Here is a 144,179-nt window from a genome sequence, read left to right as displayed (position 1 = left end):
CATACGACTCTGTACATTTTGCCTTTGAGGAGAATATTGTATTAGATGGGTTGTATCATGAGGTTGAACAGATGGTCCATGAGCTGTTTCTTTTGGTCTAACAACCTGTTGCTGGGAAGAAGAGTTAGTTTCTATCAACACATTCTGTCTTTGCTGCACTTGATCTGGTAAATATTCATTTGTGTGTGGATTTAATTTAGCTGATGTTTCATTTTGAGCAGTTCCTTTTCTCAAATAAGAGTTCATCCCATCAGAAACTCTAGAGCTGCTTCTTGATCCCAAGGCCTCAAGTATGTTGATTTTTGCATTGGTTGCTGCCAGTTCAGTTTCTAGTTCCAGTTGCTCTTTCTTTCTTTTCAATTGTTCTTCTTGTGCCTCAAGCTCATGTTTTTTCTTCAGGGCAGCAACACGTTCCATGAGAGCAGCCTTTTCTGCCTGAGCTTTAATGCGAGCAGAGGATGTTGAAGATGCACGTGATGAAGAACTGGATTTGTGCTTTGATTTAGGTTTTGAGGCATTTGAAACGCTGTCATCAGGTCCAATGTCATCTGAATTTACTACACTTTGTAGTATGACACTTTCAGCAACGGAGTGTGCAATTTGCTGTCCAGCCTCAGGTAACCACACCTTTACATTTTGTATACACCCTTTAAAGATTTCCATTTTTCGTTGAAACCACTGATTTTGCTTTTCAAGTTCATCTTCAGGCAGTGGTAAATTCACCAGTGATTCATGGTTTTCCTTGGCTTCATCACAGAGCTTGATTAATTGAAACAAATTAGATTGTACTTCTCTTGCATTTTCCTTTAATTTCATGAGCTCTTTCAGCATTTCCATCAACTTGTTAGCTTGTTTACATTTCCTGTTTCGTGTCTTTTGACAATTTGCAATGAACAATTCCAAGCCTTTGGCAGTGTGTTTGATAACTCTTTTTTCCTTTTCAACATCGTCATCTTGTGACTGAGCATCAGACATATTTGTTCACTGTCTCTTTAAGACTTGTTGACGAAAGCCTATGCTGCCGGCACAATGTTTCAAACAGCTGATCGATGTGCGATCGTAGCTTTCAGTCTTCAGTCAACCAACTCCATTATAATAGCCGTCTTCCAATACGGCTTTGCATATAGCTTCTCCAATAAAGCTTAATGCTTGCATGTACTCACTCAGTTTGCAGTTTTCAATCACCGTCAGGTAAGCGCAGGTGACGAAGATGTCCACCTGGTTTGGTAATGGCGGTGTCCTCTTTGTTGTTCCGCGAGACAATGCTCAGTCCTTCTGAATGAATCACGAGCTCCAATTTCACTCGAAGAGCGAGTTCTTACTTAGGTGTAATGGCAATTTTCATTTTTCGATGTCCTTTCTTTTCCTGTTTTTCCGGTTTGCCATTACTACACAGGTAGGTTAAGTTAGGAGTGATCTTACGCAGATTCAAGAACAGATTTTCCAGTCCGTTGGCTGCCGTTTAGTTTGTTGTTTTATTGAAGTCTTTGTACATGACATGAACATACCGGGTTTCTATCCTGCCAGCTGTAGTGTGCGTCTGTTCCCGATCTGGTAAGAACTGTATGTGCTCCACCTGTCTGTGCCTTCCGTTTCCTGTCACCTATGCCCCTAAATTTACAACCCTGTGCATCTCATGACCGCCACCCAGTGTCCAAAATAATACTGCAAGTTATAACTAAACAAATGACATGCCAACAATCAACATAAATGGCTCCTACATTCCCGATTAATTTACTCATCCAGTCTTGTTTAGGTTCTCTTCTCTTGATGTTGCTGTCATATTAAGCCACCTCAACTTCATTCAACACTGCATCAGCCTCAAAATCTGTAACGTTTGAGACTCCAGATGATGCAGTGAGGTTAAACTTCAAGGATTGTTTCACTGTAGGACAAACAGTTCAGGTTTTTAAACTCCATTTACTTTTTATATGGTTTTATTGTATGACTGACTGTAAATTCCCTGAAGACAACAGATTTTTATTTTATTTTATTTCAGTTCAGTCACTATAAGTAGAGAAGTCAGTGTATCTTACAATATATCAGCATTAGCTTATCATGTGTCAAAATATCTAGATTTAGATGTAGGCTATTTTATAATTGAGATGAATGTTAAAATCAAATTAAAGCAGAAGAGTTGTGTGCTACACAGGAGCTTGAAGGTCAAAAATGTGAAAAACATGTGATCTTACCTGGAGCTGAAATGTGACAAAAAAGGTGCAACAAAAATGTTTTCATCTTATCAAGGTGGAGGATTAGAGCTGAAGAGAAGAGTGTCACGTTTGAGGCTGTTTCGTTTCCTGGTTTAATGAAATGAGTCTTTGTATTCTGAAGTGTGAGGCGTGTTCACCTGTGAATGAGGCCTCATCCCTAAACAATACAAATTCAACTTATCTTACACTTTTTCTAAAAACCACCACTGCTACTAATGCTTACTAATATCTAACTATACTGTTATTGTCACCATACAATTATTCTAATGTTATATTTATAATCCCACTATACTTCTTCCCACAGTACATCAGTACTTATTACTGTGTTTGTTTTTGTTGTTAGCAGTTTTCTAACCCCACACACACAGAGAATAAGCCATTTTACAACTTGTCCTCTTTAGTTTTACAACAAAACACCTGTTTCCATCATCTTCCTCATATTATTAATTAGAAAATGTTAGGGCCTAGTATGCAACAAATGCTGTGCGATTCCCCAACTGTGATTGGTCCTCACAATGTCTGTATTTTGAACTAGTTTAAACCTTTATTGATCCCGGTGGGGAAATTGATCCTCAGCATTTGAACTGTCCTATACACACACATTAGGGGTAGAGGGCAGCTGCAGTGCAGCACCCAGGGACCAACTCCAGTTCTTTTGCCAGTGCCAATGGTCAGGGGCAATGACAGGACTATTATTGCAAGCTGTTTTAACATTTAATCAAACCGCATTAATAGCATTTATCCTAGTCAAAATTGTACTGTCACTAGTCAGAATGGTTATTAAAGATATCCACAACAACAGTCTTACTATCTTACTATCTAGAACTTGTACTAGTCAAAAATAAATTTAAGATATCTAAAAATCTTTGAAAAGTATAAGTGGCTGGATATGTATTGCAGATATTTGTAATTCAATTCAATTCAGCATTCAAAATGAACATTTCAGATACCTACAATGACATTCTTCTTATCCACAGTTGTCTTTTCAAATATCCACAACGTCATTCTTCCTAGGACAAATGACGTCACTTTTGCCATTCATGTGTATTGGGCTTTCAATTTCAGATATCCACAATTGCATTTTTGATCTCTGAAATGTTAATTTTGACTAGGAAGAACTGAATTACAGATATCTGCAATAGATATTCAGTCTATAGGAGCATTAACCCTACATACATGTCCTTGATGGTGAGAGGAAACCCACACAAACACAGGGAGAACATGCAAACTCCACCTGGGATGGCCAGGACCTTCTTGCTGTGAGGTAACAGTGCTAACCACTGAGCCAACATGCTACCTGCATTTAAACAGGTATGTAGTTTTGGAGCCCTCTTAATGATTGTTCCTTGTTGTAAGTGTCACAATTTTATCACAAAGTAAACACTTAATCAGCCCTTGATGTAAAAGTTTCTGAAAGTGATAAAGCTACTTGACCTTGGTTGTAGGATATCTACTTTTAGCTGAGATTTTCTTTAAAGATTAACATTGAAAAGTGAGTCAGGAAACAATTTGTCTCTTTACTTATAATTTAAAGTGTTGTTATAACTTGAGATGTGAATAATTTATCACAGCATTTACTGTTTTGCCAACCCATTTGTAGTAATACACAGTATGCAGAGTGTGCCTGTCAGTCAGGTTTCTGGATTCAGTTCATTAGAGAGCTCAGAGTTATTGTCAAGACCTGAAAGGACAAACACACTGTGAAAGTTTGGTCACATTATGTTTCCGTTTTATTTTCCCGCATTCAGAATACTAGCAGATACAGAAAAAGTATGTGATGTCATGTTTATGATGCAGGTAACAAATATCAATCAGGGCGATCACAGACTGTAAACAGCGAGTGAGAGTGACGCTACAGTTTGTTAGTGATAGTCTGGTTCTAAAAACGGTGATGAAACACACTAGAATAATAACATAATAACTTTTCTATTTCCAAACAGTGCAACAGTGTTTCATTTGACCAACTGAGCACATCTGCCTGGTCAAGTTTAACAAAGGTGAACTCTGATATGTGAATCTGACAGGCTCCTCTATTTATTAAAGAATAAGCAAAAAAAACAAAAAGCAGTGAAAAAAAAAGTAAAACATCAGTGTATCAGATTTTGACAATCATTTATGTAATCAACAATGTTTGCATGCTGAGAAACCAAACAGAGACATTGTGCCAATATAAAATAACAGACAGTATTGAGAAAATTTGGAAAGATAAGATGATCAAAATTATTAAACCCATTTCAAAATATGGATTACAAGCTTACATTATAAACGTATAAAAGTACAAATATCTCTCTATATAAGGCAAGGAATCTGTCTGTCTGTCTCTCTCTCTGTCTGTCTGTCTGTCTGTATGTATGGGTTTGTGGGTTTGTCCTTCGCATATCTTGAGAACTGTTCATCCAATCTACTTCATACCTGGCAGGTGGATTGCTGGGGAAACGAGGAAGTGCAATGTCGATGTGTGAAGTTGTTTGGATGAGCGGTTCTCGAGAAATATATAAAAATACCTCATAAATTACGTTGATAATGGTGATATGCTTCTTCTTCTGCCTGTGGAGTCAATGAGCAGAAATATGGACAGCGCCACGCTGCCATTGTAACCCACACTGTGGTCAGAGGTGGGATTCCATACATAGTGTTGCTATGTGACTTGAAAACGTTTAAGAGACTTAAGCTCTACTATTGAAATGTGTAACGTTACTGTGAATGAAACTTGGCATGTACATTCAAGACTTGGATGTCTCAGGTACATTCAGAAATATGTAAAAAATACCTCATAAACAACGTTGCTTCTGCGTCCTCTTCTGCACATGGATTTAACAGGCAGAAATACTGACAGTTTCCCATTGCAAGTCACATTGTGGTCAGGGATGGAATTACATCTGTAGTGATAAGAACTACCATAGAGAATGAATTGAAAAAGTTTAGAGAGTTAAGCTCTATTCCTGATTCTCACACAAGAACTTTGTATGTATGTTCAAGACATAGTGCAGGATGTCTCAGGCAGGTTTTGATCGGGCACTACAGTTCATCCAATCAACTTCAGCTCAACTCAAAATTGTAGACTCCAGATATTTGGCATGTGAGGTGTTTAGGGAGCATCGGTAAATTGTAGCATCTACTGATAGTCAGGCACATTTTGAACGGGCACTGCAATATTAAAATATAAATGTATATATTCAGACAGACAATGACACTATGTGAAAACTTCAGTCTCCATGATATAATCAGGCATAAAACACAATGTCAAAAACACACATTTGATTGATTGATTGATTTAGATATAAAATATCTCATTTTGGAATATATTGGTAACCAGACTTAATTTATCTACTATGCTTTCAATGTACTATCATCATCATCAGTTAAAGATTTTTTTTCCAGCTAGAATATGACAGAGAGGTTTAACACTGAATTAGGAAACAATTTGTATTTTGTGTACACAACTGGGCAGCTTTGATTAACTGGAAGTGTGAATAATCGGTCTTTAATTTTTTTCATCCCACATGAAATCTCTCACTGTGCTCAGGCTTCTGGATTCGGTTGCTCAGAGAGCTCAGTGCTGTTGTCAGAAGCTGAAAGGTCAGAAACACACTGTTAGTTCATTTATCCTGCACTGAACTGCCTTTTATATTGGGTATGCTCAGTGTCTGACATCTCATCCAGAACCAAGTGAAACGCTGCATCTGTCAGAATCAATGACCTGGCTCATCAACTTGAATGTGACATTTGCAACCTGCAGCATCCAACCCCATGAACTTCAGATTAAACAGCAGCACAATAACATAATCTGTCTTTCATACATGATATCATGTGAAAAGACTGAGTCTAAAGCAACATTTCCCTGACATTAATTCAACATCCTCACCAGTCTTCATCAAACACAGAGACAAGTGTTTTAAATCATTTGTGTAAATTCAGCATGACCCATAGTCAGAATGGTCATAATTATGAAAATAAGACCCAGGTTGAAAAATACCAGAATTTTCTTTAAATTGTTACTGGTGATGTCCAGAGGATATAATTAATGTTTCAATTTACTTAACTTTATTTTCCAGTAACACACCTTAATATTAGTGCATGACAGATCAGATAAAACATAGAAAAAACAAGTACTTATGAGATGGAGGGCATTTGGCTGAAATAAGAACAAAACTCAAATAATATCATTTTACACAGTTATAAATGCCAGTATATCAACTGCTCACCATTGAATCAAATTGCCTCTCTTACTTTCTCTCCTACATACATTAAATAAATATTATGATAAATATGATATTTTGCCCTTCTACCCTTTGTCTATTACATTTCTCTATCATCATTAAACTAGTCTCACTGTTGATAGCTTCAGACTATTAATTCATTCTTGTTTTACATTTATAATCTGGTTAACTCAAAGTCAAGCTAAGCACACAAAACATTTAATAAGAACCTCTCTCAGTTTAGGTCTCTCACCTTTCCCCTTTTTGTAAAACATGAATCCAGCAGCAGCTATGAGGATGACAGCAAGAGCAACCACTGCAGCAATGATGGGGATGGTCATATCTGTAAGTATCTCTGTTAAGCAAAAAACAAACAAAAAATGACTAGAAGCAGGTTAAAACTGATGTACATCTATCCATCTATTTAATAAGACTAGATGGGTCATAATTATATTAATAAAATGGACAAAGAAACAAATGAATACATTTATTCACTGACAATGAAATAGATAAAGAAACTATGCTTTAGGATGAGAGCAGCTACAAACAAGTTAACAAACAAACCGTCAACAAACTAGAACCTGAAGTAAGGACAGAAAAGCTAAACTAACAACAAAATCACTCGTTTGCAGACTTAAAATTCAACTTTCACACACAAATTTGTACCGCTGACCAATTGACAGCACTGACTTTTGAGAGAACAAAGAGCGGGAAAATCCAAGATGAGGAAGCTATCGTCGTTGTATAACTGCCCCAAAAAAGACGGTTTGCAGTCAGTTGTGAGACAGGAGTTTATGGTACAAAACTCTGCAATTCATTTATCATCAGAAGTATCTAGCTGACTTGCTAACTGGCAGTTTAGGCTATTTGTCCAATCCAGCACCAAAAAGGAGACAAAAACAAGCATGAACTGAAGGAATACTAAAGTAAACTAAATTTGTCTTTTTTGTCTCACATGTGTAACATTTGATTCCAGTCTCACCCCGGTTGGTCCTGATCACAGCTTTGTCCAATTTGGTGATGATGTCGTCCTTCACACCAGAGAGATGAAACACACATTCGTACTTCTTCCAGTCATCAGGTGAGACTGATGAAACGTTCAGGTCAACACTCAACTGGAAGGATCCATCATGGTTGGGGAGGATCTCTCCACGTTCCTCATGAAGCTCCTCTCCATCTTTCCTCCAGAACATATCGGCTCTGTGAGGGTAGAAACCTGTAGCGAAGCAGCTGACTGGAGAGGAGAGAGTCTTCTGGAGGAGAGACACTGAGGGAAGGTCTGGAGAGTGAGAGAGAGAGCAAGACAGACAGAGAATGGTAGAGAGAAAGACATAAACTGAACATCACAGACAGAAACATTACAGTTCATTATATGCAATAATTCTCTACATGTTGGTTCATTTTGATTTTAATGTTACTGCACATCATCAACAGAAATATAAATATCATTGTGTCCATGAAACTACATCATATCATGTGATTCTACCTGTTCTCAGCAGAGAGCTCTTCCCATAGTCCAGACTCATGTTCACCCCCCGAGGGCAAACGTTGGTGAGGAGGTTCTGAATGTAGTTTAATCCAAAGCTGTAACTCTCCAACATGCGTTCAATAATGACAGCTTGTGGTTTGGAAGCGATCCATCTCAGTGTCTTCAGGTCAAATACTAAGAAGTCTTCTCCATCATAACCAATCTGAACAAAACCAGTAGTCTCTTCAGTCTCATTATCCCATTCACAGCCAGCCATAACCTGTAAAATGTGGACATCTGAGAGAGAGACAGAGACACAGACTGCAGTAAACCAGAGTGAGATCTCAGCACAGTCAGTTATCATCAGTTGATATCACATCTTCACCACAGAGACACACTGATCCACACACACCAAAACAGACGAGCTACACCTTCTGCTGTTAGTGGCTGGATGGAAACCACTCACAGCCAATCATCATCTGGACAGTGTGGACGACTCAGAGAGAGACAGAGAGGCAGAGACTGCTGGGAAACAGAGTCCATTTCCTGTCTTTACCACAGAGACACACTGTCTCCACTGAGACCAACACACTTTATCTACACTGTTGAAGGTGATGTGACTTCATGTAAGCTGCAGGAACAAACACACACACACACACACACACACACACACACACACACCAAAGGTGGAGTCCTGACCAACACACACAGATTAAACCTGATCCTGGACTGAAGATTAAATTCACTGAAACCCTGCAGCCAGTGGATCAGTCCAACAATATCCTTCTCCTGTGAGAAACTACAGACTAGACTGTCCTGAAGCTGCTCCAGAAGATTCCACTGAAGGAGGGTTTTATTCAGGATTAGTCACTAGACTCCACCTGCTCAGCCAGGACATTGTGTCCTTTTCTGCATGTGTTACTACACACGGATATTAAAATTGCTAGGCTTAGTTTAATAATATGCAGCCATGGTTTTTGAAGAATATTTAAATTAAGTCAAGGGATATTGGGGCTTTGTACAAAGATGAATTGTTCAATATGTTCTGTTAGTGGGAGAAACAAACTTAATTTTGGGTTAAACTGAGAACAAATCCTAACAAAGTTCTTTTGTGCAACAACTTAAACACATAAACTAACTTGGTGGTAAAGGTATAAGAGCCATAATATACTCCATAGTTTCCTGATACAGAAAACAAAGGTCATGGTATTTTTTACCTCCACTTTTATCTTCTTGTTTTGTGCATTGTTGCTTATATAATATCTGTTATTTACCATGATGGAAACACTGCATTAGTGCACCACAGTATTACCTTGTTAAACAGTTAACAATGTGTAAATAAAACACAGTTGATGGATGAAGAGGGGTGGGAGAGGGGTCACTTTGATTGTGTGTGTGTGTGTGTGTGTGTGTGTGTGTGTGTGTGTGTGTGTGTGTGTGTGTGTGTGTTCTGATAGTTGACATTTTCAGAAAACATCAAGCAGTGATGTTTTCTCATTCCAAGACCTTCTAGAAGGAAAGCACACATGCTTCAATAGATGTTGTGGACTTGAGCTTGTATATGAGTTTTCTGGTGTGTATGCGCACATGCAAAAAGATTACCTGAATGTCTGTGTATGTATTTATAGATAGGTTTGTGTGTAGATACTCCTCTAGATGTTCATGAAGATATTCATGTCTGTATATTATGTTATGTTGTACATGTTAAATGTATATAATATTAATAGTATAATATCATATTTCTTGCCCTTCAGTTGGGGTGGTGGGGATGGTTTTGGAGATGGTGTGAGAAAAATTATCTGTATTGTCATTATGATGTATAGAGTTGCTTAACATGTATTCACCTAGTGTATTAAAGTGAACTGTTCATGTAGATGCACAAATAAATGAAGATACAATTACTTAAACACACAAAAAAACATTAAAGAAGTAAAAAATTAAAAAAGAAAATATGTACCTCCAGTTTGGTCAAAGTGCCGATTCAGTTCGACCATGTCTTTTAGAGTCCTTTGGAGAGTCATACATCTCTCAGTGTAAACCCCCAAAAGCTGAGGATCATCTTTGATTATTTTTTTTGCCCAGTCCGGTGTGGGTTCTGCTCTCTTGATGTTGCTGTCACAGTAACCCGACTGAACTTCATCAACCATTGAAACAGCCACAAACTCTGGGAAGGTTTGGGGTCCAGAGGATCCAGTCAGAAAATATGTCATGGAGTGTTTCACTGTAGGACAAAGTTTTAAATAACAGTTTTTCATTAATGTTTCATGTATGATTCTATGAGCACAACAGACTTTACATTTCTGTTTAATCCAAACAATTTATTTTTTAAACCTTTAATTATACATTAATAAATATATATTTAGTGTAGATTGACTTAGCATAAATGCTCTTTAACAGCAATGTTTGTTTGAAACACACAGAAATGCAACAGAAAGACAATCAAAATCAGGCTTAGGTAGAGCAGTTCCTGGCAGGTATGGGCAAGATTTTGTGGATGGTTCTGAAGTATTTTGATGGCATGCAAGATTATTCCCAGTGACTGGAAATTTAACTGTTAAAGAACTTTGGTACTCAGTGTGTTTCTGTAAAAATGATTGCATGTCTTGTATTAACTTTTAACTAACTAAAATGTGTTTAGTTTCATATCATTTATTATCAGGATTATCTTGAAAGTGACACGTTGTTAAAATGTACAACAGAAGTCTGGGTCAGACAGGACATTGGTTGGACAATTTTTGAACATATTAAGTTGTTAATCTGGATGTATAAAGCTGTAGATTGCACACTGTACACATGAACTTTAGCAGAATAGTTAAATAGCCTGTTGATGATGGTAACGACATATTTTGATGTTGCTGGGATGTCCAGAGGGGACGTCTAGCTGACGGTCAGGTAAATTTTTTTGAACCATAACAGTACGTCTTGATGTTCAGATGACAGTCATTCAACATCTCAGTGTTTGCTGCGCTGAAGTAAGTAAGTGTAAGTGTGCAGGCGTCACTATTTTCAAAGGAGATAAACTCACACAAGCAGCAGAGAAACATTTAACCACCATGAAAGAAACTAGCGACCAAAGGGACAGAGAGGTCATATCTGACTTACATTATCTAACACCTTCTTTCTTTGAGATGAATCATGTCATATTTAATGTCCCACTGCATTTGTTGCATTTGACACTGACAAACAAGGTAACTCTCCTTGTTGTTAACTTTCTACATTATTGTTGTGAGGACAGAGTGTGACTGGCTTCACAGTTCACTTCAGAGTTTCTTTTCCAGCAGCTTGCTTTCATACTTTCACAGTTACATGACAGTGAACGCTTCTGACTGATAATTAACTATTCTTTAATGGAAGGATGCCAACTTCACATTTCTTAAGTCTGGAACACAGTTAGTTTTCTCCACTTTAATCAAGAATTTATTGGCAGTGGTATCTTTGAGTTGTAGGACGTGTATATATATATATAAATTAGAGAAACAATACGTAACCTATAAACAATAGGTAACCTCTATATATATATATATATATATATATATAGAGAGAGAGAGAGAGGTTACGTATTGTTTCTCTAATTTTAAATTTTATATTTTGTATGTCCTCTAATGTTGAGAGTTGTGTTTTACAAGTTTCAATTGTTAAAAGCACAATAAAACTGGCAGTGAATAGACATTAAAATCTGAGGTATGTTAAGTTCTGCAGTTAATGTACAGTTTATGAATATTATACATTTATATTTTAAAATAGAAATATGAATGCTAAAATAGAAGTTACACAACTGTTTAAAAACATTTATACGTTACCTGGAGATACAACATGGCAAAAGAGAAGCATGCCAACTTCACATTTTTCCCTTCAGGAAGACGTTGCTTAGTTTCCTCCATTTTAATCAAGAATTAATTGGCAGTGGTATATTGGAGTTGTAGGACGTGTATATATACGTATTGCTTATTATAAATGTCTAATTTTAGATTTTATATATTTATATAGCTGCAGAGAAACATTTAACCATCACGAAAGAAACTAGCGACCAAAAGGGACACAGAGGTTGTATCTGATTCACATTATAGTCTAGTAGGAACGTCTTCTTTCTTTGCAACTCAGTCGCCAACGTTTTATTGGTGACCAGGCTGGTTTGTTGGCAGCAAGTTGGAAGTCAGCAGAAAGCATGGTTCGAGACCACCTCGAAACCGAAACCAATGTCCGCTTCCCGTTTCAACCGACAAAAGCGGGTGTTTTTAGCGAGACGTGAGGACATTTGCAGCCCTTCTTCTAGCGAGAAAACCGGTTTTTTTAGTGATACATCGGCCGTTTTTATTTTATTTTTATTTTTATTTTAAGCCAAACCATGCAGAAACGTTCAATGCCAACGTTTTCTTCTAGCGACTGGGTTGCAGCCGTCACTGACACTGAATATATTCGGGATTTTGCTGAAATGACACTTATGTATCAGCCTGGTCGCCAGAATAAAATATTGTACGGCATTGTACGTTTCTGCAAACCACAGAAACGTTGAATATCTACGTTTCAACACGTGAAATACGTAGCATATTGTGATGTGAATTGGCGAAGATACCTTGATTGGACTGACAAGCGACGAACTAATGAGTGTCAGGTGTGACTGATTGGGCCGCTGTTGGACCCTGGAAAAGGGTTAAGGGAAGAGCGGGCATTCGTGTGTGGAGGTCTGGAGAGCGAGCTGCTCTGCGGTGTGGCTGCGTTCATTCCGGGAGCAGGAGGGTGTCGTTCGCAGCTGTTTAGGGCTGCCGGCGACGAAGCCAGGTAAAATAGGGGGTTAGTGAGTTCCTGTGTTAGGAGGAGGTCTGTTGCCTCCTTTAGTTAGTTAGGGCTGGGGCTTTAGGAGCGCAAGCCGCCGCCGCTGTTCCCCAACCTCGCTGCTGCCTCCGGCACGCCGCCGTTCCCTGCCTGTTCACCTGCTGTGCCGTCTGACGGAGCCGTCGTTCCCTGGGGAGTGTGACGGTATTGTCGTGGGGACAGGAGAGAAGCTGGGTGGGGGTGAGTTGGATCCCAGGCATCTTAAAGTAGACGTGTGACTCCACTGTGTGCAGTGTGGTGTGCTCCCAGGCCTTTCCTGTAGTAGTTGTGATGTGCCCTTATCCCTGATGTGTGTTGCATCTCTGGATGGTGGTGTGTATTTTTATAGTGTGGCCAACCCTGACTCCCCCTCAAGTGGCATAACTATCCTATCTAGTGAAACTCCGAAGACCTTTTTTTTTATTGGTGTTAACTTAATAAAGATTTCCAGTTTGCCTGATACTTTTATGGTCTGGTGTCGGTTATTCTTAGGTCTCTGTCATTTATCCCACATAAATTCTGGTCTCTGTTTGAACTCAGATTTATTACAATATTAACATTTCAACAATACGTGTCATATCAAAATGTTAACAAAACGCATTATGTCAACATTTCAACGAAACGTATTAGGCCTATATCAACATTTCCAAAATACGTATCATCTCAACATTTCTAAAGTGACGTAGTTCACATGTGATCTTTATGAGCTTTTTTTTCCTATAAAGGAGGAGAGGGGCGGGTGGGTGGTTAGTAAATTTGTTCAGCCCAGTCCAACCGTAATCCACCCTCACCCACCCCCCTCATCCTACGCGGCGATTACGCGCCCGTCTATAAAGGATTTGTAAATAATTTATTTATCATTGCTAAAGCCATTGATTAAACACTTTATAATTGACGACATATCAAAAATGATATAGGTAAAGCTTGAACTAAACTGCGTAAAAGTGCCCAATTTGAAAGTTAACTGTATTACACTAAGCCTTTTACACTCTCACTTAAAACCAAACAAGTAATTTTCGACAACTAAATGTTAAAATGTGTTTTTAAGCTAATCTTACCCGAATGTGTGAAAGAAAAGAAGATGAGCAGAAAAACAAGCTCCATCGTCTTCATGGCATCACTTTTTGGGCAGTCCTGTTGAGACTGCAGTAGACAAACCAGTCGCCGTTTTAATTTTGTTGTGCGTCTTCGTTCGTTGAGTGGGAAGGTGGGACCAAGGTAGACCATCAGTATCATATTGCGCCTGACGCGTGAAGACGTCCAGCCCACTGACTATCACTAATCTATACAGACACACATTTTACTCTTGGAACAAATGTAATAGTTATACATATTTGATAGTTTAAAGTCCAAAAAAAAGATCTCCAAGTTCACTGGTTCACAATGGTGTGCATTCGGTGTTTTACCGGAGCACAGTAGGGTGATTTTGACAGCTGCCAGGATCAAACGTCTGGATTTATAATGGATAATGGATGTTCTGAATTGTTTGGCTCGGGGCATCAGTTATTTTACTTCGATTAGTTGAGGGCCCATCTGCGCATACACGGGCATACTTGTCATGTTTGTTGTCACCTCTCAGCATCATTTGTTTAGTGCAGTAAGAGCATAGGGTTTTTAATGTAAGGCAAGGCAAGTTTTTTGTATAAATCTGTTAGCCTTTCTAAGAATTTTAACTACCAACCTCCTTTCTGACATCAAAATATCATGACCATCACTTACACTTACAGGTCTATGCGGGTGACCATTTCCAAAACTAATTTGCTGTATATCTGTTGCTGAGTTTTAATTAAATACTTTTTTTGCATCTATTTGATGATAATTTGCAAGTGTTTAAATCTTCAGTAACACGGTTGAGTTTAATTTTCACTTTAACCATAATGGTCTGATCTTATATGGAAACAGGCTGTTTGTAAGAATCTTGCTTTAACTGTTGAAAACTAAGTCAGGAAACCTTTTGTAATGTTGGAGGTGTGGAAATGCTCTGGCAGCTGTTTCTCTGTGGTGACCCCACAGCTGAGACATGTCAGAGTTGTGTTGTTCTCTAGTGGTGATATAAGGAAAGACACACTCACAGGGAGAGGCTCACCTGGGAGAGGCTCCTGAACAACAGCTCAATTCAACATGTTCCTGTCCTTGGCCAAAAGTGTTTCTGATTGGACAGCAAAAACAGCACCATATGCACATCTGAAATCCTAAAAATCAAATGAAATTGCTTTGTAGTGGACCTATGAATATATTAGGAATAAAGATATGCATGTGTAAGTGTCAATTTTTCCTAATAAATATTAGGTCTGATCCATTTTTTTGTTGAAAAACTTGTGAGCAGACATTAAAGTGCTTTACTGAGATGGAATTATATCCACAGACCTGTGAATGTGAACAAGGGCTTAAGAATTCAAACTAAAAGTTATACCTGATCCTGCCTGCTAAGGTTCTCTGTCTGTGCTTGTCTGCTGCTATAGTCCAAAACACACCGTGTCATGTAACACACAGAATCTGACACATCAGATATGATGCAATTCCTCACCTGAAGAGCTAATAATGTGTCCAGCTGCAGATTGCCGGAGATTTGGAGAATGCACGCAATACAGTAGACATGGTTGAGTTACAGTGATCATGGTGTGATACAGATGCACAAGCAACCAGACCAGTTTCTGTTGAAAGGCCTCACCCTACTGCATTAGTATTATCTCAGTCACCCATCTTTATTTGTTGAAAACTTAAAGTCAGGAAACCTTTTGTAATGTTGGAGGTGTGGAAATGCTCTGGCAGCTGTTTCTCTGTGGTGACCCCACAGCTGAGACATGTCAGAGTTGTGTTGCTCTCTAGTGGTGATATAAGGAAAGACACACTCACAGTCACAAGAGTCATTGTACTCATTCTGAAATAAACCAAAATTTGTGGTAAGTTTGTGTGTTTTTCTTTTACCTCACACATTTTGACAACTGATAAAATTTTAAAAAGTAAGCTCATGCTCTCCAGGTTTCAGGGACAAGCTTCACTAGAGTGCTTCCCAAAACTTGGTACAAAACTTTTAAGCCTACACATCTGAACATTTGAGGTAGACACAGGTATGATGTAACAGGAAGACCTCTTAAGCAGGTTTTCAGGAGAATTTTATTTATTAATTGAACAAATTGAACAAAAGTGACACTAGAAAATGTAGCAGCTCCTATATAAAAAATTAAGTTCACCAAAGAAAAGATAAAGAAAATAAAAGATAGAAATAAAGATAAAGATAAATTAAAAATATTTTTCTAATTCTCATTTGACCTTATGTACAGACTAGAGATCATTTCTACACCTACTGTATGAGACACGTCTGAGAGCTGTGACCCCCAAAAAATTATGTTTTACAAATCACAAGTGAAAGGATGATTGATTAAGAATTCATAATTCAGTAGTTAACTTGTAGATGATGTAGAGACAAACTTTAACTGAAGTGAACACATTTAGCCAAAAACAGATTATATGACCTTAGAGAAGACGTATACTGTCATGTAGACAAATCAATTTTGCCATTTTGCAATATGAAGTAAAGTGCATCAGTCAGAACTAAAGCTAAAACCCTAATTAATCCTCTAACACAAATTAACAAAAAAGCATTCACAAAAACCTTACAATTACCATTAGCATTTATCATCCACATGACAAATACAGGACACGCGAAGATGGCAATTATAAAAAAACCAAAAACAAATATAAGCTCTAAGAAGTGTTATTGCTTTAATATGCAAGTTTCAATGAAAGGAGGAGTGTCTAAATATTCAAAAATGTATTTGTATAGTGTACAATTTTGAAAACGTCTACAATTTTATGTTTAAAAGAGTTAAAGCTACTACATGGAGTGGAGGAGCAACATGTGTTGGAAGACTAAGACATAAGTTACATATATTTACACTTTGGTTAAAGTGAGAGAAGTTGGTATACAGTGGTCAAACTATGGAATTAATCACAATAAAACACACAGAGAAACAAAAACATTAAAATGTTTTTTCAACCATGGCCTAGTGCAGAATCTTCATTAGTGTTTCTAAAATGCAACTGTCAGTTCTGTGAGTGAAAGCAGTTGAACATTTGAAGTTCTAAGATGTTTAGTTCCAGCTTTAGAGGTTAAATGCTGTGGCTCTTTGGTGTCTGGTAGCTGCTGCAGTGATTCATCTCCACCAAAGGTTTGAGGAAACAGCTGGACAGCAGCATCAGTTCTCTCCAGATGTTGTTACTCCTGCAGTGGAGGATTCACATCAACATTAATGCTTCTATCAGCTCTCAGATAATCTTCACAGATATCATTCTTCACTGCATCCGCTGACGACCTGAAACTCATAAATCTGATCTATGAATTCACACTTTAGTTTGATGTATCCTGAGAAATTCTGTCAAATCAGCATAACTGTTTTTTGTTTTTTTTTTAAAGACAGACTTTCAGTATATTTATGAGAGTATTATATCAGTATAGTTTAAGGAGGAACAACAAAGGAGAAATTCTTCATACATTATCTGCATATTGTTGATGACATGATGAAATACTCACTGTGATCAGCTAAGATCTGCATCTCTGACTGAAGAACTTTCAAGGGATAACATGTATGAAGCTATAAAAGAAAAACAAAGTGTCAGTAGTCGAAAAAAAAAGTATTTACTGCATTTATTTGTACATAAAGAGAGAGAGACAAATAAACTGACATAATACTCACAGTTTGCAGGCCTGAATCCTGAAATACAGATGAGAGATTACAACATTTCAAAATATAAAATGTCAGAACCAATGGAAGCAAACAAAGCAAACACTAATACATGTTTTAAAGAAACACTGTATTAACTTGATTAATTCCTGCTTTTATTTTAAAAGATAAGAGAGTAACTCTTTAGTTTGAGGTCAAGTTACTGAACATCAGCCAGGTTACACTGTTATTTGTAGTTAAAATGGCTTCATGATGAATAAAAGTATGTTTGTCTCTCACCATTATTTTTCCTTCTCCAGATGAAGACTCCAGTGATGCAGACTGCCAGGAGCAGCAGCAGTCCTACAACACCTCCAATAACAGGACCAGCAGGGAACTCTGAGGGAGAAACTGGAACCAAAACAAAACATTTACAGTGTGTTGGGAGTACAGCAGCTATGTTATACTGCCAAAAGCAGCTGGTGTCTCTTTTTAAGTGAAATTCACTGAACATGTTGATCCGACAATCACTGTTTTTAATGCATATATTGTATTTTTTAGTGTTAGTGTTTTTTGTGGCATCATAATAATCCATACAATTGCCATCTGCACTCAAAAGTCTAATTACTGTGGAAGAATTTTATTACATCATCTGACCTCTGTGTGTCCATCCTGCGTCTATGTTGAACCTATCCCGTGTCGTTGTTGTATTACACTTCTTGTGTCTTTATTATTGTAATGTTAACACTTTGTTTTTGTTTTTGTTTTTTTTACATTTTTCATCCTGTCATCTTTGAGATGATCACCCTGATCTCTGTCACCTCATGATTATCAGCTGGGGCTGAGTATATCAGCCATGTGGGGACACTAGGCAGGGGCCCTCACAGGATGCCCCTGCTCTTGCTCTCTCCCGTGTGGTCACACATTTCCTCAGATCAGCAACAGATCTATATTGTTCTTACTTTGTTTAATGAATCTTATTTTCACATACAACAAGTAGACGGTCTTGTGAGTAATTCCATGACAGTATAATAAATCAAATACAAGTGAAATTAAAAACGCAGTCTAGCATTTTGCATGTGTAATTGTAATTTCATTTCTTTGTCCACTTGAGACAGCCCACCTTCCCCTTTGTGTTTTTAATTATGATGTCTGGACCTCTTCAAATTTACACACCTGCAGGATGCCTCCAGTGCGAAACACACTATAGGGGATTGGCTCCGATACCCACAGCAGACCAGAAGGTGTGAAAACACATGTTTGGATTTGGGGGGACGTTCCTCAGGTATAAATGTTTAGCTCTCCATATGCTCGGGGTCTTTCTTCATTAACCGCTTGCATGTTGAATTACCTTTTCTTTGCAAAGAAAATAAAACCTTGTCGGCCGGCAGAAGTCTATATTTCGTTCTTCACCAGCAGCAAAGAATTTCCACAACACATGTTGTATTTTTTTTCTGAAATTATTTTTTTATGTTTAATTTGGCTAGATTTATGTGCTTTACATGCAAAGCATGGATAAAGGTGTTTGTGTTATTTTAGTGAGGTTTATTTGGGTGAGCCCTCACCAAATAAAGTAACAAAAATATTAAAGAGCAGCCTTTTCCTGAGCAGTTGGGCAGGTGACTGTACAAAACTAACTCATTCTTCGCACTGAGTTTGCAGTGCACTGCTAGATTGTCAACGGCACCCTCAACTGCACCTTTCCTCCCAATGGAGCGCATGGAAATTTACCCAGATACCAGGCTGGTGCAGGTGAGGAAATTACCTCAAGTAAATGTCAGCTTGCCGGCGCAAACCTGCACTCCTAACTATGTGCTGGCACTTTTGTCACAACCACTGAATTGCATTTTATTGCATCCATTTAGATACTTTCAGTAGGTCATGTGCATAAGGTAACAGGTAAGAAATTACATTTGTTTCAGTGAGCAGAACAGTAGTTTTGTTTATTAACCCTGGACTAACCCTCAGCTCCAGAATGCTCAGGACTGATAAACTTGTTTCAAACTCATTCAAACTGTAAAATCAGAACCCAGAGTTAACATCTTTAGAATATTCACAGCAATCACATGTGTATATTTAATTGGCCAACAAATGTTTTGAGGCAAAAACATTGCAAATTCAGTATTCCAGTCTTACCCCAGTTGGTTCTGATCATTGCTTTGTCCAGTTTGGTGACGATGTCGTCCTTCACACCAGAGAGAAGAAACACACATTCGTACCTCCTCCAGTCTTCAGGTGTGACTGATGAAAGGTTCAGGTCAACACTCATCTGGAAGGTTCCATCATGGTTGGGGAGGATCTCTCCGTGTTCCACGTCCTCATAAAGCTCCTCTCCATCTTTCCTCCAGAACAGAACGGCTCTGTAAGGGTAGAAACCTGTAGCGTGGCAGCTGACTGGAGAGGAGGGAGTCTTCTGGAGGAGAGACACTGAGGGAAGGTCTGGAGAGAGAGAGAGAGAGAGAGAGAGAGAGAGAGAGAGAGAGAGAGAGAGAGACAGACAGAGAATGGTAGAAAGAAACTCAGAAACCGAACATCACAAACAGAAACGTTACAGTTCAATATGCAAAAATTGGTTGGTTGTTTTGATTATATTGTTACTGCATGTTATCAACAAAAGGGCATATAAATATCATTGTGTCAATGAAACTACATCACATCATGTGATTCTACCTGTTCTCATCAGAGAGTTCTTCCTATAGTCCAAATACTTCTTCAGCCACTGAGGGCAAATGTTGATGAGGAAGTTCTTCAAGTTGTCTGATCCAGCTTTGTCACTATTGCACTCGTATTTGATGATGACAGCTTGTGGTTTTGAAGTGATCCATGTCAGTGTTTTCAGGTCAAATACTAAGAAGTCTTCTCCATCATAACCATACTGATCAAAACCAATAACCTCTTTAGTCTCATTATCCCATTCACAGCCAACCATTTCCTGTAAAATGTAGACACCTGAGAGAGAGACAGAGACACAGACTGCAGTAAACCAGAGTGAGATCTCAGCACAGTCAGTTATCATCAGTTGATATCACATCTTCACCACAGAGACACACTGAGCCACACACACCAAAACAGAAGATCTACACCTTCAGCTGTTATTGGCTGGGTGGAAACCACTCACAGCCAATCATCATCTGGACAGTGTGGACAACTCAGAGAGAGACAGAGAGGCAGAGACTGCTGGGAAACAGCGTCCATTTCCTGTCTTTACCACAGAGACACACTGCCTCCACTGAGACCAACACACACTTTATCTACACTGTTGAAGGTGGCGTGACTTTATGTGAGCTGCACACACACACACAGACTGAGGTGGTGCACAGTAGTACCTAGTTAAACAGTTAACAATGTGTAAATAAAACACTGTTCTGGTCACTTTGATTGTGTGTGTGTGTGTGTGTGTGTGTGTGTGTGTGTGTGTGTGTGTGTGTGTGTGTGTGTGGGTACACATATGTCCTGATACTTTTAGACAAACATCAAGCAGTGTTGTTTCCTCAATCCAAGACCTTCTAGCACACATGCTTCAATAGATGTTGTGGACTTGTGCTTGTATATGGTATATGGTACATGCAAAAAGTTACTTTGAATGTCTGTATATGTATTTATAGATAGCTTTGTGTGTAGATACTCCTCTAGATGTTGGGAAGATAGTTCATATTAGGTTATGTTGCATATGTTCAATATATATAATATTAATAGTATATCATATTTCTTGCCCTTCAGTTGGGTTGGTGGGGATGGTTTTGCAGATGGGGTGAGTAATTACCTGTATTGTCATTATGATGTATAGAGTTGCTTAACATGTATTCACCTAGTGTATTCAAATGAACTGTTGTTCATCTAGATGCACAAATAAATAAAGAAACAATTAAAAACACAGAAAAAACATTAAAGAAGTAAAAAATTAAAAATAAATATACCTCCAGTTTGGTTAAAGTGCTGCTTCAATTCAGCAATGTTGGCTTTTAGAATCAGATAGTTAGACACACAGGAATCAGTGTGCCACTCTGAGTGCAGAGGATAATCTTTGACTAATTTTTCCACCCAGTCCTGTTTGGGTTCTGCTCTCTTGCTGTTGCTGTCACAGTAACCCACTTCAACTTCATCAATCATTGAAACAGCCACAAACTCTGGGAAGGTTTGGAGTCCAGAGGATGCAGTCAGCAAATATGTCAGGGAGTGTCTCACTGTAGAACAAACAAAGTTTTAACAATTAAAAAAAAATCATATATAATCAGTCTCAATCTTGAGTCTATGATCACAACAGACTTTAAATTCCTCTTCAATCCAAATAATAATGAAGATTATTGTATATATTTTTGAAACCTTTATTTATACATAAATAAATACATATTTAGAGTAGGTTGGCTAAGCAAATGCTCTTTAACCGCAATTTCTATTTGAAACACACACAAACACAACAGAAAGACAAACAGAATCAGGATTAGGTAGAGCAGGTATGGGCAGGATTTTGTGGATGGTTCTGAAGTATTTTGATTTTTGGTGGTATTGCAGATTACTTCAAGTGACTGGCAATTTAACTGTTAAAGCATGCATTTATTTATTTACATAGTAAGTTATAGGATTGTAAATGCAGTTTTTTGACAGTAGACTGTGTGTTTGAAGTTATAATAATAATAATAATAATAATAATAATAAGATTAATTGTTTATTTATATAGCTCTTGTTGCTACAGTTTTTTGGCTTATAATATTGGCTTTGGTCGCGTGGAGAGCAGTGAGATGTCCACATCACAGCAGTAAATGTCTTGGCTACATTTTTGCCAGCACGCTGCCCATACTACACAAGTGTGCTGCTGGGGAAAAACATCTATAAAGCATAAGCTAATGACTTATTTACTATTAATAAAGCCATTACTAATGGCTTATGAAAAAAGGGCACAGATAAAGTTTTATCTTAACTGCGTAAAACTGCCCAGTGTGAAAGTGAAATTGAATTATATTTGCCTTCTACACACGCTACAGTCAAACAAATTGAAATAAAAGTTCATTTTACCTGAATGTGTAACAGAAAAGAAGATGAGCAGAAAAACAAGCTCCATCGTCTTCATGGTATGATTTTGGGGGAGTCTTGCTCAGTGACAAACCAGTCGCCGTTTCAATTTTGTTGTGTGTGTGCCTCACTGGCAGTATCAAATATTACTTTTAGTGCTTTCACACGTCACTAACCAAACAACTGAGGAACATTTACTTTAACAAGTTCAACTCTGTGATATCAGATTTCAAAGAGCTTAATGACCTCTCAAAAATACAGGGCATGTCTTACTGCCCAGTATGTATCAACATGTCATAACCTGAGGGACATGCACGCATTCACACACACACACAAACACACACATATATACCATTGAATTAACATGTTTATCTATAGGGTGAGGTTTTGTTAAAAAAGACACCAAGGTTTCTGCAATGCTGAGTTATTGAATGAGATAGTGAACAAAGACTGTTGGAAATTTGGTAATTAAACGACCAAATACGTTGTTTGACTATGTGACTCCAGAATGACACATAGGATTGTTTTCTAATCTGGTGCCTTTACTGGCGGTAATTGGCAGGACAACATCATTTGGCTGTGCTTTCCAAAACCATTACAAATCACTGTTAACAAAAATGTATTATTTATGATGCGACAATACTGTGGTTAAGGTCTGGTTAGGTTTAGACACAAAAAAGACTGGGTTAGGGTCATGGTTTGGGTTAAAATGATCACTTCGTTAAGGTTAGAGAAACATGGTGTGGGTTGAAGTCACTACTCGTGTCTTCAAGTACAATGGAAATTGAGCTGAAACATTGTCGTGTTCTGTCTCAACACAAAGCTAGACCACCTTTGTTGTCATGGCTAAAATAATAACCACTGGGTTAAAATTATGGGATTTATGTTACTTAAAAAACTGTCCCAACTTGCCCTCATCCACCCCTCCTCTTGGTCATAATTTCTAGATGGTATCTGTCACTCAAATGTAACTATAGGTCATTTTTGGATGACTCACATTATGATCCATGTTGTTTTCTTGAGAGAACAATCTCAACATACAGATGAGGAGCAGTATGATTAGATCCTTTATCTTGTTTAGATAAAGGAGAAATAAAGAGGTGAAGATCTAATAAGAGTCAGCTGGTTTTATCTTTTTGTTTGGTCCAAAGATGTTTCTTGGTTATGTTTACATTCTGGAGTAAAGGTTAGAGACTCATCACAGGTGAACAAGGACTCAACTTTGACAGATACAAATTCAACTTCTCTGCCACATCTATAATCCAGCTTGTTCTCCCAAGTAAAACAACAGCATAGGTTGTAAATTCAGTCACCAAAAATGACCTATAGTTTCTTTTAAGTGACAGACGCCATGTAGTGGACGCAGTTCAGATGACGTCTATATAAGGTGACAAACAAAAAGTGGATCTGGCTGCAGGAGACCACTGTTCACTCCCTGTTTCCAGGTTTTTTTAAAACTGTACCTGCAACTGTTGTGGTGTTTACTGTTGTCATGACGACGAAGGCTGCCTAACTTTAAGAAAGTAGTAACCATAGATATATATTTTATGTCTATGGTAGTAACTTTAACCCACACAACATTTCAAGTGATCATTTTAACCCAAACCATGATCTTTCCCTAACCAAGTGTTTTTTTGTGCCAAAACTTAACCAGACCTTAACCACTGTGTTGTCATGCCATAATTATTTTTTAACAGTGATTTGTAACAGTTTTGGAAAGCCCAGACATGGAGGCGGCCTTTTAGAAAACGCTCCCGTAGGTCATTCTGGAGTGGAACAATTGACCTATGCAGTCATTTAATTATGAGGACATGTTGTTATAATCAATATTTTAAAGCCTATTTGAATAAGATTCACACTGTGTTCAACATGAACTTGATACATTTTCTGTTTGAATTGAGGCTGTTACCTGTTCCTGCCTGTTTCCAACAGAGCTCTTTGCCTCTGCTTGTCTGGCTTCCAAGTCCAAAACACATCGTGTCATGTGACACAGAATTTGACACATTGGACATGATGCAATTCCTCACTTGAAGAGCTAATGATACTAATAATAATAATAAACTTTATTTCTGAAGCAATTGTTGAATAGGTTCACAGTTTTCAAGTCTGTCTTAAAACAACAGTCAGACACCCAAATGAACATTGACCCGTTTTTTTTGCTGTAATCATTCCACCTGTTCATACCGACCATTAAGAGATCACTTTATAATGCACTTACAATGTTAGAGATGGAGGACAAAATCTACAGTCCTCCTTCTGTGCAACAATGTATTTAAAAGTTTATTTGAAGCTAATATGAAGCTTCAGTTGTCCAAGTGAGTCGAATCAATATCTTTCAAAATTAGTCATTTTCGTGCCAAAGTCCATCTTTTAGTTACGATCCTTCCAATGCAGCTGAACAGAAAAACACTGTCTGTCAAAACACAAGCGGCTCTTTTTGAGATAGACTGAAACTGCAGATATACACTGTATTTGACTAACTCAGACTGCTGAGGCCTCACATTATCTTCAGATAAACTTTTAGGTACATTTTTGCGCAAAACAAGGACTTTCATCCCCCATCGGCATTTGAAGGAAATCTAAATGTTCATATGGGCACCTGACTGTTGTTCTGAGACAGACTTAAAATCAGTGATTATCAAGTGCTTTACAAAAGGCAGTAATACCTGCGGCACAACAATAGTTCGGGCAATTATTATTTATATCCTTATAATCCTAGAACTAGGATTCTTCTAGTTTCTTCTTGTACCCTGTGAGAGCTACACCGACGAAGATGTGCACTAATGGTAGTCAAGGTACACATAAGCAAAATATGTTTTATTTTATACTTTTCTGTCTTTTGATTTTCATCTCCATCTCAGTCTTGCAGTGTTCAAGTATAATGTAATTATCAAATAAATGAAAGAAGAAAGTCATGAGTTAAAAACTGTTCAACTATCAAAGAGTTTCCATTTGTTCTTCTCCAGTGGAAACAAGAAGGAAGAAGATGTTTGTTAAAGCTAAAGATAAAGATAAAGCCAGGAACAAAAAATTGCTTTTATGTATCTGCAGTTGATCTCTGATGAATTCCCAGTCAAGATTACTATAATGTCTTTCTCTTCTAAAATCTTTGACATGTGTTCAGTCCTACTGTCATGTGTTCATTTTTTTTTCGTTTTTTTGCTATTGCATCATTCTTTATTATTATTTATTAAATTCTAACTTAAAATTGGCCTCTTATGAATTTTCACAAATTACTTTACTGCATTTATTGACAAAAATGGCAACAACAAAATGCCATTTATTTACTGTATCTATGTAGACATTGTAAAATTTCCTGAAAATATAGTGGAATTTAATCATTTTTCATATCTCTCTCACACACTTATTTTATCCTTCCTCAGTCACCATCTCTTAGTTATAATGAAGGAAACTGAATTGAATTGAATGTTGAATATTACATTTTCAACACAATGTATCTCACTACAGATTTGCAACTGTCTTGGTTAAAACACCACATGGAAAATAGATCCTTAATCACATGAGAACAAACCTGCATGAGGAGATGAACAAATAAAACGTGTAGTTTCTCTTTGATAACATGCTTCTCTCTCACAGCAGAGGAATTTCAGAATGAGATGTTTCAAGATCATGTTGCTCTCTAGTGGAAAGTTACTGAAACCCAGCCTCAAATCTAATTGCAGTCAGTGTTTTAATAAAAGCACAATAAAACATGATTTGTGACATAAACTTTGTACAGTGTGTGTCACCATCAGTCCTCCTATTTGTGCAATGTGTGAAGCATTCATTTGATTTAACATTTAAAAACATTTTGTAGAAACAGACACTGTTCTTGGATCTCTGGATGCACATATGTGATTTTTTTTTTTAAAAAGCACAGAAAACATATACAAGCATTAACTATTCTACACACTCACATAATGATACTGCTAATGATTTTTTTTTTCCGCTGAGCAACCACCAGTACTGTCAGTCCTGGGTGGGAGACATCTGCATGAATAAGCATAAGCTTTATGCAGCATTTAGAAGCATCAACTCTCTCCAGATGATTGTCAGTAGAGAGAAGCGTTCTCAGAGACAGTGTTTGATTCTGTTGACTCCTCAGTAAGTAGAGTTCAGCATCCTCGTCTCATCTTCAAGCTGACAAAGGAACAGACAGTCAAAGTGAATTACTGACCTAACTGGTGTCCACATATGCAGGGAATTTGCTTTTAGAGTTTGTGGTATATTAGTAGCTCGTACACAAGAGCAAAAAAAGAAAAACTTAGTGTTTGCAGGTTGAAACCACAAAATAATAATGAGAAATTATTATTAGTGAGATTTTGAAATATAGTAAAAGAGAGAAGGAAGAATCACTAGAAATGTCAGTGCATTTGAGATATTTATATTTTATGGGCTCTATATTACCAGAAAAACCACACAAAATATGGAGTTACATTTTTGTCACTCACCATTGTTTGTCATTTTCCAGATGAAGATTTGTGATGCAGCGATGCAGCTCGCCAGGAGGACCAGTACTACAACAACTCTAATAATGACTGGACCAGCAGGGAAGTCTGAAGGAGAACCAGAAACCAAAACAACAGAGCATTCAGTTTGGGCTCATTTAGATTGTTGGAACGTCACAAGTCATGTTGTGTGGTTCTGAATGTGTTTTCATGGGTAACAGCTCAGTGCTGACAAATTTCAGTCCTGCTGAGGAGGTAGTAATTTTCCAGACAGAGCTGGCGATGTTCTTAATCATTATTGGTCCAACAAATGTGTTGTCACACATGAATACTGTATGAACAAACTTATTACAAGATACACTGCTACCATTCTACTACTTCTATTACAATCATCATTTCTCAAAACTGGAAAAAAAATGAAAAAAATAATTTGGACAAAGAGTTGCAGGACCTCTTTGTTTCAAATGTACAGAGCCACAGAAAGGCCATAGAGAGAAAATATATATATACTAAGGCCACATTTTAACTCATAGAGTGCTTGAAATGCTATTGTGTGCACACAAGATACAATTCGTTCCCACTTTTTTGTTACTTCATGTGCACGAGATAAGTGTTTATACAGAGAGCCCACAACAGACCAGCCGTTCACCCCGAAGCATGAAGTGCAGTGCACCTGCTTCAACTATCAGATGTTTTTTTGACATACTTTGCTATTAGTTACAAATACCAACAGAGTTGTGTAACCAAACAACATGACCTCCTTGGTGGAGGTAAAAATCAGGTGTGCATTTCCCACATCACTTCTGATTCCAGTCTTACCCAAGTTGGTTCTGATCACTGCTTTGTCCAGATTGGTGATGATGTCTTTCTTTGCACCAGAGAGCTGAAACACACATTCGTACTTCCTCCAGTCTTCACGTGGGACTGATGAAATGTCCAGGTCACCACTCATCTGGAAGGATCCATCGTTGTTAGGGAAGATCTCTCCATATTCCACTTCCTCATAAAGTTCCTCTCCATCTTTTCTCCAGAACAGTGAGGCTCTGTGAGGGTAGAAACCTGTAGCGTGGCAGCTGACTGGAGAGGAGGGAGTCTTCTGGAGGAGAGACACCGAGGGAAGGTCTGCAGAGAGAGAAAGTGAGAGAGTTTGTGTGCCCAGTGTAAATCAGAAAAAGTAGAAAAGTAAAAAAGTCATTTTCTTTATACAGTGGCCAAAATATGGATTTCAAATGAAAATTTCTCCAAATTTCTAGTATTTGTTCCCCTTCCAAGAAAAAAGCTTGCTCAAACTTTCATTGTTAAGTTGTTCATGTGGCAGAACTGGCAGGCTAGTCTGATCTCACCAACTGCTGTATGAATACCACAACAATTTCTTGTCATTTCCCCTGTTTTCATTACGCATTTTAAAGGGCGACTCCACCTGCATTCCTTTCTGGGTTCTTCAAATGGAAACGCCCACTCAGCCAGAACGCTGATGCCTCCCCCTCACCCACAACACACACACACACGCAGTTCACTGACAGTGTCTTCTTAACATACTCGCTCACTGTATGAGTGTGTGAGATCTTTCTAAATGCACTGGACCGATGTAGCAGCCAATAATAGAATAACTAATGTTAATGTAATAACTGCCAATAACCATTTTTAATCATTTTTCCATTATTAATGTAATAAAAGTCCATAATGTAATAAAATTTCTAAACCAATAACATAACTTTTCACACATAATGTAATAAGTTATTAAATTATTGGCTGGTTATTACATTATTAGCTGGATTTAAAAAAATCATAAAAAATATAATAACTGGAGCTGATAATGTCATAATATACTTATATCACTATATTTAAGTTTTATTTATTGGCTATAAAGTGTCATACTTCCATTACACTTACCCTTACAGTTGCCTCTTTCAAATAGCTGCTCAAAAACGTGGAGCCACTTTCCAGTTTTTGAGTAAAACTGAATCAAAACACATCACTTTCATACAAACCTGAATGTCTCCTAAAACCCATGGTAAACTGCATGGTTTTTGCCCAAAAATGCTTTGGAAATATGTTTTTGGATTAGACAACACTCCACCAAGAGACAGAGGACACTGACCTGAGAGAGAGTGATGTTGCTTCATATTCATTGTAATGTTACTGAACATTGGAGACAGAATAGACTATACATGAATCTATCTTGGATCATGTGATTCTACCTGTTCTCAGCAGAGAGCTCCCCCCATAGTTCACATACTTCTTCAGCCAGTCAGGACAAATCTGGGTGAGGTAATGACGTTGCTTTACTATTGCTGCTTTGTCATTGTCCCACTTGTGTTTGGTGATGACAGCTTGTAGTTTTGGAGCGATCCATGTCAGTGTCTTCAGGTCAAATAATATGAAGTCTTCACCATCATAACCATACTGATCAAAACCATTAACCTCTTCAGTCTCATCATCCCATTCACAGCCATACATCCTCTGGAGAGTGTGAACACCTGGGGGAGAGACAAAGACAGAGACTGTAGTAAACCAGAATGAGACTGCTGGCAGAAACAGTGTGAAAGAATCTGAAATGTTTGGCATACACAAACACTCATATACATATACACTATATATATACACACTATATATATATATGTATATATATATATATATATATATATATATATATATATATATGCATATTTTACTATCCTGATCCTGTCAGGAATTGAGCTAAAATGGGATGGCTTAGACTAATACTAAGTGTCACAAAATGATCGCTCATTATGGGACTTTTGGCATTACATCGTACAAAAAAAAAAATAATCGTACAATTATGATAATTATCATTCATCTGGCAACACTGGTTGTTATGGTTGTTTCAGGGTGTTTTTCAGTGAGAATCAGAATCAGAGACAGGTTTATTGCCAAGTAGGTTAGCGGTTCATGAACCCTCCTTGATAACAGGATAAACAAATATACAATTTATTATTTTGTTTTTATACTGTCGTCACAATGTGAATTAAAAAAAATGGAAATGTTGCTAAAATTACTGAAAGCAGTAAAAACAAAATAATGCATTGTCTATTTGTTTATCTTGTTATCAAACAAATTGAACACAGCTTTGGATGTACACTGGTCATTTCGCGTGTTCTCAAAGGTGCACGGACTGTTTGCACATACGAGGAATTTGCCTTGGTGATACGGTGCATAACAATCAAAATATACAAAGTAAGAGAAAATACAAGCACCACAAAAGTCAAGTAGTGAAAATGACATGAAAAAAAAACAAATAAAAACCCTAAAAACTGCACTTTGTTCATTCAGTTAGTCATGATGGCTCCACTGATAGTTGCTCACTAAACCATGTGTTTATTGCACAGTTGAAAAAAAAAAAACAGTAAATATACCTCCACTTTGGTTAAATCGCTGCATCCAACTTATAATGTTGTCTTTGAAGAAGTTTTGACTTGCCAGACACTCTGCAGTATATACAGAGTCTAGATGGTTTGGATCATGTTCTATTAAATTTTTCATCCAGTCCTGTTTGGGTTTTGCTTTCTGGATGTTGCTGTCACAGTAGACCACTTCAACTTGATCAACCATCATAAAACCCACAAACTCTGGGAAGTTTGGAACTCCAGAAGATCCAGTGAAGAGAAATACTAGGGAGTGTGTCACTGTAGGAAAAAGAGGTTTTCAGTTTTTAGTAATTACATGTTTTACATCCTTTTGTATCCTTTTCTAACCACCGTATGCCAAAAAGGAATATATTATAGCAATTTTCATACTATTGTAATGATCAGTATTTTTAGAGGAGATCTGTTTTATCAGATATTCACTCAGATTTTATGTTCCCAGATACTGTCAACACCATGTTGTGGGTAGTATACAAACAAAGCATGAGTTTTATGTTATGTGCATTGTGAGGTTCATGTTGCTTACTGTTTTATTGTTTTATTTTGATTAAAATAGAAAGGGGAGGCTCAGTATTTAGTCGGTGATGTCACTCCCATTACATAGCCTACACGTAGGTCTGCCTCAGTCATAAATACATTGCCTTAAAGGACATGTTCATCATTTTTCAAGTCTGCCTTAAAACAAGTCAGCTGCATAAATGAACATTAAAATAGATTTATAGATTTTTCTTACCATAATCGTTCCTTCTGTTCATACTGACCTTCATAATGCACTTACAATGTAAGTGATGGGGGCTAAAATCCACAGTCCACCTTCTGTGCAAAAATGTATTTAAAAGTTTATCTGAAGTTGATATGAAGCTTCAGCGTCCAAATGAGTCAAATCAAGTGGATATCTTTCAACGTTAGAGTCTTTTTAGTGCCAAAGTTCCTCTTTTTGTTACTGTGATTCCACCACAGCTCACCAGGGAAACACTGTCAGAGGAAACACAAAGAGAGAATTTGATGCTAAAAAGACTGTAAATGTGGCAGATATCCACTTGATATGACTAACTCAGACTGCTGAAGCTGAATATAAGCTTCAGATCAACTTTTAAATACATTTTTGCACACAATAAGGACGCACTGTGGACTTTGGCCTCCATCACTTACACTGAAAGCACATTTAAAGGGGATCTTTTAATAGCCAGTATGAACAGGAGGAATGATTACGGTGAGGAAAACCTCATTCAGTGTTTATATGGGCACCTGACTGTTGTTTTAAGATGGACCTGAAAAATTGTGAATCTGTCCTTTAACAGCTGGACAGTCGCTGTGGTGTTTTTAACTCAAGCTGTTACCCATACAGCGGTTTAACATTTCCTGTGGCAGAAATATAGTGTTCACGGTAGATTACAGGAAATGAAACCTTTTGACAAACACCTTAGAATATGATATGTGAAGAGAAAAATTGAGTTAGAACTCAAATGAGCTGCTGACTGTGTGCCACAGACCCTCAGAGTAATTAAAAACAGTAAATGTAATTCAAGGCGTATACAGCTTTTGTAATATCTGAAATTCTGTGTAGATGCTGTGACTTTGGTGACAATCTCACAGACTACATGGAAATTCAATAATTCTCTGGTTAGAAGTAACAGCATTAAAATGAAGTCAGGTGTATGGCCTATAGTTAATTTTGTGATACATGAGATTAATCATTTACTGTTTCTGTGTGAGAAGAAAGTAGAACTAATGTCACAGAAAAGGGTATAAAGGAAAGAATTAAAGTGTGATCTTACTTGGAGAGGCGACGTGACAGAAGAGGAGCAATAAAAATAGCATCTTCATCTTGTTCCAATAAAAAAGTGTTTCCGGACCACTCTTTGAGATGATTCAGTCCAGCCCGTGGGTAGAGACAGTCAGACAGAGTGAAGCCTTTCCTCCTCAGTGTCTGGATTAACAAACAGTCAAATGTTCAGTAATAGAAAGTAACTTGTTCAGACTTCTGTAAAATACTCTGCTTTAGTTTCAGTTCTAGTCAGACTTTGGACGGAATTATTTTTAAAAATGATGACACATCACTTCGTGCTCTCTGCTGTACTTTCATTATTATGATTATTCTCTCGTTTTTATTTATTTTTTAGGATAAATGAGAGCTGCAAGTTTACTCGAAGGGGAAGTACGGTCTAGTCCTCAACTAAAAGTCTTGAGGAGCAAAAATAACCTTCTGAGTTGTCCATTAAAATAGTCCTTGATTTGAGATAATCTGCTTTTGAAGTTATGATTAATTATTCCTTATAACATAACAACTACATCAGCTAGTGGAGCTAATAGCTCCCACTAGAACCTGTGTGGGATTGGAATTAGATAGTTGTTTTGAAGCCATTTCATTCATCCAAATTGTTTTTACTTTGTTGCAATTCTTAGACTTTGAAGATGGCCTTGTGAGTTTTGAGAATAGCAACGCTCAGGTTTAACATTGTTTAACCAGGTTTAATTATACAAATCATATGGTGATGTGTTGTAAGACTATTTCATTTATATAAATTGTTTGTCCTTTTTTTAATCATGAAGATGGCCTACCAGCCTGCAACCTACTAACATCTTTAGGCTACATAGTGTTTTTATGAATATAATTTAAAATATGATTGCCATTCTTCTAATAATCACTATCATTAAGAAAACTTAATGATAGTTAAAAAAGTTTTTCTTTAATTGGAGTCATGTATAATTTTGATGATTAGATGTTTAAGTATTAATAATAATTTAATAATAGCATAGGCTATGAGTTCTTTACTTGGTGAAAATTGTATTTTGAAAAGTCAGTGATATGAAAATCCACGTGAAAATTGCAGCAGCAAACTGCACTTAAAGCGTTATTCTCTTTACTTTCTTTTTTGTGAAGCAGCTGTTTTTGTTGCAAGCAGACTACTTCCCGTCAACTTTGGTGAACAGTGTCTTTGTTCTCAGGCACCCACTGCAGTTAACACTGAGAACAGTTCCCATACACCAAAATGACCTGAAATCAAAGTATTACTTTACTTACATATTTACTTATTACTCTCTTTGCTATTAATTAGAACATCAGAAATACATTCCCTTCCTAAACCAATGCAGCATCATTGTTTGTAATGTAGGTATCGTATTACAGTGGGGATGTGCAGGGAGCCCAGTATTTGTATTTGTATCTGTATTTATACCAGTTTGCAGGTTGGTTACATCGTTATCTCAATCTCTCCCCTCTGCTCCACTGTTACATCTATCAGGGGTAAGTCCCAAGCGACTCTCCATAACCTGTTGTTCCCCTTCTCCTTTCCACAAAGTTAGGTTGTAAAAAATAGGCAATAAATGAAAAGTGCAAAGCAAGAATCACCTTTGAAGTTCTACTACATGTTACATGGTGTACTGTCTCTGTGATGTTGGTGTATAGATAGGTAGAGGTCTGTCTGCAATGAGTTGATGAGTAAAGTTTTAGCTCAGTAGTCAGCGCAGTCGTCTCTGATCTGGGAGACTCCAGTTCAAGACCTGGTGTGGGGACCTCCTTCGTAAGGTAGTTTATTCATGAACACCTATTGTAACACTTTAATTTTCTAAAATTAAAAGCGTGATAAATACAAAAACAGGATTTTTAAGCCTCTTTCCACTTTTATTCGAATACAAATACAAATACAAATAATTTTGCTGCCTCAACAAATACAGATACAAATACAAATTTACAAATATTAACAAATACAAAAAAATATGTAATGTTGACAGTCATATCAAAATATAAATAATATTATTGGGGGGCAGCATTGGTCGTTTGGACATACATTGCGGTCTCAACAGTGTGCGGTGGTCTTCTTATTTAACCTGAAATGAGAAATTGCCCGCCATTTGTCCAGAACAGGTCAACATTGACTGGTCAGTTCTGCTTTTCCCAAAATAAACACAAAATCTACTTAAGCCTGACTTCATGAAGTAATGAAAAACTCAAAAGTTGCTAAGTCAGACTTTATTACATTATAAGAAGTTACAGGAAGCCTACTACAAAAATAACTTTCCAGTCCCAGGGATGATAATGCATTGTAATACAATGTTTTTACAGTATATTGTAGGTCATGATTTTATTTTCCACAACAAATCTAAGTTTTAAATACGTTTCAACAAAATATAATGTAGGTATTATGCAGCTGTTATTAATACTGACAGCACCTTTCCCCACTGATAATTTTAACCTGCTGCACATATTTATTTATGTAATGTGCACTAATGGTAGTCAAGGCAGAGACAAAAGAAAAATACGTTTTATTTTATGTTTTTCTGTCTTTTGATTTTCATCTCCAAATCAGTCTCACAGTGTTCCAATGTAATGTAATTACCAAGTAAATGAAAGAAAAAAGTCATGTGTAAAAAGCTCTTCAGTTATCAGAGTTTAATTTGTTCTTCTTCAGTGGAAACAAGAAGGAATAAGATGTTTGTTGGTGATAAAGATAAAGCCAGAAATTTAGGTATCTGAGGTTGATCGCTGCAAAGCTCCCAGTCAGTCAAGGATTTTTTTTACAACCAGCCACTCCTCTCTGACATCAAGATTACTGTTATGTCTTTCTCTTCAAAAATATTTTGCTGCTGCTCAGTCCTACTGTCATGTGTTCATTTTATTTTATTTATTTATATATTATTTATTGTTGTTGCATTATTCTTTATTATTATTATTTATTATCCTGAAGCAAATATAAAGCTTCAGTCGTTTTTCTATTTATAGTCTTTTTAGTGCCAAATAGTTCCACCACAGCTCAACAGGGAAACACAAAGAAGGAATTTGATGCTAAGAAGACTGTAAATGAAGCATTATATAAGCTTCAGATAAACTTTTAAATGCATTTTTGCACAAAATGATTGTTGTGTACACAATGTGGATTTTGGCCTCCATCGTTTACAGTGAAAGCACATTTAAAGGGGATCTTTTAGTAGCAAGTATGAACAGGAAGAATGATTACAGTGAGGGAAACCTCTTTCACGGTTCCCTTTAAGAGCTGGACAGTTGCTGGATTTTTTTTTTTTATTTAATTGAAGTTTCGTCTCCCCCCATAAAGTGATTTAACATTTCCTGTTGCTGATATACACAATTCAATTTATTATTATAGTATTTCTACTTACTTTACTATTCTCTATTGTATCTGAATATATCTTTCTAATTTTGATTATACAGAGAATCTGGCGTTTGGACCAATTATGGCAGAAAAGGAAAACAATACGTATATATAAAATATTCTGTCTGTCAACTCGCTTTTCTACAACAAACAAGTTTTCTGGTTCAGAGATTTCAATGTTATGTTGCTCTCTAGTTGAACTTTACCAAAACACACATCTGATTTTTTATTTCTCACTGTCCCTCTTGCTCACACACACTCTATCAAATAAGTCATGATGCATATTAAACTTTCAACACAATGCATTTTCTGTCTCACTACACACTGTAGCTGTCTCTGCCAGACGTCATGGAGAACAGATCCTTGATCACATGAGAGCAAACTTGCTTGAACAGATAGAAAAAGATGAAATTCTGCAGGTGGATATTTAGTAAATGTGACAAACACATTGGAAACAAATGCAAATTGTATATTTCCCTGCTTCCTACAGACTGTCTCCATGGTTGTTTTGTAGGTTTGACAAGTTTTTGTCACTGCAGCTTCAGAGTCAAGAAAGTCAGAGTCTGAAGAGTTTACACAATGACGTGTTGACTCTCATGGCTGCTGTCCAGAGTCCTGATCCTGGAGCTGTCCAAGGTACTCAGCATCAACATGCTGGTGGGTCAGAGCTCCACTGAGGGGGACTGATGACCAACAGTTAGCTGGAAGTCATTAGCTTTACCTCTCTTTATGAAGGCTGTGTGTTCCTGGGCAGAAGTGTTTCACCTCATTCAGCAACTTCAGTACTCGATGTTTGATCTCTAAGAGAAAATGCTCTCTTGGAAAATGTTTGATTTAGTTGACTTCTCATTCACTGGAGTTCAGAATCCTCTTCTAATCTTCACTGTTCCCCTGTCAAGACAAATAGTTAATAAACATCAACAGTAAAACCTTGGCCCAAAACTGTGTCCACATTATGCAGAACATTTGCTTTTAAAGTGAACAGGAAATGATTTGTTCATCTACAAGGTGAAAAAGATCAATTAAAATATTTCAAGATATAATACTTACTGTTAACAAGCTGAAACCCTGAAATATAGATGAGATAACAATGTTACAAAATGATTAATATTTCAGAAAAAACCTTCTTTGCACTTTATTATCATTTGAAATGTCAAACAAATGGATTCACTTACTGAAAGTACCACACAAAATATGTAGCTACTCTTTATGTTAGACTATCACATGTATTCCTTTTAAATTCATTAGTGGAGTAAAACGTTAATGTCTCTCACCCTGACAGTTTCTGCTCCAGATGAAAAATGCAGCGATGCCGACAGCAGGCAGGAGCAACAGTCCTGCAACACCTCCAATGACGGCGACAGCAGGGAAGTCTGAGGGAGAAACTGGAACCAGAACAGAACATTCCCAATTTGGGTTCATTCAGGCAGAGTTAGCAGTATTGTCAATCAATATTACTTAAGCAAATGTGTTGTAAATAATAAAAATCAAATACACTTTCAGTAAAGAGGTGCACATCAGTGTTTTGTTTTAAATGGGTACAGTTGTTCACTGGCAGAAATCTGTTCATGAGAAAAGTGAATATGCCTTATTTTCGATGAACCAAAGAATTCACAAGGAAATAACTTTCTACACCTCAAAGTTCAGGACAAAAAAGCAAAAATTTAAAGTAGTTTATAAGGCAAGGCAAGGCAAATTTATTTATATAGAACCTTATCCTGCACAAGGCAACCAAGTTATGTACCATGGACTCAGTAGCTCCATCTCTAGATGTGAAAAGCCATCAAACTTTGCAGGACCTCTCGGAGTAGATGTCAGCACCTGTCATCTAAATTTGGTTGCAGTTGCACAATGTGTTAATGCTGATTATGTCAACTAACAACTTGGAAAGCTTCACAGATAGTGAAGCTGTAAACTAATAGTACTAAATATAAGAAACTTTTTTGAAGGGGGTTCCCCTTTGCCTTGGTGCAACCATGAACTGTAAACATCCCCAGGTCAAGTCTGATATGCAACTTCAAATTGGTGGATCATTTGTCCTCACTAAAAGATTTGTCTTGAACCACAGGTTCCTGGAAAAACTTGGCATAACTTACACAGAAACAGAAGCCTCAAGCCAAGAGGTAGTGATTTATAAATAGCCACATGGTGGCACTATATACAACAAAATCTGATTCATGGGTCTATGATCTAACACTCCATCAACTTTCACAGAGATATCCTGCTAGGTAACAGACAAACAAAATAAACAAGACATAGGCAGAGGTAGCAGGTCTTACCCCAGTTGGTTCTGATCACTGCTTTGTTCAGTTCAGTGACGATGTCGTCCTTCACACCTGAGAGCTGAAACACACATTCGTACCTCCTCCAGTCTTCAGGCGGGACTGATGAAAGTTTCAGCTCAATGCTCATCTGGAAGGATCCGTCATGGTTGGAGAGGATCTCTCCATGTTCAACATCCTCATAAAGCTCCTCTCCATCTTTCCTCCAGAACATCATGGCTCTGTCAGGGTAGAAACCTGTAGCGTGGCAGCTGACTGGAGAGGAGGGAGTCTTCTGGAGGAGAGACACTGAGGGAAACTCTGGAGAGAGGCAGACAGAAACAGATGGGTTTAAACTGGGACACATAATAATTGAGTTGTGTGTCTATATATTGTTTTATTTTCATAGGAATGTTAATATGCATTCAAAACAGAAAAGGCACTTGAATGTTGTGTCCTTATACAATATTACATCTGGCCATGTACAGTTATTCCACCTGTTCTCCGCAGAAAGCTCTTCCCATAGTGCACATATTTCTTCAGCCACTCGGGGCATTTGTGAATGTAGTAGTTCTTATTGTATTCTAATCGAGCTTTCTCAGTATCCCATCTTAGTTTGGTGATGAGAGCTTGTGGTTTTGGAGCAATCCATGTCAGTGTCTGCAGGTCCAGTGCTATGAAGTCTTCTCCATCATAACCGTACTGATTAAAACCAACAATCTCTCCTGTCTCGTCGTCCCATTCACAGCCATTCATCCTCTGTAAAATATGGGAGCCTAAGAGAGAGAGAGAGACATGGCAGAATAGTCAGCATTGATATCACATCTTCACCACATGGGCACACATATCCACAGACATCAAAACAGAAGATCTACACTGTTATTGGCTGCATGGAAGCCACTCACAGCCAATCATCATCTGGACAGTGTGGACGACTCAGAGAGAGAGAGAAAGCAGAGACTGCTGGGAAACAGAGTGAGATCTACCCAATGCAGGGCTGATTTCAGTCTAAACACAACTTTAGTGGCAAAGGCAGGAACACCCTAATAACTACCGGTAGATATGAGAGAAATAGCAGAGAAACATAACAACCCAACAGTCATGGAGAGTCACTGTCATCAACAAGACTGTTATCACGGCTGAGTGGTGGTCTGTGTTTCTTAAAGGATAAGGCTGGTGATTTTCTATATTCTTCTTATTGTCAACAAATCTCATGTGCAGAGCCAAACCAACAATGGATTGATCTACTAACAAGTATTGTGATTATCCAAAGCCTGATATATCTTATTCCTCTGTACCGAAGACCTCTACTGTTGTTATTGAAAACATGTCAGTGAGCCACACTGCTGTACTGGATGATATGTTCCTTTGCCATTAAGACAATGACTACTGTAGTTTGATTAGAAACTGCTCCGAAGACTACTGATAGCTGGCAAAGGAACATGTCACACAGTGCAGAAGTGTGGCTCATTGATGTGTTTTTAATAGTTTCTGGACAACAACGGATGTCTACGGCACATATATCAGGCTTTGGATACACACACAATACTTGTAAGTAGGATAAGTTCATTGTTGCTTTGGCTCTGTGCATGAGATGTGTTGACAATAAGAAAAATATAGAAAAGAGCCATGTCCTTAAACTGGTCCATCCATCAGTAAATAATTTCATAAAGCCACCAGCATTTTTACCTGCAGATGCTGACTAGGTTTTTGGGATGTGGACTTAGACCAAAGGTAGCAGTAATTTATGTTTCACTCAAGTATGTGAATTATTAGGGTTCCTTATCAAAAACATGGAGAAGGTATGTGTGTGCGCACATTTGAGCAGTAGAAGTCAAACATGAACATAAAGATACTGTACCTCCAGTTTGGTTTAAGCGTTGCTTCAAGCTGTCAATGTTGGCTCTGAAGACCTGCTGATTACCTAAACACTTCAGAGCATACCACTCCAGATGCTGTGGGTCGTCCTTTATCAATCTTTTCATCCAGTCCTGTTTGGGTTCTGCTGTCTTGATGTTGCTGTCGCAGTAACCCACCTGAACTTCATCAACCATCGCAGCGCCCACAAACTCTGGGAAGTTTGGCACTCCAGAAGTTGCAGTGAGGAAATATTTCAGGGAGTGTTTCACTGTAGGATAAAGAAGGTTTTCAGGATGTGAATGGTATTTTATACAATTTTTTTGTTTAGTTTTGTTTGATTGGATAATTGGTTGTCAATCCCCCCCCCACTAAACTTTTAATTTCTGTTAAATCACAAATAAATCAAACGTAATATTTTTGTTGAATGTAAATGTTGAGCAACAAGTGATGTAAATGGCCAGTATACAATATTTTTTTAAACAAACAAGCAATTACAGCACACTCGTTGCAGCAAGGATTTGCTAAGTTGCAACAGAAAAATAGGCCTATTATACTGTAGGAATGTTATTGCGCATTAATTAATGTAACTCTAATACATCAGAATGAGCAGCATTGGTCGTTTCAACATACATTGCGGTCTCCTAGCAACAGTGAGCGGTGGTTTCCTATCGTCAAGCTTTTTTCAACATGTGATCATGACATTGACATTTTACAAACAAAGTCTAAACTCATAATAACTCATAATGCACCGACTTAATAATAATATAATCGTATGTCATTTTCATTATCGTTAGTTCAATGATATGATTGAAAAAAAGTGAAAGTGAAAGTGTGCAGTGACAGAGTGGTGCAATAGCGAAGATAGATAGAGGAATAAAACAAACAACTTTTACAGCAACAACAGGAATAACACTTAGAATTATAAATGTGATTTTACCTGATGAGACAACGTGAGAGAAGAGGAGCAACACAATTAATTTCCTCATCTTGTTTGGATAAGTAGGCAGAGCTCCAGAGCCAGAGTCAGCTGACGTTAAATGTGTCTTTTATACTGACAGGTACGTGGGGCGTGTCTGTCAGTGAAGAGTCACAGTTCAGATGTGACCAATAAGGAGACCAATGTTGTTAAAGGGAAATATTCTACTAGGCTAATTATGATAATAAGTATTATTATTTTTCAACAGGACTATCAAATCCAATTTGTAATTTGTCCAGTATGAATGTGACATAACGAACTGAAAACCGATGATATTGTTCTTAAAAAAATCAGTCACCATATATTATACATTAGGCCTATATATTATATATTATATTTATCTTTTTTAACGTGAAACGAGAAATCGCCCGCCATTTGTCCAGAACAGGTCAACATAGACTGCCCAGTGCTGCTTTCCCCAAGGTAAACACAAAATCGTCTTAAGCCTGACTTCATGAAGTAATGAAAAACTCAAAAGTTGCTAAGTCAGACTTTATTACGTTATAAGAAGTTACAGGAAGCCTACTACAAAAATAACTTTCCAGTTCCGGGAATGATAATGCATTGTAAAACAATGTTTTTACAGTATACTGTAGTTCATGATTTTATTTTCCAAAACAAATCTACGTTTTACATACATTTCTACAAAATATAATGTAGGTATTATGCAGCTGTTATTAATGCTGACAACCCATTTCTCTACTGTTAATTTTAACCTGCTGCGCATATTTATTTATTTAAAGGATGCATTCACAGTTTTTCAGAGTGTCTTAGGTGCCTAAATGGACATTTAAATAGTTTTTTTTCATCATGTAATCATCCCTCTTGTTCATACTGACCATTAGAAGATCCCTTCATAATGCACTTACAATATAAGGGATCATTTTTGCACAAAATGACTATGTGGACACACTGGATTTTGTCCCCCATCACTTACACTGAAAGCACATTTGAGGGGGATCTTTTAGTTGCCAGTATGAACAGGAGGAAAGATTACAGCGAGGAAAAACTCTTTCACTGTTCATATGGACACCTGACTGTTATTTAATTATTTACATTGTTAATTGCAGCAAGAGTGTCGAGGCAACGGACATACGGATCTGCATCCTACTGTCCTCCAGGATGCTGTCTCGGATGATTCAAAATAATAGCTTCTTCTCGCGAGATTTCTGTCTAGACCGCTTTACCCGTCCTTTAATCTAAAGCCATTTTTTACTTTATTCGTGACTAAACTTGTTTTCGGAGTATTATAAAATCCTCCACGTGTCACGATAATCATAAAAAATAAAACATCTATTTTTTTCATCTCACTAGTAGCAACGACGAGGGAGCGCCAGAAGGAGCCACACTTGGAATTGGACACGTTCTCGCGAGATTTCGGTTAGTTCAGTTGAGTAAATGCCACGTCTTAATATACAGCTACAAGTAGTATCAGCGTAGACAGAAATATCAGCAGTTTACCGAGCAGAGGCACCCAGCGGCCCAACAGGCAGTGATAATTTGCACAATCTGGTAAGAATTAACTTTTGTGCTTTTCATTGTTATTGCAGTGATATTGCTCCGGCTGCAGCGACATGTTAGCAAGTTGAATTGTAGCTAGCTAGCCAGCTAGCAGGCTTTCTTTACAACTTTAGGGAAACCGGTGATCAGTAGTCACTGTTTGATGACTGGCTTTTACTGTTTACTGTGAGATTAAAGTTCACGCTTTTCTGTAGTTAAGAGATTATCAATCCGCTTTACATCCGACGTGTGAAGCCGCAAGCAAATAAACAATCACAAGACAATTTAGCTTAAACTGAGTCAAACTCACATGGGTAGTTAACAATGAATGTCTCCTTACGGTTTTAACGTGAACACAGTCTGCATGATGTTACATCAGTAGGCATTGATACCTGCTACTGCTGTATTAAATACTATAACATTGCATTGTTTTATAACAGTATTAATGGACATCTATGTCTAGCATAGCATAATCTTAAAGGATAGGTTTGCAGTTATTCAACTGTGTCTCAAATCAACAGTCAGGTGTCCATATGGACAGTGAAAGAGGTTTTCCTCGCTGTAGTCTTTCCTCCTGTTCATACTGGATATTAAAAGATCCCCTTCAGATGTGCTTTCAGTGTAAGTGATGGAGGCCAAAATCCACAGTGTGTCCACACAGTCATTTAGTGCAAAAATGTGTTTAAAAGTTGATCTGAAGCTTATATGAGGCTTCAGCAGTCTGAGTTAATCATATCAAGTGGATATCTGACACATTTACAGTCTTTTTAGCATCAAATTCCCTCTTTGTGTTTCCCTGTTGAGCTGGAAGTATAGTAACAAAAAGAGGGACTTTGGCACTAAAAAGTTGAAAGATATCTACTTGATTTGACTCATTTGGATGCTGAAGCTTCATATTAGCTTCAGATAAACTTGTAAATACATTTTGGCACAGAAGGAGGACTGTGGATTTTCACTTCCATTGTAAGTGCATTATGAAGGGATCTTCTAATGGTCAGTATGAAGAGGAGGAATGATTACGGCAAGAAAAACCTGTTTCAATGTTCATTAGGTCACCTCACTGTTGTTTTAAGATAAGCTTGAAAAATTGTAAACTCATCCTTTTAATGCAGCACAGAAAGATCGCCACGTGTGCTGCACAGAAGAGCCGCAATGATTCATCGATTAATAGATGAGTTGCCAACTGTTAAATCAATCGCCAAGTATTTTAATGATCGGTTAATTGTTTGTCGTTTTTGAAGAAAAAAATGTCCAAATTCTCTGATTCCTACTTCTCAAATGTGATTTGGGGAAACAGTGATTCGACACTTTTAACCATTTTCTTACATTTTATAGACGAAACAACTAATGGATTAATTGAGGAAATAATCATATCATATTTTACTGGAAAAGCCTCATATTCAGTCAGCGCAGTGGCCTGATTCCAGTGCAATATGAATATTTTCCATGTTGGCACTAAAAATGCAAACTGGCTGACCGGTTGAAGAATGGATAGCTCACTGATGGTGATAATCTGCAGCACATCTGACTACATACAGGGTGTGCTATGGTGTGAGTAGAAATGCAACTTTGACCATATGGTGTCCACCTTGTCGGCTTTTTAGTGTGAATATACACTTCATTTATGTGTCACAGGGAGAAAGATGGATCATTTTAGGCTCCTTCCCAAACTGATTCCCTACTCACAAGCGCTTCACTATGTAGTGTCGCTCTGTGCTCACACTCACAGCCGGGGAGGCTGCTGCGCTTTAAGGAGGCTGTTGTGTGTTATGTGTCTACGGTAAAAGCATAATGTGTCAAAAACCATCATCATGTCACACAAATCACACAGGGATGCTTCTCTCGATCGATCGATTGGTTGTTCGGCTCATAAGATGTCAGAAAATGGTGAAAAATATTGATCACTCCTTCCCAAAGATCAAGATGACTTCCTCGGATGTCTTCTTTTGTCTCGACCGACAGTCCAAAACTCAAAGATACTCAGTTCACCGTCTTAGACGACTAAAAAAAACCCAGAAAATATTCATATTTAAGAAGCTGGAACCAGAGAATTTGGACTTCTTGTCTTTCTTAGTTGATGATTAATTTTATAGTTTGCAATTAACTGATTTATCGACTAATTGTTGCGGCTCTGGATGGTTCCTATTAGCTCTACTGCATGTTCTGTTATTTTCAACCCACCATGAAAAGTTATTGTACAATATAGCAATACAGAAAATGTTTCCTTTATTATTCAGCACCTGCACCCAAGACACATGAAGTAGCTTAGGGTGTCGATGTAAACAGGACCTCTGAGTTTAATCATCAGCCACTTTTCATTTATTTTATGTTTTCTTCTTCCCTTCTCTTTTCGTCAAAGGGAATAATATGGGCTGTTTACGTCTGCTGGCACTGACACTGGCCACATCCGCAGCACTGCTGTTAGCCTCCCATTCAGCCATCGCTCACAGCCACTCTCACGGCGACCACGGACACGCCCACTCCCACGGCCACCATCATCATGGCCACCATCACCACGGCCACCATCACCACGGTCACTCCCACGGAGAGGACGACGACGACCACGGCCACTCTCACGGCCCCGAGGTGAAGATGTTCCACGGAGCGAGCAAGTGGAGCGCTGAGGCCAACGTTCCCGTAGAAGAAGAGGAGCACCACGGACACGCCCACTCTCACGACCACGGACACGCGCACTCTCACGACCACGGACACGCGCACTCTCACGATCACGGACACGGGCACGCTCATCATGAGGATATCGTTCGGGTGCACAAGGAGGAGAGTGGACACGGGCACGCGCACGGAGGGGAGAGGTTGAAGAGGGAGGCGGAGGGAGAGAAGAGGAGCACGGTGGAGCTCTGGACGCAGGTTACAACTGACACAATGGGTTTTAATTCTGTCTGGGAATAAATATCCGTGTTAGACACAGGAAGGAGATATTCAGTGTTTTGTCCTGTCATGAGCAAGATACTGTCATGGGTGTTTGGCAGGGTCACGCTGACTCTGTAGTAAGCGGCCTCACAGTTGTGAAAGTCTGTTTCCTCTTTTCCTCTTTCACATTTCAAATAAAAATATGTCAACCTGCCACAGTAAATATGGGCGTAAAGCCGGAAGAAGAGCCAGTTTATTCTGTTTAATCAACATACTAAAGGTTTTCTGTAGAAATTGACATTTAAAAGCCGTAGTTTGGTGTGTTGTTTTACTGTTGAATTCTGTTGTAAGCGTTCATGTTATTTTGTCGACCTGAACCCCTTACAGTTTAATGCAGTTCAGTATAATTTTTCTCAACACTATTGCTGATTCATCTCTGTCACCAGAGGTAAATCAGAGGTCATGACTGTTGTAAAGTCAGCAGTTCTCTGGATGCATGATTAATTTTGGGCCGTCGATGACAGCGATGTGTGCAGCCTGCAACTTTCATCAGTGTCGTGTGCTTTGTGTTTTCAATTTACTACCACTAGTTTCACTAGTTCATGTAAAACTTCTTTTGCTGCTTCTTTTTTTAGGAACTTGTGAGTCCTGTCTGTTTCCCATCATAGCTCACAAACACATCATATGGCCTGGACTCACAACAGCCAGCCTTAAGCTCGTTATCTAAGCTCTTAAAGCATCATTGAGTTATCTGTTTTTCATTGACAACACCATAAGTAGCATCTCATCTTTTTACTTATCAATAACAATATCAAATCCAAACAGATTTGTTCTTTATAAATGACGTTCCACACATCCACAGACATGTTTTTTTTGCTAAATGAACTGATGATTCTCTCCTGCCGGGTGACGACACTAATGACTCGTAAACTTCCCTCCGTCTCTGTCCGCAGGCTATTGGAGCCACCCTGCTGATCAGCGCAGCTCCTTTCCTCATCCTGTTCCTGATCCCCGTTCAGTCCAACAGCGACCAGCACCAGAACCTGCTCAAGGTGCTGCTCAGTTTCGCCTCAGGTGGTCTTCTGGGCGACGCCTTCCTCCACCTCATACCACATGCTCTGGGTAGGTAGTTGATCCGTAAATCTCCGTTTTTAATGACTTTTTAGCTCAGTTTCATACTCAGTCGTAGTTATTCAACCCTTTGAGTGTAAGGAGCAGCTCAGCGTAGGCTTCCAGCAACAATAGAGATAGAAAAAATAATTATGTTTTATTTAGGAAGTGCTATAAAAGGGTGAAGTTACTTAGTTTAACTACAAGTTTTACGACTTTTCACTGTTTTCTAATATTTAATGTTGCCTGTGTGCCTGAGTGTTTTATCTGTGAACAGATAAAACACTCCTGCGAAACCTTAACGTACTAAACATACACACAGTATTTTCTGTCAGCTACCGATGACAACGAACAGACGCTCCCCGACAACACAGATACGTCAAGCGAAAGTGTCGTCAGTCTCTTCAGTTTGGCCTTTTGAGATTAAAGTCTGTTTCCTGTGTCGTGTTTGTTCCGCACAGAGCCCCACTCTCACCATGGAGACGAAGATCACGGCCACTCGCACGCCAGCGAAGAATCACATGACCACGGACACTCTCACGGTATGCGATGAAGTTATTAGACAGCAGAGCAGAGTTGAGTTGTGACATGTTTGCATCTCAGAATACAAAAAAAAAAAAAAACGACGTCTTTTTCTCTTAGTTCAAGTGTCACCTGGTAATCTGGTTATTGACAGGTGTAAGTAATTTACCAAAACCAGTAAACTCTGGATCAAACTCTGTTCATCATTTCCAACCAGTGTTGCCTCTCTTCTCTCCACAGGAGCTGCCCACGGTCACATGATGTCAGTGGGTCTGTGGGTTCTGGGTGGGATCATCGCCTTCCTGGTTGTAGAGAAATTTGTGCGTCTGCTGAAGGGAGGGCACGGCCACGGACATTCTCACAGCCACTCGCATGGTATGCCGGTAGACGCTGATCTAGTGTTAGAATTAATCGACAAATTGTTTGTTTGTGAAATGTTAAAAACTGGAGATTTCTTAAAGCTTTCAGTGATGCCTTCGATTTGCTTGTTTTGTCCAACATACGTTGAAGAAAAACAGGAAAATTTGCACATTTCAGAAGATGGAACTAGAGAATGTTTTGGTATTTTTGCTTGAAAAATAACTGAAATCATTAATCGATTATCAAAATAGTTCGCAGGTTAATTATCTGTCGATTGACTAATAATTTTTTTTAAATAAATAAACATTTTCAGCTGCTCCCAAGGAAAAGGTCAGCGATGGCGAAGAAGAGAAGGAAGAGGAGAAGAAGAAAGAGGAGAAAGACAAAAAAGACAAGAAGGCGTCTAAGAAAGAGGAGACGAGCACAGGTGAGCAAGAAACACAAAGATTAGATTAGAAGATGAGATTTTTACAGACTGAACTTTGGAAACAAAATAGATGAACAGATCCCTACAAACAATGGTTACACAGTACCAGTCAAACGTTGACTGTTACTGTATAACGATTGTTTTAGCAGCATTTTATTGACTATGAGTTGAATTATAATACACTGAAACTAATGCTTTCAGACAGTATTTTGCCTACTTTTAACCTTGATGCTCTGACCTCTTTTGACCACCAAATAATCAAATCAGTGTTCACATGGGAAGTGAAATACCACAAAGAGTTCAGTTTTGGTTGCTGGTATTAAAAAAACATCCCACTCTGGATGGACCAAAAGCAACTCAAACTCAAACTATATTGGTTTCCTGATACTGTATGATGGCTCAGTATTTGTGTTGCAAAATCAAAAATGATGTTTTACCTTAATAATGCAAGTTTTTGGTCAGTAATGCGTTTTTTTACATTTAGTTTCATACTGCGAATACTGACACAACACTTATCAGGGCTGCAACTAAAGATTATTGTCATTATCAATTAATCTGACGATTATTTCCTCCATTAATCAATTAAGCGGTTTGTCTATAAAATGTGAACACTCCAAAATCCAAAGATATTCAGTTTACTATCATGTATGACACAAAAGTAGCTTCAACCAGCAAATGTTTAAACGATTATTCGATAATCAAAATAGTAAAATTTTCTGTTGATTGACCAACTGATTAATCGAATGATTGATTACTTTTTTTATATTAAAAGCGAGTCTTACTTGCACTGTCTCCCTGTTTGTTACCTAGTGCGTTATTGATTGAATTTTAAGTGTGTAATGTATCACATGTGCACTATTGCCCTAAAAAAATCCCACAATCGAATGAAAAAAAGTTGTGTTCAATGCATTCACACTACTTTCTGAAAACCCTACTCATTACTTTTGAAAAAATGTGTAGTTTTCACACCACACCAATGGTCCTGCAAAATGATGATTCGTAATTAGAATTTACGAACTTACTCGGCGTTCAGCTGTTTTTACTGGATGCAGGGAATAAAATACGAGGGACTGATTTTGTACTCAGCCCAAGTCATGTTTTGCTGGAGCCATAAACAGGTTTTCTTGGTTGTTATGAAGATCTTTATCAATCAATTATTTAGCGTCAACATCTTGTGTATCAAGTCCATTTGCTCGCAGGGGCTGGAAACAGTTTTTGTGCTGCTTCCCGTGAAGCTGAAACTTGTTCTTTTGGCTTCACCTCAGTCAGTCACGTCAGGGAAGATATGTGCTGTTGGCATTGTGGAAATCTCCCTCAGAACATTGTGACCTCTCCTTTTCAACACAAACTAGTGATCCTTTTTAGCACAGAGATGTGCCACTGTTGAATCTTAATCCCTGACCCACTTACGAGAAGAGTGTTCCAGATGCAGTCTGGCTGAAAAACAGTGCATTTATCCACTCTCAAAAGTGTTTGCTACAACTTTTCTCCCGTTTTGTCCTCTAACGCAGACATCAAGGTGTCAGGTTACCTGAACTTGGCAGCTGACTTCACACATAATTTCACCGACGGCCTGGCAATCGGAGCATCGTTCCTGGTTGGTCCAGCAGTCGGTGCCGTCACCACCCTCACCATCCTGTTGCACGAGGTCCCGCACGAGATCGGAGACTTCGCCATCCTCGTCCAGTCTGGCTGCACCAAGAGGAAGGTAGATTTAGTCAAGAGTCAAATATAATAAAGAATATTTCCATCATCTTAGAAAGAATCTGTTTATTGGCCCGATATCCTGCTGTCACTTAAAAGGAATTTGCCTTTGGTTCTCACAGGCTCTCAGCGTAAGGCAAGTTTATTTGCATAGCACATTTCAACAACAAGGCAATTCAAAGTGCTTTATGTAAAACATAAAAGAGTGTAATTACACACTGTGCCAAGAACAAACATACAGGAGGGAAACAGGGTTTTCCACAGGAACAGTAGTGTTTAGAAATGGTCTTTACTGTGTGAACTTTGCCCTCTGAGGTTAATATTCTACTTAATTAAAGTGAAAACATTTTTCTGATGTTACCAGAAGTGGTCTTTGTTGGTGGAGGTGGTCCACCACACTGCAGGAAACCCTTTGGTGTATATAAAAGCTGGTAAATGTACTTTGCAGCCATCTATATTTAAAGTTTCCCTCCTTGATTTTGTTTGTTTGAGTCCCAAAGTCCTTGAACGTCACTGTTGATGTCAAGAAATTCAACGTTATTTTTTCAAACCTCAAGAATGAGCTGCAAGCAAATTTGCAGCCCTAACACAAAATCAGGGTGTAATTACCGGTCATTAATCTTAATTGTTCACTATGTTATGCAGGTTTATTTTCATAGGAATTTAGTTTTTATTAAACTGTAAAATTTGCATAATTGTGTTGAAGAGGACTAAGAAAGAAACATGATGCCATGAATTCTTTATCTTTTTCTTTTATGTCGTTATTTTCTCTTCTGATTGCTCACAGTTTGACTCACAAGTACGGCCTCTCAAATTAAAATAGAAACAGGTCAAAGCAAAACGCAGAAAGTTTCACGACACGAACACTGGAGTTGAAACAATTAATCGATCATCAAAACATTAATCAACAACTTTTTTTGATAATTTAATAATTGTCTTGCCATTATTCCAGCAAAAGTGCCAAAATTTCACTCTGTGTGACCATTTGATGATTTGTTTGTCATATATGAAAGTAAACAAATAAAAAGACACTTTTGAATATGTTAAATTAGGTTTTGCGAAACTGTCATGGCATTGTTCTTTTTTTCCCTGACATTTTATAAACCAAAACATTCATCGATTAATCGAGAAAATAATCAGCAGGTTCAGTGATAATGAAAATAATAGTTAGTTACAGCTCTATCGCCAACTATTTTGGTAATCAATTAAATGTTTTGAGTCATTTTTTTTAGGAAAAGATGTCAAAATTCTCTGTTTCCAGCTTCTCTATGTGAATATTTTCTGGTTTCTTTAGTCTTCCATGACAGTAAACTGAATATTTTTGGGTTTTGGACGGTTGGTCGTGACAAAACAAGACATTTAAAGATGTCATCTTGGGCTTTTGAAACAGTGATGGTTGTGTTTCACCATTTTTTTGACATTTTATTAAACGAATAACTAATCGATTAATCGAGAAAATAATCAACAGCTTAATCGATAATGAAAATAATCGTTATTTGCAGCCTTAATGAACCCTTAACACCAAAGAAAATGTTATAAATTAATTAATATCCGTAATTTGAGTTAAAATGTTGACAATCAGTCAAAAATCTTCTTTCTGTTTCCCATCAGGCCATGTGTCTACAGCTGCTGACTGCCCTGGGAGCTCTGGCCGGCACAGCTTGCTCCCTATTGGCTGAAGGAGTGGGCGCCGCGGCGACGGCCTGGATCCTGCCCTTCACAGCCGGCGGGTTTGTTTACATCGCTACGGTGACCGTGCTCCCAGAACTGCTAGCGGGTCGCTCCAGTTTCGGCCAGTCTCTGATGGAGATTCTGGCCCTGCTGTTCGGAGTCGGCATGATGGTGCTGATCGCTGAGTACGAGTGAGACGCAGCAGAACGGACAGAAACGACTTAAAGTGAAACAGGAAGGGAGGGAACAGAGAGACAGAGAGGAGGAAGGTTAAAAAAAAAAAAAAAAGGCGGTTTTAAATAGAGTTCAAGTTTTTTTGTCAGGGGTGTGATCTCTTGTTTTTTATTACGTTCTGTTTTGGGACAAACGCCACCTAATGGGTGATTTTCGTTTTCTTAGCAGTTCATGGTCTCATCCCTGATTTATGTTACGGTTTCTTTTTTTTGAAAGGAAAGGTGTCTTTAAAAACTGTTCATCAGCAGAGACTTGAGAGCTGGAAGAAAAAAAAAAACCCTTTGAGGACTGCTGTGTTGTTCACTGAGGGCCTTTGTCAGGACAGGAAGATTCATTCTATCTGTTCGCTGGTCAACACTTTCACTACATGGACCATCCAGATACATTTTAGAGTTTGATTATAGCTTAAACTGACAAATTGCTCCTTCCAAACGGCACTGAAATTCATGTAATTTTCCAACAATAAGACCAAATTTCCTGTCATTTGGCAAGTGAATGTTCCTTTTTAAATCATTAAACATTTCATAGTTTGGCCAGTGAAAAGCAAAGAAATGGATGGCCTGGTTCATTAGTGTTCACTGCAGGACTGATCTAGGTCACATCAGTTTTACACATTTAATGTTGCTTTGTCTGGAAATGCTGAATGTTAATATTTTTACATTCCACAGAATAAAACTAAATATAAATAAACTGTTGTGGTGTTTCAGCTGTATTTACTAAGGAATTATGTTTTTTTTTTTTGTTTTTTTTTTATGTTTGCTTTTAGACATTCCTGCACAATCATTTTTTTTTCCCCCCAACTGATGGTTAAAAATTGTTAAACATTTGCGGCTGAGATGAACATTCCCAGTAAAGCTTCATAATTTTCAAAGTGGTGAATGATTTTCTGAATATCCTGTAATTAAAGACGTACTTGAAAATGTAAAACGTGACTGTGCTGTGATGATTAATCTGTAAATGGTTGTTTTAATTTAACAGATGAGTTGAAGCAGGTTTTGTGACATAATCTGCTATTAACAGAGCTGACCACAAGAGGGAGCCAGAGGCCTGTGGAAATAAAGATGTTTTTTTTTGTTTTGTTTTTTTTAATGGCCTCAATAGCTCCCTGGGAAAGACACAACAGATAGATTGACAGAAACAGTACAGAAGTCTGAAAACGTGTCACCTGATACCGATCTTGCTGACAAGAATCACACTAATGTGTTGATAGTGAATTGGTTCCTGCTGCTCTGCACACATTTTACAACTTCCATGTCTACGTGAATATCTACTTCATATCTGTGATCAAATGGAAAAGATGCAACTGATTTACTTAATTAATCCAATTGATATTTATCTAAGGAGTTACTGATTTTTTTTAAAAAAAGGAACCTTTTCCTTTTCAGAGGGTGTCGTATGTTGCACAGATGTAAAGCCCCTTGAGACACTTGATTTGTGATTCTGGGCTGTATAAATAAACTTGAATGGGCTCGAAAATGTGTTTAAAAGAAGAAAAAGGGCTGTAGTTTCAAAAAACAGTAGACTCTGATAGACCCGAGTGGACATGTTTTGTTAAGAGTTGGGTGTAACACACTGGTTACCAACCTTTTTTCAACTTGTTACCCTTTAAAAAACAAAGCAATGTCTACTTGGAACCCCACACCACAGTACATGTCTATAAGTTGTAAGCTGTTCAATTGAAGGATATAGCTGGCGATCCAAAAACTATTAAAAACACATGAGTGAACCACACTGCTGCAATGTGTGACATGTTCCTCTGCCACTAAGGTCACGGTCATGTTAGTTTTTTCAGAAACAGACTAATAACAGCGACCACATTTTCAGTGTCCGTAGAGTAGTTCTGTGTAAAGGCCTGCCTGAGATGATAGTTGACAATAGAGAGAGAAACATGTCAAACAGTGTCCTATCTCACTGTGAGACTCGTTCATCGATGACTAATTTGAAGCTTTGGCGACCAAAGACAGCCTGAGACTAAATTCTGACAAGATTCTGACAAGACCAAATTCTCACTATGTGAGTGCTGTTACGACCCTCGTCTACAAATAAACCATCAGAATACGACATGAAATGACACGGAATAAATATAAAAACACCTGTGTGGCATTTTGTAAATGCAGTTTTTTGAATAAAGTTTAGAGGGAAAACACACTTGTTCTCCTTAATGCGTCCATATCACACGCAAAAAGCAATACGTAGGAGGTGAAATAAAGAAGTTTGTGTGAATTTGCTGCATCAGACAACTTCAGAGCTGCTTTCATTTTCATTTTTTCTTTTCACATCATAGCGCTAATATTCACTGCACATTCAGTACACAAATTGACAGCCACAAATTGATAGCTTACAGTCTGACATGGATTCAGTCCAAGATTTTATGATGCACAATTTGCAATGTGACATGCAGTAAATTACATGATTGCTGTTGTTGTAAAGTCTAAAGGCAGATACCACTGTACATGTGTGGGAATGCGGTTCTGTTTACAGGTGCTTCACTAGCTTGTTGTGCTACACCACAACCTCTTGACTTAATACTAAAGTTATTTGTAGTGTACAATGCAGTACAATGTCAGGAGGTTATAATATGTAGCAAACTAGCGATAATAGGCTAGCCATATCTGTTAAACAGATTTTCTCTTAGAAAGTTTCATTTGAATAATTTGTATAGCTCCCACGAGTCAAATGATCCACATTTTTTTGCTGCAGAACTTAGACCCCTTAGATTCATTGGTCTCAAGCCCAAGGTTGGGAACCGCTGGCCTAAAGATGGTGAACTAGTAGGCAGATGTTTTAACTATGAATCATATTTCAGTCTTGTGTCATCTATTGTTTCAGGCTTCTCATTCCAAAGAGGAAACAAACTACTTTAATTGCGGTTAAATGACTACACAAAATGCAGAGGACATTGCGGTTTGTTCATGAGTTTGCACAGCTGTTATTCAGCATTGATTAATTGTTGTGTTATTTCCTTGCAAGTCAACATACGTGTAGGTGTGGATGTCACTCCACCTTCTCTCTGCCTTCCGATCATGAAAAAACTGTACAACTTGAAACATTCAATCAATGTGATGGAAGTTTGTCTTTGATGCGGCTCATAACTAAGATTAAAATACACAGTATACAGACAGTAAAAACACAGTATTTACATATACAGTATACAGTATGTGAGGTTCCATATCTTTGTATATTCATTCATTCAACCTTAATTCATACAGGAAGGTCCAATGAGAGCAGAATCCCTCCTTTTTGCATGGGTGCCCTCTGTACACAGGACAAGTGTCACAAAAGCAAAAGCTAAACACTTAGATAAACATTAAAACTGCAAATAAAACATAAGAATATAAAGGTAAAGAGTATAAGAACAGGAGTAAACCAGCAGTTAAAGCATTTGAATACAACAATATAGACTTTTAAATACATTTTTGCACAGAAGGAGGACTGTGGTTTTTGGCCCCATCACTTACATTGTAAGTGCATTATTAGTGGATCTTCTAATAGCCAATATGAACAGGAGGAATCATTATGGCAAGAAAAATGATTGTGAGCCCGTCCTTTGTGGGTAAAAGGAGTCCCAAACCACATTTAAGATATGTGAGGTGTGGTGAGTAAGAATAAAGACATGAGGAAACCTGTGAGTCAGCCTGAGGGTTGATTGATGTTATTATTAATGTTTACAGTTGGATTTGGACTTTTCCCCTCTTCAAATTCTTCTTCAGTTTCCTTGTGCAGGACCAGTAACCCTAGAGAAACATTAAAACTGCAAATAAAACATAAGAATATAAAGGTAAAGAGTATAAGAACAGGAGTAAACCAGCAGTAAACGCATTTGAATACAACAATATAGACTTTTAAATACATTTTGGCACAGAAGGAGGACTGTGGTTTTTGGCCCCATCACTTACATTGTAAGTGCATTATTAGTGGATCTTCTAATAGCCAATATGAACAGGAGGAATCATTACGGCAAGAAAAATGATTGTGAGCTCGTCCTTTGTGGGTAAAAGGAGTCCCAAACCACATTTAAGATATGTGAGGTGTGGTGAGTAAGAATAAAGACATGAGGAAACCTGTGAGTTAGCCTGAGGGATCAATATAATTATTAATGTTTACAGTTGGATTTGGACTTTTCCCCTCTTCAAATTCTTCTTCAGTTTCCTTGTGCAGGACCAGTAACCCTAGAGAAACATTAAAACTGCAAATAAAACATAAAAATAAAAGGGTAAGAGTATAAGAACAGGAGTAAACCAGCAGTAAACACATTTGAGTGCAACAATTTAGAGTAAAAAACAAGTTAACTGTAAAATTTACACTTCACTAAATTGATATCATCCGTGCATGACTGAAAAGATGTAGGACACGTTTTTCATGTTTTTTTTAATCAAGACTAGTCACTGTGACTTTACTTCTGGTCAGTGGCATACAGTGGCATACTCTCTAAAGATGACTAAAGATGGTTACTGTGACGTTTTCCCAGTGGAGGCATATTACAACGCCCAGATACTCAGGAAATGAAAAATGCCTTATAGTCGAGCTAAAAAATGAGGAACTCTTTCTTTTAAGGAGGTCATGCTTTGAAGTGATGAGGTTTTTATATGAATGACGCAAGTTGAAAATCATGTTCAAGAATTAAAATGCCTTTGCACACATCTGGGTCATGGCAGATAAATCAAATCAAATTGCTGGATTAAACCTGCAGAAACTGACTCTTTACAGCAAAGCAACATATTTTGTTATATTAAAAAAACAGGTTTCATGTTTTAAAGTCCAAATCTGTGATGCAAATGTACGTGTAAAAACTCCAAGTGTAAGAACTTGGAAGGGCCCTAGCCAGAAAGAAATACTAACGATTCCCAGAGCTCGACTCCAACCCTCTAAGAAATGTTTCACAAAAAAATAAGCAAATTTTATTGTATTTTTTTGATAATATTTATTCATTTATCAGTTGAGTTATATTTTCTGTAAATGTTATCTCCCTACACGGTGGTTTCAATGCTATTTCAAAGAATTTTCCACACTGTCAGGAACATAACTGTGGTGGGGAAAATATGAACATTTATTTTAATTTAACATATTTCTTTGCCTAACATCAATCATATTTAAAGACCAGCTTTAAAAAGTACATTACTATGTACTGTAGAACATTAACTCCTCTTCAAATCATTAAAACTCCCAGATTTCCACAAAAAATAAAAATAAAAGAACCCTAACCCCAACCCTAATCGTAACCTTAACCCTGATTAAGAAAACCAGGTTTCTCATTTACTTATAACACATTTTGCTGCAGTATAAAGCTAACAGTAACAGTAAGTCATCTGAGTTCATGTAGTGTAAGTGCAATGATTTAGAGATGGTGCATCCTCATGGAGAGTAAGCGCGCTTGTCTCCATCTGCTTCACATTCAAGCCGCCACATGTGGGAGTTGAACACGACAAACCGCAGGCCTTTTAAGAAAATTGATTGATTTTACGAGGACTGTTATCTTTTATCATGTATCCATGTAATCGTTTAAAAAAAAAAACTATGTTCATTCATGATGATTTGATGTTGATTTGATTGTATCCTGTATTACGAATATCCTAATCAATTACACATTTAGTTTTCACTATACATCTTTCTATGTTTTTGATTTCATTCATTTGTTTTACAAAGTATAAACAGGAGGGAAATGATAGAAAAATTAATGTATTAGTTAAGTAGATATGGTCATATGTATGTATGTATTTGACAGCAGGGCCTTGAGGGGAACACTATAATAGACATATAGAAAATTAATTAAGAAATTTCTCTTCCTTAATTTCTCATGCAGATTACCATCTAAATGACATTTGTATATTTATTACATGAATATAAAGTAATGAAACAGCTTCACTATTCACTGAATTTTATTGACTGTTTCAAAATACAGAACAGCTGTTTGTTGTTTCACTGCTGCATCTCACTGGCTCTCTTTTGGCTGTTTGTTATAAGCTCCATTTTTCATTGAATGTCAATGACTTTTCCTTTTCTTTTTCCCATCATGATATCAATGTGCACGAAACCTCCCAGCCCGAAGCAGATGGTATTGCGTTGTGCTTTTAGGCTGCAGGGGTAGGGGTTGCAGGGGTGCCGCAGCAAGAAAGTTGAACCAGAAACAACTTTTGGAAAAACGCAACCTGTAACACTGTACAACCCTGCCATGAGGGAAGACAAAAACATTACTAGGAAGAGGGGAGGACATTTATCTTCGTTTCAATAACGTTTTTGCTGACAGCTTCCTGACTCATTTTAACAAAGACGAGAGAAAGAGAGAGAGAGAGAGAGAGAAAGAGATAGTGAAGCAGTGGTCAAGCGAGCTAGAGAGTGGACGAGGAGAGCGAGCAGTGTTAGCGAGAAAGCCGGTGAATGATAGGAATAAAATGTTGTTTTCTAATTGTTTGCACACAACCCAACGGAGGGGCGCTGCAACGCCTGATAATGGTGCCACAGCCGCTAAATACACATCATAACTGAACAATGGGAGTAAAGTAAAAAGAAAATAGAAATACTGTAGTTTAATTTTAGTCATGTCATCATTGCAACCTTTGTCATTAAAGGACAGGTTCACAGTTTTTCAAGTTTGTCTGAAAACAACAGTCAGGTGTCCATATGAACTGAAAGAGGTTTTCCTCGCTGTAATCATTCCTCCTGTTTGTACTGGCTATTAAAACACCAAATGTGCTTTCAGTGTGAGTGATGGGGGCCAAAGTCCAAAGTGTTTCCACTAAATGTATTTAAATTGTCCCACACCACATCAAAGATATGTGAGGTGTGGCGAGTAAGAATAAAGACATGAGGAAACCAGTGAAGCACTGAATGATATCAGATGTGATGTAAAAGATAGTAAGTTAGCCTGAGGGTTGATCATGCTATTCATGATATTATTTACAGTTGGTTTCAGACTTTCCCCCTCTTCAAATTACTCTTCAGTTTCCTTGTGCAGGACATCTTTTTTTTTTTTTTTCCAGCAGGTGCAAAGTGAAAATACATTAACGCAGACAGACAGACAAAGTAAATCATGCAGGCACACCTCTGTTAAAATGCCGTCGAGCAAGGCAAGTTTGTTCCAGTGCACTGGAGATCTGCAAACCATGTTCCCAGTTAAAACCCAGGGGTGATCCATATGATGATATATATATGATCCATATTTTCTTTGCATTTTAATCGTCATCAAGGAAATGTGACAGCTCACATTTTATTCATTTTCTTTTGATCCTCATAATTATATCTGTGTTTTTATTTGATTGTGATTATCATCTCTCTTTGTAAAACACATTGGTCAACATTTGTTGTTTTTAAATGTGCTCTATAATTAAATGGACTTGACTCGACTTTGGTTGTGTAACTGTGTGTTGCTAAAAGGGAAAAAGCTCCATGTTTCTCCAAGTTGCAACTAAATAATAGATATCTTCCCTTTGATTTAGAAGTAAAATTGCTTCCCCATTAGTTGTACTTTTCAGAAGGTCCAGACGGCACAAGTTTTCTGCTGGACTTAGGCTCCAAACACGCTCCGGTGAATTACGCTCTTATCAAGAAACTCTGATGTGTTTGCTCATTGTTTCATCTGAACACTTTGATCCAGAGCAAGATATCCAGACAACTACTAACTAGATTTACATGGAATGTCTTATAAATATTTATTCTCCCCAGATGGTGATTCCTAATGATTTTGGTGGCCTGATCTTTGGTCTAGGCAAGGCAAATTTATTTATATAGCACATTTTGTGCAGGAAATTGTGTAGGAAAGTGCTTTACATAATGCAAAATAATGAGAAAAAGATCAGTTAAAAAGTAAAAATATATTATTTATTAAGCTTTATTTATTCAGAAAATCTAATTGGGCTCAAGATCTCTTTTGCAAGAGAGAGCTGAGAAGAAGTTACATCATTACACACACTCACAGACACACTGCTTAAAACAAACATTATGAAGAATATCAGCTAGTAAAACTCAATCCTTCAGGGGAACGAGTGTATCTAAGCTGTGTTGCAGTTCGTTCCAGTAGTGAGGTGCGTCATACCTGAAACCAGTCTTCCCCTGTTCCGACTTTGTATGATGAACTTTTGAAGCCAACCTGCTCTGTGGCTTCATGTCATGGTTATTAACTCTTAGCTCAACTAAGGATGTTAAATAACTCAAGCAACTTAGATAGCAAGGCCTTAAAAATAAAGACACAGGTACGCTGGTGCCTTTTATATGTCAGTGATGACCTCTGACCTTTTCACATAAGTTACAGTGGTGAGTGCGATAGCTGTCTGCGATAATGAATCGAATGGCACTGTGGTAGAAAGCGTCTAGCGGGGCGGTATAACAAGGGTGGTAGCAGCAGCATGAGCATACAGGATATCTCTACAATCCAATGTGGACTGGATGGTAGATAGTATAATGTGTTTTTTGTTTTTTTTGTTTTTTAAAAAAAGGGAAACAAGCCCTGTTCCGGTACAAGAATCCAATATAAATTTTTAGTTTTTGAATGAGATGTTCAACGTGAGTTTTGTGGGACAATCTGCCTCCTAACCAAAGTCGTAAGTATTTATAATGCTGTACTGTGTCAACTGAGAGCATGGACAGATGTGGGAACATCTTGCTTCACAAGAGCACAACAAGGAAGCATAAAGACCATAAAATAGGCAGCATAAAAGATGGAATTGTCCCTCCTTCTTTCCAACAACTTGCCCATCACCTTCATTGACCTACATCTGTTTCCTGGCTCCCCATTGATGAAATACCTGGCTGGTGCTCAGGTGTGATGAGTCATAGCTACAGGTGCTAACCTTTATAAGCTGTCAAAGGTACTCAGGCATTTGCAACAATCATCATGGAGGAAGAAAGAGATATGCCCAAGTAAGTATACGCTCATTAGAAAAATAATTTTAAAAAATTAAATAAAATGCTTTTGGCAATAGCTGGTAATTCACTCCAATTGTACATATATATATATATATATATATATTGCAAAAAAGCAATTTATTTAACTAAAAATCATGAAAATAATAATGAAATATTCAACATATTAAAATAATGGAATATTATTAATTTTGGTTGTTAATAGTTGCTTTGAGTAACACCTCATTCACTTCATTCTTTTAATGTTGTAATTTAATATTTTTTTATTATTTGCAATTATTCAAAGTTTTAATGTAATATAAATAAGTTATGCATGTTTTTAAGTAGAAAATGTCAAAAGCTGCTCCGTTCATTACTTTTTAATTTAGATATTTGTTATTTTGAGGAATTCACAATGGGAAAAAAGTAATTGCAGATATGGAGAGTAAAATTTTATAGTTACATTTATGCATACAAATCATCTGCAGGATTTTCAAATAATACACTTTTTAAAAACTTTGGGCCCTATTTTAACGATCTAAAGCGCACGGTCTGAAGTGCATGGCGCAATTGCATTTAGGGTGCGTCCAAATCCACGTTTGCTATTTTAACGGCGGAAAAATGGTCGCTGCGTCAGGCGCAAGGTTCAAAGCGGTTGTCCATAGTTTCCTAATTAATTAATAATTTTCGGCGTAACATGCAATAAAGCAATCACAGTGTCATCTCCCATTCCCTTTAAGAGCCAGGTGCGCTTCCACCTTGGCGGATTGCTATTATGATGGCTCATTTGCCAAGTAGTAAGAAGGAGCGCTTCTCTGCAGAGGAAACGGATCTGCTCGTGCGCAAAGTGAAAGCGCACGATCCATGACGAGCACACTTGCCTCTGCTGCTCCTGGACCCTCCCGTGGCCACAGACCACCAGTTTAAGATCCTGCTCATTAATTTGTTGCAAATTTATCTTCGTTTGGTTTTTGAAAAGGTTTATTTTTTTAATTACAGCTTTGATTTCTTTAAAATCGTTTTGTTCAGTCATGGAGTAACAGGTCAAATCAGCAGGGTTTTAATTGCTGAAAGTATGGAAACCTGATCACTATACTCTCAAAAATATTAAAGAATATTTGTTAAATATTGTTCAAAAATTAAATCATTGATTTTAATCATGTAAAGAATCATCAACACAGTTGTCAGGGCTTGATCAGCTCTACAAGGTGCTGATCCTGCTGCTGGCAGCAACTAGAAGCTGTCCAGATTTATTTCCTTCCTCAGTTTAATACTTGTTTCCACCTCATTTATTTCCTCATGTGTTCCTCATGTCATCATGTATTGATGCAGCAGGAGAGTCGATCTGTGTCTGATCCGTTGTTTAAATACCTACATGTATTACCATGATTTGGTCAAATAATTAAACAATTTAATCCATCATTACTATGATTACTTAATTCTGATAAATATTATGACTAAGCATTATGACATGTATTTTGAAATGTGTTAATATACACAATGATAATCGTTCACATTGTATTCCTTTAATTTGTTACCTTTTGCATGTTTGTGCACTGCTGCGCGTCCTGTGTATGTAACAAGCAGAGTGTATGTTGTGCGGCCGCCTGTGTAGGCGCACATTACTGTCTTGATAATGCGCCCTTAAAATAACAGTGAAACACTGCGCCATTGACTTTAGACCAGGTTTTTGTTGGTCAATAGCGCAATCGCTCTCCGCTGCCTCAAAATAGCAATGCGCCGATAATGCACCTGACCACACCTTACTTTTAGACCAACACGCCCATGGGCGCTCTGATGGGCGCAAGTGCCAAATGCTATTTTAAAAAAGTGGGCGCTGGACGGGAAAATGACAACTGTGTCGGTCTTAAAATAACGAAGACACTTGTGCTGCGCTTAGCGTAAGATAGGGCCCTTTCTATTTTTAAGCATTAGTATGGTTTCCACTTCATATATATCTACATCTACGTGCTTATTTATATCTATCAATTTACATATATATATATATATATATGTATAGTAGGGGTGTGCTCAAATACAAATACATTATTGGCAAAGCACAAATAGTGGTTTTTTTTGGGTTTTTTTTTTTTTTTTTACGAATATTTGTTTCATACAAATATTTCAAAAATGATTTGTTTTCAGGAAGAAAAATGAACCATGTCAAATACCAGAGTGCAGGTTGGTTATATCGCTATCTCAGTGTCTCTCCTCTGCTCCGCTGTGATGTCTATTAGTAGGTCTCAGTGAGGGGAGTCACATCCACCTGCTACATGATGCATATTTCCTAATTTGGACATCACTTCCAGAGTTGGGAGTGTTCCCTAGAGATAAAGCTGAGCTACTGACACACGCTTCATGAACAAGCTTCATGAACACTTATTGTAACACTTTTTTTTTTAAGCCTCTGTCCACTTTTATTCGAATACAAATACAAATACAAATAATTTTGTACTGCGCTCTCTGCACATCCCTAATGTGTATACACATATATATATATATGTATATATGTATATATATATGTATATATATATATGTATGTGTGTGTATATATATATATGTGTGTGTGTGTGTGTGTGTGTGTGTGTGTGTGTGTGTGTGTATATGTATGTATGTATATGTGTGTGTGTGTGTGTGTATATATATATATATATATATATATATATATATATATATATATATATATATATATATACACACACACATATATACACATATATATATATACCTATATATTGTTATATTACTACTTTCCTACTTCCGTCAGACTACCTTGGACTTTGACATTTTGGTATCTTTAATCAGGAGGCTGTGGGATACCTGTCGAGAGGTCCCAGTCATTGAAGATGAACATACGCCCTGGAAACTAATAAAGCTGCTGAAGTTAATCTCTTTATGTGTAGTCGCTGTGCTTGTCTTCGGATTGGCGCTATGTAGCAAGGTTTGTTATTTTCATTAACATATTTTTCATATATATATATATATATATATATATACGTTTTATTTATAAAGCACATTTTAAGGTACTCTAAGATGCTTATTAATAAATAAATTGTTGTCCATACCCGTTTTCAAGTCTAGAATATAAACTTAATTTTGTCCTAATAACTCAATTCCACAAAGTACTATACCCAGTCATTGTCTATGTAGCAGCTGCTCATTTCACAATGAAGTATTAATTAACTGATTTAATCATAACCATTTTTTCATTTACTCGTTTTTAGACTTCTTTCCTCCTCCTGATCACCTTATCCAATGAAGGCACTAAGACCCTCCCAGCTGACCAGAAACCTGTCGCTCTGCTGTGTATCGGCTGCTCTCTCATCACTTCCAGTGTCCTTCTTTTCCTCAAAAGCTTCTGGAAGGCGTGCTACAAAACATCAAAGCTGCCAAAGAAAGCAACTGCTGCCCTGGTGAGACAAAGTCCAACTACTTTTCCTAACTCTTTTTTCTCTTTAGCTGATGCCAAAGACAGAGCCTGGCAGATATATTGGCCCTTTTCTTTACCATGTTGAATTTCATCTCCTTCTTCTGCCTCTTCTTCAGGTTCTATTCTTTGAGTTCCTGGTGTCTCTGGGTGCAGCAGTTCTCACCATAGTGGCCATGCCACACTTGGACATTGTGACCAATGTGACCATACTGAACGGTGTGGGCGTCCTGTCTGCACTCCTGCAGGTGGTAGCCCAGTGCACTGCCAAAGAAAGAAACCGCTTCCTGCTGCCATCCATCACTGCCTTCATCCTCATTTTGCTTGGTTACATCCTGTTCCTTGTCTTATACATTATGAAGGATCCAAATGATACCAAGATGGCAATTTGGGTCGGTCTAGCTGTTGGTGGGTCATTCTTGGTGTCTTTCAACTGGTGGGATAACTACTTCAGATTGATCAGTGAGAACAGCGGCTCTGTCTCCCTCAAGATGCTTTGCAGAGACATGACAAAGTGTCAGAACATGCTGCAAATCCTCTCCAGCCTGCTCAGAATCGTGGTGACTGCTTGTGTGCTTGGCGCCTACGTCCCTCTGTCCAAGATGGACTGGGGCATAGTGACCTCCATCCCGAGTCGTGAGACAAGGATTATAGCCATCATCATCGGGGTCCAGCTCATCTCCTCAGCACTGTGCCACTGGTTTGCAGTTGCAGCCTGCAAGATGCACGCCCTGCGACGATGCTTCATCCTGCCTCTGTACCTGGCTTCTCTGGCTGTGATGGCTCTGCTGATCATCCCTGTTATTGTTTACTATCAGGACTACAGAATAAGTCTGAATGGGACTGAAAGTGTCAACTTCACAGGCTACTGCACTGAAGTTGTGTATGCAAGAAACCAAAGCCTGAATGGCAATGTGTTCCCACATCTGGTTTTAGATGTTACACACACTCTGTGCTTCCTGGACATGTCCACTATAACTGACATCGGCCTACTATCAGGTAATAAACTAGAGCCTGGTATTACCTACAATGTAATTTAGCACAAATTATAAATATGAGGGTCACATAGGAGGGTCACCAGACCAAAACTTTTTTTAAATTTACATGTGGCTCAATGTGGAGGTTCTTAAGGCCACCACACCTTGTTCTACATACCTGTCGGCCACAGTGCTCAGGTGTGTGCAGGAACCATTGCTTTAAAGAAAAAAATCTAGCCTCAGTATCTTTGCATCATGATGAAGTTATTTTTAAACAGAAATGGAAATGACCCAAAACTCTTATCATACACAAGTTAAGCAACTAAACACAGTTAAGCAACAGTTATCACCAAGTAACCCTGCAGGCTTATTTTGTTATTTAGTGCTGCATGTTCACAATTTTCACAGATCTGAAATTAAATTTACCACTGATATGTCAGAAAGCTCTGCACTTTTCTAAATATGCTAAAATATTTCATCATGTCAGAAGCTGAAATTTTCCTTAAATGTTTTGTTGATCTTCCCTCAGGTTCAGCAGTGGCTTGGTGGCTCGGTCTTGTGTTGGCCACCCTCCACTTGTGGTACCTCAATGTGTATCGTATCCAGAGGACCCAGGACCTGTTCATCAGGAGGCTATATGAAGGAACCTTTATCGAGCAGTCCCTACTCTTCAACACCCGATTTGACATTCAGACCAAAGACAGAATGAAGAGGTAAGTGTGTGGTGTCTGCATAGGAGTAATCCTCCACTTTTGGTCCTCGCAAGAATCATCAAAAGTCAGATCTTTCAGCCTTCAAGGTGTGTTTGGACCTTGAAGAAGTTTATCGAGATGGGATTGAATTGTGTGTCCTCTAAACAAAAAAATCTCAAATTTGCAAATCTTTTAATTTCAGAGACTATGCAGTCTTTGAGCCAGTAATGGTATATCTGTGTGCAACCATGTGGCACGAGACCTACGATGAGATGATTAGTATCATTATTTCAATCTTCAGGTGAGTTATGTAGACTCTATGCTCTGTCTCTGTTATGTAATATTACCTTCATTTTCATTAGTTTCTTTCTTTGTTGATTCCTTGAGGTCAATTATTCTTTGAATTCCCTCACACCAAAGAGATGTAAGAGAAGAGAATAAACTGCTAGAGATTACATGTATACAGTTTCATGATTTAGAGCACTTAAGGATATTACCAAGAGAGTCTGAGTCCAGTAGTTCAATTGAAGAAATGCTACTTATAGTTAGAAGTTTGTCTAATGTAAAAGCAGGAAAAGTCTGTTAAATGAGTTAACCTACCATTTTGGATATCAAAGATGTTTTTGTCACAGATTTCATCTACTAAAGTTTAAGGTCTCAGCTCACCCAGTTTCAGCAGTACATTGGTAACAACTTCATCATTAACTTCCTCACAGTGGATTTCCTCACAGTTCCTCTTTGTCATTTTCTGATCACTGCAGACTGGACAAGTACAGACCAAAGAAAGAGCCAAAGATCAATGATTTCACCTTTGAGGCTCATATCTACTTTGATGATGCATTCAATGCTGTTGAAGGGCATCAGGGGCATCATGGGTCTGAACTCAATGAATATGCAATAAACCTTGTGAAAATCCTCACAGAAGTTTATGGGTAAGAACCATCTTAAAAATTATCTACAATGATGGTGCATTAAGCTTTAAGTCTTAAAGATTACCACAGGTTATTAATTGTAGCTTAACAAAAGTAGTAGTTAACACATTTTACCTGTTCTCTGTTATCAGCAACTTCATGAACATTGATGAGAAGTTCTTCAGAGAGCAGCAGCAGATACCTGATCAGAAGATCGTAAGGACGCCGTATGGAGGTCGTCTTGTGGTCACCATGCCTCATGGCAACATCATTGTGGTCCACTTCAAGAACAAAGAGCTCATCCGCCACAAGAAGAGGTGGTCTCAGGTAGGAAACTGACTTGCTGGAGACTCATACCTTTATGAAATATTTTCTACTACAATGCACTGTTAGATGTATTTGTTTTAACTGTTATTTAATATTTCCTAGGTCATGTACCTTTACTATCTTTTGGGCTGGAAACTCACAAGCAAATACTACGGATGCTGGCAGAGAGGAAAGGATGAGAAAGAACTGCAAGCAGAGGTCCAGGTGAGAAAAGAAGAAAGGCACATATACACAGAAGAACACACAGCCAACTTTTGACACACTGTAAATGTTGTGTATATATTTTGTGGACTTTTTAATGAGCATTTACATGTATGGGCAGTATTCCTCAATGAAATGGCTGTGGTATAAATGTAAGACAGAGCAAACTGTGCATTTTCATCCAGAAAAAGAAGCACAACACCTACCTCCTTGCTTTGGACGGGGACACAGACTTCCAGCCGGCTGCTGTGATGCTGCTCATCGATCGTCTGAAAATGTACCCACGTGTTGGGGCAGCATGTGGCAGGATTCACCCAACTGGTTCAGGTTGGCACATAGTACAATAAAACAAAAAACAGTTGAGAGGTTTAACAGACAGGGGTTAAGGTAAAGCTTTAAGCACAAATAACAAATATCTCTAATAGCAACCATTGTACCTGAAAAGCTAACAGTGACTAGCACCGTTGCACTGAGGTTAATAAAGCTTCTGTATTTCCTGGGCAGGTCCTGCAGTATGGTTTCAGAAGTTTGAGTATGCCGTCAGCCACTGGCTACAGAAGACGGCGGAGCATGTTATTGGCTGCGTGCTATGCAGCCCCGGCTGCTTCAGCCTGTTCAGAGCAGAGGCACTTATGGACGACAATGTGATGAAGAGATACTCTACCAAGTCCATGGAGGCGAGCCACTACATTCAGTATGACCAAGGTAATGGATGCCATTTCTTAGACTTCCTGTCTCGGAACTCAGTCCTGATGTCATCCCTCATTATTCGTCTCTCCTTCCTTTATTTAAACAAAGTCTCTGTACCCTGCAGGTGAGGACCGCTGGCTGTGTACGCTTCTGCTGAAGCAGGGATGGAGAGTGGAGTACAATGCAGCATCTGATGCCTACACGAACGCCCCGGAGGACTTCAAAGAACTCTACAACCAGGTGAGTGCTGGGACTGATCAAGATCAAAACTGTGCTCCTCTGCAGTGCTTGTATTTTTTCACATCATTTTATCACATGCTAATGGCTCTTTGCACCATCAGCGTCGGCGTTGGGGACCATCCACAATGGCCAACGTTGTGGATCTTCTGGGAGCCACCAGCCTGATTTCCAAGAGGAACCAGTCCATATCCAAACTCTTCATGTTCTACCAGCTCTTTGCCCTGGCATCAGCTATACTGGCGCCCGCAACCATCTGCCTTTTGATCGCAGGTTAGGTTCATTTTTGTAGATGAGGACATAATCCTTTGTAAACTATAATTTTGAAATCAACTGAATTTCTATTGAAATGTATGCAAATAAAATGAAAGTAGAATATGTAAAACTCAGGCCCGTCTTTTGTGTATTTCAGGAGGTTTGACCTTCATCTTCAACATCAATGCGAACAGCGCTCTGGTCCTGTCTGTGATACCTCCTGCCATCTACCTGGGTCTTTGCTTCAAGCTCAAGACAGACACTCAGATCATTATTGCAGAAGTCATGAGTGTCATATATGCATTTCTAATGTTGGTGGTGTCAATGACCATTATAAGTGAGTTAAACGTAAACAGACTATGTAGACATTTATGTGGCAACTTTAGTTGCACATGAAGACCTACCTTAAGCTGCTTTAACCTTAAGATTGCTCCACCCATCTACTTTCCATCAGGCTCAATGGTGAAGGACAAAACCATCTTGACACCCAACAGCATCTTTGTCGTGTCCATGGCGATCATTTACATCATCACTGCGATAATGCATCCACAGGAATTTCCACTGGTGTTCCACGGCTTTCTCTACATCATCTGTATCCCCAGTGCCTACCTCCTGCTCACTATTTACTCCATGGTCAACATGAACAACGTCTCCTGGGGCACCAGGGAGACAAAGCCTGCCGCTGGAGCCGCCCCTCCTACAACCACCAAGCCACAAACAACAGCCCAGAAAGGTAGATAGCAGATTAAACTAAGATAAGATAACATAAAAAAGACACAAGTTTATTACATTCATAGAGTAACACCAAACAAATATTAGTGCTTGAGCTGACTGAACTTAAACAAATTTTCATGCCTGCAGCCAAAAGCACCTTCGCACGTTTCTTCTCATGGGCCAAATGTAAAAAATCCAGCCACAGAGCTAATGGAGAACAGCTCACTGTCAGCCAGGACAACCTGGTCCCCGAGCCCACACAGCCTGAACCTCAGCCTCAAAACACCATTGTGGAGGACATAAAGATCCTTGAGGAAGAGCAGAGGTATTTTTCTTAAGTTGAAACAGCGATTGAAATATAACGTGTCACCTATAAAAAGTGTGAGATGATACTGATTATCTTTCCAATTGCGTCTCAGGCAAGAGGAGTCTTCTTTCAATTATCCTGCCCAGTGTAAGTCCTGAGGATTTGGCAAAAATCTGTAAAAGTCTGAATCTGCTGCAAAAATGTTGGTTTCAAACACACTCTCAGATGTCACATTGTCTACTATTCTCCTGTGTTGCTCTTCTCTTCAGGTTGGGTCACAGACTTACAGACTTTGTCTGTTGACATGCACCTGCAGGAGGACACGCTCAGCCAGGTGCGTATGTCTTGTTTAATCATTTAAGTATGATTATCTGCCTCAAATTATATTTTAATCACCTTTGTCTAATGTCTAAATGATGCTCATCGTATTCAGTTTCAGTATAGCAGGCAAAAACGGACTGTACATGCATGCACAAATATTAAAAATACCCTAACTGCCTTATGTTATTCTTCTGTGGTATGCTTCATTCATTTGACGCGTATTTTATACTGTTGCTGCTAAACTCAAACAGTGACAGCGATAGTATATCTTTGGGAATACCAGTAAATAAATACACAAAGCTAATTCCCTGCCCTACCTATATGACTACGCAGCTTAAACATGATGTATGTTCAGAGTAATGATTTGAGCTGTGTGTTTCTCTGCAGGAAGAGGAGGCATTCTGGAAAGAGCTGCAGGAAAAGTACCTGAAACCTCTGCCTGATGACAAAGAGAGACAGAAAAAAATCGCCAGTGACCTGAGAGAGCTGAGAAACAAGGTACAGTCAGTGTGAGGAACTGTTACATACTTAACAGGAAACCAATGTGCAATGTAATAAAATGAATCTTATCTTTGTCATAACACACAGATAAACTTCGCCTTCTTCGCCCTCAATGCCATGTGGCTGGTGGCGACCTTTACCCTCCAGCTCTTCAACATGTCCTTGTCCATCCAGATCCCCAAAGTTGACCTCCAACTGCAATACACTGGAGAAAACATTGTGATCGATCCCATTTCCTTCATGTTCATTCTGGGCTTCGCTGTGTCAGTTGTGATCCAGTTCCTTGCCATGCTGTACCACAGGTACAAAACACCAAGTCACTATTCAGTGTTTTTGATGCTCATAATGTTAAAAATGTTAAAAATATAACTTTTCTGTTCTGTTTTTATCCAGAATATACACCCTGATCCATTATATAGCCTTTACGGACACAGAGCCCAGAGAATCAAAGCCTGAGAGCCAAGATTCATACCTACCAGGCAAAAAGGTAAATTACTACTGATGTTATAACTAAAAAAATGTTACTGTTATTATTACTACTACAGTTGCTACTTTTTTGACTTCTACTCAACACTCACAGTTACTATAGTTACAGTTACTACAACAAACACTTGTACTGATACTAGAATTACCAGTAATAATAATTATCTATAGTCTTTGGTTTAATAGTACTGCTGGCAAATGGCACAAAGCTGTGTCATCTCTACTATTCAGTTATTTAAAGATAAGATTCAGACGTACACTTTCAATTCAGGCCATATTGAAATGTTGTTCCAAATACTTAGATTGAGTATTGAGAAACTCCTGCAAATGAAGTCCAATAAAGCAATCATTTAGGCCTCAAAGTGACAATAAAAAACAACAAAAAATAACATTTAAAAAAAGGAAACTGACAGGACAATCAGACACATCTTTGTTTTCTACCAATTTAACAAGGGTCACCAATCATGCTTTCTACTGGTAATTCTATCCACATTTGCACAGCGAGCAGCTGAGCTGATATGTCCTATACAGCATTTGTTGTTATTCATAGAATTGATTATAAGGACAGCTTGATTAGGATGTACCTCCCACCAATTATTCAGGGTTGTGCTATGTAAGACACTAATCACAGTACTGAACATTCCATTGTCCTATAGATACTTTTCTTTCAATAATAAAGCCAGTGGAGACTTAATTTACTGACATACGTCAAACTGCACCCTTATGCTACTGTCATTAGACTAGAACAAATGGTTTAGTCACCTGCTTGAAGTATTCCAGGTGTGGTATGTGGTATGTGTGGTGGTATTTACATGTACTGATGTTCATTCAAATTCCTCCCAGGTCAAGTCCATCTCCAACTCCAACTCAGACTCTGAGCCAGAGGACAGTGATGATGAGATGCCTGTCATGTTGTACAGACGTCACGACGTTGGCACTCTGGTGTAAACACAGACTTTCTGTGCACCACCCAAACTTTTGATCACTTTGAAATATCAACTGCACGTGAGATTTTACCAAAAAATGTCCTATTATGTACTGTATATTATTTATGTTTATGTTTAATCAAGTCTTATTTATTCATTAAAAAAAGCCTTTGATGAACCAGTTCATCACAAAGTGCTTCAGAGGAAACAAAATACATTATAAAAGAAAACAACTCAGGGACAGAACAAAAAGAACACAACTCCTAAAAACAGTAATTTGTGTGTGTGCATAAGCAACACCAGGTCACTAAACTTGACATGAATCATGGTGTGACAATGGCTGCTTATGAGGGATATGAAGTTACCTTATACATCTCAAATATTTTATAGTTTTCTTTGCACGTGCCTCTTGTGTGTTTACACTAAAGTATTTATTGCACTGAAATGTGAAAAGGAATGAATGAAGTTTAGAAAATGTAAAGAAGGATGAAACTGATCTTTTTGTGGTGAATAAAAATGAGAAAATGTAGTGGGATGTTGGGCAAAATATCACTTGAATCATGATTGTGTGCGTATGTCAAAAATCAGGGATTTAAAAAATGTAAATCAAAGTCAATAACTGATAAACTGTCAGACTTTTGCAGCATTAAAAACTGTAAAGTGTTGTATGGTGAGGACAGCACAAACAATGCACTATTTGCACTATTTGTATGTTTTTAAATAATCTTGGATCCGAAATATCAAAAAACTACTTTTTATGATTTTCTGAAAGTGTTTGTATATTGCACTAGACAACATGAGATTTGTCCCAAGACAGTCAATAAATGAAATGTTAAATTCCATAGTTGCTGTGTTGTTCCCTTATTAGGGATATGGAGAGGGCCCAATATTTATCTCTGGGGAACACCCAAATTAGGAAATGTACTTAATAGTGGAGCAGAGGAGAGAGATTGAGATAGCAATGTAACCGACCTGCACACTGGTATTTGACATGTTTTTTTTCTTCCCGAAAACAAATAATTTTAAAAATATTTGTATGAAATAAATATTCGTAAAAAAAACCCACTATTTGTGCTTTGCCGAATAACGTATTTGTATTTGGGCACACCCCTTGTCCTTATCATCTGTTGCTTAACATGGGAGATTTAAGTATATTGTTGTACTATTACTGTCATTGTAATATGTGGATATGTAATTAAGCTAAATAATAAATATGTTAAGTTAAGTTTTGAGTGCCTGGACGGATCTCTGTGGTGTCATGTGTATGAGGAGGCACAATAGCCACCACAACTGTAACAAGCACAAGCTAAGCTTAGATCCTGATCTTTGTTTGTATTTATTTTTGAATGAAAGAGACAAAACAATCAAATGAACCAAAGTCAAATTATATTTTTATGCTTCATGTGTAATTTTACCATTTTATGCAATACTACTGTAAGAATTTTGTTTGTTTTGTTGTGCTTTATATTGTGTCCTTGTTCCTCAATAAAGCACTTTGTGAAGTTTTTTTTTTTTAAATAACTAAACAAGTGTTTTTTAGCTGGTTAATTCCAAATACTGCACACAAATAAATGCTGCTCATTTTGTAGTAGTAAATGGTTCAGCAATGGATCGGGCGAGGTCCTGATCCCAATCCTATTGCAATAGACAACCTGCTGACTTAAAAACAAGCCCATTAACATTGATTTGAAGACTGCTACAATATCCTCTCTCAACCCAGACAAAAAGTCACATTTGTGTCACAGTGACACTTTTTCATGAGGCATACTTCAAAATGGGTTAAGAAGTTTTGTGCCTTTTACACAAGAAACCATTTTTTAGAAGGTTTGGATTTCCAGGTTATGAAAAAAATCTTTTGATTTGATTAGTATTATCCCATGATTTTCTGTTTTTTTTTTTTTTTTTCAACTCTTCAATTCATCAGAAAGACCACCCCAATGCACAGTTTCACCAAAATCCTGTTGAAAGCATAGCATTTACAATTCTTTATTTGGTAGATAAATGGTGTGGAGAACCCTTAATAAATTACATAACTACATTTATAACCACACGGCCCATTATAAAGTTCTGCGGATGACTTGGTTATATACTGTAAAACCTGAGAACCTTCCAGAAACTAAATCTGTTTGGGTATGGTAAAAGAATAAAGCCAAACATGTTTCTGTTTTTCCTGTTGGCTCAGGTGACTTCACAGAGAAAAAAACACTTCATGGTCTTCATGGTGGTTGTTTTGACTTGTCAGAAACAGGTTTAGGGGTTTTCCTAATGGTGGCCATTCACTGTAATTGTTCCATTTCCAGTGTTCTGGTATTGTGCATACTGGACTACTGGCACACCTAAATGGCACAGTTAAGTGCTAAAAAAAAAAAAGCTTCTTGAATTGCTCAGACACAAATCGTTGGAGTCTTGATTTTTAATGTCCACATTGTTTGGATGTTCTTCTACTTTATCAAGCACTCAGAAAACAATTTAACATGTGTCATTAATATACACCAAAGCAGCTGATGCATACAGTACAAATGTGAACAGGTAAACACATGATTCAGGATGAAACTGAGAGGACAAGTGATATTTTCAGTTCTATCAATGTCTTTGTCCACAAATACTAAAACAAATTGACAGGCTCCATCACAATGCTGCTTTGGTTTTAAAGCTCTGAATGGTTTGGCACGAACCTATAACTCTGATCTCTTCAGTCCATATTCTACATCCAGACCACTCAGATCCTCTGATCAGTTACTAGTTTGCCCCTCGCTGTCAGGTCTTCCACATCTATCCCCACTTTCAAATCTCAGCTAAAGATACACCTCTGCAGAATCATCTTTGAGTCCCCTTAATTTTTAATAGAGTGATAAAATTGTTAACTTTGTCTATTATAGTTACTTATCTATTTATTTTTGTTTTGTTTTAATTATTTTAACTGTATTTAGTATTTTTATGTAACACATTTTGGTCATCTCCTGTTGTTTTTAAATTTGCTTGATAAAGAAACTTGACTTGACATGACAATGTAATAAATAATCATCAGTATATTTGCCTTAAGGAGTGCCAGTGCCCTGTGTGGGCAGTGCAGAGCAACACTGAGTGAAGCAGTTTTTAAGTTGATTGTTGCCATCTTGTGGTGTCTTACTGACCCAACAGATAGGTAAGAGTTGTCATATTCACAATGTTTCCTGCTTGCTAACCTATTTATATTTTACTTTTCCAATGTAAATGGAATAAAAACTTTAATTGACACACAGCCTCTATATGAATGAATAATATTGTTAACCTCAGCTCTGAAATTCTTGACAAAACACACAGATCCCTTATACAGCTTAATACTGAACAAGTCCTCAAAAAAACTTTATGAGGAAATATTATCAAAAAGCTCACACTCGTCCTCTTGCTATTATTATGCGATGCTATTGTCTTTTAGATTGCGCTGTATGTAAATCAAAAAGAAGAAAATTTGGTTTTATTTCAGAAGCCATTAGACTTATGAACAGCCACAGTACAAGAAATGGTCAGTAGACTTTTGCCAGCCACAAACTGGCTCGTTTTTACTCTTACTTTCGAACAATGCCATTTGTATTTTTAGATTGTTTTTATGTGTGTAAATTATTTGTACTTCTTGAGGGACTTTGTGCATGTGTCATCCCATTTATATATTTTATTTTATAATTGTTCTAGGCATTTTTTAAGCAAAAATACCCCAGAAAAACTGGTTTCAGTGTCTCAGATGTGATGATATAATGCTTTCTTTCTCAAAGTCTCAAAGTTCTAGTAAATTCAATATTTTGAGGTTTTGAACTGACATTTGAACCTTTGACTCTAGAAAATTATAACTATATATAACTATAAGTTAAGTATAAGTATAAGTTATATAACTATAACACTATTTTCTGACATTTTATAGACAAACTGATTGAGAAAATCATTGCCAGATTATTCAATGATGAAAATAATCTCTAGCTGTAGCCCTTGTGTACTAAAATCTTCACCTTTACCTGAGGAAGACCATTTTTGGTCAAATCAATATCATGTCCATGTAGAATTAAATAAGAAATAGGAACAAGACAGCAACCTGCATGCTTTTTTTTCATATTCTTGTGCAGATAATAATAATTTACAGATGTGGATGCGCCTCCTGGTGATCGCCTGAAATGACAAAATAAACTCGAAACATCACACTGTTCAAACAATGTGATGTAAGTTTGTCTTTGATGTGGCTCATGAATAACTAAAATTAAAACACAAAGTATACAGACTGTAAAAACATGGCATTTACATATATACAGTATACAGTATGTGAGGTTTCATATCTTTGTACATTCATTCATTCAACCTTCATTCATACAGGGAGGCCCAATGAGAGCATCCAATTTTACATTTTACTTGTAAAATTACAGTGGCATACTTTCTAAACATGATTCAGCTCCTGTTTTGGTTACTTTAATATTGCCACTATATTCACATTTTATTCTTCAGGTTGAGGCACGTTTCAAGGCCCAGATACTCAGGAAATGAAAAATGCCTCGTGTTTGAGCTAAACAATGAGGAACTCTTTCTTTTAAGGAGGTCATGCTTTGAAGTGATGGGGGTTTCACATGACTTATGCAAGTTGAAAATCATCTTCAAGAAATAAAATGCCATTGCATGCAAACAAATGACTTTGCTAACCTGTCCACCACCAGCCCAGGTGACATTAGTTGTTTTTCAGAGCTAACGAGGTGTGACATTGTTTTGTTTATGTTACAACAAAGAATTTTAAATAATATCTCCACCATGTAATTACAGACATCAACCCAACCCTGACAGACAACAATCCTGCAGATCTATCTGGGTCATGGCACATAAATCAGAAAGTGACTCTTCACAGCAAAGAAACACATTTTGTTATATTAAAAAAAAACAGGTTTCATGTGTTAAAGGCCAAATCTGTGATGCAAATGTAAACATGGGTTTCCCTGGTTTAATTAAGTATAAAATATACTGTATGTTCATTACAAATAAGGAAAATAGCTGTATAATGAGAAAACCCTTTTTTGCTGTTTTTGTGTGTCTTATGCTAATGTTTCCTTTAATTTAATCACAAGCTAATAGTAGGACAGGAACATTTCATTCTTTTCATCTTTTTTCCAATTCGAACAGTTTTCTTATATCAAGTGAAAAACAAGGAATATGATGTATTTCAAGATATTTTTCTCTTTTTCATATGACTTATCAAGGTCAGCTGTAGGTATAATTAAAGCTATAAATCTTAAAAAATTAACTAACATTACATTTATGTGCCAAGAAGGAATGGCCAGGTATGTTATCCACATCATAACCTGTCCATCTGCGATTCATTAAATATTAATTAACTCTTGAGTACATATCTGGGCGTGTAGCACAGTTTGCGTTCATGCTATTCATGAATAACTATTTACATTAACAAGGGAAAGAGCATGACGGTGGACAAGAGTCAGATAAATACTGACCAATGTTCAGACTGAGGATGAACCTGGGCTGAGCTGAGATGTCTGGTCCTTATGTAGTATTTAATTTTAGTCATGTCTTAATTGCAACTTTTGTCATTAAAGGATAGATTCACAGTTTTTCAAGTCTGTCTGAAAACAGGTCAAGTCAGGTGTCCATATAAACACTGAAAGAGGTTTTCCTCGCTGTAATCATTCCTCCTGTTTATACTGGCTATTAAAAGATCAAATCCACGGTGTGTCCTCACAGACATTTTGTGCAAAAATGCACTGTAAAGTTGATCTGTGGTGGAAGTATAGTATGAAAAAGAGGGATTTGGCACAAAAACACTGTAATGTTGAAAGATATCTACTTGATTTGACTGGAATTTGGATGGTTGAAGCTTCATATTAACTTCAGATAAACTTTTTTTGCATTTTTGCACAGAGGGAGGACTGTGGATTTTGTCCCCCATCACTTACATTGTGAGTGTATTATGAGGGGTTCTTCTAATAGCCAATATGAACAGGAGGAATGATTATGGCAAGAAAAATAATTGTGAGCCCGTCCTTCAAGTTGCTTTGCGCAACACACAGCAGCACAGCACATACCATCAAAGCATATTGTGGGTAAAAGCAGCCCCACCCCACATCAAAGATATGTGAGATGTGGTTGGAAGGAATAAAGAAATGAGGAAGCCAATGAAGCGCTGAATGATGTAAATGATAGAGTTAGCCTGAGGGTAATGATTTTATTCTTGACATTATTATTATTAATATTTACAATTGGTTTCAGACTTTTCCTCTCTTCAAATTACTCTTAAGTTTCCTTGTTTTCTTCAGCTTTTTTTCTAACTGCTGTAAAGTGGAAATATGTAAACACAGACAGGAGTAGAGACATAAAACATATAGAATAGACAGACAAGCAATGTATACCATGCAGGCACACCTCTGTTAAAATGCCATTGAGCACTGCTCAGGGCTTGTTGGTTGTTCCAACCCTCCAGGCTGACAACTAATAAGAGTCTGCTTTTAAGGTTGTGGCTCCTGAACTCACTCTTTGGTCTGTGCACACTGTTGACACCATTAAAAAGCAGAGAAGACCCACCTGTTTACACTGGCCCAAACATTCCATAGCTGTATTTTATATAGCTGCGTTGCTTTTGTGTATTATTGTAAAACACTTTATGACATCTGCTTGACATTGGTAAATATAAATAAACGTTACGTACTTAGCCTACTATTTAAACTCATTGCTGGATTTTTCCAGTGAAATTTCCTTGTTGCTGTCGAGTTCTTCCAGAAGCCACAAGTTTTCTGCTGGACTTAGGCCCCAAACATGCTCCGGTGAATATACACTCTTATCAGGAAACTGATGTGTTCGCTCATTGTTTCATCTGAACACTTTGATCCAGAGCAAGATATCTGGACAACTACTGACTAGATTTCCATGAAATATCTTATGGATAATAAATATTGTCCACTGTAATGGCACTGTGGTTAAAAGTGTTGAGGTGATGAAATGATCAGATGATAATCTAATTTTAATGTACAGAACTGTGGAAGTAAGATCATTGCTACTTTGCTTTTTTTCTGTGTGCATGTCACTGAGAGAGGAAATGCACTGTAGAAGGCCCAGTCCTTTTCTTCCATCCTGGCTTAGGCCCACATAAGGTGACATTCTGGGTCTTGGTGTAAGCAGAACATGTTAAAGGTTCAAAGGCCATATAAGGCTTGGGGCTCTTGGTTTCCTGAGTCTCGGGGAGGTGTGACTCTTGTCTAACATACATGTGTATGTAAATGTATGTCTTGTGGCTGTATGCCATTGGCTGTAGTCATATAAGCTGATACTTTGACCAATCACAGATCACTTCTCTGTTCCTTCTGAAACTTTAATAGATTAGGTTTGCTCTTTGTTCATTGAGACAAGCTGATGCAAATCTTTGTGTGTTCTGTCTCCTATTGTAAAATAATAATTTTTAATCTTCAACTCAGCAGTGTTTTGTGTATTATTTCATGTATGTTAAATGTTTTCAGATGGTTTCCACGACAAAAGCATCCAGTAGTTAAAGGGTGGTGGCAGCGGCATGAGCATACAGGATATCTCACTAATCCAATGTGAACAGTATGGTAGATAGTATAATGTGTTCTCTGTTTTGAAAAGCGAAACAAGCTGTTTTCCAGTACAAGAATCCAATAGGAAATTTTAGTTTCTGATTGAGATGTTCGACGTGAGTTTTGTGGGACAATCTGCTTTCTAACCAAAGTCCTAATTATTTATAGAGCTGTACTGTGTCAATCAGTTCTCCATTGAGAGCATAGACTGATGTGGGAACATCTTACTTAATAAAAGCACAAAAAGGCAGCATAAAGAGCATTAAACAGGCAGCATAAAGAAAAGAAATGATGAATTGCAGCTCTAAAGTTCAATTAAAAGCCATCTTTGGCCAACACTTTGGCAAGACATTTACAAAAATATTGCCCGTACAGTACTCCAATAAACTAAGACGAGTAATGTTACAATCTTATGTGCAGATCGCTCCTCAGAGGATGAACCTTTTTTTTAGACTCTCCATGAGCTTTGAACTTCCTTAGGATATTTTACTTTTTTTGCCTCACAACTGGTAAAGCTTTTCATCTTAGACTGATGGACAACTGAGAAACATTGCTGAAATGCGTTCAGTGTAGACATGGTGGAACACTTCAACATTGGGGGAAGTAACGACTGTTGCAGCCTCTAGGGGCCACTAGACTTACCATAACTCTCAAGAGTTTGAGTAATGAAAAAATCTTTCTAATGATGTACCAAGTTGGGTATACTCCTTGTGTAATGATGCTGACGCTGCATGAAGACTCCCAGGTCTATATTACAGTCCAGTCCCAGTCATTTGTGGTGGCATAATTACCTCAGACACACATCCAGGTCATTATTCAACCTCTGTTCTATGTGACTATGCCATTCTATGCCATTTGTTTGTCCCTCCCTCATTTCCAACAACTTGCTCATCACCTTCACATCTCTTTTCTGACTCCACATGGGTGGAATACTGTTCCCACCTCAGTCAGACCTGGAGAGTGTCTCCCTGTTCTCACACTTTCCCAAAATTAAAACCTCAAGTTTGCATACTATGTATGCCTCCACAGAAACAACACATCTAATACGCATATTTGACTGCTGCAAACAGGAATGGTTACTTTTTTATTTACATTTCCTGGTTGATAGTGTATTAATTGAAGTTTTTCTTAACCTAATTGGCTAATAGGAATCTAAGTTTAACCACTTTCATATGCTGGGACAGAGTGATTCTGTTCACCTGGATCGACTGCACCCACTACTCTGGGTGTTGTTATTTGATGACGAGCCTGGCTATAAACCTGCTCAGGTGTGATGAGTCATAGCTACAGGTGCTAACCTTAATAAGCTGCCTTTCAATCAAAGGTATTCCATTTGCAACAATCATCATGGAGGGAGACAGAGATATGCCCAAGTAAGTATATGCTCAAAACTTTTTTTAAATTAAATAAACTTGCCAAAAAGCAGTTTATTTAATTAATGATCATGAAAATAACAATGAAATTTTAAACATATAAAAATAATGGAATATTGTTAATTTTGGTTAATACTTAACTAACAACTAATTCACTTCATTCTTTTAAAGTTGTAAAATTGTTGTAATTTTATATTTTTATTAGTTGCAATTATTTAAAATTTAACGTAATGTAAAAAAGTTATGCACTTTTAAAGCAGAAAATGTCAAAGATATTCATTCCTTTTTACTTTAGATTTTGAGGAATTCACAATTGGAAAAAAGTGATTGCAGATATGGAAAGAAAAATTTATTGGATTACATTTATACATACAAGTCATTTGCAGTATTTTCAAATAATACACTTTTTAAAAAACTGTATAGGCTATTTTTTAACATTACTATGGTTTCCACTTCATATCTATCTATATCTACATCTATATCTATATATCTATGCTTATCTATATCTATCAATATTTTTATACTGTATGTACCTGTATTTAACTATTTATTACATAATGTATTATTATTTTTAATTATATCTATATTTGTTATCTTACTAATTTTCTACCTACCCTCCTACCTCAGACTTTGACATTTTGGTATCTTTAATCAGGAGGCCGTGGGATACCTGTCGAGAGGTCCCAGTCATCGAAGATGAACATACGCCCTGGAAACTAATAAAGCTGCTGAAGTTAATCTCATTATGTGTAGTCGCTGTGCTTGTCTTCGGATTGGCGCTATGTAGCAAGGTTTGTTATTTTCATTAATATATTTTTCATTAAAATATATGTATTTTTATGATTATGATTTTTTAATAATAATAATGATACATTGTATTTATAAAGTGCTTTTCAAGGTACTCTAAGAAGCTTATAAATAAATAAATTGTTGTCCATACCTGTTTTCAAGTCTAGAATATAAACTTGATTTTGTCCTAATAACTCAATTCCACAAAGTACTATACCCAGTCATTGTCTATGTAGCAGCAACTCATTTCACATTGCAGTATTAATTAACTGATCATAAAAAAATTTCATTTACTCTTTTTAGACTTCTTTCCTCCTCCTGATCACCTTGTCCAATGAAGGCACTAAGACCCTCCCAGCTGACCAGAAACCTGTCGCTCTGCTTTGTATCGGCTGCTCTCTCATCACTTCCAGTGTCCTTCTTTTCCTCAAAAGCTTCTGGAAGGCGTGCTACAAAACATCAAAGCTGCCAAATAAAGCAACTGCTGCCCTGGTGAGACAAAGTCCAACTACTTTTCCTAACTCTTTTTTCTCTTTAGCTGATGCCAAAGACAGAGCCTGGCAGATATATTGGCAATTTTCTTTACCATGTTGAATTTCATCACTTTCTTCTGCCTCTTCTTCAGGTTCTATTCTTTGAGTTCCTGGTGTCTCTGGGTGCAGCAGTTCTCACCATAGTGGCCATGCCACACCTGGACATTGTGACCAATGTAACCATACTGAACGGTGTGGGCGTCCTGTCTGCACTCCTGCAGGTGGTAGCCCAGTGCACTGCCAAAGAAAGAAACCGCTTCCTGCTGCCATCCATCACTGCCTTCATCCTCATTTTGCTTGGTTACATCCTGTTCCTTGTCTTATACATTATGAAGGATCCAAATGATACCAAGATGGCAATTTGGGTTGGTCTAGCTGTTGGTGGGTCATTCTTGGTGTCTTTCAACTGGTGGGATAACTACTTCAGATTGATCAGTGAGAACAGCGGCTCTGTCTCCCTCAAGATGCTTTGCAGAGACATGACAAAGTGTCAGAACATGCTGCACATCCTCTCCAGCCTGCTCAGAATTGTGGTGACTACCTGTGTGCTTGGCGCCTATGTCCCTCTGTCCAAGATGGACTGGGACATAGTGACCTCCATCCCGAGTCGTGAGACAAGGATTATAGCCATCATCATCGGGGTCCAGCTCATCTCCTCAGCACTGTGCCACTGGTTTGCAGTTGCAGCCTGCAAGATGCACGCCCTGCGACGATGCTTCATCCTGCCTCTGTACCTGGCTTCTCTGGCTGTGATGGCTCTGCTGATCATCCCTGTTATTGTTTACTATCAGGACTACAGAATAAGTCTGAATGGGACTGAAAGTGTCAACTTCACAGGCTACTGCACTGAAGTTGTGTATGCAAGAAACCAAAGCCTGAATGGCAATGTGTTCCCACATCTGGTTTTGGATGTAACGCACACTCTGTGCTTCCTGGACATGTCCAGTATAACTGACATCGGCCTACTATCAGGTAATAAACTAGAGCCTGGTATTACCTACAATGTAACTGAGCACAAATTATACACATTAGTCACATAGGAGGGTCACCAGACCAAAACTTTTTTTAAAATTTACATGTGGTCCAATGTGGAGGTTCTGAAGGCCACCACACCTTGTTCTACATACCTGTCGGCCACAGTGCTCAGGTGTGTGCAGGAACCATTGCTTTAAAGAAAAAATCTAGCCTCAGTATCTTTGCATCATGATGAAGTTATTTTTAAACAGAAATGGAAATGACCCAAAACTCTTATCATACACAAGTTAAGCAACTAAACACAGTTAAGCAACAGTTATCACCAAGTAACCCTGCAGGCTTATTTTGTTATTTAGTGCTGCATGTTCATAATTGTCACAGATTTGATATTAAAATTACCACTGATATGTTAGAAAGCTCTGCATTTTTCTAAATATGCTAAAATATTTCATCATGTCAGAGACTGAAATCTTCCTTAAATGTTTTGTTGATCTTCCCTCAGGTTCAGCAGTGGCTTGGTGGCTCGGTCTTGTGTTGGCCACCCTCCACTTGTGGTATCTCAACGTGTATCGTATCCAGAGGACCCAGGACCTGTTCATCAGGAGGCTATATGAAGGAACCTTTATTGAGCAGTCCTTACTCTTCAACACCCGATTTGACATTCAGACCAAAGACAGAATGAAGAGGTAAGTGTGTGGTGTCTGCATAGGAGTAATCCTCCACTATTGGTCCTCACAACAATCATCAAAAGTCAGATCTTTCAGTCTTCAAGGTGTGGTTGGACCTTGAAGACATTTATCAAGATGGGATTGAATTGTGTGTCCTCTAAATAAAAAAATCTCAAATTTGCAAATCTTTTAATTTCAGAGGCTATGCAGTCTTTGAGCCAGTAATGGTATATCTGTGTGCAACCATGTGGCACGAGACCTACGATGAGATGATTAGAATCATTATTTCAATCTTCAGGTGAGTTATGCAGACTCTATGCTCTGTCGTTTTGCTGTTATCTAATATTACCTTCATTTTCATCAGTTTCTTTCTCTGTTGATTCCTTGAGGTCAATTATTCTTTGAATTCCCTCACACCAAAGAGATGTAAGAGAAAAGAATAAACTGCTAGAGATTACATGAATACAGTTTCATGATTTAGAACACTTAAGGATATTACCAAGAGAGTCTGAGTCCTGTAGTTCAGTTGAAGAAATGCTACTTATAGTAACAAGTTTTTGTCTAATGTAAAAGCAGGAAAAGTCTGTTAAATGAGTTAACCTACCATTTTGGATATCAAAGATGTTTTTGTCACAGATTTCATCTACTAAGGGTTAAGGTCTCAGCTCACTCAGTTTCAGCAGTACATTGGTAACAACTTCATCATTAACTTCCTCACAGTGGATTTCCTCACAGTTCCTCTTTGTCATTTTCTGATCACTGCAGACTGGACAAGTACAGACCAAAGAAAGAACCAAAGATCAAGATTTCACCTTTGAGGCTCATATCTACTTTGATGATGCATTCAATGCTGTTGAAGGGCATCAGGGGCATCATGGGTCTGAACTCAATGAATATGCAATAAACCTTGTGAAAATCCTCACAGAAGTTTATGGGTAAGAACCATCTTAAAAATTGTCTGCAATAATGGTGCATTAAGCTTTAAGTCTTAAAGATTACCACAGGTTATAGATTGTAGCTTAACAAAAGTAGTAGTTAACACATTTTTCATGAAGTACAAATCATTATTACCTGTTCTCTGTTATCAGCATCTTCATGAACATCGATCAGAATATCTTCAGAAAGCAGCAGCAGATACCTGATCAGAAGATCATAAGGACGCCATATGGAGGTCGTCTTGTGGTCACCATGCCTCATGGCAACATCATCACAATCCACTTCAAGGACAAAGAGGTCATCCGCCACAAGAAGAGGTGGTCTCAGGTAGGAAACTGACTTGCTGGAGACTCATACCTTTATGAAATCTTTTCTACTCAACAATGCACCATCAGATGTATTTGTTTTAACTGTTATTTGATATTTCCTAGGTCATGTATCTTTACTATCTTTTGGGCTGGAAACTCACAAGCAAATACTACGGACGCTGGCAGAGAGGAGAGGATGAGAAAGAACTGCAAGCAGAGGTCCAGGTGAGAAAAGAAGAAAGGCACATGTAAGAACACACAGCCAACTTTTGACACACTGTAAATGTTGTGTATATATTTTGTGGACTTTTTAATGAGCATTTACATGTATGGGCAGTATTCCTCAATGAAATGGCTGTGGCATAAATGTAAGACAGAGCAAACTGTGCATTTTCATCCAGAAAAAGAAGCACAACACCTACATCCTTGCTTTGGACGGGGACACAGACTTCCAGCCGGCTGCTGTGATGCTGCTCATCGATCGTCTGAAAATGTACCCACATGTTGGGGCAGCATGTGGCAGGATTCACCCCACTGGTTCAGGTTGGCACATAGTACAATAAAACAAAAAACCTTTGAGAGGTCTAACAGACAGGGGTTAAGGTAAAGCTTTAAGCATGAATAACAAATACCTCTTAGCAACCATTGTACCTGAAAAACCAACAGTCACTTCACTAGCATTGTTGCACTGAGGTTAATAAAGCTTCTGTATTTCCTGGGCAGGTCCTGCAGTATGGTTTCAGAAGTTTGAGTATGCCGTCAGCCACTGGCTACAGAAGACGGCGGAGCATGTTATTGGCTGTGTGCTATGCAGCCCCGGCTGCTTCAGCCTGTTCAGAGCAGAGGCACTTATGGACGACAATGTGATGAAGAGATACTCTACCAAGTCCATGGAGGCGAGCCACTACATTCAGTATGACCAAGGTAATGGATGCCGTTTCTTAGACTTCCTGTCTCGGAACTCAGTCTTGATGACATCCCTCATGATTCGTCTCTTCTTCCTATATTTAAACAAAGTCTCTGTACCCTGCAGGTGAGGACCGCTGGCTGTGTACTCTGCTGCTGAAGCAGGGATGGAGAGTGGAGTACAATGCAGCATCTGATGCCTACACTAATGCCCCGGAGGACTTCAAAGAACTGTACAACCAGGTAGAGGGACTGATCAAAATCTCACTAGCTGTGATGCAGCAAACCATAGATTACACATGAAGACTTGGAAAAAAAAAAACAAATTTCTTTCTAAAATCTACATATCCAAATCATTTAGACTTCAGGCTGTAGATCTCACTAGTTTAAAGTCATTATTTAGCCAGAAAAACTGTGCTCCTCTGCAGTGCTTGTATTTTTTCACATCATTTTATCACATGCTAATGGCTCTTTGCACCATCAGCGTCGGCGTTGGGGACCATCCACAATGGCCAACGTTGTGGATCTTCTGGGAGCCACCAGCCTGATTTCCAAGAGGAACCGGTCCATATCCAAACTCTTCATGTTCTACCAGCTCTTTGCCCTGGCATCAGCTATACTGGCACCCGCGACCATCTGCCTTTTGATTGCAGGTTAGGCTCATTTTTGTAGATGAGGACATAATACTTTGCAAAATATAATTTTGAAATCAACTGCATTTTTATTGAAATGTATGCAAATAAAATGCAAGTAGAATATGTAAAACTCAGGCCCGTCTTTTTGGTATTTCAGGATGTTTGACCTTCATCTTCAACATCAATGTGAGCAGTGCTCTGGTCCTGTCTGTGATACCTCCTGCCATCTACCTGGGTCTTTGCTTCAAGCTCAAGACAGACACTCAGATCATTATTGCAGAAGTTATGAGTGTCATATATGCATTTCTAATGTTGGTGGTGTCAATGACCATTATAGGTGAGTTAAACGTAAATAGACTATGTAGACTTTTATGTAGCAACTTTAGTTGGACATGAAGATCTACCTTAAGCTGCTTTAACTTTAAGATTGCTCCACCCATCTACTTTCCATCAGGCTCAATGGTGAAGGACAAAACCATCTTGACACCCTACAGCATCTTTGTTGTGTCCATGGCGATCATTTACATCATCACTGCGATAATGCATCCACAGGAATTTCCACTGGTGTTCTACAGCTTTCTCTACATCATCTGTATCCCCAGTGCCTACCTCCTGCTCACTATTTACTCCATGGTCAACATGAACAACGTCTCCTGGGGCACCAGGGAGACAAAGCCTGCCGCTGGAGCCGCCCCTCCTACAACCACCAAGCCACAAACAACAGCCCAGAAAGGTAGATAGCAGATTAAACTAAGATAAGATAACATAAAAAAGACACATGAGTTTATTACATTCATAGAGTAACACCAAAGAAGCATTAGTGCTTGAGCTGACTGAACATAAACAAATTTTCATGCCTGCAGCCAAAAGCACCTTCGCACGTTTCTTCTCGTGGGCCAAATGTTGTAAAAAATCCAGCCACAGAACTAATGGAGAACAGCTCACTGTCAGCCAGGACAACCTGGTCCCCGAGCCCACACAGCCTGAACCTCATCCTCAAAACACCATTGTGGAGGACATAAAGATTACTGAGGAAGAACAGAGGTATTTTTCTTAAGTTGAAACACCAATTGAAATATAACTTGTCACCTATAAAAAGTGTGAGATGATACTGATTATCTTTCCAATTGCGTTCCAGGCAAGAGGAGCCTTCTTTCGATGATCCTGCCCAGTGTAAGTCCTGAGGATTTGGCAAAAATCAGTCTTAATCTGCCGCAAAAATGTTGGTTTCAAACACACTCTCAGATGTCACGTTGTCTACTATTCTCCTGTGTTGCTCTTCTCTTCAGGTTGGGTCACAGACTTACAGACTTTGTCTGATGACATGCACCTGCAGGAGGACACGCTCAGCCAGGTGCGCATGTCTTGTTTTATCATTTTAGTATGATTATCTGCCTCAAATTATATTTTAATCACCTTTGTCTAATGTCTAAATGATGCTCATCATATTCAGTTTCAGTAAGGCAGGCAAAAACTGACCGTACATGCCACTGAAGAATAGAGTTCTTTTTTTGTTATTTGCTGTGTCTTAGCATGCACAAATATTAATAAACACCCTATCTGCCTTATGTTATACTTCTGTGGTATGCTTCATTCATTTGACATGTATTTTATACTGTTGCTGCTAAACTCAAACAGTGACAACGATAGTATGTCTTTGGGAATCCCAGTAAATAAATACACAAAGCTAGTTCCCTGCCCTACCTATATGAGTACGCAGCTTAAACATGATGTATGTTCAGAATAATGATTTGAGCTGTGTGTTTCTCTGCAGGAAGAGGAGGCATTCTGGAAAGAGCTGCAGGAAAAGTACCTGAAACCTCTGCCTGATGACAAAGAGAGACAAAAAAAAATCGCCAGTGACCTGAGAGAGCTGAGAAACAAGGTACAGTCAGTGTGAGGAACTGTTACATACTTAACAGGAAACCAATGTGCAATGTAATTAAATGAATCTTATCTTTGTCATAACACACAGATAAACTTCGCCTTCTTCGCCCTCAATGCCATGTGGCTGGTGGCGACCTTTACCCTCCAGCTCTTCAACATGTCCTTATACATCCAGATCCCCAAAGTCGACCTCCAACTGCAATACACCGGAGAAAACATTGTGATCGATCCCATTGCCTTCATGTTCATTCTGGGCTTCGCTATGTCAATTGTGATCCAGTTCCTTGCCATGCTGTACCACAGGTACAAAACACCAAATCACTATTCAGTTATCAACATGTTTTTGATGCTCATAATGTTAAAAATGTTAAAAATATAACTTTTCTGTTCTGTTTTTATCCAGAATATACACCCTGATCCATTATATAGCCTTTATGGACACAGAGCCCAGAGAATCAAAGCCTGAGAGTCAAGAGTCATACTTACCAGGCAAAAAGGTAAACTACTACTGATATTATAACTATAAAAAAATGTTACTATTACTACTATTACTACTGTTGCTACTTTTTTGACTTCTACTCAAAACTCACAGTTACTACAGTTACAGTTACTACAACAAACATTTGTGCTGATACTAGAATTACCAGTAATAATAATTATCAGTCTTTGGTTTTATAGTACTGCTGGCAAATGGCATAAAGCTGTGCCATCTCTACTATTCAGTTATTTAAAGATAAGATTCAGACGTACACTTTCAATTCAGGCCATATTAAAATGTTGTTCCAAATACTTACCTTTAGTATTGAGAAACTCCTGTAAATGAAGTCCAATAAAGCAATCATTTAGGCCTCAAAGCGACAATAAAAAAACAACAACAAAAAAAATGTAAAAAACAGGAAACTGACAGGACAATCAGACACATCTTTGTTTTCTACCAATTTAACAAGGGTCACCAATCATGCTTTCTACTGGTAATTCTATCCGCATTTGCACAGCGAGCGGCTGAGCTGATATGTCCTATATCAAACAGCATTTGTTGTTATTCATAGAATTGATTATAAGGACAGCTTGATTAGGATTTACCTCCCAATCAATTATTCAGGGTTGTGCTACGTAAGACACTAATCACAGTACTGAACATTCAATTGTCCTATAGATACTTTTCTTTCATTAATAAAGCCAGTGGAGACTTAATTTACTGACATACGTCAAACTGCACCCTTATGCTACTGTCATTAAACTATAACAAATGGTTTAGTCACCTGCTTGAAGTATTCCAGGTGTGGTGGCATTTACGTGTACTGATGTTCATTTAAATTCCTCTCAGGTCAAGTCCGTCTCCAACTCCAACCCTGACTCTGAGCCAGAAGACAGTGATGACGAGAAGCCTGTAATGTTGTACAGATGTCACGGCATTGGCACTCTGGTGTAAACACAGACTTTCTGTGCGCCACCCAAACATTTAAGCACTTTGAAATATCAACTGCATGTGAGATTTTACCAAAAAATGTCCTATTATGTACTGTGTATTATTTATGTTAATGTTTAATCAAGTCAGATTTATTCATTGCAGACAGACCTCTAACTATTTATACACCCATAACACAGTGACTGCAAACTGTGTGACATGTAGGGAAGAACTCCAAAGGCAATTATTGCTTTGCACTTTACATTTATTCCCTATTTTTTACAACCTAACTTTGTGGAAAGGAGAAGGGGAACAATGGGTTATGGAGAGTCTCTTGGGAGCACTTTGTGTGCGTCGGTAGCTCAGCTTTATCTCTGGGGAACAACCTCAACTCCAGGAGTGATGTCCAAATTAGGAAATGTGCGTCATGTAGCAGGTGGATGTGACTCCCCTTGTTGAAACCTACTGACAGACGTAATAGCGGAGCAGAGGAGAGAGACTGTGATGTGACCGACCTGCACGCTAATATTTGACTTTTTTTTTTTCTTCCCGAAAACGAATACTTTAAAAAATATTTGTACGAAATGCTTTGCTGAATAATGTATTTGTATTTGGGCACAGCCCTAGTCCTTATCATCGGTTGCTTAACATGGGAGATTTAAGATTTAATTGGTAGTTAGTAGAGTAGTTTGTTGAACTGCTATTGCCATTATAATATGTGGATATGCATTTAAGCTAAATACTAAATATGTAAAGTGCCTTTGAGTGCCTGGATGGTTCACTGTGATGTCATGTGTATCAGAGGAGGCACAATGGCCACCAAAACTGTAATGAGCTCAAGCTAATATTAGATCCTGATCTTTGTTTGTATTTATTTTTGAATGGAGATAAAACAATCAAACTAACCAAAGTCAAATTATAATTTTATGCTACATTTGTAATTTTACCATTTTATGCAATACTACTGTAAGAATTTTTTCTTTGCTTTGTATTGTGTCCTTGTTCCTCAATAAAGCACTTTGCAAAGTTTCTTTTTTTTTTAAATAACTAAACAAATGTTTTTGAGCTGGTTTATTCCAAAAACTGCACACAAATAAATGCTCATCATTTTGTAGTAGTAAATGGGCAATGGTAAAATGGCTGAATATTGTTTAGACATTTGTGAGAGAAAGGAGAAGTAAACAAATTGTTTCACATGGTATAAACACACTGTTAGGAACTTTAGAGTCACTTTTTTCTTTTTTATTGTGAATCAAGAAATATTTGTGAGAATGTGACTTTATTCATCTCAAACATAGACTGTATATAAAGATGGATGTCATGACAGCTCCCCAAAAGTGAAGCCAAACCATTTGGATTGCCCCCTGGTGGCTGACTGCAGTATAGGTCATAAGTCCTGCCCCCTCCATGTTAGTGGATGGGACTTGAGCCAAACTAAGAAATCAAAGTACCCGTCAAATACATTTTTCCTAAAGATGGTTTTAGGTAGTTCTTATCATGCTGATGTTTTTCAAAGTACTCATTTTTCTGATAAGTGTGTTTGTAATTACTTATCTGACGATATAGAATGGGGGTCTGACGTCATGATTGACAGCTGTGACAGCCACTCTCAAACCTCCGTCAGGTGGCTGGAGGACCACCCGACTCTACTGCACAGACCCCTGCTCCAAATGACATCACACTCCTGGAAAGGAGATAAGCAAAATATCACAATGTACTATACTTTTATTACAAGAACATTTCCAGTGTATTTACTGTAGATTGTGAACTGCAGTAAATACATATTTCTCAACAACATAATTGATGGTGGCGTGAAATAAAATTTCAGTGATGAATCAATCTGGAAGGTATTCATCCGACCCTCTGTGCCCCATCAGACCCTTTATTGTGTTTTATTGTGCCCAAAAAAACAAAGGTTCAGCAATGGATCGGGCAAGGTCCCGATCCCATTCTTACTGCAATAGACAACTTGCTGAAACAAGTCCATTGACATTGATTTGAAGACTGCTACAATATCTTCTCTCAACACAGAGGAAAAGTCACATTTGTGACAGTGACACTTTCTCATGAGGCATACTTCAAAATGGGTTAAGACATTTTGTTCTCTCTTTCACTTTAAACGAATTCCTCTGGCTGCCAAACTTGCAAAACTGGAATAAGTGCTGTTACACCCTCTAGTCCCGCAACATTATTTTTAATTATTCTTAAAAAACAGCCATGTGAGAGACAGGTGAAGTTCCTATGTGACTGCAAATTATAGGTATAGTCATAATTCATCAGAACACGCAGTATATATAATTAAAGGGTATATTTAGTTTTGCACACACATACAATCGCATGCATCTATACTTGTGTGAGCATGTTTGGCCATAATAAATGTCACAAATAACATTAGTCATGTCATTTGTGACAGTGACACTTTCTCATGAGCCATACTTCAAAATGAGTTAAGACGTTTTGTTCTCTCTTTCACTTTAAACGAATTCCTCTGGCTGCCAAACTTGCAAAACTGGAATAAGTTCCTTGTAATAAATCATTTTTTAGAAGGTTTGGATTTCCAGGTTATGAAAAAACATCCTTTGACTGGATTAGTATTATCTGATGATTTTGTGTTTTTTTTTTTTTTTTTTTTAGCTCTTTAGAAAGACCACAAGTCACAAGTTACTGTTTCCTTCTTTTCACTTTCCACTGCAGCTGAACAGAAAAACACTGTCCGTTGAGGCTCAATGAGGGAATTTTTATTAAAGATTGTAATTATGCAATCTATCTATCTAACTATCAACAATTTACTCAGTGCACAATGTTCATACCCAGTAGAAACGATGGCCAAAGTAGACCCAAGACCCAACTTGTAATTAACTACATTTCCATTAAGAATGCTGCAATATATGTCTCTTTATTTGATATGTGTATGTACGCAGTATTAACCACAAGCCTGGAACCTATTTGTGGTGGTCAACATGGTGGTGGAAGTGTTGTGTGCTGTGGAGAACAGTAAGATCTTTAAAAGTTAACAGTGAATTAACATCGTAATCATCTGCGGACATCTTCTGGATATGCTCCATCCAAGAAAACTTTTCATCTGCACATCTGCATTTTCGTGAGATTTTAATAAGTTGCCATCCAAATAAAAGTCTGCACACACACACACAAACACACATTCAATAAACATACAGCATGTATACATATATGAAGAAATATGGAGTTGAGATCCAAAGATACACACATTTGCATACAAGCAGAAACTTCGATATGCCACTGGAGAGCAGCAAAAGCATATTAAAGAAATGATAATTAGGTGAAAACTGTAGACATACCTACACACTTAAACCACACATGAAGCAAAGACACAACCTCTGACGCATGCTGGTGTCTTAGAAAACCTGAAATGGTGTTTATGCTTTGATGCTCTGGTACATCAACACACTCTCTATACAAACAAACTGAAGAGGCCACGGGTTGTTAGTTTTAGCCTCAAGAGGTGTTTCTTTATGATGCCGCAACAAATCAAAACAATGTAAAAACATACTGTGTGCTATTATAAACACTAGAACATAAGTTTCAACATTAAACTGCACGTGTCAACTGAATCAAATCCAGTCTCTAGAACAGGATCAAAAGGATTTAAATTTTTTATTACAGATTTATAGAACAATAAATGGTTTAAAACTGAAATACATGGCAACAACAGCACATGTAGATACAGAGACCAGTAGCTAACTAAAACTTTGACACATTTTTGTTTTAATTTGCTATTTTTTCACCTTTATTACTGAAGCACGTATTACTTATGACAGAAATACACTCATCAGTGTTGGAAAAGGAAGTGCAGGGATTGGATTAAGTGCAGCAGACCTTGAAACAATCACTGCCAACAACGTCTCCCGAACACCCAGCCAAAACATCACAAATTTGCATGAAATGTGCTGTATCAGCATAAAAAAAAATGGTTTCAGTGTCTCAAATGTGATGATTAATGCTCTCTTTCTCAAACTTTAGTAAACTCAATATTTTGGGGTTTTGAACTGACATTTGAACCTTTGACTCTAGAAAATTATAACAATTAGACAAAATGATTGAGAAAATCATTGCCAGAGTAAAATTAAAACACAAAGTATACAGACTGTAAAAATGTGGCATTTACACATATACAGTATACAGTATGTGAGGTTTCATATCTTTGTACATTCATTCATTCAACCTTTATTCATACAGGGAGGCCCAATGAGAGCAGAATCGCTCCCTTTTGTATGGGTGCCCTCTGTACACAGGACAATAAAAACAAGTGTCACAAAAGCAAAAGCTACACATTTAGACAAACATTAAAACTGCAAATAAAACATAAAGATAAAGAGGCAAGAGGATAAGAACAGGAGTAAACCAGCAGTAAACACATTTGAATGCAACAATATAGAATAAAAAACAAGTTAACTGCAAAATCTACACTTCACAAAATCATTTTGTCAAGACAGTGGTTAGTCAGTGGTTAGTGGTTAGTCTTTGAGTAATTTTACATCTTGTAAAATTACAGTGGCATACTTGCTAAATTTGATTCAGCTCCTGTTTTGGTTGCTTTAATATTGCAGCTATATTTCACATTTTATTCTTCAGGTTGAGGCACTTTTCAAGGCCCAGATAATCAGGAAATGAAAAATGCCTCATAGTTGAGCTAAACAATGAGTAACTCTGAATGATGTAAAAGATAGAGTTAGCCTGAGGGTTAATGCTGTTATTCTTGACATTATTATTATTATTTACAGTTGGTTTCAGGCTCTCTTCAAATTACTCTTAAGTTTCCTTGTTGTCTTTAGTTTTTTTTTTAACTGCTGTAAAGTGGAAATATGTAAACACAGACAGGAGTAGAGACATAAAACATATAGAATAGACAGACAAGCAATGTATACCATGCAGGCACACCTCTATTAAAATGCTGTTGAGCACTGCTCAGGGCTTGTTGGTTGTTCCAACTCTCCAGGCTGACAACTAATGAGAGTCTACTTTTAAGGTTGTGGTTCCTGAACGCACTCTTTGGTCTGTGCACACTGTTGACACCATTAAAAAGCAGAGAAGACCCACCTGTTTACACTGGCCTTTGTTCAGTCTTTTTTCCTTTACGAACATACCATAGCTGTATTTTATGTGTTGCTTTTGTGTATTATGGTAATACACTTTATGACATCTGCTTGACATTGGTAAATATAAATAATTTTTACATACTTAGCCTACTATTTAAACTCATTCCTGGATTTTTCCAGTGAAATTTCCTTGTTGCTGTCGAGTTCTTCCAGAAGGCACAAGTTTTCTGCTGGACTTAGGCCCCAAACATGCTCCGGTGAATATACACTCTTATCAGGAAACTGATGTGTTTGCTCATTGTTTCATCTGTACACTTTGATCCAGAGCAAGATATCTGGACACTACTGATATTTCCATGAAATATTTTATGGATAATAAATATTGTCTGCTATAATGGTTAAAAGTGTTGAGATGATCAGATGATAATCTTGATTAAAGCTGCAAGCAGCGTTGAACAGGCCCTGGCGCCTTTGCGCACTTCGGGCCACGACGTAATCAAAGGTCTTCTGTCACAGGCATGTAGATGTTTTCAGACCCAGGCTGTTTTCAGACAATGCAAGGAGATAAACATCACTTCCTTTGTCCACTGTTTTGCCTGCTGCTGGGGCTGCTTCGCTGAAATTTCGTGGGGGGCGCTATTCAGCCAGTTTGCATCACTGATGAAATATTGTTATGTAGATGTGTTCAGGCCGTGACTCTTATCAAACATGTAAAGTTTGGTGCAGGCTGGAGCATGTACAATAAAGTTATAGCAACTTTCTCTGTCATGGAGAAGCATCAGATCTCAATGGTGCAAGGATGAGAATTTTCTGCAGGGTGAGACATGAGTCTGTCTTGCTCACACCTGTGGCATCAAAATTATGCAAGTTTTGGGCCCATTCACTTGAATTTCAATTAGTAAGGAAAACTCTTGATGAGTTTGTGTGTAAAACAAATTAATTTCCTAATTTTCATCGAGTTTATTTTTAGAAAAGTAAAGACTTTTAACTTACATGACCTGGTCAAAGTTTGATTGAAATGTATGTGTGTAGAGACAATAAGTAACTGCAGCTGGACACAGAAAAATACTCATATATTTGAATGGAGAGTGTGAGCAAACCGCTAGGTGCTTGGGCCCTTATAAAGGAAAAACTGCAGTACAGAGCTACAAATTTTTGTTTTGATTTTATTTTTCTGCAACATGTTATCACTAAACTGTCACTCTCACTCAATGAGCTCCATTCAACCCCCACACCCATCCCTCCCCCATTCTCTCTCTCTCTCTCTCAGTTGGAGAGGAGAATGTCGCTCTTCTTGTGAAATGTCCTCATAAATCCCATGACTTCGGCCAAATCCTACATTAAAAATTAAATTTTTTGTAGGAAATTTCGTCGCAAATCCATTAATACAGGTTTCAAAGTGGTCAGAGTTATAGTTTAGACATCAGAACCATTTGTTTGACACAAAGTCCATGCCCAGAGATTGCCTCCCCTTTGGTTTACATTGTAAGGTGTGATGTGGCAACTTTCAGGGCTTATAATATCTAAACCGTTCGAGTTATTACAAAGTTTTTAACAACTTTTGTTCAGCACAGTGTCATAAGTCATAAATTCAAGTTTGAAGTTGATACCATTAACGCCCTAGGAGGAGATAGCATTTCTTGGGGGTCCAAAATTGGTATTTTGATGAGCATATTGCAGGCTTCCTGTTGGATTTAGGTGAGGGGTGTCAGCATATGATTTGTAGGTCTTGATGAGACAAATAATTGAGTTTTGGTTTGATCTCTCTACGACATTCCTATGGCCATATGGCCATGGTGGCCATATTGGATACATAGGTGGTGCTCTCGAGCACATTTTGGCACTTTGGAGGTTAATTTTTACATTTTATCAAATTTTTCACCTGATGTGGCTGCCAAATTTGATGAGTTTTTTTAGCATGTTTAGGGGGTCAAATTTAGGGTTGAAGTGGCGAAATAATAAAGAAGAAACAAACAAACAAACACAGGAAATACAATAGGGGCTCAGGGGCTCAGGCCCTAATAATTTTAGTATACAGAATTGTGGAAGTAAGATCACTGCTACTTTGCTTTTTTTTCTGTGTGCATGTCACTTGCCCAGTCCTTTTCTTCCATCCTGGCTTAGGCCCAAATAAGGTGACATTCTGGGTCTTGGTGTAAGCAGAACATGTTAAAGGTGCAAAGGCCATATAAGGCTTGGGGCTCTTGGTTTCCTGAGTCCTGGGGAGGTGTGCCTCTTGTCTAACATGAATGTGTATGTACATAAATGTCTTGTGGCTGTGTGCCATTGGCTGTAGTCATATAAGCTGTTACATTGACCAATCACAGATCACTTCTCTGTTCCTTCTGGAACTTTAATAGATTAGGTTTGCTCTTTGTTCGTTGAGACAAGCTGATGAAAAAGGCAGCATAAAGAGCATTAAACAGGCAGCATAAAAAAAGAATTGATTAATTGCAGCTCTAAAGTTCAATTAAAAGCCATCTTTGGCCAACACTTTGTCAAGATATTTACAAAACTATTGCCCGTACAGTACTCCAATACAATGTGAATATTCATACTCCCCAGAGGATGAATCCTTGTACTTTTAGTAAACTGTTGATGTTTCCTCTAGTGCCATCAAACAACATTTCTACTTAGAGACGAGTAATGTTACAATCTTATGTGCAGATCGCTCCTCAGAGGATGAACCTTCTTTTTTAGACTCTCCATGAGCTTTGAACTTCCTTAGGATATTTTACTTTTTTTGCCTCACAACTGGTAAAGCTTTTCATCTTAGACTGATGGACAACTGAGAAACATTGCTGAAATGCGTTCAGTGTAGACATGGTGGAACACTTCAACATTGAGGGAAGTAACGACTGTTGCAGCCACTAGGTACCACTAGACTTACTCTAACTCTCAAGAGTTTGATTAATGAAAAAATCTTTCTAATGATGTACCCAGTTGGGTATACTCCTTGCGTAATGATGCTGACGCTGCATGAAGACTCCCAGGTCTATATTACAGTCCAGTCCCAGTCATTTGTGGTGGCATAATTACCTCAGACACACATCCAGGTCATTATTCAACCTCTGCTCCATTTGACTTATGCCAGTTGTTTGTCCCTCCCTCATTTCCAACAACTTGCCCATCACCTTCACCTCTCTTTTCTGACTCCACATGGGTGGAATACTGTTCCCACCTCAGTCAGACCTGGAGAGTGTCTCCCTGTTCTCACACTTTCCCAAAATTAAAACCTCAAGTTTGCATACTATGTATGCCTCCACAGAAACAACACATCTAATACGCATATTTGACTGCTGCAAACAGGAATGGTTACTTTTTTATTTACATTTCCTGGTTAATAGTGTATTAATTGTAGTTTTTCTTAAACTAATTGGCTAATAGGAATCTAAGTTTAACCACTTTCATATGCTGGGACAGAGTGATTCTGTTCACCTGGATCGACTGCACCCACTACTCTGGGTGTTGTCATTTGATGACGAGCCTGGCTATAAACCTGCTCAGGTGTGATGAGTCATAGCTACAGGTGCTAACCTTAATAAGCTGCCTTTCAATCAACGTTATTCCATTTGCAACAATCATCATGGAGGAAGACAGAGATATGCCCAAGTAAGTATATGCTCAAAAATTTTTTTTTTTAAATTAAATAAACTTGCCAGAAAGCAGTTTATTTAATTAATAATCATAAAAATAACAATGAAATTTTAAACATATAAAAATAATGGAATATTATTAATTTTGGTTGTTTATAGTTAACTCACACCTAATTCACTTCATTCTTTTAATGTTGTAAAATTGTTGTAGTTTTATATTTTTTATTAGTTGCAATTATTTAAATTTTAATATAATGTAAAAAAGTTACGCACTTTTAAAGCAGAAAATGTCGAAGATATTCATTCCTTTTTACTTTAGATTTTTATTATTTTGAGGAATTCACAATTGGAAAAAAGTGATTGCAGATATGGAAAGAAAAATTTATTGGATTACATTTATACATACAAGTCATTTGCAGTATTTTCAAATAATACACTTTTTAAAAAACTGTATAGGCTATTTTTTAACATTACTATGGTTTCCACTTCATATCTATCTATATCTACATCTATATCTATATCTCTATGCTTATCTATATCTATCAATATTTTTATACTGTATGTACCTGTATTTAACTATTTATTACATAATGTATTATTATTTTTAATTATATCTATATTTGTTATCTTACTAATTTTCTACCTACGCTCCTACCTCAGACTTTGACATTTTGGTATCTTTAATCAGGAGGTCGTGGGATACCTGTCGAGAGGTCCCAGTCATCGAAGATGAACATACGCCCTGGAAACTAATAAAGCTGCTGAAGTTAATCTCATTATGTGCAGTCGCTGTGTTTGTCTTCGGATTGGCGCTATGTAGCAAGGTTTCTTATTTTCATTCATATATTTTTCATTAAAATATATGTATTTTTATGATTATGATTATGGTGATGATGATGATTTTTTAATAATAATAATAATAATAATACTAATAATAATAATAATAATAATAATAATAATAATTATAATTATTATTATTATTATTATTATTATTATTATTATTATTATGCTGTTATCTAATATTACCTTCATTTTCATCAGTTTCTTTCTTTGTTGATTCCTTGAGGTAAATTATTCTTTGAATTCCCTCACACCAAAGAGATGTAAGAGAAGAGAATAAACTTCTAGAGATTACATGTATACAGTTTCATGATTTAGAACACTTAAGGATATTACCAAGAGAGTCTGAGTCCTGTAGTTCAGTTGAAGAAATGCTACTTGTAGTGAGAAATTCAAAAATTGTTATCTAATGTAAAAGCAGGAAAAGTCTGTTAAATTAGTTAATCTATCATTTTGGATATCAAAGATATTTTTGTCACAGATTTCATCTGCTAAGGGTTAAGGTCTCAGCTCACCCAGTTTCAGCAGTACATTGTCAACAACTTCATCACTGACTTCCTCACAGTGGATTTCCTCACAGTTCCTCTTTGTCATTTTCTGATCACTGCAGACTGGACAAGTACAGACCAAAGAAAGAGCAAAAGGTCAATGATTTCACCTTTGAGGCTCATATCTACTTTGATGATGCATTCAATGCTGTTGAAGGGCATCACGGGTCTGAACTCAACGAATATGCAACAAGCCTTGTGAAAATCCTCGCAGAAGTTTACGGGTACGAACCATCTTACAAATTATCTACAATGATGGTGCATTAAGCTTTAAGTCTTAAAGATTACCACAGGTTATAGATTGTAGCTTAACAAAAGTAGTAGTTAACACATTTTTCATGAAGTACAAATCACTATTACCTGTTCTCTGTTATCAGCAACTTCATGAACATTGATGAGAAATTCTTCAGAGAGCAGCAGCAGATCCCTGATCAGAAGATCATAAGGACGCCGTATGGAGGTCGTCTTGTGGTCACCATGCCTCATGGCAACATCATTGTGGTCCACTTCAAGGACAAAGAGCTCATCCGCCACAAGAAGAGGTGGTCTCAGGTAGGAAACTGACTTGCTGGAGACTCATATGAACTTATGAAATCTTTTCTACTCAACAATGCACCGTTAGACGTATTTGTTTTAACTGTTATTTGATATTTCCTAGGTCATGTACCTTTACTATCTTTTGGGCTGGAAGCTCATGACCAAATACTACGGACGTTGGCAGAAAGGAGAGGACGAGAAAGAACTGCAAGCAGAGGTCCAGGTGAGAAAAGAAGAAAGGAACATGCAAGAACACACAGCCAACTTTTCACACACTGTAAATGTTGTAAATATATTTTGTGAACTTTTTAATGAGCATTTACAGTATTTCTCAATGAAATGACTGCAGCATAAATGTAAGACAGAGCAAACTGTGCCTTTTCCTTCAGAAAGAGAAGCACAACACCTACCTCCTTGCTTTGGATGGAGACACAGACTTCCAGCCGGCTGCTGTTATGTTCCTCATCGATCGTCTGAAAATGTACCCACGTGTTGGGGCAGCATGTGGCAGGATTCACCCCACTGGTTCAGGTTGGCACATAGTACAATAAAACAATAAACTGTTGAGAGGTTTAACAGAGAGGGGTTAAGGTTAGAGCTTTAAGCATGAATAACAAATACCTCTTAGCAACCATTGTACCTGAAAAACCAACAGTCACTAGCATTGTTGCACTGAGGTTAATAAAGCTTCTGTATTTCCTGGGCAGGTCCTGCAGTATGGTTTCAGAAGTTTGAGTATGCCGTCAGCCACTGGCTACAGAAGACGGCGGAGCATGTTATTGGCTGCGTGCTATGCAGCCCCGGCTGCTTCAGCTTGTTCAGAGCAGAGGCACTTATGGACGACAATGTGATGAAGAGATACTCTACCAAGTCCATGGAGGCGAGCCACTACATTCAGTATGACCAAGGTAATGGATGCCGTTTCTTAGACTTCCTGTCTCGGAACTCAGTCTTGATGACATCCCTCATGATTCGTCTCTTCTTCCTATATTTAAACTAATTCTCTGTACCCTGCAGGTGAGGACCGCTGGCTGTGTACTCTGCTGCTGAAGCAGGGATGGAGAGTGGAGTACAATGCAGCATCTGATGCCTACACTAATGCCCCGGAGGACTTCAAAGAACTGTACAACCAGGTAGAGGGACTGATCAAAATCTCACTAGCTGTGATGCAGCAAACCATAGATTACACACGAAGAAAAAAAATAACAAATTTCTTTCTAAAATCTACATATCCAAATCATTTAGATTTCAGGCTGTAGATCTCACTAGTTTAAAGTCATTATTTAGCCAGAAAAATTGTGCCCCTCTGCAGTGCTTGTATTTTTCACGTCATTTAATCACATTATCATATTAGTCATGCTAATAGCTCTTTGCACCATCAGCGTCGACGTTGGGGACCGTCCACAATGGCCAACGTTGTGGATCTGCTGGGAGCCACCAGCCTGATTTCCAAGAGGAACCAATCCATATCCAAAGTCTTCATGTTCTACCAGCTCTTTGCCATGACATCAGCTGTACTGGCGCCCGCGACCATCTGCCTTTTGATCGCAGGTTAGGCTCATTTTTGTAGATGAGGACAAAATATTTTGTGAACTATAATTTTGAGATCAACCAGACTTTTATTGAAATGTATTCAAATAAAATGCAAGTAGAATATGTAAAACTCAGGCCCATCTATTGTGTATTTCAGGAAGTTTGGCTATCATCTTCAACATCAATTCGAGCAGCGCTCTGGTCCTGTCTGTGATACCTCCTGCCATCTACCTGGGTCTTTGCTTCAAGCTCAAAACAGACACTCAGATCATTATTGCAGAAGTCATGAGTGTCATATATGCATTTCTAATGTTGGTGGTGTCAATGTCCACTATAGGTGAGTTAAATGTAAACAGGTATGACTATGCAGACATTAATGTACCTACTTTAGACATGAAGACCTGCTTAAAGCTCCTTTAATCCTAAGATTGCTCCACCCATCTACTTTCCATCAGGCTCAATGGTAAAGGACAAAACCATCTTGACACCCAGCAGCATCTTCATCGTGTCCATGGCGATCATTTACATCATTACTGCGATAATGCATCCACAGGAATTTCTACTGTTGTTCCACGGCTTTCTCTACATCATCTGCATACCCAGCTCCTACCTCCTGCTTACTATTTACTCCATGGTCAATATGAACAACGTGTCCTGGGGCACCAGGGAGACAAAGCCTGCCGCTGGAGCCGCCCCTCCTACAACCACAAAGCCACAAACACCAGCCCAGAAAGGTAGATAGCAGATTAAATTAAGATAACATAAAAAATAGAGACACATGACTTTATTCCATTCAAAGAGTAACACCAAACAAGTATTCATGCTTGAGCTTACTGAACATAAACCAAGTTTCATCCCTGCAGCCAAAAATACCTTCAAACATTTCTTCTCATGGGCCAAATGTTGTAAAAAATCCAGCTGCAGAACTAATGGAGAACAGCTCACTGTCAGCCAGGACAACCTGGTCCCAGAGCCCACACAGCCTGAACCTCATCCCCAAAACACTATTGTGGAGGACATAAAGATCTCTGAGGAAGACCAGAGGTATTTTTCTTAAGTTGTAACACCAATTGAAATATAATGTGTCACCTATAAAAAGTATGAGATCATACTGATAATCTTTCTGATTGTGTTTCAGGCAAGAGGAGCCTTCTTTTGATTGTCCTGCCCAGTGTAAGTCCCAATGATTTGGCAAAAATCAGTCTTAATCTGCCGCAAAAATGTTGATTTCAAACACACTCTCAGATGTCATGTTGTCTAATATTCTCCTGTGTTGCTCTTCTCTTCAGGTTGGGTCACAGACTTACAGACTTTGTCTGATGACATGCACCTGCAGGAGGACACGCTCACACAGGTGCATATGTCTTGTTTTATCATTTTAGTGCGATTATCTGCCTCAAATTATATTTTAATCACCTTTGTGTTTTTTTTGTAATTTTCTGTGTCTAAGCATGTAAAAATATTAAAACATACCCCAACTGCCTTATTTTATTCTTCTGTGGTATGCTTCATTCATTTGACGCGTATTTTATACTGTTGCTGCTAAACTCAAACAGTGACAGTGATAATATATCTTTGGGAATACCAGTAAATAAATACACAAAGCTAGTTCCCTGCCCTACCTATATGAGTACACAGCTTAAATATGATGTATGTTTAGAATAATGATTTGAGCTGTGTGTTTCTCTGCAGGAAGAGGAGGCATTCTGGAAAGAGCTGCAGGAAAAGTACCTGAAACCTCTGCCTGATGACAAAGAGAGACAGAAAAAAATCGCCAGTGACCTTAGAGAGCTGAGAAACAAGGTACAGTCAGTGTGAGGAACTGTTACATACTTAACAGGAAACCAATGTGCAATGTAATTAAATGAATCTTATCTTTGTCATAACACACAGATAAACTTCGCCTTCTTCACCGTGAATGCCATGTGGCTGGTGGCGACCTTTACCCTCCAGATCTTCAACATGTCCTTGTCCATCCAGATCCCCAAATTCAACCTCCAACTGCAATACACCGGAGAAAACGTTGTGATCGATCCCATTGCCTTCATGTTCATTCTGGGCTTCGCTGTGTCAATTGTGATTCAGTTCCTTGCCATGCTGTACGAAAGGTACAAAACACCAAATCACTGTTCTCCTCTCAACATTTTTGATGCTCACAATGTTAAAAATGTTAAAAATATAACTTTTCTGTTCTGTTTTTATCCAGAATATACACCCTGATCCATTACATAGCCTTTATGGACACAGAGCCCAGAGAATCAAAGCCTGAGAGCCAAGATTCATACCTACCAGGCAAAAAGGTAAACTACTACTGATATTATAACTATAAAAAGTGTTACTGTTACTACTGCTACTACTGTTGCTACTTTTTTCACTTCTACTCAACACTCACAGTTACTACAGTTACTACTACAAACACTTGTACTGATACTAGAATTACCAGTAATTATCAGTCTTTGGTTTTATAGTACTGCTGGCAAATGGCACAAAGCTGTGTCAGAAAACTTTGTGATTTTCTATACTATTCAGTTATTTAAAGATAAGATTCAGACATACATTTTCAACTCAGGTCATATTTAAATGTTGTTCCAAATAATTAACTTGACTATTGAGAAACTGCAAATGAAGTCCAGTAAAGCAATCATTTAGGCCTCAAAGCAACAATAAAAAATGTTTAAAAAACTGACAGAATAATCATACACATCTTTGTTTTCTAACAATTCAACAAGGGTCACCCATCATGCTTTCTACTGGTAACTCTATCCACATTTGCACAGCGAGCAGCTGAGCAAAATACAGTCAATCAACCCCTTACTTGATTTGTGACCACTTTTGGCACAAACGAAGACACCTGTCTGATTGATGAGCTTCTAACTTTTGAAAACAACATTTTTGAAAGTCTTGTTGAGTTTGAAAAGCAGGAGCAGAACTAACTAAACTAACAAAACCCAAACAGTGAGTTCACAGTCATAAATGATTGTAAACCACATTCCAACATAGTTTTGGGTGAAACACAGTGGGCGTGTCCTTGATTTTAATCTCCACAAAGGACAACATGATTAGGATTTACAACTCACCAATTATCCAGGCCTGTGCTACATAAGACACTAATAACAGTAGAGAGCATTTAATTGTCTCCAGTGGAGACTTAATGTACTGACATACGTCAAACTGCACCCTTATGCTACTGTCACTAGATTAGAACAAATGGTTTAGTCACCTGCTTGTAGTATTCCAGGTGCGGTGGCATTTACGTGTACTGATGTTCATTCAAATTCCTCCTAGGTCAAGTCTGTCTCCAACTCCAACTCAGACTCTGAGCCAGAGGACAGTGATGATGAGATGCCTGTCATGTTGTACAGACGTCACGGCGGTGGCACTCTGGTGTAAACACAGACTTTCTGTGCACCACCCAAACTTTTTAGCACTTTGAAATATTGACTGCATGTGAGATTTTACCAAAAAATGTCCTTATTACGTACTGTATATTATTTATGTTTATGTTTAATTGAGTCATATTTATTCATAAAAAAAGCTTTTATTGAACCAGTTTATCACAAAGTGCTTCAGAGGAAACAAGTGACACATTAAAATGAAACAAAATTAACATCAGGTCACTAAACTGAACATGAATCATGGTGTGACAACGGCTATTTATGAAGGACATGAAGTTACCTTATATATTGTAAATCTTTTAGAATTTTCTTTGAGTTTGCTGATTGTGTGTTCACATTAAAGTGTTTACTGCACCGTGGTATGAATGAAGTTTAGAAAAAGTGCAGAAAATCTGAAAAAGGATGAAACTGGTGGTGAATAAAAACAGGAAAATGTGGCAGGATGTTGGGCAAAACATAACTTGAATCATGACTGTGTGAGTATGTCAAAAATTAGGGATTTGAAAAAAAGTCACTAATAAACTGTCAGACTTTTTGAGAATTAAATGCTGCATTGTATGATGAGAACAGCACAAGGAATGCACTATTTGCACTATCTATGTTATCTATGTTTTTAAATAATCTTGGATCCAAAATATTAAAAAAAAAAAGTGTTGGGCTTTAAGCAACAAATTTTTATGGTTTTCTGAAAGTTTTTTGTGTATTCCACTAGATTGCATGCGATTTCTCCCCAGACAGTCAATAAATGAAATGTTAAATACCACAGCTGCTGTGTTGTGCCCTTATCATCAGCTTAAAATGGGAGATGTAAGATTTAATTGGTAGTTATTAGAGTAATTTGTTGTATTGCCACTGTCATTAAAATATGTGGATATGCATTTAAGCTAAATACTAAATATGTAAAGCTTTGAGTGCCTGGACAGTTTGCTGTGATGTCATGTGTATCAGAGGAGGCACAATGGCCACCAAAACTGTAACAAGCACAAGCTAATATTAGATCCTGATCTTTGTTTGTATTTATTTTTAAATGGCGACAAAAATCAAACTAACCAAAGTCAAATTATATTTTTACGCTACATGTGTAATTTCACCATTTTATGCAATACTACTGTAAGAATTTTGTTTGTTTTGTTGGTCTTTGTATTGCGTCCTTGTTCCTCAATAAAGCACTTTATGCTGAAGTTTTTTAAGTGACTAAACAGATGTTTTTGAGCTGGTTTATTCCAAATACTGCACAAAAATAAACGTTGCTCATTTTGTAGTAGTAAATGGGCAATAGTAAAATGGCTTATGATAGCCAATGGTGGGGGTCATTTATCTAAATGGAACTATCAATTAACACTGGGTGTGAATTGGTCTTCCCATCTTGCTGGCTCTTGTAGCTTGAAGGATCAAAGGTGGTTTGGGTCAGTGGTCTGGTTTGGTGACCATGCAGGAGATAGGGGTTCCTTATCTGATCCTTTCTGTTTGCAGGAGGTTATTCAGTTGGTCTGGTCAGTGAAGAGTTTGGGAAGTTATATATTATTGGCCAGCATTCCTGGGGTATTGAAGAAAGAGCTGGTCTGTTGTTTGAGGCTTGTGCTGTCTGCCTTTGAAACATTACCCTACACGTCACTAGATCCTACCTACTTCCAAAATGCCCACATCTTTCAAGCCTCATACCTTCAGGTGTAACGCAGGCTTTCTGTCAAACATTTTAAGTCTGAAGCCCTGATGACATCATCAGTGTTATTTTTTTCAAACTTAGCAACACTCCTCCAGAGCTACAAAAGACATTGTACCACTGCTGTCAAAAGGTGAGTAGTACTATTCATCTTAAACATAAACTCAACTTCATAAAATGTAAAATTGGTGGAGTGACCCTTTAAACTGATGGCCCCCCCCTTTTTTTTTTAATTCTGTGGTTCATTTGCTCACCATACTGTGGTTTTCCTATTTAAACAGAGTGCAGTGGGATGCTTTTGAAAAGCAATGTGCCCCAAAAAACAAAGGTTTAGCAATGGATCGTGCAATGTCCTGATCCCTATTCTACTAGAATAGACAACTTGCTGTCTTAAAAACAAGCCCATTAATATTGAATCAAAAACACCTACAATATCACCTTTGTGTCTGTGTTGAGACACAGACAAAAAGTCACATTTGTGTCACAGTGACACTTTCTCATAAGGCATACTTCAAAATGAGTTAAGAATTTCTTTTTTTCTTTTTACACAATAAGCCATTTTTAGAAAGTTTGGATTTCCAGGTTGTGAAAAAAAAATCCTTTGATTGGGGATTAGTATAAATAATATAAATTTGGGGATTGTATGAAAGCAGAAATTTCAGTATGCCACTGGAGAGCAGCAAAAGCGCATTAAAGAAATGATAATTAGGTGAACACTCCCGCAGACACACTCACACACTTAAACCACCCATGAAGCGAAGACGCAACCTCTGACGCATGCTGGTGTCTTAGAAAACTTGAATCGGTGTTTGTGCTTTGATGCTCTGGTACATCAACACACCCTCTATACAAACAAACTGAAGAGGCCACGGGTTGTTAGTTTTAGCCTCAAGAGGTGTTTCTTTATGATGACACAGCAAATCAAAATAATGTACAAACATACTGTGTGCTATTATAAACACTAGAACACCAGTTTCAACATTGCACTGCTTGTTAAGTCATTGTGGACTGCATCAAATGCAGTCTCTAGAACAAAATCACTGCACACTGTGTCAAAGGATGTAAAGTTTTATTACAGGTTTATAGAGCAATAAATGGTTTAAAGCTGAAATACATCTCTGATGTGCTTCAGTGCAATACCTCTCAGGTTGTCAGGGTGTAGTTTGCTTTCTGTTCTAATGGTTAGAATACAACATAGTGAAGCAGACTTTGGTTTCTATGCACCACAGATCTGCAACTACCAGAACATCAGAAAATTCATCTAAAATTCATATTACAGCCAAAAACTTAGCAGATTTTGGCTGCTTTTTACTCATTTTGGAACTATTTATTTTTCTTTCTGCAATCGCCTACAATAATTTGTAAATCCTAGCCTGTGTTACTGTGTTTTGTTGCTATATGCATGATTTAATCTAATCTCACAATGTTTTGTTGCTTTTATAGTGTGGATTTTGTGAGGGTGTTTTTTATGTATGTAGGAATTTTTGAGTATTTTAGACATTTTAGTTGTAGTTTTTTTGTCATGTTGGTTGTTATCACCTGACCTCCTTTCACTTGTTGTTTTTCATGTGGCTCTTTCCACAGTTGCTTTTTTTAAGTGTAGCTCCTGCATAAATGCATTCACAGTGTGTGCATGAGCGTTTTTTTGTCCCAGCTGACACTTGGTCCCACATTTTTCAGACTATCTTCAGCACTGATAAACACAAACAACCAGAGAGATAAAGAAGATTAGACTGATGGAGGAACTTGATGAAATGAAATAATGAGTAGAGAAAAATATTACAACTTCATCTGATACAGAAATCATAATAAATGGATATGAAACATGTACACCCTGGAAAAATGACAAAATGAAAACAAACAAAATAAACCTTAAAATTGAACCATGCAGACTAAAATAGTAATGACGTAAGTCTGTCTTCATGTTTTTTTCATAAAGCTCTAAGAGTTCTTCTGGTTTATAGAATAGAATAGAATATATATATATATAATATGTTATTAAACCTCTGATATACACATATTGATTTTAAGAATGCCTGCTCTTGATGGTGACTGATTAAGGTTGATTCGATTCTTGATTCAGTGAGCAACACTTTTGTTTCCTTGAACATTACAGGTGGAATTGTCAACACATTTCCTGGTTATAATTTATTATTATTATTATTATTGTTATTATTGTTGTTGTTGTTGTTGTTGTTGTTGTTATTCCTGGATTTTTTTTCTTTGGCAAATGCAAAAAGAATAAAACATGACACATCTATATTTTTTAGCCCTACATCATAAATAAACAAACAAGACATACAAAAAGCAGACAAAACAACATGTAAGAGGATATAGCATAAATAAATTCAGAACAGACACATAGAATCACACGAAACAGTCAGAACAAAACTGTACATACAGACACACATCAGAACAGAGCAAGTACACTAGACAGCCAATATCTGACATCACATATGGCACTCTGACTTTTGACACTAATGGACAGAGCTGGATGAAAATCTATCAAATATCATGTCGGTACTTCTGTGCCCAACCGTAAGAAAGGCTATTACACTGAGCCCCATTGTTCAAAAACTATTAAAGGTGCCATATTATGCTTTTTGTGATTCTGTTTTTTCCATGTGTTGTTTGCATTGTCCACTCTCATATTTTGGATCGAATTTCAGCTCGAACATGTACAGATGTATTTGAGAAATTGACATTTTGAGTAATGAACAAGAAAAAGTAGTGAAATCCTACTGCTACTTTTTGTTTCATACTTTGTTGACATGGCCTCCCGCCAGAAGTTGGCTGAGTGAGCCCATCAGGAGGAGGGCCTTAAAGACGCAGGAGGTAAAACGGCCTATTTCAGACAGAGGCTGAACTGAGGGGCCGCATAAAGGGCCAGTATAAGATGAATAAGGGATTTTTTAAACTGTAAATCATGCAAAAATATTCCAGTAAATCTCCAAAATAAAAAAATATAGACCTGGAAATGTACATAATATGTCCCCTTTAAAAACACATCAATGAGCCACACTGTTGCACTGGGTGGCATGTTCCCCTCTTTAAAATGAACACACTGTAGTTTATTTTGAGTCAGTCTGACACACATCGTCGTGCTGCTGGAAATACTCAGAGTACCAAATGTGCATTAATCCACTGCTGAAACAGACTGCAACAAACTCAATTTACTCCTCTATGAGTAACGCTGTGTTTGAGTAATCTGTTGTTAAAATGTGCATTTTCAGTAGTCAGTAGGTCAGAAAGCACTGAGAGATGGAAAACATTGCTGGTGTTGACTTTTAAAAGCGTGTTATATCAAAAGAAAAACCAGCATGTTTGAAGAGAATAGACAAATGCAGTGTCATCAGATTATACGGTTCTGTAGTAGTAGGAGTTTCATGTCCTACATTTCTAGACCAAGTGCTACTAAGCTCCAAAGCCAGCAAAACCAGAATAATATCGATAAGAACAGTCACCTTTCATCAGCATACATCAAAATATCATTTGAGACACTCAGGATTCAGTGCTGGTTGGGAAATATCATCTCTGTTGAATTTACCAGTTATTAGCATTCAGTGGTCGATCAGTGGTAAATATTCACTACAGCAAGACCAGCGGAGGCTGTACATTTAGTTAAAAGAATACTCCAAGACCTGTAAACAGACTTTGATGTGTAGTGAGTTCCTCTTTAATAACGGGGCTTCACAGCAGCTATAATCGATTTTTTTTTATAGTAACAGTGTATTAAATTACAATGTACAATGTGAGTGGCTCGAAGTGATGAACCTACAGAATTATGAGCAACTCTGCAGCTTCCCTCAGGAGTAGAGAGCAAAACAGAGCTAAAAGAGTGTGAATATTAGACTTACATTCACCAGATGGACAGAAACACGACTCCAAATGAATGATAATGTTGCTCCTGCTCGATCTAGAAATAAGCAACTTGTTTGCTAACAAGTTCAATTGTTCTGTTCAACGATTGAGAGCTAGTTTCTGCTGATGAATTTGGACAATTTTGAATTGACAGGAACCCCCGCAAGCACCATCAGATTAATTGCTGTGATAGTAGAAGTTTAGGCACAGTTTCAGCCTGACCTTCAAGCCTGACTCTTATGAAACTTCCGTTTGATGTAATTTCCTGGTTACGAAACCACTTTGGGTAATGATCTGTCAAATGCTAATTAAAGAGGTCTTTATGTCTCATTATGGTGCACACCAGGAATGTTGGTTATTCTTTTTAAGTGAAATCACCAGGCAACACTAAAGGAGTAAATCAAATACTGTTAATGTCTGACAGCTTTTGCTCATTTTTTTTCAGTTTCTAATTTTAAAAAAACATCCTACAAATGTTTGGTATTTAATTTGAATATAAAGCAGGCTAAATTGGATGGATAGCAACAGAAACTCGGTTAATATAAACTGCAGTGAACAGGAGGTATTTTAAACATGAATTGTGGAAATCTTGTTTTTATATGTGTCAGAGATTATATCTTTTGGTCATTTTATTAACATAATTAGATGTATACTCACAGTTGTTTTGCTGCAAGTAAATTAAGGCCTTGTATACACCTGGTATTAACATGTGTCTCATGTGATCCGATCACAAGTGGACAGCTTTAAGTACGTCAGCATAACTTCATTGATTATTTAAATCTGCGACACACCAACAGCATTGGTCAGAATCTAATGTTAATTAATGTTTTGTGTTCTTCTATACATCCAAAGCAGTCATCCTCCTGATAAATCCTGAGCTCCATTATGTCGAGCAGTGCAGCAAAACTGAAAACTGTAGTTATCACCTTGACAGGACAGAGGAAACTACCCAGCAACGTTTAGCTTCTGAAATATTTTTTTAGATAGACAAGCGGAAAATTAATGGTTGAATACCTATTCTAATTGTCGATTTGAAGAGGAAAATCGGTTAGGGAAACGGGAAAAACAGCAAAAAAAAACGGGACGTGGGTTACGTTTTTAATCCACATGGAAAAAGAAATAATTTGTTTATCCTGTAACAGCTTTGGATGGAGGGTCCTGTGCTTAGTCTGCCGGAAAATAGAGGACGTTAGTTGAGTAGGTGGTCCTTCAATATGGCCCAGGACGCATTGCGTTTACACTGCTAAATGAATGTGGCCACATGTGGCCCAGACCACCTCTGAATGTGGTCTGCGTCCTCAATGCGTCTTGAGTGTGTTTACACCTGTACTTAGAGCTGTCCACTTGTGATCGGATCACCCGAGACAGATGTTAATACAGGGTGTAAACAGGGCCTAAGTTTTACATGTGAGGTGTAAATGTGTGTGCTCATGCTTTCCATGAATGGGAACTGGTTGTAATCCACTCAGAGGTGGCTGTGTGTATCTTAATGTAAGGAGATAGAGTACCTTTCATTGTCATACTGTATGTCAGTCTTCTCATGTACTGCATGTCTGTTTCAATGTACGATGCAAACAAAAGCTGCCAAAAATAGTTTTGAATTGTGGTATTGTTGTTTGACTGAAGCGAGAAGACGACTTGAGTCCAGTTACAAGGGGAAAAAGATCATATCCTATCTTCACTTTTTCATCTTTCAGTTTACATCCTTTCTCTTGATCAGATGAGGAGCTAAGTTACACCAACTTGCACACTGAAATACAATCATTATATGTGATGGGATGTTTTTTTTATATTCATCGGCATTGATAAGGCGTATTGGTTTTAATTAAAGTAACCTAATTTCTTTCAGTTGAGCCTCACTTGGCAGAGACAAGACAGCTGTTTTGTAGAACATGTTAGCAATCATATAAGAGTACTGAAATCTAGTACTTTCTTAAAGTCTTTATCACTGTGACCATGCCACTCATTATCTTGGACAATTGCATAACTAGTTGCTAGTTCACCAGGGCAGAGAAAGACTATCATGGCTTGAACTTAAGTCAGCTCTTCTAGCTAATATGGATGGCTGCACTACAGTTCTCAGTAGATGGCAAGTACACTTGGTTACTTGGCATTGGATGTAAATTGGTAGGCGATCGTCAACATAAACATAATTCATGTTAGGCTGTGGAACACAGACATCCAAGAATTCATCTTTATTTATCAACTTTTCAACCATTGAAAAACACATCAAACACATAACATTTATTTTTACTAGACCACCAACACTGGTGGATTTGTTGTGACTTTCGACATGTGTTGACAACTTTGAGCACTTAAACAGTTTAAACACAGATGTAGTTTCCTAAACCTTGAAAAGCTTTTGTCTTAACATTACAGTTTGTCTATATATCTATCTTTCTTAAAGCAGTATTTACAAAGTAATATCATTACATTTTACAGAATGTTACATTTACAAAAAAAAGTATTATAGTAAAAATGTCAAAGTGTAATACTGTGAGCTCAAGGCCATGCAATTCAACATGTTACCGCTGCTACACAGCCGAGCAGAAAAGCCATTAAACCTTTAAAGAACAGTGAGTTCAAGCTAAACAGTCTGAATGCACAGACGTTTCCTAGTGATGTGAAAGTAATCTGCAGGGCAAGTACAGCTGGGTTTTATGAGCAGGTTGCTTCGCTAGTTGCTAAGAGTTGACCAGCTGTCCACTCTTTTATTGTCTGTATGCATATCTGCCATAAAAGCCATAAATACTTTATCCCGTTCTGTACTTAGATTTTGGTAATTTAGTTAAAACAACTCAGTCACACATACAGCTGACAAAATGCCATTTGATTTCTGATATGATGAGTTAAAAATTAAAGTATACATAGAAACCGAGTGACAGACTTTTTGAAACACAATGGACAGAACAGATTTTAGGTACTGTACAGTTTCAATCTCAGTGTGACCCTGAAGACAAGAAATCGTCAAGACTTAAGTTATTACTGGCTTTAGTTTCACTTCCCTCTGCCTTCCCTCTCGTCTCCTCAGACTCTCCACAGTTCCACTTTTCAAGTGTGAAACCTGTCAGATGGAATATTTTAGAGGGAACTTTATATCTAACCTACATACATACATACATATGTTCATATTTTTAACATTTATCCAGCTTTGGGGTCAAATAAAATTCAAAATGAATTTAGATATATACAACAAATTGTCTACACTGCTCAACAAAACCACATTTTATAAATTAGATCTTGCAGAATTTTCTCAAATTTACCTGCAAGAATTCACAGCTGTCTGAGAGGGAAATTACACTTACACTGGTTTAAAAAGGTAGTCTCAGCACTTAAAGGACCCTATGGCATATTTTCCTAACCAGTCAGTAGTGACTGACTGTCTTCCCTGGTAACCCAAAAGTAAAAGCAAGCAGTTCTGAGATATAGCCTAGATGTTTGGAAGAGATAAAAGAAAGATAACATCCCCATTCCAACAACTCCTCCAAATTAAATGACAGAACACATTGTTGGTCAATGCTCTCCAGTGTGACACATAGAGGTGATTTCTGATTTGACGCCCCTATCGGCAGTAATCAGCAGGACAACATCATTTGCCTGTACTTTCCAAAACCGTTACAAATCACTGTTAGAAATTAATATGTTTTATGATGTGACAGTACTGAGGTTAAGGTATAGTTAGGTTTAGGCACAAAAATGACTTGGTTAGGTTTAGGAAAAGTTTGGGTTAAAACTGCTACTTCCTTGAGGTTAGGAGACCATCGTCATATAGAGTGAGTGAGTCGGAAATGGGAAACAAACAGCAATCTTCTGTGTCAAAGTCTGATGTTGGTTATTATTGTAACCATGATGACAAAACCTTGAACTTTAACTGGGAGATTGTTGTTCTTCATTTGATTTCCTCCCTTGCTCCTGTCATATTTAGTATGGCTGCTAAAAGGGTTTCAGTCACTTGAACTAAGTTGTTTAAAGGGTACTTACATAAACAACTGATCCATTTGATTTACTTGGGAGGACAGTTTCCCCCATTCTTAATCCTTCCTATAAAGCTCTGGTTAGCCCACAAGCACAACAGTTTCAACAGAAAATGGTCACCTGTAATTGTAGTTAAAGGATTTGGCTGGACGTTTTCTATATTTTTCTTATTGTCAGCAAATCTCATGTGCAGAACCAAACTAAAAATAACTACTAACAAGTATTGTGTGTGTATCCAAAGCCTGATATATCTTATTCATCTGTGCCATAGGTCTCCATTGTTGTCCAAAAACTATTAACAACATGTCACACCATTGCACTGGGTGATCTGTTCCTTCATTATGAAGATTACGGTGACGTTAGTTTGTTTAGAAATGGCTCCAACTAGAAGCGGAAGTTCTGAAGTTCTTGACAAATTGACAATGTACTACAAAGTCAAGAGGTTGTGATATGTAGCACAAGCAGCTAGCGAAGCACTGTAATCAGAACCACATTCCATCATATCTGCGGAGACTGAATAGGTGATCACTGTTATTAGTCTTTTGAGCTGTTTCTAAACAAACTAACATGACCAAACTCATTGTGGCGAAGGAACATGTCATCTGGTGCGTTGGAGTCGCTCATTGAAGTGTTTTTAATATTTTTTGAACAAAAACAGAGGGCTACAACATAGGAATACGGAATAAGATACACACATACAATACTTGTAAGTAAATCAATTAATTGTTGGTTTGGCTTTGCACAAGAAGTTTATTGACAATAAGATAAAAAAAATAGAAAATTGGCGGCCTTATCCTTTGATGAGTTGACACAAAAAACCACCTGCATGGTCCTTTAAGGCTTATGAATCATTGGGAAAGACTTAAAATTTAGCTACACCCTCTGGAGGCTGAATCCTTCCTGACACCACAACAGTACTGTGTTTCGACCCACTACTGTCATCCAAAGAGCGTTCGTTGGACTGAGTCGTCTGTCCCTCCACATCGTCCGCTAGAGCTCTCTTGTACACCCCCGCCAGACTCTGCCTGAACCTCCCCCTCACGTCCAGCCCCATGCAGAAGTACAGCAGTGGGTTAACACAGCTGTTGAAGTAGGCCATGCCCTTTGCCAGAGGGTGCCAGATCTTCACCACCTTGTTCTTACTGTCCACCATCTTCACCAGCAGGAGGCAGTGATATGGCGCCCAGCACAGGAAGAAAGCGATGACCAGTGATGCTAATATGCGTAGGGGGCGGGACTTGCCTGACAGGCGGGTGCGTCGGATGCCAAGTCCGGCCAGAATGTAACAGATGAGGATGACCATGAAGGGCAACATAAAGCCACACAGGAAGCGGATGGAGTAGAGAGCCACTTTGGCACTGTTATCCCCCACCGTCGCATCCTTTGAATCCACAGAGCACTTACTTAAGTTGTTCTTCCCTAGGTAGACATGGCGGTAGACGAAATACGGAGTGCTGAAGGCAGTCGCAACAGTCCAGACGCAGACAGCTACCACCCTTGCAGCCCATAGGGTGCGCCGGCGCTTGGCAAAGACTGGTAGCCAGACGCACAGTGCTCGGTCCAGGCTGATCACAGCTAACAGGAACACGGAGCAGAACATGTTGGCATATTTGAAAAAGCCATTGAACTTGCAGAGGAAGATGCCAAAGGGCCAGTAGTCAAAGAAGAGCTTCTTAATGAGCGAGAAGGCCCGTGTGAAGCAGAAGATCAGGTCTGCGATCGCCAGATTCACCAGCCACACGTTAGTAACCTTTGGCTGAGGAGGAAGAAGAGAAGAAGAAAATAAATTAAGAAAAGAGAAGAAGACATGGGGAGAGAATAAGGTAGACTTGTTTTATATTAGCAGTTAACTCTCATATGTACATGTACATAGAAATAAATATGTTTTGACCAAAAAAGTCTACAGTAAAACACACTGGCTATCAAAGAACAGCAGCCGTAACATATCTGGTATATTTTATATCTGTACACAGTAGTCCTGCTATTTTATGAACAGTTTCTACAAAATGAATTATCCACAATTTAGCTTCTTCCATCAGCAACATACATGAAAGCAGAATGCTTGAATTAATAGACTTCATCCTTTATCACTTAGATACAAAGGATATTCTGTGCTCTTAATATAATACAAGTGTTGTTTTCAAAATACAGAAATGGAAATTATCTATATTCTGTCTGTTACGTTTTGAGCACCACACTCCTTCTAAAAATCTTTCTTCTTCTTTTTCTGAAAACAAATAATTTGACAGTTATTTTCAAACCAGCATGTCCAAACTTCCTACTACAAGTACTACATATACAAATGGACCATAGACTGGTCGACAACATTTCAAATATAAATCAGGAAATGGAGAGACTTTGCTTTATGAGGGGCATCACACATTAATTAACATCAATATGATGTTGTACAGTATAACTGAGTTATTTCTATTTAAAAAGACAACGTGTGTATACTGTACAGCAATGTACTTATGAAGCATTTGGATTATTTTTTGCTTTAGCTAATAAAAAATATTACAGAATACTGTGCATTTTTCTAACACATTCATTATCCACCTTGAGTTTGAATCCAGCCACCCAGATCACCATGGAGTTCCCCGTGATGCCAAGCACAACAGTCAGCGTGTAGAGGACGATGCTGACGTTGTCCATGATGGCGTCGATGTCCACCGTTGTCGCCTGTTCATTCTTGGAAGATTTGAGGTCGTGGAGAGGCAAAGAGGCATTGGGAGACATGATGCAGCTGGAAAAGAGAGAATACGAGAAAATCAAAATGTAACCCTTCATTTTACACCTGTTCCAAACATACAAAAAATGAGAAAACACCAGGCATAAAAGCTGACCATCCAATATAGCGGCTATACAAAAATGCTCATGTCTAATATGCAACTGAATTTCAAAGATAACACACGACCAACCTTGACCAAAACACTTATGTTTGTTCAATGCAGCATTCACCCAATGATGGTATAGAAAAAGGTGTGGTACTCCTCAGAAATGCAGCTAAAATATAAAGAAGCAAAGCAGCTGACTGCAGCGACATTGGCTTTCTGCAGGTAATGCAGTGCTGGAAGAGGTTTTCTTTTGCCCAGAATGGCTTACATTAACTGAGCAGTCACTTGTGTAAGTTGTGTCAGCTGAAACAAATACTTTCAACCACAACTTCACATGTTGCACCCAAAAAGCTTGTTTTGCCCAGCTGCTCCTGTTTTAAAGTGAATTTTGTTTCTCAAAAGTTAAAACAGCTGTAGAGAATGCGGGTCCATTTGTCTGCAAGGCAGGTAGACAAACATCACTTAAAGGATCTACTTTATTCAAAACATCCTATTTGTGTGGTAAAATACTCTACTTTTTAATTACTTAACAGCAAATGTAATACATGGTGATAACAAAGACAGCTTCCTTCCTGTTTTCTGTTTTCTTTTATTTTTCAGCACAGCAGTAACTGAAGAGACTAAAGTCTGTTCAACAAAAGATGGTTTCTAAATTAGACACTAGTCTTTAAACTCATGAATGCTGTGTGGTTTTGGGTTACTTCCTCTTTTACTTTCATGCTAAAAACAATTCATCCTAAAAGTAAAAACACTGCTCATACTGAGACATACCGTGCCAAAAATAAGTAAATAAATGAATAAAAATCTGTAGCCAGACAGTCATGATCGAGGAAAATAAGTTGTGAGTTATAAAAAGTGTCTCTCAAAGGAGTAATCTTTTCTGATCACAAGCCTCAATTGGCATATGATGCCATGAAAATAGATATTGTATGAATGAACACGAGATTGTGAATAAAGATAAAAGGAGGACGTATTTGGAGTGTGTATGTGTGTGTGTGTGTGTGTGTGTGTGTGTGTGTTTGAGGTGCATGATGTTGACAAGTCAGATGCACCCAGCTGAGTCATTGTGCCTCAGTGTCTGAGAATGTGCCAGGTGTCTGTATACATATGTATTTGCATGTCTGTCCAGTATGTGTGCTGTCTTTAAAATACAACTAGAAGCTTGAGTGTGTGTGTGTGTGTGTGTGTGTGTGTGTGTGTGTGTGTGTGTGTGTTTCTGTGTGAGATTTGAATCCCTGGAGAAAATGTCAAAATTATCAAAAAAAAATTTTTTCAAAAATTCATACAATCCTGCCTTCAACAACTGACAGTAGATAAACACGGCTGCCAATGAAAAATCACCACAGACGTGTATAAAATGTGTGTCTATGTTCATATTATATGTCTTAAATTTACTAATTTTCTGTCTTAGTGAGAGTTAGAGGTTAGATGTACTGTACGGAACCTCTTTAGGACAAAACACATACAAAGAAAAAGGCACAAACATTAAGTAAATACAAAAAAAAAGAAATGGAACAAATTGTAAAACACATACAAAAGTGAATTCCATTTGTCTTAATGTTTGTGTTTTTTCTTTTGTATATGTTTAGTATTTGTTGCATTTATTTTTGAGAGATTTGGAGCCTTAATGTTTTTGCTTTTATTTTCGTGTGTGTTTTGTCCTTAGGGGCCAGCATAGAGATGAGATCAATATCAGTTTCTTCTCTCTTTGTTCAGTAAAGATGTATAGGCCTTATTCTGTTTTTATTTTTCTTTCTAAATCTATCCACTAATCTTTGTGACATGTTTAACCCAGTTTAGCACAAGAAGTGGAAGTAGGAGGTTTCACCTTCCTCCCCTCTGTCTGCAGACACAAACAACCACTCTGCCAAAAAACGGAGGAGTTTTGTGCCCTCAGTTATCACAGCCTTAATTAGCCTGGACACACTGTAAGAGACTTGTGTTATTGTGATGTTCTTTGTTTGTTTATAGCATGTTTTGAGTGTTACTTATGTACAGACTGTGAAAGCAAATTTCCTCAATAAAGAATGAATCTTAATCTGAATATGAAACTATAGGCACAAATTTAAATATGAGTAGAAAGAAAACCAAAACATGGTGTAACTTGCTGTTAGCTTAAACATTTCAGTTATCTCTTGACCAAGAGCAGTCATCATCTCAGAAATTATACTGACAGGCTAGCAAATCAAGCTATCTAGAGCTGTACCTCTGGAGGTTAAATCATTATCTGTCTCATTATTTTACTCCTGATAAATCAGCAAATAAGCAACATTTCCCCAATTTGCAGGTTATTCTTGTAACGCTCAGATCTCGACTTCAGATCTTGATCCTACACGTATGTTTGGAAGTGATTCATAACCAAAAGAAAGAACTGCATGTGCACATTTACAAGAGTACATTTGTGATTTGTGACTATTTTGCAGTGTTCAAGCACACCTAGATTTCATCTCACCCCACCCAAAAAATATTATTATTTTTTTTTTTTTTGTGAAATCATTTTTAGCCTTGTAACGTTAGTTTTTGCTAACTTGTCTGAAGGCTTAAATGCTTGTAAATTGAAAATCACCACTGTTCTTCACTTGCTACACGCCCCTAGTTTCAAACTGAGCACGCAAGATGTAGCTAGGTAGTGATTTTAGGATTTCATGGTGCAGAAAAACAAGCAAGTTGCAAATAAACTCGCTGAATGTTCTGACAGAGAACGTTGAGTCAAATTGGTCGTTGTTACTGTGCAGTTGATTTGATGCATTTGGCAATGTTTTCACATAAGGCTTATAAGTAAAGACGTTATCAGATACTGACACAATGTTAACTGTAGTTTCAGACGTTAACTTTATTAACTAGCTAACAGCTAATGTTAGATCATCTCTGAGGTAGTTTGCTTGTATAGTGTACTGTCCACCATATCATCAAGCAACCATAACATTGTTTTGTACATTTCTCCTCATATCTGCTTTGCCCCTGATTTCAGATTTGCCCCTGCAAGAGTGAATAATGTCACAACCATGCCCTGAATTCTCACATAAATGAAAAAAGGCAGATTTGCTAAAAAGCTCATAATGGAAAATAAGTTAAATAACAGTGAGGCCGAGGATTGTGGGCTGTGGAAACCAGCTGTTGAGCATGAGAGCAACAAGGTAACAAATTCCAAAGTTGTAGATGTATTATTAGCTAAAGCTATATGGGTGTAAGAGAGAAGTACAATGAAGTGTGACTTACAAAAACCATGAATATAACAGATCACACTGGGTCAGTGGTAACAGATTGGATATGTATCAGATCTAGAGACACAGAATCACATATAGTGAAATCTGACATGTAAACCTAAAACATTTTGAGCCAAAAACCACTACAGTGGAGTGTGTTGTAAAGCATGAACATGGCAAAGAAAGCCTTAGCTGGCCAAACGAGGTATAGAAATTCTGTTAAAGGCTGACAAAACAAGTATGTCATATTTCATAATTTAAAAGCAACCTTACCACTGGTAGCAAATGCAGCTGGGCTTCAAAGGAAAGGAGAAGAATCCAGCAGGCAAGCAGAAAAGGATTCGTGCAGTTTACAAGAGGGAGGCTGCTGCCCTCAAAGGGGAAATGAAGAAGACAGTGCAGCAACAGCACTGCTTCCTTTAATCTCAGAAAAGAAAACTTATGTGCCCCGCAGCAGCTTAGAGCACAGATGGCCCCAACTGCCCCCTAATGTGATAAACCCAAGAGATCATGTGACAAACAAAAATGTAAGGTGTCATGAACTTCTGGGGGCAACAGATAAGAATCCCCTAAACAAAAAGAACACAAACTGTAGATGCATGATGAAGAGGATTTTGAAAAGTTTCCAGGATTTGGTAAATTTCTGATATGACAGGTATGGACAGCAGTCAGCTCCAGCACTAAAGAAGGATCTACAAGAAGTGCAGGATGATGACACAATAGCAAACAAGAGAAATCTGTATATTCAAACATTTTCTCAGCTATCTACACGACTTGCTGTGATGTGACAAATCAACTCAAGGAATATGAGTATTAATGTGATTGGGGTAGTGGATTCATTTAGCCTAACATATTCTCCATGACACAGTCAGGTGTCAGTGAGACAAAATAAATCAATATGATAATCTGAGATTAGTTTATTAATACAGCTTCAGACATAGATCTAATGTTTAAGAATCCACATTTAATTCTCCTATTTTGTTGTACTATTGCAGTGGTGGTATTCATTTTTAGATTTTTATGTAGAATTCCTCTTTTGTTTACTTTAGATTTAATTGATTTAAGTGGTTGGGGGCAAACAGTTTCTATGTGGTTTTGGGTGGGTAATTGCGCTAATGGAAACGCAGAGAAGCGTGTAGGACTGGAACTCTGCCTCCTGGTCTCAACTCTGGGTTATCATGGTTTTGGTTTACTAATAAACTCAGCCATATTTCTAGATATGAGAGAAGCTCCATCCAAAGAAACTGCTAAGCTACGTTAGCTGCTATGCTATGTGCTGAGCTAAAATAACTAACAACTGTGGGATTAGTGATAAAGTCACTAAAAGAAAGAGAGATCTAAGAGTGCTTGAGCAGAACTAGTGTAAGTTTATACGTATAGCGGGTAATTATCCACAGTAATGAAGAATATAGCGAAATTAACTGAGTTGAGAACAGCAAAAATGCTATCAGTAACACAGCCAGCAACCAGAAATAAGACAATATGCTTACTGCAGCACATTAGCGGCACCACCAGTATCAATACCACTCTAAAATACACCATTTGAGTAAAAGGCATGTGTTCAACACTTTACTTAAGTAAAAGTACAGAAGTATTACCTATGAAATGTACTCAAAGTATCAAAAGTACTCTTTATGCAGATTGGCCCCTGTCAGTGGTATATTTGATTATTGAATCATTATTATTAAAGTATTAGCATGTAAGCACTTAAGTCCAGTACTAAAGTAAATGTACTTAGGTACTTTACATCCATCAGGCACAAGTCTGTGAGACACATTATATCTGCAGAATTCAAGCTAACAGTGTCTGCAGAACAAACAAATAGTAATAGCGTGTCTTTTCTCTGACTGGGTGCTGTTCATGAGTTTCAGAGGGCTAAACAGAAAGTTAATCTTATCGAACTTCTGCATAAACTGGACAGAAAAACAGAAATGATACCCAGCTCTCAGTACTCAATTTGTGTAGTGGTTTGAGCAACCACCACCCAGCAGCATCTAAGATGGTTCTAAGATGCTGGAACACACTGTTGAGCCTTCTCTTGTCTTTGAAAAGACAAGTGAAGGGACATGATTCATGGGAGTCTCTCAAACCAGAGGGGTTATTAACTAGTGGCTGTGGGTAAGATTAGTAGAACTGGAAAACCAGTTTTGCTAGTTGGACTACTGAGCGGGCTATGGCATTTGTATTTTATGCTAATAGGCTGATTTGATTATATCAGGCCAGTTGGGCCAGTTTAGCCTAAGTAGGTTCAATGTAGATATAAGGTATGTTAGGTCAGGGTTAGAGAGTAGTATCCACATGGCCCAGAAGATATATGATGGCACAATCTGATATCCATTGCAGGGCCAAGTGATTTGTCACGTTTCACTGTTTAATGATAACTGACAGGTCCAACATTTTAAAGGGGACATACTGTTTGTGATTTTCTGTCATTTATATACTGTTATGTCAGATGTCAATGTTAAACGTAGTCAAAATTCCAAAACTTGAGATGAGTGTATGTAAAAATGCCCCCTGAAAAAAATCAGGGCTTCAGCCTGCTCTGAACTCTCCATTTGCACAGTTGTTTCAGACATAGGCTGAACTGAGGTACTGCATAAAGGACCAGTATAAAATAAGGAGTTTTAAACTGTAAATCATCCCAAGATATTCCAGTAGAGCCCTAGAATGAAAATATAGACCTAGAAATGTGCATGATATGTCCCCTTTAAATCTTGCCCTTTTTTATTTCTCAAAGTGGAACGTGTGAAAAAAAACCTCCTTATAGTTTTGTCTATAGTTTTGTCTTGTGCTAATGCATTCAGTTCGGTGAAAATTTTCCATCAGATTGGTCATAAACAGGTGAGAAAGAAAAAAGCCGATCCAAGTAACTGCCACCATTGTGTATCTGTGTTGAAAAAAAACAGAACCTAAAAATTAACTTCAATTTGTTTTGAATCAAGCCCTTTGTTTCCACACCTGGCACACGTGATGTGGTAAACACCACAAGCCACAAGCTCAACTTCCGAACACAGATCACATAACAGTTGTCATTTCCCTTACGGCCATTAGCCACAGATATTTCCCGTTTCAGTAATGTGCAATCAAAAACATATTGTTGTGTGGAAGAGTCTTTTTTCATTGTTTTGGCCGACATGTCTATTGGTTGTGAGACATTTTGCTCACCATGACCCATACATAAACATGGGAACTTGCACGATGATCAAACAGGTTGTAACTGAGAGGGAATACACCCAGACTGTTAATAATAATTCATCATATAAAATAATTGTGCGTGCACAACTGCAGGAAGTAGATCAAATTTAAACCAGGACACCATTCTGCCAAATCTAATTAACATTTATGGAATGTTTGAACAGTAATTTAATGGTTTGTCTTTGTTTCCTCTTCCAAATAATTTAATAAAACTGGTTTGTCTACAACCTGTATGATTGTCTGACCAGTGCTTGAATTGGAACTAAAAAGGTGTTTCAACCAGCAGCTCGAAGGCATGTGGCTTTTATCTGCGATAACATATGACTACTGTGCATCCCATGTGAAATCTCTTTCAGTAATACATGTGTAAGATTGTTGTTTTTGAAATAATAATCCTTCACAGCTGCAGGAGTGTGCAATAAGGATTTATGTAGTGGTCCAGTGTGCACAAATACATTTTTGCAAGCAGGCTTCAACATGACCAACCAACAGCACTGACATATATCATTAAGTGGCCTAAACAGTTATTGCAATGACAAAGACTGCTGGTAAAGGGTTTTGTTTACAACAGTGCGGGCAAATGAAATGTCATCTGGAGTGTGTATGAAGGTAGTACCACCTGTAGTCTTGGTGTGATTTGCAGTACAGACACCGCAAATGGATTAAGCGAATATTGAAGTTCTGGGGGTTTTTTTCATTTGACATTTCAACAGGGTCATTTTTAGGTGCTTCTGTTTCTAGAGAGAGACTTTACCAGTGTTCACCAGGTGATACACTACTCACTAAAAGTCACTGGGTTCAAATTTGATTCAGTTTGGGTCAATATAACACCAACAAAATACCACCACTCAGGACAAGCAGTTGTTTTGATCCAGTCGTAGTGTTATTTTTTTATTTCACTGTTGGCTTATTTACCTAAACTAAAACTTGTCTGACAGTTTTTAGCTAAAGCTTGTTGTGTGTAAATTTTTTAGTGTGTATGCAATAAAAAAAATCCTGGTCATGTACCGAAAGAGGACGTGATGGTAGTCTAAACAGTGAGCCTGTACCAAAAGAACCCATGCAAAATTTTGATTATCATCATCTCCTGTGTAGAATAACACGTGGGTGCACATTCGCTGTGTATGTTAAACCAGGATGTCACTCTGCATAATGAAATGAATGTTTACAGCTGATTACTTGAGTAACAATTTTATAATTTGTTGTTTCTCTTCCAAGTTAAACGTTTGTAAGAATGTGTCAAATCTTTTTGCTGATGTTCTGTGCTCTCAGGGTATAATCAATCAATGTTTCATGAATCTATATTCAGCCAATAACTGGTGGAGATTTGACCTTGTGCTCTTTTCACTACTCAAGCAGCTCATCTGGTGTGAGACAAATTACTATTTAAAACACTGTTAACACATCCTCTCCTGTGTAGCAGAAGATTGTCCGTATGAAGAAGTGAAAAACCATAAATTTAAGTTTTTAGAGCAGGAATTTAAAAGCTTTAAAGAGCTGAATAAAGTTGCTGTTATTGTTGGACTAGATTGTGGCAAAGTAGGCATTTGTCAGTACATCAAAGTGCTACAGAAGAAAAACATTCATGAGCCCACTGCTGCTCGTTCACCACAGACACAGTTTCGACACAAGTCTTGCTCTGTGTCATACAACCACAAAGCAAACCACTAAGTGAACTATAAAAGTGCCACAGTTGAACTTACCCACTGTTAGTTCACAGTCAAGTTTTTAAATTCTTCTGAAAGTCTGAAAACAATCCAGCAGACGGAAGCATCAGTCTTGTGGTAGACAATAATAACTTGAACCTATTTAAGCTTTCCTGTACTGAACAATTTTAACTTTGTTCACTGTAGTGAGCCACAGATTTTTGCTCTCTACAGGTCACAGCTTTAGCCAAAAAGGTACAAACTTTCATTCTTTCAATCCACCACAGAGAAAAACATTTAACTACAGTACACACAAATACAGCTCCAAACAGTGCTCCTCACGTGTTTTAAATAAGTGAATTTTAACCATTCTGGCTACACAGTACGTCCTGATCTGGTGATTTACAGGTTGAAAAAAAAAAAAAAAAGAACATTAAGGCATACAAGTTAAAACTTTGAAATTTGAAAGTTTTTAGGTGTATGCTATACATGAAATGCAGGGGTGTCGTGCATTAGATTCTATTGACGGGGCACAGTTGTATTAAGCATACGTTAATGTTCACATCAAATCAAATTGTTATCATCTGCAATGGCTGCTATGTTTATCATCAAACTGCCCCCCTGTCAGTAGCTATCTACAACTATAATTGAATAACAATTTAATTATTAACACTGCAATTATTATTTCTGTTCAATATTGCATTTAATAGCAACATTGAATAGGAAAATGTTAGCGAAAAGGCTTCAAACTCAGGGGTAACGTCAGCCAACGTTAAGTAAAGAAAGCTCACATTCTCAACATGTAGCTACTGTTTTACTCACACACTATGTACTCTTCCAAAAATGTACAACTTTATTCAAGTCATATTGTTTTCATGGCCTGAGCTGAGATTGGTAATTATGCTCTCCAGATGGAAGGAACCAAGTAGCCTAAACAGAGAAGGGGGGACTTTGAGTAGCAGGCAAATAGAGTTAAATAGAGTTAAATACAAATAAAACATAGAAAAGCAACTTGTCCCCTCAAGTTGGATGGGCACCATTCACATGGTGAAGAAAATATAACCTCAGAAGCAAAACAATGAAAATACAAACGAAAAATAAGATATGTAAAAATAATTTGAGTATTTAAAAGAGATTATTTAAAAGCCTTTTGAAAGACAGAAGACACTGATTTTGAAAGTATGAGTTTATCAGACAGGTTGTTCAAAAGTTGAGGTACCCTAAAAGCAACATCTCTGTCCCTTTTAGTCTTATATCTTGACATAGGAGCTGCTAACAAATTCCTGTATCAAACTACATGCAAGTTGATAAGATGCAAGTAATTCAGAAATGTAGTCTAGGCCATAAAGTGCTTTAAAAGTCATAATCTTAAACTCGATTCTGTAATAAACCGGCAACCAATGTAGAGACATTAAGAGGGGAGTAATATGATCTCTTTTCTTGTTTTTTGTTAGTAATCTGGCTGCTGCGTTCTTTACTATTTGGAGTCTATGAATTGTTCTCTGATTTATGCCAATTAGGAGACCATTACAATAATCTAAACATGAGGAAATTAAAGCATGTATAATGGTGTCTGTGTCTCAGACATGTTCTTTAGATGATAAAAGCAGGATTGGACAACCTTACTGACATGAATTTCAAAATTAAGGTTGAAATCAAATAAGATGTCTAGGTTTCTGACAGAGGACTTAGTGTTATTGTAAGGATTTTAAAGCCATATGCAGATTGTCAGGGCCAATGATAAAGATCTCACTTTTATCTGGATTTAACTGAAGAAAGTTAGCAGACTTCAGATCCAGTTTTTAATGTCATTATTATTATTATGTTATAATTAGACACTATTTTATGGTGGACAAGCTAGTGGGGTTTTCAGGCTTCACCAGGACATATAGCTGCATATCATCTGCATAAAAATGGTAGGCAATTCCATGAATACAATTATATTGCCTAGTGGTAGCATATATAATGAAAAAAGAATAGGTCCCAAAACAGAGCCCTGGGGCACCCCAAAATGTACTAAGGAAGAGAATAAAACATATAGTAGTTGCCAAATGAAACAAAACATTTGCAATTTGACAAAAAGGAGGCGAACCACTCCAAGACTGTCCCAGATAAACCAACCCAGTGTTGTAGTCTACTGATGAGAATGTTGTGATCAGTTGGATCAAAGGCTGCCGACAAGTCTAGTAAAATAAGAACTGAAAAATCACCTGGATCAGCAGACTTAATAGGTATTTTGCTACTCTAACAAGTGCAGTCTCAGTTCTATTGTGTTTTCTGAAACATGACTGAATTTTTTCATATATGTGGTTATCTTTCAGAGCCTCCTTGAGTTGTAGAGCCACTGTCACTTCAAGGAGTTTTGCTATAAAGGGCTGCTTAGAAATTAGTCTATAGTTGCTGAAATTTAATTGGTCTAAACCAGGTTTTTTAAAGAGTGGTTGTATGCAAGCAATTTTCAAATAGTCAGGGGCACAACCAGTTAGTGGTAATGAGGAGGGGCAAGCACTGCTTTTTAACTTACTCCACCCAGATTTATTCTGCCAGTCCAGGGATTAAACTGACAACCTTCCAGTCACAAGCTTGCTTCTCTGACCTTTACGCTATCCCTGCCTTATAAAAAGTATATACATAATTCTGGGACACAAGGTTGGAAAACAAACACTTAAACCTGTTATTTTAGTTACTCTAACAGTTTCACATATAAGTAGGAGATATAAAGCAACAAAAGTGTGTAATACCATCACCAAATGTGTAGCAAAACTCAGTGTAATCACACTAAGTGTAGAAATAAGAGGTTAGTAAATGCTAACAAAAAAACTGCGAATATCCTTACCTGCAGATGTTTATCTGATATCGCAGCGATGAGGTCAGCTGCTTCAGTCTCGGTGGTCAGAGGCAGAAATGAAGTCGCTTCATGAGCTGTGTGTGTGTGTGTGTGTGTGTGTGTGTGTGTGTGTGTGTTCATGCAAAGTGAAGTTCCTCTGTGTCACTGTTACTTCAAGTGTTTTATTGCCAAAAGCTGAATGTGTGTGTTTCCTCTCTCCCACAGAAACTAACACGCACACACTCACACTAACACACACACATATAGACCCTTCCTCTTTCAAACTCTTTTTATGTCATGTGTGTCTGGTTCTGTCTTCCTTTCTGGCTTCTTCTCTTTTTCTCACACAGCTGCACTCACTTTGCTTCCCTGCCATTGTATTTAACACACACACACACACACACACACACACAAACAAACAAATAAACAGAGTGAACGGCCATCTTGTCTTAATTCAAACATTATCATTATAACGTTCATCCTCAGTGTCCTCAACCAATCAGATTCCTCCAAAGGGGGCCGACGACCTTGTGTTAGTACAACGAATAACTTTGTATTCCACAAGGAGAACATGTCCAAGTGACGCATCTTGATGCACATTGAATAAACATTTCTGTTACACAGTTTAGTCTCACGGTTCCATTTTTTTTAAATATTATTCCCACCAAAAATATCACTTAAAATACAAAGATGTGACTAAGTTAAAGTGGTTTAAACTTCTGTGATTTCATGTCATCACACATTGTAAACTGTTCACTGCTGTTTATGGGAAACACTGTTGACACATAAAGGCTTTCAATAGAGAGCAAAGACTGAAAGTGAAAGCAGCTGCAAAAGAGCAACTGAGCATCTGATGACACTCTGGACTGAAAAATTGCACAAATAAATGACGAAAGAAAAAAAACATTCTACAACTCTACAAGTGTATTATGTGTAACCAAAAGTTTGTTTCAACATCGTCACTGCGACCTTTAGCAGGTGATTTACTGTTGTTCTTTGAATGTTTCTGAGAAACATTCAAATGTGTGCGATCACTTCCTTTTGCCTTCTTCTTTCTCTTTTGCTGTCCCCTCGGTCAATCAGGAAGCAGTAAACATGACCTCCTGGTGTTGCAATAGGTCATGACAGAAATGTCATCATCGCACAGACAGAAGTCACTGAGAAAAGACATCTGTCTAACAAACCAAACCACCAAACTTTTAAGCGTCTCATATTTTAAGATTTGTGGTTAAATCCCAAGTAATTGTAAAAGTAAATTCCTGGTACTAAAAATTAAAAACAACCACTAGGGAATATATTAACTTAATATTACTGTTTGTTAAATTATACACTTTGCAGCATGTGCATGTTTATAGTACATGTGCATGGTTGTACTTTTTACCTGTTTTAAGGGTAAGGTTAGATTAAAGTTTTGATTAAGTTGAGGATAAAGCATTTAATAATGATGGTTAAAGTATAATGTTAAGGACAAATGAATGTCAGTGAAAGCCCTGACAAGCACATAAGTACAGATATTATAGTTGGGGTTACATAGAAATATAGATTCCAGCAGTCAGTATCTCTCCTAATATTAAATAGATATGTTTGCAAAAGTGTTTGTGTGTGTGTGTGTGTGTGTGTGTGTGTGTGTGTGTGTGTCTGATTCTCCTGCTAACACTGCCCTCTGCTGGCAAGAAGCGAAGTTGCTTTATTGTGATTTATCAGATTTTCAAGCTTTACTAAAATCTTTCTCAGTGTAGAAAAAAGTCAAGAGCCATGAAGTTTCATACACACACACACACATACACATACACAGTATATACAGTGTCTACAGGAAATCATTATGCCACTTTGAAATAGTCACTTTTTTGTCTTACAGCCTGATATCAAAACCCATTAAAATAAATATTTTTCCAGCTTTATTTACACATTGTGATTTACAGCATTCAAATAACAAAAAAGGCAACAGTTCTGAAAATTAATTGAAAAAAATGAAAAACTAGAACAACAGGGTTGGAAAAGTGATTAGTCCCCTGATTTAATACTTCCAGTTTTGTGCAGCTCGGGGGTGGATTTGTCCATTCTTCCTTGCAGAATTGTTGGGGTTCAGTCAAAATCTTGTGGTGAGCAGTGATGGGCTGCTCTCTTCAGGTCCACCCTCTGATTTTCAATCAGATTTAGGTCAGGGCTCTGACTGGCCACTCAAGGACATTCACCTTCCTCTCCTTGTGCTGTTTTGTTGGCTGTGTGTTTTTGTATTTTTCCTTCAATCCTGATCCTGACCAGACCCTTTTAACTACATTATATTATATTTTTACTTCTTACTTCTTACTTTTCAAAGCACAGCTGTAAATAATAAAATGAATGATGGGGCCAGTCCATTAATTGTCCTGTTTTGACAAATCAAAATGTCTGCTGTGAAAAGCGTCTATTGCCAAGTCTCCCCTGAAGAGAAACACCGCCACAACATGTTGCCGCCACCAAGCTTCAGCGCTCTTTTTGTCAAACAGCACTTGGAGTTCAATGCAAAAAGTTCAATCTTAGTTTCATTTGACCATAAAATCTTTTTCCACATGGCAAGAGAATCCTCAAGTTTTTGGGGTTTTTTTGCAAAGTGCAAATGAAACTCAGGCTATGTTCACATTACAGGCCTTAATGTTCAATTCTCATTTTTTAGTCAGATCTGGTCTTTTTGTGCTGATGGTTCACATTCATGTTTGTAAGTGACATGAATCCAGCTCTGGTGTGAAAATCATTGAGATCCTAAATGCCATGCATGTGTAGATTTAACTGAAATGTGAGCCACATGCAACAGTCAGCAGACAATACAGATGATGAGGATGAGAATGAAAAACGAGAAGGCAACAAAAGGCAAAAGACTGTTAGCGGATATTAACTCCCATTCAGATTTGAATGATCAGATTACCAGATTTGGGCCACTTCAGTGTGTAATGTGAACATAGCCTAAATGTGTCATTTATTCACAAAAGCCTTCTTTTTTCCACCCTGCCATACAGGCCAGCTTTGTGAGATTGTTGTCACATCCACAGACCAACCAATCTCAGCCATAAAGACTTATGAGTCCTTCAAAGTTGCCATTGGCCTCTTGATCCCTGATCAATATCTTCCTAGCTCAGTCATCCAGTTCGGAGGGACGGCCCGATCTAGGCGAGGCGCTGCTGGTCCATTTCTTAATAATGTTCTGAACGGTTCTCAGAGGAATAGTTAAAGCCATTGAAATCTTATTCTTGTCCTAACTTGTGCTTTTCCACAATTTCATCCCAGAGCCTTTTTGAAAGCACCTTTCCAACCATGGTGAATTATTTACATTGCCATGGACTACTAGTCCTTAAGGAACAGCTGGTTTTATTCTGAAGTAATCAAAACTACCACAACTGATGTAAGAAGGGGGAAATTAGCCTAATGTGTGATCAGGAAGGTGATTGGTTGTACCTGTGCAAGTTTATAATGGTAATGCTGCATTCATGCTATGACGGATGGATTGGAAAGATTCCTGTCTTAAGGACTTGCGAGCGTTCATGTCATCTGACAACCCGGGAAGGTTGGATGATAACTGAATTGGTTGTATGAGGATTTGAAATACTGTACATTGACAAAAAGACATTATATTCATTAACTTTGGGTTTAATTACATTGAACAACAGACTTCGGTTGACGAGAGGCGTCCATATTCGCTTGGTTTTCTGGCGTTTCCATATTGTTAAGTGCCAACTTGGATATATCAGAGTCGTCATTACAACTTAGAGGTCAACATGAAGGCTATTTACAAACTATTAATTACAGTAACTCCATAAGGGGTCACTCATCCAAACCAGTTATTTCACTAATTTTTAAAAACGCTATTCTCACTTTGATGTTGAGGGTTATAATGTCTAAATACAGCTGGTAAAAGTTATATTTGATTTATTTTAATTTCCATGATATAACAAAAGGTAAAGATTTTGATAGTTTATGATAATTTTCTAAAGGCACTGTATATACTGTACAGTATATGTGTATACACACACATATTCACACATGCTCTCACATGTTTATTACAACAAAGCAGCAAACAGGCACAGTCCAAATTTTACCACACATTCAACATCATTGCTTTTACACAACAAGTAAAGTTCCAACTCTTCCTTTTTTAAGGTTCATTCCTCTGTCACTCATGCACACACACACACGCGCACACGTATGGATGTGTGTATGTGTGTTGTCTTGAATCACAGAGCGGATTTTGTATAAAAGAATTTTAAAAATGTGGTAATTAGGTTTTCCTTAGAATCATGTTTCATTTTTAGATTTCCTTGGTACTCTAAACGTTAATGTCTGTTAATTGAGTCAAGATGTTGAGTTTGGGCAACAGATGTTTCTTACATTTTTCTCATTATCATCAGTGTGACCTCTACTTCTAGCTTGTTTGCAGAAGTAGAGTTAGAGTTTCAATTCCTCAGTAGACTGTTGTAAGTTACATTAGATAACACCAACTATAAAATGTACTATATACTGTATGTTGAATTGTATTTGCTTCCTAGAATTTATTCTTCAGCCTAATTTTTATTTTCAAATGTCTGATGGTTTAAACTCTGTTAGTCTAGCAGTCGTCACTTTGCTCATCGCTCTGATGCAAGGTTGGTAGTTCCCCATTTGTACATAAAGCCTAAAGGGTATTTCTAGTTGATGGTGGAAGATTTTTTTTTTTTTTTTGTGGAAGTCAACAGGAACGCCGTCAAGCAACGCCTTGATCATATACCTGAAAGCCCTGATGTGTAGGTATTGCTGGGCAATATGACCAAAATCTCATAACTTGATATAGGTCATTTAATATCCCAATAACGATACCTATCCCGATATAGCACATTTTAATTCAGTGAATAAAGAATTGGACCGTGTGATTTACTGTGTTTTGCTGTCATTTATAGTTGGCATCTGGCTGCTTCTCTGCTCTTTCTCAGTGTGGGCTCGTTAAGTTACTGTACAATAAAAGCTTTGTGAGTAAAGAGCCAAGAAGAGTAATTTATCAATGTAATCTGTGCAAAAGATGGACAGATTCCAAATGATGAAAAATATTGCCATAAAGAGTGTGATTTGCGTCACAACGAAATAAATGATAGAGCATAATATGAAATGTTACGCGATATATATCATCATATTGCACATGTGTAGGGTCTGAGAATTTCTGACTTTGATGTCTCATTTTGGTAATGTGAAAAATTACATGTCATTTGTAACAAACAAAACTGTATAACACAAGTAGCATCTTCCATAAGTCCAACATGGAACTACCTTAAAGTACCACCAACAGCTCCAACTGACTCCCATTCAAAAAGTGTCAAATTCTCTCTAGAAATAGAATGAAAAATTATTTTCAATGTGTCAATATGGTCTCAATCTCTAATTTCCCTCTAAAATGTGTGACTGTGCTTATTTTAGAAATTATTGCTCCATTAATAAGGTTTGATTTTTTTTTTTATTATTATTTCTTATCCATTTAATCTACCTTAAATGTAATGGGGAACTATTAAGGAACAAGCAACCTTGACATTTTGTAAGACAAATATGTCTAAATGTGAGTGTGGCAAGAAGCTGTCAACTGAATCATTCAGCAAACAGAAATGCACAGTGTCCTGGGTGTTTTAAAGTAGCCTGAAGACATTTAAAGATTTTTTTCATTTTTTTCTCACATCAAATGGAACTGTCTTGTGCATCATTTTATGATACTTTCACTAAAGTTCTGCCTGATGTTTTGGGATCTTTGCTTAAATTTAAAATAAAGCTTTGTGAGTTTGAACAATGCTTGGTTGTTTAACATGCCTTGACTTGCCCAGCATTTATTTTAAAAGCTCCAGATACCCCTGATGATGTTTGTTAGTTTGAATAAAAGTATTTTGTGCTCCCAGTGCTACTTATTGCTCTCAAAAGTCTTTCAGGGGCAAACACTCGGGGACGAGACAAAGAAGAACTGCACCACAGTGTTTTACAGCATCCCAAAGAACTACAGTGACGTTTACTTCTTCAGGCTGGAGTGTCCGAACAGGGCCAAGTTCACTTTCTTAAACGGAGTCTACATTATTATTCAACCAGGTATGAGTTGCTCACGACACAGTGACTTGTGGTTCATCAGTATCTCCTTCAGTGACTTACCATGACTAAAAAGAAGGAAAAGCCTGGGAACTGCAGCAAGATGCTGCCTTTCCACACTGTGTGGGACACGCAAAATGGTAGGCGTGTCCTGATTGGCTGGCTACGTACATGTAAATTTCATTAGGCAATTGCATGCGTGTGATTGGAGGAGCGTATTACCCATAGAGTCCAGTAGAGGGCGGAGTCTTTGTGAGATAGAACTGAATGACAAGCAAACTCAATTCTCAAGACAGGTGTTGGGACAAGTATTTATTTTATTTCAAGAGAAAAAATGAGAAAATACAGCTTCTATAATAGGGAATATTCATTCAGAAGGCTAACGACAGCTCAGTGATGATGATAAAATTATAGAACACGCATACAAACAAGCAAAATGTACAATAACATTTTTTAAAGCATGATTTTTCCCTCAGGCAGTGTGCAGCTGCTCAGGTTGATGTGTGTGGAAAGACAGGGCAGAAAATAAAAACAAATGATGTACTTAGTTCAAACAGATCAAACACAACATATGAAGAATAACCGGCTCTCCAGATCTCTGTCAGTATAAATCTTGTGTCTTTTGTGTCTTGCATCATTTGCACAAAAGAAAAAAAAATAGTTCTTTATGATGTTATTTCAATTAAATTCAACGTGGCACCTGTGTGTTTTTTTTTTTAATTTCCCATTACAAGTTCATGAAACTCCGAGTGAATTACAAACCCCATCCGAACAAAGACTTTTGCAGCACCCTGGATTACTCTACATTCAATGACAACATTTTTTAATATCCAAGTTCTAACAGAATTAATTCATAAAGTCTGTATTTACAAATCACATGTGCAGTTTCCCTCTAAAGTAAACCAGGCACACACAGTGAGGCATCGGATCCCTGTCAATTATTTATTTGTCATTTATTGCATGCACGTGTGTTCATGCCATGCCAACTGCTTCACAATCTAACAGCTCATTTTGCAACAGTAATACCCCTAAAAGTAATTGAAGCCAAGGCGAAATATCATAGTAGAATAAGCTAGAGACTTTTCAGTGGAAAACCAGTCTTTGCAATGATTATATGATATTGGTATATTGTTTCATCCCTACCACAGAGTGGGTTTCCTCCATTTTTTAACAGAAAGACAGCTCAGTGCCAGGACGTGCACACTCTGTCCTCCTGCAGGCCACAGACATAACAGTACCTTTCTTTTGTTCCATTCTCTCACAGTTGAGCGAACGTTTTCATGTGACATTTACATACTCTGTAATATAAAGCTCTGCAAAGTACAATATTTGAAGAAAAAAACTGTATATGTAAGATTACTTACTTTTAAAGTTCTCAAAAAAGCACAAATCCTTTGTTACAGTAAGGAGAGTAGCGTTAGATATACCCTTTTAAATTGTTTTTTCTTAGATATTTATATTATAGTTATTTGTTCATGTTCTATATATATGTTGCATGAACACATATAGTTTTTTCAACTTATATCATTTGATTGTTTTCAGCTTTGTGATTAACAGTATTTTTTCATCACTTCCACTCCTACTGAGCTGTTATTGACAGCTAGTCCTGACTCACTCACCTCAGTTTTTGCTCACTTGCACCTTCATGACAGGTTGGTAAGTGTCTGACATTGTAGCCATGATGGTAACTTCATTACCCCTATAATTGAGGATGGGGCCATTTGCTTTCCCTCTAACAAATGCTCTGTCTGAGTCATAATACATCTGACAATAAAGATCATAATTACACTCTTTGTACTTATCAAAGATCCCCACTGCGTACCAGTTGGAGTACAGGTTGAAGTCATAGGGCACAGAGAACATGACAGCTAATTTCTTAGAGGAGTTCTCAGTACATTTGTTGAGGAGATCGTAAGTGAAGACGCCAACAGCTCCGCATGCTGCGTGAGGAGTCTTGGAGAACATTGCACTCCCAGACGTGCAAGAGGCAATAGTAGGTGGGAAAGGTACGGTACAGCTTCCACTTGAAGTGTAAAACCTGTTCATTGGGGCAACAGAAAAAAATCTTATGATCTGAGTATATTTCAGGAGAACCTATTAAATATAAGACAGAAAACATACAGTCACCTGGGGTTACAGAGAGTGTAGATAGAACATCCATTTTCAATCTCGACGGTGCACTGACGATGTGTGGGCACCAGTCCTGCAACTGCCTCGATTACCATAGCCATGATGGCTGTGACACACAGAGAGAAAACAGTCCTGGTTTGAGTTCATTTTTCACTTCATTGAACAGATAGGCAGCTCCTCTGTCCACGAAGGGTGACAACTTGTAACTTCAGAATATGCTTCTAATAGAATTTTAGTTAACTAAACTCCAACTGCAAGAGGCTGTTCTGGATAATTAATTATTTTACATTTGACTCTAAGTAAATGTAATGGGGTACTTTTACACTGTGGTATTGTAACTCTGCTTAAGTAAGACCTCTTAAGGCTTCTGAAAACTTAAAAATAAAAGTTTTTTATAGCATTATGATTAATCAGCAGCAGTCAAGTAAGAGAAACATCTCTGAAACTCAACTTCATCAGAACTGTGTTTGATCAGATTTGATTGACAGTGAACAAATAGCCCAATAACTGTCATTAGACCCACTTCAAACCAATGAGATAAGCACAGGGAGATAAAGAAATGCAGAAATATCTCATGTAAAATAACCAAACTGCTCTAACTTTGTAGAAAATTTGTGTCTTCATGTAGGATCCTATTATTCATAACAATTTGAGAAATTAAGTTTTTAGGGCCTTTAATACTTCTTCCACCACTGGTAATTACATTTATCACATCATCTCACATTTTTATTTAATTTCATTTATTGCTGGCTATTTTCTCCCATTCTGCTTACATAAATGTGTTTTTTTATACGTATGCACTTTATCTTGCATGTTTACAGACACCCCCCATTCAATTTCAGACATTTCTATTTTGAGTATAAAAGGCATGAGATCACCTTCACTTGTGCTGCGTTCTTCAGTTGGCAGGTAACACCTGAACCAGTGAAGTTCAGCCGACTCACAACTGTGTTTTTCATTTATTCTTTTACGTGGGTAAATGTCACATAAGCATTTCTACAGTTTGTCAGTAACAGAGGCTTCCTATTAAGCGTTATGCATTGTAGCATATGTAGTTTGCAGTTTGTTAGCACTATTTGCGCTAGCTTGGTATCCTAAACTGGGATGAGACGGCACTAGCTTGCTGTTTACAATGAGTAGTTGTTGTCAAATTAAAAATTTAGTCACTTTCAATACCCTTATATAGAACTGATCATTTTTAATAGCCTACTGTTATATATAGCCTATTTTATGTTTATTGTGTTTATTTCTATTAGCCTATTTTAAATGGAAATATCTAGTGAATGTATGTCTATTGGCATATTTTGAAATATTGAGATATATTGATATAATACTATGATTGTGATATTATATTGTTATTGTTTTATAGTCATTTGTATTGTTCCAACAAAGTGCAGTTGGCAGTTAACACCTGAACCAATAAAGCCACTGAGGATCAGCCGACTCACTATTGTGTTTTTCATATATTCTTTCAGAAAAAAATTATTTATAAAATATTTCACCCCTTGAGTCAGCTTGAATGTTAGGGGTGTAACATATACACTACTCATTGTAAACAGACTGAATTACAGCCTTCATTAGAACTCATTTAGTACTTAACCATATAAATGTCCAACCATACAGCAACAACATTAAGTTCAACAGCAGTACATGTTACAGTGCTGTGGAACATGCTCTTTAGTTGATCGTACCTTCTCGCCAGGAAAGAACGCTTAAAAACGGCTGCAAGATTCGGTCTTTCAGGTTTCCTGATTATAAATGTAATGGAACAGCTGTAGGCATTACCTTTTTCTGCAAGGCCCTCCTGTACCACGGGATGCAAGGTTGTCAGACACTGCTACAGTTTAGACCTGACATCACTCACATTTTTCACTGTACGTGCCTGCATATAAGCTTGTGTCACATTCCCTTTACCTGCAGTGGGGAATGTAAGCTATGTCGCCAAACAAGTTGTGGACCTGAATAAAAGTAGGCTACGATACCTGCACTGACATGCACCCGCCCTTACTAAATTATGTAGGGCAACATATCACAAAATAAAATCAAATACACAAATGCAAACACTGGAGGCCAGCACTCATCCACTCATCTTAGCTATAACTGTTGAGCTTACACAGAGTCCTCAAACATGGAAGTTTTTTTTTATATTTTAGTGCGTGAAAACAAGCACTGATCTGTTGCCAGAGTTTTAACTGACTGGGATCAAAGCAGGGATTTATTTTTTCCGTCTTTCAGTATTACCCAGTTGCAACATTCAAGCTGTCCATGACGTTTGTCTCTGCAGTGTGACCGCCGGCTCAGACATACAGCACAGAACAGTCTAATTTGCGCTATTAAAGGCTTGAAGCATTTAGGAAATGTGTATTGTCAGCTGAAATCAGGCAAAATTGAACTTAATTTTAGCAAAACTTTGGCATTGTTCATTGCTGTTTCATTCATGTACAGCAATGGCCTAGGAATTTAAAGATTTCATGGACTTTTGAGTCCAATGTCACTCTAGTGCAAAGGGATATGATTACCTAACTGGACTCAGAAACACCTGCACAATGCTACATAATGATTTAATTAATAATTATATATCATAATTATATCATTGCATAATGTTATGATTTGATGTGGACACTTTTTACTTTAAAGCCACTAAAAGTGAGCACTGGAACAAATTAGTGCAGCAGACAAAATGCCAAGTTACTGCCATCTTAGTATAATTTTCTACATGTACTAGATGACAAATTTTATCAAAGGTTTGCTGAAAAGCCACACAGAGGTATGCGGTTTCTAGGTTTCTGCTAACCAAGACCACAACCTCAGGTGTACTCATCGACTTTTGTGAGTTCTCTGGGTGTAAGAAGAGTTATTAATGTGCACACAGCAGATCAACCAGATCCAACCTGCAGAAATAATGTCATATACATTAAGCCTTTTTCCTATACATCATCAGTTTGATGGTTTTCCATCATTTATTTTATGTTACGTTGTATCCAACTCTGAGGTTGTGGAGAAAGTGCTTTTTATTCAAAGTAAAGTTGTTTTACAATTAGCGAATTAGCAAAAAAAGTTTTGACCTGAATGATTTACATATGACACATTAATAGAGATTTACACAATGGAAGAGCCCTTTCTTCATTAGGAAAAAAATATTCCATGGACCCTTAATGTATTAGTAATGTCCCAAGATGTTTTCAAGAAAGAACTATGTAAACAGAGTGTTTAATTCATTTCAAGTAATTGTTAGTGTAAGCAAAAGTCTTTCAGTCAGTGCACAACAGTTCAGCTGAACATGCAATCTGTCAACAGGCAGGCATAACAGAAATTTGGAGAATAAAGTTTCCGATACTGAATCAATAATAAGTTGTTATTTCCTTAGATTTTAACTGAACGTCTCTTCCAAGGCAATTCCTGTTTTCCATATAGTTGGTGCCATATGGCATAGTTCAACCCAGGAAAACTTAATGTCACAAGGAGAGCGGAGCAGGTGGACTCAAATGCAGAAGACAGCATGTAATCAGGATCAAAAGCAGAATTATTTATTGAAAACTCAAAAGAAACTGTGACACAAGAACAAAGTAAACTGAGCAGACAAAGACTGAGCTGAAAAGTGGACTTTAAATACACAGGGATTGATTACAAACTGAACACAGGTGAGTGAAACGAGACACAGGTGAAACACATGAGGGAATCAACAAAGACGGGAAAACACAGGAAGTAAAAGTAACTAAACACAAGGAGAATACATTTCAAAATAAAACAGGAACTAAACTAAAAGTCCAAACAGAAAGAAACATAGAAAGTCCTGGTGGGATATGACCATTAATAGGAAGTGATTCAGGAATTACAGAACCATAAACTAAATCGTTACCCAATATTAATATCTAGCATGTTCAACAAAAGTACAGCAATCTGCATGTCTTAAACCCTGTTGCAATATGGAGTCAATATCTCTGTAAAAAACATTGTGTTGCAATTAATTAATTCGGAATGAATTCATTAAAGCTCACCTGGCTGTTCTCACCTGGGATGAACGCAGCTGCAAACTCCAGCCGTCAGCCGTGAAAATCGCCTTAAATAGGTGATGGAGATAAAAACTTGTGGGCAAAACCTGTTTCTCCAGAAATCTTCATCCAAACTAGTTGGATATCAGTTGACTGTAATTGCACACACCCACATACAACACACACACATTTTGTTTTTTAACATACATACTTCAGAAGTTTGGAAACACTTTCTCATTCAAGTGAATGGGAGGGTGTGTCCAAACTTGACTGGTACTGTATACACAGCTACGCTTAATATAAAATATGTTGCAGATGCAGAGATACTTGTTACAGCTCTAATGACTTCAATATGTGCTGCTTCAAGCCAAGTAACATAGTGTTCCCACAGGTTCTCTATATGGTTTTTTCAGCTTATATCCTCTGAATGTTTTCAGCTTTGTGATTAATAGTATTTTTTCATCACTTCCACTCCTGATGAGCCATTATTGAGAGCAAGCTCCGACTTCATTTCAGTTTTTGCTCACTTGCACCTTCATGACAGGTTGGTAAGTGTCTGACATTGTAGCCATGGTGGTAACTTCACTAGCCTTATAAATGAGACTGGGGCCATTTGCTTTCCCTCTGACAAATGCTTTGTCTATCTCATAATACATCTGACAATGAAGATCATAATAACACTCTTTGCCCTAATCAAAGATCCCCACTGTGTACCAGTTGGACTATAGGTTGAAGTCATAGAACACAGTGAACATGACAGCTACTTTCTCAGTGTGCTGCTCTGTATCATTCTGCAGGAGACTGTAAGTCAAGATGCCAACAGATCTGCATGCTGTGTGCAGAGTCCTGTAAATATTGCACTCCAAGATGTGAAAGGGGCAATAGTACATGAGAAAGGTATGGTACAGCTTCCACTTGAAGTGTACAAACTGTTCATAGGGTCAACAGAAAAAACCTTATGAGCTGCGGATATGTGAGGAGAACTTCAAATATAAGACAGAAAACACACACCTGGGGTTACAAAGAGTGTAGGTAAAACATCCATTCATTATCTCAGTGGTGCACTGATGATCTGTTGGCAGCATTCCTGCAATTGTTTCTCCTGCCTCGATTACCCAAGCACCGGCCCCAACTGTTGTGAGGGCAAACAACATGATGGCTGTGACACAGAGCAGAAAACAATCCTGGTTTGAGTTCATTTTTCACACAATTTGACAGATAGGCAGCTCCTCTGCCCATAGAAGGTGACAACTCAAAACTTGAGAATATGCCTCTAATAGAATTAGTTAACTATTACTTAATGCACATCCTCCAACTGCAAGGGGAATGGAGGAATTTTAGCCCATTCCTCCTTACAGAACAGTCTCAACTCAGGGATGTTGGTGGGCTTCTTTGCATGAGCTCCCCGCTTCAGGTCCTTCCACAGCATTTCTACAACATTAAGATCTGGACTTTTACTCGGCCATTCTAAAACATTATTTTTCTCCTGCTTTAACCATTCTTTGGTAGAGCAACTCGTGTGTTTAGGCTTGTTGTCTTATTACATGACTCACTTTCTGTTGTGCTTCAGTTCACAGACAGATACCTTGACATGTTCCTGTAGAATTTGCTCCATTAATAATTGCAAGCTGTCCTGGTTCAGAGGCAGCAAGCAGCCCAAACCATGATACTACCACCACCATGATTCACAGATGTTATAAAGTTCTTATGCTGGAACGCAGTGTTTGCTCATCGGCAAACAGAACGCTTCTCATTCAAGCCAAAAAGTTTGATTTAGGTCTCATCCATCCACAGAACATTGTTCCAATCATCTTCTGGCTTATCCACGTGGTCTTGAGCGAACCATAGATGGCAGCAATGTTCTATTTGGAGAGAAGGGGCTTCAACGTTGACTGTAGCCACGACACGAGAGGCCTTTAGTTTCTTAGATGTTACCCTGGGGTCCCTTGTGGCCTCCTGGACTATTACATGCCTGCTCTTGATGTGATTTTTGTTGTTCGACCACTCCTGGGGAGGGTAACAATGGTGAATGTCTTCTATTTGTCCACAGTCTGTCTGACAGTCGACTGGTGGAGTCCAAACTCTTCAGAAATGGTTTTGTAACCCTTTCCAGCATGGTGAGTATAAGCAACTCTTCTTCTTCTAAAGGTCCTCAGAAATCTCCGTTGTTTGACCCATGACACACTTCCACAAACCTGTGTTGTGAAGCTCAGACTTTGATAGAAAGGACCCAGAATTTCTCTTCTTTAAATAAGGCAGGGTCTCCCAGACTCACACTTGATTGTGATCCCATTGATTGAAACACCTGGCTCTAATTCCCCCTTCAAATGAAATGATAAACTTAGAGGTTCACATACTTTTGCCTCACACAAATATGTAACATTGGATCATTTCCCTCAATAAATAAACAAACAAGTGTAAGGTTTTTGTCTCCTATGTTTAATTGATGTCTCTTTATCTAGTTTTAGGACTTGCATGGAAGTCTGATCACGTTGTAGGTCATATTTATGCAGAAATAGAGCAAATTCTAAAGGGTTCACAAACTTTCAAGCAGCAGTGTAAATGTCCAACCATACAGCACTGGGTTATCAACATTAAGTTCAACCACAGTAAGCATTACAACGCTATGGAACAAGCTCTTTTCTGCAGCAGTTATTCAGTAGTAGATCTTGTGTTGTCACTGGGCACAAACGCTTAAAAACTGCTGCAAGATTCACCTGTCAGGCTTTCAGGTTTCCTTATTATAAAGGTAACGGAGGACGGAAGAGAACAGCTGTGGCCAGAACCTTTTTCTGCAGGGCCCTCCTCTACCATGGGATGCAAGGTTGTCAGACCCTGCTACAGCTAGAACCCAACATCACATGCATTTTTTTCTGTACATGTAGCCTATGTACAAGCTTGTGTCACACCCCCTTTACATTTAGGAATGTAAGCTATGTCACCTAACAAGGTATGTACCAGCAAGAAAACAGGCTACGACTGTGATACTCTGTCAAGTCTGTGTTAAGGTTTTCATGTGTTTTGCGTCTACGTCTTGTTTCATCCTGTAGTCATGGTTCTTGTATATTTTGTATAGTTTTACTTCCGGTCACTGTTTTAGTTTCCTGCCAGTTTTCCCTACACACCTGTGCCTTGTTTGTTATTAGACTTGCCCTATTTATACCCCTGTTGTTCCACTTACCGTCTGCCAGATTGTCATAGTTGCCCTAGTGTGTACATGCTCTCCAGCCGTTCTCTCTTCGTGTTTGCTTGCCTGGTTTTTATGACTGCCTGGAACAAACTTTTTTTTTGTGCCTTTTCCCTGAATGGATTTTATGGCCTTCACTGACTGCTTTCCCATCTATGACCTCTGAGTTTCCAAGTAAAGATATTTATTATACAAACTGTTCTTGTGTCTTGTGTTTTCCTCTGCGTCTGAGTCCCAGTTTTGTACAGAAACATTATGATACCTTTATTTGCACACTGACATGCACCCTCCCTTACTAAATTAAGTAGGGAAACATATCACAAAATGTTACAGATGCAACACTTGTTACAGCTCTAATGACTTCAGTACGAGCTGCTTCAAGCCATGTAAGATAGTGTTCCCAGAGGGATGTCACTCCACCTATGTGGAGACCCGGAGGCCATTAAAAGGTTTGACAGTAATTCTGAAAGTCCGACTTGTTTTGATTTCACAAATTCCAATTCCGTACAACAAGGATGAATGTGTGCCGGTTGAAATAAATTAAGAAGCTGGATGTCATTGTGGTGATTTGAGGAAATATGAACCAGTAAAACAGACAGATTATTAGAGAAAATTTAAGAGGATTAATGGAATAAAACTGTACAACCAGCAAACTCAATTCTTATGACACATGTTGGGAAAAGTATTCATTGTATTTCAAGAGGAAAAACGAGAAAATACAGCCTCTGTAATAGGGAATATTCATTCAGAAGGCTAATGACAGGTTAGTGATGGTGATAAAATTATACAACATGCCCACAAACAAGCCAAATGCACAATAACATTTTTTTAAAACATGTTTCCTTCAGTGTACAGCTGTTCAAGTTGATTTGTGTGGAAAGACAGGGCAGAAAATAAAAACAGATGATGTGCTTAGTTCAAACAGATTAAACAAAAAATATGAAGAATATCTGGCTCTCCAGATCACTGTCAGTGTAAATCTTGTGTCTTTTGTGAGGAGCTGGGATGAATAATCTGACTAGTGATTTTTGGTTGATAATGATCAAAAATAAGAGACTATGTGGACAAGTCACCTGTGTATTGCAAGGCAAACACAAGACTTCCATTCTGTAATCCTTTTCGTTTGTGGTGCAAACAGGGCAACATGACATTTGACATCTGTATGAATACAAAAGTAAATCTAAACAATTGACATCATGTCATGTATTTCGTTTTGCAATGCCTCATTTCCTTTACTCGGAAGTTGCAAGTTGTTGGGACAGATGAAGTCCAGCTGCAGTCTTTACTGACACTCCTTCCAAAGTATTTCTGTCTAAACTTTGCATCCACCAGAGAAGATAATCAAAGCAAAGACAAGTGCAACATGAGTTTCCTTTGTGCTAGTCCAATTGACAGCTCATTTATAAAAAGCAAAAAAATGTACCTCACTTCATATATGTACTGATAATTGACATGCCAGCATCGTGTCTGAAAAAAACCCAGGATCTTTTT

At 37.8% G+C, this 144,179-nt stretch overlaps 10 protein-coding genes across 17 annotated transcripts in view; 4 read left to right on the top strand and 6 right to left on the bottom strand.

Moving 5' to 3' along the window:
- LOC122969176 (major histocompatibility complex class I-related gene protein-like) overlaps nucleotides 1-13,944 on the bottom strand; it is a 29,452-nt gene extending 15,508 nt beyond the window's left edge. For 2 of the 5 annotated variants that reach the window (XM_044334730.1, XM_044334732.1), the window contains exon 1: nucleotides 13,751-13,944. In XM_044334730.1, coding sequence (XP_044190665.1) covers nucleotides 13,751-13,928 — 178 coding nt within the window. In that variant the 5' untranslated portion in view covers nucleotides 13,929-13,944. Of the gene's footprint in view, nucleotides 1-5,717; nucleotides 6,349-6,665; nucleotides 6,768-7,394; nucleotides 7,692-7,898; nucleotides 8,178-9,837; nucleotides 10,102-13,750 lie in introns of those variants that run through there. The other 3 variants (XM_044334734.1, XM_044334733.1, XM_044334731.1) reach the window with 3 other exon arrangements.
- Nucleotides 1-22,424, bottom strand: part of LOC122969181 (major histocompatibility complex class I-related gene protein-like) — a 143,762-nt gene extending 121,338 nt beyond the window's left edge. The window contains exons 1-8 of one of the 3 annotated variants that reach the window (XM_044334742.1): nucleotides 22,370-22,424; nucleotides 21,274-21,540; nucleotides 20,027-20,305; nucleotides 19,493-19,795; nucleotides 17,657-17,767; nucleotides 17,390-17,407; nucleotides 17,227-17,287; nucleotides 16,490-16,917 (exon numbers count right to left, since the gene is read on the bottom strand). In XM_044334742.1, coding sequence (XP_044190677.1) covers nucleotides 17,232-17,287; nucleotides 17,390-17,407; nucleotides 17,657-17,767; nucleotides 19,493-19,795; nucleotides 20,027-20,305; nucleotides 21,274-21,540; nucleotides 22,370-22,424 — 1,089 coding nt within the window. In that variant the 3' untranslated portion in view covers nucleotides 16,490-16,917; nucleotides 17,227-17,231. Of the gene's footprint in view, nucleotides 1-16,489; nucleotides 16,918-17,226; nucleotides 17,288-17,389; nucleotides 17,408-17,656; nucleotides 17,768-19,492; nucleotides 19,796-20,026; nucleotides 20,306-21,273; nucleotides 21,541-22,369 lie in introns of those variants that run through there. The other 2 variants (XM_044334743.1, XM_044334744.1) reach the window with 2 other exon arrangements.
- A 3,614-nt stretch (nucleotides 22,425-26,038) lies between these two features.
- LOC122969184 (major histocompatibility complex class I-related gene protein-like) lies at nucleotides 26,039-32,107 on the bottom strand. Its single transcript, XM_044334747.1, has 6 exons — nucleotides 31,979-32,107; nucleotides 30,192-30,461; nucleotides 29,016-29,294; nucleotides 27,634-27,936; nucleotides 26,818-26,922; nucleotides 26,039-26,506 (listed from the first exon to the last, which is right to left on the bottom strand). The coding sequence occupies exons 1-6, from the start codon at nucleotides 32,025-32,027 to the stop codon at nucleotides 26,502-26,504; spliced, it is 1,011 nt and encodes a 336-aa protein (XP_044190682.1). The 5' UTR covers nucleotides 32,028-32,107; the 3' UTR covers nucleotides 26,039-26,501.
- A 3,017-nt stretch (nucleotides 32,108-35,124) lies between these two features.
- On the bottom strand, nucleotides 35,125-40,560 carry LOC122969183 (major histocompatibility complex class I-related gene protein-like). Its single transcript, XM_044334746.1, has 7 exons — nucleotides 40,370-40,560; nucleotides 39,434-39,700; nucleotides 38,070-38,348; nucleotides 37,591-37,893; nucleotides 36,586-36,696; nucleotides 36,362-36,379; nucleotides 35,125-36,202 (listed from the first exon to the last, which is right to left on the bottom strand). The coding sequence occupies exons 1-7, from the start codon at nucleotides 40,416-40,418 to the stop codon at nucleotides 36,192-36,194; spliced, it is 1,038 nt and encodes a 345-aa protein (XP_044190681.1). The 5' UTR covers nucleotides 40,419-40,560; the 3' UTR covers nucleotides 35,125-36,191.
- Nucleotides 40,561-41,767: 1,207 nt separating this feature from the next.
- Nucleotides 41,768-52,161, top strand: slc39a7 (solute carrier family 39 member 7). Its single transcript, XM_044334728.1, has 8 exons — nucleotides 41,768-41,920; nucleotides 44,268-44,776; nucleotides 45,733-45,901; nucleotides 46,351-46,431; nucleotides 46,652-46,786; nucleotides 47,085-47,198; nucleotides 48,710-48,906; nucleotides 50,514-52,161. The coding sequence occupies exons 2-8, from the start codon at nucleotides 44,276-44,278 to the stop codon at nucleotides 50,766-50,768; spliced, it is 1,452 nt and encodes a 483-aa protein (XP_044190663.1). The 5' UTR covers nucleotides 41,768-41,920; nucleotides 44,268-44,275; the 3' UTR covers nucleotides 50,769-52,161.
- A 7,297-nt stretch (nucleotides 52,162-59,458) lies between these two features.
- On the top strand, nucleotides 59,459-68,100 carry LOC122970325 (chitin synthase chs-2-like). Its single transcript, XM_044336457.1, has 13 exons — nucleotides 59,459-59,560; nucleotides 62,867-63,055; nucleotides 63,189-64,068; nucleotides 64,576-64,759; nucleotides 65,500-65,670; nucleotides 65,802-65,976; nucleotides 66,079-66,174; nucleotides 66,372-66,504; nucleotides 66,682-66,882; nucleotides 66,992-67,107; nucleotides 67,209-67,377; nucleotides 67,517-67,696; nucleotides 67,814-68,100. Exons 1-13 carry the CDS (start codon nucleotides 59,459-59,461, stop codon nucleotides 68,098-68,100), a joined length of 2,883 nt encoding a protein of 960 aa, XP_044192392.1.
- An 11,411-nt stretch (nucleotides 68,101-79,511) lies between these two features.
- On the top strand, nucleotides 79,512-88,606 carry LOC122970324 (chitin synthase-like). The gene is made up of 20 exons (XM_044336456.1): nucleotides 79,512-79,537; nucleotides 80,193-80,328; nucleotides 80,630-80,818; nucleotides 80,952-81,831; nucleotides 82,337-82,520; nucleotides 83,591-83,765; nucleotides 83,870-83,965; nucleotides 84,157-84,289; nucleotides 84,470-84,670; nucleotides 84,780-84,895; nucleotides 85,137-85,305; nucleotides 85,445-85,624; nucleotides 85,742-86,020; nucleotides 86,151-86,331; nucleotides 86,426-86,460; nucleotides 86,577-86,641; nucleotides 87,062-87,172; nucleotides 87,263-87,477; nucleotides 87,578-87,671; nucleotides 88,502-88,606. The coding sequence occupies exons 1-20, from the start codon at nucleotides 79,512-79,514 to the stop codon at nucleotides 88,604-88,606; spliced, it is 3,570 nt and encodes a 1,189-aa protein (XP_044192391.1).
- Nucleotides 88,607-99,052: 10,446 nt separating this feature from the next.
- LOC122970323 (chitin synthase chs-1-like) lies at nucleotides 99,053-105,150 on the top strand. The gene is made up of 15 exons (XM_044336455.1): nucleotides 99,053-99,193; nucleotides 99,300-99,395; nucleotides 99,577-99,709; nucleotides 99,886-100,086; nucleotides 100,196-100,311; nucleotides 100,561-100,729; nucleotides 100,869-101,048; nucleotides 101,167-101,445; nucleotides 101,575-101,755; nucleotides 101,850-101,884; nucleotides 102,001-102,065; nucleotides 102,404-102,514; nucleotides 102,605-102,819; nucleotides 102,918-103,011; nucleotides 103,997-105,150. Exons 1-15 carry the CDS (start codon nucleotides 99,119-99,121, stop codon nucleotides 104,099-104,101), a joined length of 2,055 nt encoding a protein of 684 aa, XP_044192390.1. The 5' UTR covers nucleotides 99,053-99,118; the 3' UTR covers nucleotides 104,102-105,150.
- An 8,770-nt stretch (nucleotides 105,151-113,920) lies between these two features.
- On the bottom strand, nucleotides 113,921-127,412 carry LOC122969915 (C3a anaphylatoxin chemotactic receptor-like). Of its 2 annotated transcripts, none has more exons than XM_044335950.1 (3): nucleotides 127,323-127,412; nucleotides 116,162-116,348; nucleotides 113,921-115,361 (listed from the first exon to the last, which is right to left on the bottom strand). In XM_044335950.1, exons 2-3 carry the CDS (start codon nucleotides 116,339-116,341, stop codon nucleotides 114,468-114,470), a joined length of 1,074 nt encoding a protein of 357 aa, XP_044191885.1. In that variant the 5' UTR covers nucleotides 116,342-116,348; nucleotides 127,323-127,412; the 3' UTR covers nucleotides 113,921-114,467. The 2 variants fall into 2 exon arrangements, with proteins under 2 accessions (XP_044191885.1, XP_044191886.1); XM_044335951.1 differs by lacking the exon at nucleotides 127,323-127,412 and adding an exon at nucleotides 119,919-119,988.
- A 7,587-nt stretch (nucleotides 127,413-134,999) lies between these two features.
- LOC122970322 (DELTA-thalatoxin-Avl1a-like) lies at nucleotides 135,000-135,610 on the bottom strand. Its single transcript, XM_044336454.1, has 2 exons — nucleotides 135,507-135,610; nucleotides 135,000-135,417 (listed from the first exon to the last, which is right to left on the bottom strand). The coding sequence occupies exons 1-2, from the start codon at nucleotides 135,608-135,610 to the stop codon at nucleotides 135,000-135,002; spliced, it is 522 nt and encodes a 173-aa protein (XP_044192389.1).
- Between the last annotated feature and the right edge of the window lie 8,569 nt (nucleotides 135,611-144,179).

The sequence above is a fragment of the Thunnus albacares genome, chromosome 19 (genome assembly GCF_914725855.1).
Source record: "Thunnus albacares chromosome 19, fThuAlb1.1, whole genome shotgun sequence".
Taxonomy (NCBI): Eukaryota; Metazoa; Chordata; class Actinopteri; order Scombriformes; family Scombridae; genus Thunnus; species Thunnus albacares.
The sequence above is the reverse complement of the archived record's forward strand: the minus strand, read 5'-3'. Positions and strand labels throughout refer to the sequence as shown.

Bases quoted from the DNA above. Each gene is read 5' to 3' on its own strand.
- slc39a7 (XM_044334728.1), top strand. From the start codon at position 44,276: ATGGGCTGTTTACGTCTGCTGGCACTGACACTGGCCACATCCGCAGCA. The intron at 44,777-45,732 runs GTTACAACTGAC...CTCTGTCCGCAG, and splicing joins CGGTGGAGCTCTGGACGCAG to GCTATTGGAGCCACCCTGCT. The intron at 47,199-48,709 runs GTGAGCAAGAAA...CCTCTAACGCAG, and splicing joins GAAAGAGGAGACGAGCACAG to ACATCAAGGTGTCAGGTTAC.
- LOC122969184 (XM_044334747.1), bottom strand. From the start codon at position 32,027: ATGAAGATGCTATTTTTATTGCTCCTCTTCTGTCACGTCGCCTCTCCA. The intron at 30,462-31,978 runs GTAAGATCACAC...TTTTTCCTACAG, and splicing joins CTGTCACGTCGCCTCTCCAA to TGACACACTCCCTAGTATTT. The intron at 27,937-29,015 runs GTAGAATCACAT...CTCTCTCTGCAG, and splicing joins GAGCTCTCTGCTGAGAACAG to ACCTTCCCTCGGTGTCTCTC.
- LOC122970323 (XM_044336455.1), top strand. From the start codon at position 99,119: ATGCCTCATGGCAACATCATTGTGGTCCACTTCAAGGACAAAGAGCTC. The intron at 99,194-99,299 runs GTAGGAAACTGA...GATATTTCCTAG, and splicing joins ACAAGAAGAGGTGGTCTCAG to GTCATGTACCTTTACTATCT. The intron at 102,820-102,917 runs GTACAAAACACC...GTTTTTATCCAG, and splicing joins CTTGCCATGCTGTACGAAAG to AATATACACCCTGATCCATT.
- LOC122969915 (XM_044335950.1), bottom strand. From the start codon at position 116,341: ATGTCTCCCAATGCCTCTTTGCCTCTCCACGACCTCAAATCTTCCAAG. The intron at 115,362-116,161 runs GTGGATAATGAA...CTTCCTCCTCAG, and splicing joins TGGCTGGATTCAAACTCAAG to CCAAAGGTTACTAACGTGTG.
- LOC122970322 (XM_044336454.1), bottom strand. From the start codon at position 135,610: ATGGCTATGGTAATCGAGGCAGTTGCAGGACTGGTGCCCACACATCGT. The intron at 135,418-135,506 runs GTGACTGTATGT...CCCAATGAACAG, and splicing joins TACACTCTCTGTAACCCCAG to GTTTTACACTTCAAGTGGAA.
- LOC122969183 (XM_044334746.1), bottom strand. From the start codon at position 40,418: ATGAGGAAATTAATTGTGTTGCTCCTCTTCTCTCACGTTGTCTCATCA. The intron at 39,701-40,369 runs GTAAAATCACAT...TTTATCCTACAG, and splicing joins CTCTCACGTTGTCTCATCAG to TGAAACACTCCCTGAAATAT. The intron at 37,894-38,069 runs GTGGAATAACTG...GCCTCTCTCCAG, and splicing joins GAGCTTTCTGCGGAGAACAG to AGTTTCCCTCAGTGTCTCTC.
- LOC122970325 (XM_044336457.1), top strand. From the start codon at position 59,459: ATGGAATTGTCCCTCCTTCTTTCCAACAACTTGCCCATCACCTTCATT. The intron at 64,760-65,499 runs GTAAGTGTGTGG...TGATCACTGCAG, and splicing joins ACCAAAGACAGAATGAAGAG to ACTGGACAAGTACAGACCAA. The intron at 67,108-67,208 runs GTGAGTGCTGGG...TTGCACCATCAG, and splicing joins TCAAAGAACTCTACAACCAG to CGTCGGCGTTGGGGACCATC.
- LOC122970324 (XM_044336456.1), top strand. From the start codon at position 79,512: ATGGAGGGAGACAGAGATATGCCCAA. The intron at 81,832-82,336 runs GTAATAAACTAG...ATCTTCCCTCAG, and splicing joins TGACATCGGCCTACTATCAG to GTTCAGCAGTGGCTTGGTGG. The intron at 85,306-85,444 runs GTTAGGCTCATT...TTGGTATTTCAG, and splicing joins CATCTGCCTTTTGATTGCAG to GATGTTTGACCTTCATCTTC.